Source organism: Prionailurus viverrinus, chromosome F2, assembly GCF_022837055.1.
Source record: "Prionailurus viverrinus isolate Anna chromosome F2, UM_Priviv_1.0, whole genome shotgun sequence".
Lineage (NCBI taxonomy): Eukaryota > Metazoa > Chordata > Mammalia > Carnivora > Felidae > Prionailurus > Prionailurus viverrinus.
Genome location: NC_062578.1, coordinates 46,832,086 through 46,976,264, shown reverse-complemented (window position 1 = coordinate 46,976,264; position 144,179 = coordinate 46,832,086). Strand labels below are relative to the sequence as shown.

Sequence of the window (144,179 nt, the reverse complement as noted above, 5' to 3'; positions counted from 1 at the left end):
AATTATCATGAGTTTTTATAAAACGTGTGAAATTAACCTTCTGACTCCTGTATTGCATTTCTGTGCCAATTAGGAAGGTATCAACATTTTCTCAACAGTTACTAAGAAATGCATTTGATACAATGCCAAGTGCTGCTGCTAAAGAAGAAATTTCCAGCAAATTAGGTATGTTTTAAGTAACACATACCGCTAGTAAGTGGCAAAGCCAAATCTCGAACTCTAGGAGCTGAGTCTGTGCAATTAGCTTTTACTTTAATTTGGCTTTTATTTCTCTTGCTAATCCTATATCCGGAAAAAGTTCAACACATAAGAATTCTGTGTATTTTCCTTATCAATATATTAATAGATAATAACTTTTTAAAGACAGAATTTTTTTCCTCTTGTCATTTAAACTTAGCTTTTGTCTTGTCTCAGGGGTGAGCAAAGTGACATCAGAATCATGGCAATGTTAAGTCATTACTCTTTTCTCTCCCCTTTTAGGACAACTAGACATCCATAACTTAGCAAAAGTGTCTCCGCAGGTTTCCTTAAGGGACACGCAAGCCCACCTGTGCACCCAAAAATAAACAGGTCCTTAGTAAGGGCTGCAGATGCAAGCGATTTGGTGAACCTCCTCCATCTTCCACGATGAGGCATAAAAAGCCTGGAGAATGCAAAACTGAGCAGATCCCAACTGACCCAACTCCTGGGAAGTCCAGTCTGCCGGAGGGGAAATGTCAGCATGCCATCTGAACCTGAACGGGACAAAGTTTGGATACAGAGAAGAGGGAGGAACTCACCAGGGCAGCCCCCGCCTCCACGGGGTGACACCGCAAGGGGTTGGGCTTTCGGCAACCTCTGCGGCAGAGGAGATGGAAAGTCAAAGTGGTGAGTGAATGCCTGGCTACCTCCGTTGTGCGAGAAAAACCAGTTTCTCTCCCAGCGGCACCCAGATTTCTGAGGAAGGACTTCCACAACTTGGGTGGGTGGCTGGGAGGAAGGAGAAAGGGAAGGAGGCAGATAAGAATATCAAAGGGCATTAACGTTATCTGGTGTTTTGTCAGGACTTCGGCAGGAAGTCTGCCCACCGACCTCTGGGAATACCCTGCTCCCGGGTCCTCCTCCACCCGGCGTGGGCACCTTCAGTGCCCCAAGTACCAAACCCATACCTCCTCCAACTTTGCTGCCCGCTCCTTGGGTGCACTTTCAAGTGCATCCCAAGAGCCAGCTCCAGTGAACACAGAGGGTGCCCGGATAAGAGGCCAAGCTCAGAGGGCGAGGGAAAAACCACAAACGTGAGCTAACAGAACAATTCCAGCTAACAGATTCCAGAACAATCTGGAAGATGAAAGAAAGGTTGCTAATAGCCAGCCTGTTGAAACGTAAGAACCGAAGAGGAAATGATACCCTAGTTAAGAAAGCACTTGCTACTTCAAATGCGAAAGCAGAAATGCATACCTACAAATTCCATCGAGGGAATATGGTAGCACAAAAAGAATTCTCCATCAGCTGAATGAATGCCAAGGCACAGAACAGTATGATCTAACTGATAAAGAATTCACGATAGCTTTTATGAGGAAATCAACGAGCTCCAAAAAAAAAAAAACTCAGACAATTCAATGAACTCAGGAATAAAATTAATGAACGGGAGTTCTTTTCCAAAGAGATTAAAATTTTAAGAACACTACATTCTAGAGCTAAAGAATTCAATGTGTGAATGGAAGAATGTACTGGTCAGCATCAGTAACGAGGCAGACCAGATGGAAAAGAGAATAAGTGACTTGAACGGGAATATGGAAATAATTCAAGAGGAGAGCTAGGATCTAAAAGGAATGAAGAAACACTACTGGAGCTATTGGATTCAATCAAGAAGGCAAACATCAGAAAAACTGGTATAACAGAAGGAGAGAGGGAAAAGAGGGCAAAGAGATCATTTAAAGAAATAACAGCGGAGGCGGTACCTGGGTGGCTCAGTTGATTAAGTGTCCAACTCTTGATTTTGGCTCAGGTCATGATCTCACAGTTTGTGGGATCAAGCCCCCCATCGGGCTCTGCACTGACAGTGTAGATTCTCTCTCTCCCTCTCCTGCCCCGTCCCCTGCTTACACACACACACACACACCCACACACACACACACACACACATTTTCTCTCTCTCTCTCTCTCTCTCTCTCTCTCTCTCTCTCTCAAAATAAATAAATAAACATTAAATTAAAAAAAGAAAGAAAAAAAGAACAGCTGAGAACTTCCCAAACCCAGGGATGGGCTTGGACATAAACATCTCCAAAGCTAACAACACCCTATTATTTCAATGCAAAAAACTTTCCCCAAGACACAGTATAATGAAACTCAAAAATCAATGATAAAGAATCTTAAATGCAGGCAGGGAGAAAAAGAACGTGATCTACAAAGCAACCACATTAGGCTATCAGATTTCTCCGCAGAAACACTACAAGCCAGGGGAGAGTGGAAGGACATATCCCAAGGGTTAAAAGATAAAAAATGCAATCCAAGAATACCTTATATCTGAAGAATAAGTTTGCCTGATGAAGAAGAAATAACGGCTTTCCCACACAAAAGTTGAGAGAGTTCACCACCACTAGACCTGCCTGGTAAGAAATGCTGAAAGAAATTCCTAAAGCTGAGGGGCGCCTGGGTGGCTCAGTCGGTTAAGCGGCCGACTTCCGCTCAGGTCATGATCTCGCGGTCCGTGAGTTCGAGCCCCGCATTGGGCTCTGTGCTGACAGCTCAGAGCCTGGAGCCTGTTTCAGATTCTGTGTCCCCCTCTTTCTGACCCTCCCCTGTTCATGCTCTGACTCTCTCTGTCTCAAAAATAAATAAATAAACGTTAAAAAAAATTAAAAAATAAAATTCCTAAAGCTGAGATGAAACTATGCTAATCAAAGACCTGAAAACCTCTGAACGTACACAACAGTCTGGTAAAGGTGAAAAATAGAATTAGAAAACTTAACTCTATCTTAGAATAGTGAGTTAGCCACTTAACTATAGGATAAAAATTAAAGGAAAAAGCATTAAAAATAAGTATAACTAATATGATTTGTTAATGTATACACAGCATAAAAAAAAGTGTGACACCAAAAATATAAAAGGGGAGGAGTAAAAGTGTGGAGACTTATAGGCAAATGAAGGTAAGTTACTATCAGCATAAAATAAACCATTTTATCTATGACATGTTATATGTAAACCTCACAAGGTAACCACAAAGCACAAGTCGAGAGATTTATGAAACCAAAAAAAAAAAAAAAAAAAAAAAAACAAACGGAAGCATTGGGGAAAAGAGCATACCACCATGGAGAAACCACCAATTTACAAAGAAACAGAAACAGAAGGAAAAAGAAACAATGGAGATTCAAAACAACCAGAAGTCGTTAGTTGGCCTTCATGATCTTTACATATCAGAAGTCACTCGGTGTGAATGCACAATGGTTGGATAGATAAAACAAGAAGCCTCAAACATATGCTGGGTAAAGGAGAGTCCTCTCAGCCCTAAAGACACACGTAGGTTCAAACTGAAGGGAAAGAAAATATTCCAGGCAAGTGGAAATGAAAACAAAGTAGGACAGATATATTCATATCAGACAAGTAGACTTGAAGCCAAAAATGGTAACAAGACAAAGAAGGTCATATAATAATAAAGGGGTCAATACAATAAGATAGAACAATCACAAGTGTATATGAACTCAACATTGGGACACCCAAATATATTAAGTAGATATTAACAGATCTGAAGGAAGAAAGAGACGTACGATAACAGGGGACTTTAATGTTGGGGACTTAGCAATTGATCATCCACACAAAAAATTAACAGGGAAATATTGGCATCTAGCCATACTTTGGACCAATTGACTGAATGGACAGGTGGAACATTCCATCCAACAGCAGAATATACATTCTTCTCAAGTACACATGGTACATTCTCCAGGATAGATCATATGATAGGACACAAAACCAGTCTTAGCAAATTTAAGAAGATGGAAATCATACCAACTATCTTTTGGGACCACAATGGTATGGAACTAGAGATAAATAGGAACAAAGCTGGAAAATGAACAAACCTGGAAACTAAACAACACATTTCTCAACAACCAGTGGGTCAAAGATAAAATACAAAGGGAAATAAACTTTAAAAAGTTATTTATTTTGAGAGAGAGCATGAGCAGGGGAGGGGCAGAGAGAGAGAATCCCAAGCAGGCTCCACACTGTCAGCACAGAGCCTGATGCAGGACTAGAACCCATGAACCTGAGATCATGACCTGAGCCAAAACCAAGAGTCCAGACACTTAACCAACTGAGCCACCCAGGCACCCCAGGAAATAAATTCTTTTAAAACAAATGAAAATTGAAACACAATATAATCAAATTCCATGGAATGGTGCTTGGAGAAGTTGAAAGCAATGAGTATTTTAAGAAATTAGAAAGATCTTCAATAAGCAACCCAACTTTATACCTCAAGGAAGTAGTAAAAGAACAAATTAAACCCATAGCAGAAGGAAAAAAAAAAAAAAGAAAGAAAGATTAGAATGGAAATAAGTAAAACAGAGACCAGAAAAACAATAGAATGGATCAACAAAATTAAGAGCTGGCTTTTCAAAATGGTAAACAAAATTAACAAACCTTAGGCTAGACCAAGGAAAAAAAAAAAAAAGAGACAAGACTCAAAATTAAAAAGGAAAGAGGAAGCATTACAACTGATACTAGAGAAATACATAGGATTGCAAGAACCTACCATGAACAATTATATGCCAACAAATTAAATTACCTAGAAGAAGTGCGTAAATTCCTAGAAACACACAACCTACCAAGACTGAATCAGGAAGACCCGGAAAATCTGAACATAATAACTAAAGAAATTGAATCAGTAATAAAAAATCTCCCAACACAGAAAACCCCAGAACCAGACAGCTTCACTGGCAAATTATACCAAACATTTAAAAAAGAATTAATGCCAATCCTTTTCAAATTCTTCCAAAATATTGAGGAGGAGGAGGAGGAAACACTTTCACACTCATTCTATGATGCCATCATTATCCTCATACCAAAGCCAGTTAAGGGCAGTATAAAAAAACAAAACAAAAATATCAGTCAATATCCCTGAGGAATATAGATGTAAAAATTCTCAAAAAATGTTAGCAAACCAAATTCAAAAGCACATTAAAAGGATAATTCAACATGGTCTTTATATATCCAAAATATATAAAGAATCTATAGTAACTCAAAGCCCAAAAAACCAAATAATCCAATTAAAAATGGGTAGAAGACATAAATAGACATTTATCCAAAGACGACATCCAGATGGCCAACAGACACATGAAAAGATGGTTCAACATCATTAATCATCAGGGAAATGCAAATTAAAACCACAATGAGATCACCTTATACAGAATGGCTAAAATCAAAAACACAAGAAACAACAAGTGTTCGCATGGATGTGGGAGAAAAAGGAATCCTTGTGCACTGTTAGGAATGCAGATTGGTGCAGCCACTGTGGAAAAGAATCTAGAATGCTGTTCCGCAAATGAACATTACCATATAATCTAGTAATTCCATTACTATGTGTTTACCCAAGAAAATGAAAATGCTAATTTGAAGAGCTATATGCACCTCTGTGTTTACTGTAGCATTATTTATAATAGCCAAGATATGGAAGCAACCCACGTGTCCACTATAGATGAATGGATAAAGAAGGTATCTATATCTATATCTATATCTATATCTATATCTATATCTATATCTATACCTATACCTATACCTATACCTATAGCCAGCCTGTTGAAATGTAAGAACCAAAGAGTAGATAATGCTTTAGTTACGAAAGTACTTGCTACTTCAAATGCGAAAGCAGAAATGCATACCTACCAATACTATCAAGGGAATATAGTAGCACAAAACGATTCTCCATCAGCTGACTGCCTATATCTATCTATCCATAGATATAGATTTATAGATATAGATATTGCCATTTGCAACTAATGGAAGCACCTAGAGGCTATAATGTTAAGTGAAATAAGTCAGTCAGGGAAAGACAAATAGGATATGATCTTACTCATATGTGGAATTTAAGAAACAAAATGAATTAGCAAAGAAAACCCAAAAAACCACCCCAGGCCCTTAGATATAGAGAACAAACTGGTGGTAACCAGAGGGGAGGTGGGTAGGGGCTTGGGTGAAATAGATAAAGGGGATTAAGAGTATACTTATTTTCATGAGCACTGAGAGATTGAATACAGAATTTTTTAAGCACTACGTTGTGCATCTAAGACTAAAAGAACACTGTATGTTACTTATACTTGAATTTAAACAAAAAAGAAAACAAGATGAACAAGTGGGATTAATCACGAAGATGAAAGGATGGTGCGATATATGCCAATAAATGGCACACATTACATTAATAGAATGAAAGATAAAAATCACATGGTTATCAAAGTAGATGCACACAAGCACTTAACAAAATACAACATCCCTTCATGATAAAAACCCTCAACAACAAAATACAACATCCCTTCATGACAAAAACCCTCAACATATCTCAACATAATGAAGGCCATGTATGAAAAGCTCACAGCTACCATCATATTCAACAGGGAAAGATTGAAAACATCCTCTAAGATCGGAAATAAGACGAATATGCCCAGTCTCACCACTCTCATTCGATAAAATACTAGAAGTCCTAGCCGGATCAATTAGGCATGGGGTTAGAGCCCCATGTTGGATGTAGAGATTACTTTTAAATAAATAAAATTTAAAAAAAGAAAAAGAAAAGGAAGAGGTAAAATGATCATTGTTTTAGATGATACGATTTTATGTATAGAAAATCCAAAAGACTCAACTAAAAAATTGGTGGAACTAGTCAATGAATTCAGTAAAGTTGCAGATATAAAATCAACCTATAGAAATCAGTTGCATTTCTATATACTAATCATGAAATATTTGGAAAAATAAAACTGTCCCATTCACAATAGAATCAAAAACAACAAAATACCTAGGAATAAATTTAACCAAGGGAGTAAAAGATCTGTACAGCAACTACTAGACTTTTTAAAAGAAACCAGAAAGACACACATAGATATCCTGTGTTTATGGATCCAAAGAATTAATATCGTTAAAATGTCCATAGTACCCAAAGCCATCTATAGATTCATCACGATTCCTATCAAAATTCCAATGGCATTTTTCACAGAAATAGAACAAACAACCCTAAGATTTGTATGGAACCACAAAAAACCTTAACCAGCCAAAGCAGTCTTGAGAAAGAAGAACAAAGCTATAAGCCAATACTTCCTGATTTTGAACTATACTACAAACCTATTATAATCCAATGGTATTGGTATAAAACTAGATATACAGGCCAATGGAACAAAACAGCAAGTGTAGGATTAACTCCTGCATAAACAATCAACTAATGTTTGACAAGGGAGCCAAGAACACCCAATAGAGAAAGGATAGTCTCTTCAACAAATGGTGCTGGGAAAACTGGATAATATATGAAGAAAAGTGAAATCAGACTTACACCACGCACAAAAATTAACTTGAAAAATGGGGCACCGGGGTGGCTCAGTCAGTTGAGCATCCGACTTCAGCTCAGGTCATGATCTCACAGTTCATGAGTTCGAGCCCCGCGTTGGGCTCTGTGCTGACAGCTCAGAGTCTGAAGCCTGCTTTGGATTCTGTGTCTCCCTCTTGCTCTCTGCCCCTCTCCCACTTGCACTCTGTCTCTGTCTCTCAAAAATAAATAAACATTAAAAAAATAGAAAAAATAACTTGAAATAGATCAAATTAAACAGACATTTAAAAAACTTAAAAGAGACTTATGTATTTTCAGAGACAGAGACAGAGACAGAGCACGACCAGGGGAGGGGCAGAGAGAGAGGGAGACACAGAATTTGAAGCAGGCTCCAGGCTCCAAACTGTCAGCATAGAGTCCGATGATCCAATGTAGGGCTTGAACTCATGAACGGCAAGATCATGACCTGAGTTGAATTTGGAAACTTAACCGACTGAGCCACCCAGGTGCCCCAAACATAAGTCTTGATAATATAAAACCCCTAGAAGAACACCTAAGGAAGAACTCTTCAACAATGATCTTGGCAATGATTTTTTTGATAGGACCCCAAAAGCAAAAATCAACCAATGTGACTACATGAATCTTAAAATCTTCTTCACAGCAAAAGAAACAATCAAAAAATGAAAAGGCAACCTACAAAATATGAGAAAATATTTGCAAACTATGTATCAGGAATTAATACCCAAACTATATAAGGAACTCATAAAAACAAAACAAACAATCCAATTAAAAATGGGCAGAGGAACTAAATAGACATTTTTCCAAAGAAGACATCCAGATGGCCAACAGGTACATGAAAAGATGCTCAACATCACTAGTTATCAGGGAAATGCAAATACAAACCACAGTAAGATTATCACCTGACACTTTACAGAATGGCTATTATCAAGAAGACAAGAGATAACAAATGTTGGTGAGTATGTGGAGAAAAGGGAACCATTGTGCACTGTTGGTGGGAATGAGATTACTTTAGCACTATGGAAAACAATATGGGCTTTCCTCAAAAGATTAAAAATAGATCTACCTGATTCAGCAACTACACTTCTGGGTATATACCCAAAGGAAATAAAAATTGGGTATCAACATACCTCGAGATTATAAAAGTCATATACGAAAGACCCAACGTTAATATTATCCTCAATGGGGAAAAACTGAGAGCTTTCTCCCTAAAGTCAGGAACAAGACAGGGATGTCTACTCTCGCCACTGTTATTCAACATAGTGTTGGAAGTCTTAGCCTCTGCAATCAGACAACACAAAGAAATAAAAGACATCCAAATCAGCCAGGAGGAGGTCAAACTTTCACTCTCCGCAGATGACATGATACTCTACATGAAAAACCCAAAAGATTCCACCAAAAAAATGCTAGAACTTATTCATGAATTCAGCAAATTATTCATGAATGCAGGATAAAAAATTAATGCACAGAAATCGGTTGCGTTCCTATACACCAACGATGAAGCAACAAAAGCGAAATCAAAGAATGATCCCATTTACAATTGCACCAAAACCCATAAAATAGCTAGGAATAAATCTAACCAAAGAGGTGAAAAATCTATACACTGAAAACTATAGAAAGCTTATGAAAGAAATTGAATAACACACACACACACACACACAAAAATGGAAAAAGATTCCATGCTCCTGGATAGGAAGAACAAATATTGTTAAAATGTCGATACTACCCAAAGCAATCTACCTATTCAATGCAATCCCTATCAAAATAACACCAGCATTCTTCACAGAGCTGGAACAAATAATCCTAAAATTTGTATGGAACCAGAAAAGACCCAGAATAGCCAAAGCAATCTTGAAAAAGAAAAACAAAGCAGGAGACATCACAATCCCAGACTTCAATTTATAGTACAAAGCTATAATCATCAGGGTAGTATGGTACTGGCACAAGAACAGACACTCAGATCAATGGAATAGAATAGAGGACCCAGAAATGGTCCCACAAACGTATGGCCAACTAATCCTTGACAAAGCAGGAAAGAATATCCAATGGAATAAAGACAGTCTCTTCAGCAAGTGGTGCTGGGAAAACTGGACAGCGACATGCAGAAGAATGAACCTGGACCACTTTCTTACACCATACACAAAAATAAACTCAAAATGGATGAAAGACCTAAATGTAAGACAGGAAGCCGTCAAAATCATCGAGGAGAAAGCAGGCAAAAAAACATCTTTGATCTTGGCCGCAGCAATTTCTTACTCAACACGTCTCTGGAGGCAAGGGAAACAAAAGCAAATATGAACTACTGGGACCTCATCAACATAAAAACTTCTGCACAGTGAAGGAAACAATCAGCAAAACTAAAAGGCAACCAACAGAATGGGAGAAGATGTTTGCAAACGACCTATCAGATAAAGGGTTAGTATCCAAAATCTATAAAGAACTTACCAAACTCAACACCCAAAAAACAAATAATCCAGTGAAGAAATGGGCAAAAGACATGAATAGACCCTTCTCCAAAGAAGACGTCCAGATGGCCAACAACAGATGTTGGCGAGGATGCGGAGAAAGAGGATCTCTTTTTTTAAAAATTTTTTTTTTCAACGTTTATTTATTTTTGGGACAGAGAGAGACAGAGCATGAACGGGGGAGGGGCAGAGAGAGAGGGAGACACAGAATCGGAAACAGGCGCCAGGCTCTGAGCCATCAGCCCAGAGCCTGACACGGGCTCGAACTCATGGACCGTGAGATCGTGACCTGGCTGAAGTCGGACGCTTAACCGACTGCGCCACCCAGGCGCCCCGAAAGAGGATCTCTTTTGCACTGCTGGTGGGAATGCAAGCTGGTGCAGTCACTCTGGAAAACAGTATGGACGTTCCTCAAAAAATTAAAAATAGAACTATCCTATGACCCAGCAATTGCACTACTAGGTATTTAGGTAATGGAATGGATAAAAAACAATATCCAGCTATATGCTGCCTACAAGAGACTGAAAGACATGCAGACCCAAAGTGAAGGGATGGAGATACATTTATCATGCAAATTGAAGTGAAAAGAAAGAGTAGCAATACTTATAGTAGACAAAATAGATGTTAAAACAAAGGCTCTAATAAGATTCAAAGTACACTATGTAATAATAAAGGTGGCAATCCAACAAGAAGATAAAACAGTTGTAAATATTTATGCACTCAATATGGTAGTATCCAAATAAATAAAGCAGTCCATAACAAACATAAAGAAAATAACCTATAATAGTAGTAGGAGACTTTAATATCCCACTGGTATCAATGGATAAATCATCCAAACAGAAAATCAACAAGGAAACAGTGGCTTTGAATGACACATCGGACCAGATGGATCTAACAGATATATTCAGAAGATTCCATCCTAAAACAGCAGAATATACTTTTTCAAGTGCACATGGAACATTCTCCACAATAGATCATATATTAGGCCACAAAATAAGTCTCAACAAATTCAAAAAGACTGAAACTATGCTATGCATCTTTTCTGGCACAATGCTGTGAAACTAGAAATCAACCACAAGAAAAAAACCTGAAAAGCCCACAAATACACGGAGGTTAAATAACATGCTACTAAACAATGAATGGGTCAACCAAGAAATCAAAGACAAAATTTAAAAAAAATACATGGAGGGGTGCCTGGGTGGTTCAGTCGGTTGAGAGTCCGACTTTGGTTCAGGTTATGATCTTGCGGTGAGTTTGAGCCCCCAGCTCAGAGCCTGGAGCCTGTTTCAGATTCTGTCTCTCTCTCTCTCTCTCTCTGCCCCTCCCCTGCTCATGCTCTTTCTCTGTCAAAAAATAAATAAACATTAAAAAAATTTTTTTAAATACATGGAGACAAATGAAAATGAAAACACAATCGTCCAAAATATTTGGGATACAGCAAAGCTGTATTTGTGAGGGACATTTATAGCAATACAAGCCTACCTCAAGAAGAAAAGAAAGAAAGAAAGAAAGAAAGAGAGAAAGAAAGAAAGAAAGAAGAAAAAAAGAACAGAAAGGAAAAAGAAAAAAATCTCAAATAAACAACCTAACTTTTAATCTAAAGCAACTAGCAAAAGAACAACAAAACCCCAAACCAGCAGAAAGAAAGAAATAATAAAGATTAGGACAGAAATAAACAAAATAGAAACTAAAAAAACAATAGAATACAACAATGAAACCAGGAGCTGGTTTTCTAAAAAGATCAACAAAATCAATGACCCTTTAGCCAGAATCATCAAAACAGAGCGGGAGAGAGGACTCAAATAAAATCAGAAATGAAAGGAAAGAAATAACAGACCACAGAGATAGAAAAGATTGTAAGAGAATATTATAAGATATTACATGCCAACAAATTAGATGACCTAGAAAAAATAGATAAATTTCTGGAAACCTAGAACCTCCCCAACTGAACCAGGAAGAAATATAAAATTTGAACAGACTGATTATCAGCAATGAAATTGAATCAGTAATCAAAAAAAAACTCCAGCAAACCAAAATCCAGTGCCATATGATTTCACAGGCAAATTCTACATAACGTTTAAAGGAGACTTGATACCTGTTTTCTCAAACTCTTCAAAAAAAAAAAAAAAAAGAAGAGGAAGGAAGACTTTGTAATTCATTCTATGAAGCCAGCAGTACCCTGATGCCAAAACCAGACAAAATCACTGCAAAAAAGAACTACAGACCAATACCTCTGAGAAACATAGATGCAAAAAATCCTCAACAAAAATAGTAGCAAACTGAATCCAACAATACATTAAAAATATCATTCACCATGATCAAGTGGGATTTATCCCTGAGATACAAGGATGGTTTGGTATTCACAAGTCAATCAATGTGATATATCACATCAAGAAGAGAAAGAATAAGAACCATATGATCATTTCAATAGATGCAGAAAAAGGATCTGACAAGGTACAACATCCATTCATGATAAAAACCCTCAAGAAAGTAGGATTAGAGGAAACACACCTCAACCTCACTGAAGGCCTTATATGAAAACCCCGCAGCTAACATCATACTCAATGGTGAAAAATTGAGAGTGTTTCTCAATTTTCTTGTTCCTAAGGTCAGGAACAAGACAGGGATATCTATTCTCACCACTATTATTTAACCTAGTACTGGAAGTCCTAACCTCAACAATCAGACAGGAAGAAGGAATAAAAGCCATCCAAATTGGTAAGGAAGAAGGGAGACTTTCACTATCTGCAGATGACATGATACTATATATAGAAAACCCTAAAGACTCTGTCAAACTATTATTTAGAACTGATAAATGAATTCAGTAAGGTTGCAGAATACAAAATCAATGTTCAGAAATCTGTTGCATTTTTATATACTAATAATGAATCAACAGAAGAGACATTAAGAAAGCAGTCCCATTTACAATTGCACCAAAAAATAATAAAATACCCAAGAATAAACTTAACTAAGGAGATGAAAGATCTGTGCTCTGAAAACTGTAAAACACTGATGAAAGACATTGAAGACCTCATAAACAAATACAAGGATATCCCATGCTCATGGACTGGAAGAAAATATATTGTTAAGATACACATACTACCTGAAGCAATCTACAGATTTAGTGCAATCCTCATCAAAATGCCAATAATGTTTTTCATAGAACTAGAACAATCCCAAAATTTGTATGGAACCACAGAAGACCCTGAATAGCCAAAGCAATCTCGAAAAAGAGCAAAACTGGAGACCTCACAATTCCAGATTTCAAGTTATACTACAAAGGTGTAGTGATGAAAACAGTATGATTTTGGCCCCAAAACAGGCACATGGATCAATGGGACAGAATAGAAAACCCAGAAATAAAGCCATGTTTATATGGTCAATTAATCTTTGACGCAGGAGGAAAGCATATGCAATGGGGTAAAGATAGTCTCTTCAACAAATGTTGGGAAAACAGGACAGCAGCATGCAAAAGAATGACACCATGTTACACTATACACAAAAATAATCTCAGAATGGATTAAAGACCTAAATGTGACATAAAAATCCTAGAAGAAAACACAGGTAGTAATTTCCCTGACATTGACTGTAGCAACTTTTTTTTTCTAGATATGTCTCCTAAGACAAGGGGAAAAAAAGCAAAAAACTATTGGTACTACATCAAAATAAAAAGCTTCTACCCAGTGAAGGAAACAATCAATAAAACTAAAAGGCAACCTACTCAAGGGGAAAAGATATTTACAAATGGCATATCCAATAAAGGGTTAGTACCCAAAATATATGAAGAATTGATACAACTCAACACCCAAAAAACAAATAATCCCATTAAAAAATGGGCAGAAGGCCTAAATGGACCTCTCTCCAAAGAAGACAGTCAGATGGTCAATACACACATGAAAAGGTGCTCAATATCAGTGATCATCAGGGAAATGCAAATCAAAACTACAATGAGATATCACCTCACACCTGTGAGAATGGCTAAAATCAACAACACAAGAAACAACAAATGTTGGAGAGGATACAGAGGATTAGGAACCCCCTTGCACTGTTGGTGGGAGTACAAACTAGTGTAGCCACTGTGAAAAACATTAAAATAGAACTACTCAACTCAAAAAGTTAAAATGGAACTACTCTACAATCTAGTAATTGCACCATTGGGTGTTTACCCAAAAAGTACAAAAATATTAATTCAAGGGGATACATGCCCCTCTATGTTCATTGCAGCATTATTTATAATAGCCAAACTATGGAAACAGCCCAAGTGTCCATTGAGAGATGAACGGATAAAGGAGAAGCATACATACCATGGGATATTATTCAGCCATAAAAAAGAATGAAATCCTGCCATTTGCAACATGTCTGGAGCTAGAGAGTATAATGCTAAGCAAAATAAACCAGAGATTGACAAATGCTGTACGATTTTACTTATATGTGGAAATTAAGAAACAAAACAAACTAGCAAAGGAAAAGAGAGACAGAGAGGAAGGGAGGGAGGGAGGGATGGATGGGGAGGGAGGGAGGGAGGGAGGGAGGGAGAGAGAGAGAGAGAAACCAAGAAACAGACTCTTAACTGTAACAAACTGATGGTTACCAGAAGGGAGGTCGGTGGGGGGATGGGTAAAATAGTGATTAAAGAGTGCACTTATCATGATGGGCACGGAGTAATGTATAGAATTGTTGAAACACTATATCATACACCTGAAACCGATATAACACTGTATGTAAACTATACTAGAGTTGAAAAAATTTAATAAAAAGAAAAAAAATACCTGGGAGTAAATTTAACCAAGGAGGCAAAAGACCTGCACACTGAAAATTATAAGACATTGATGGAAGAAAGTGAAGACAATAAATGGAAAGATACTCTGAACTCCTGTATTGGGAGATTTTATATCATTAAAATACTCACACTACCCAAGACATCTACAAATTCAAAGCAGTCACTGTATCACAATTCCAATGGCATTTTTCACAGCAACAGAACAAACAATTCTAAAATTTGTATGGAACCAGAAATGACCCCAAATAGCCAAGGCAATCCTGAGAAAGAAGAACAAAGCCAGAGGCATCACACTCTGATTTCAAACCACAGTAGACCCTGAATAGCATGGGAGTTAGGGGCTCTGAGCCACCCATGTAACAAAAAATCTACCTATAACTTTGACCCCCCAAATTTAATTATGAATAGTGTACTATCAACTGGAAGTCTTATTTCAATAACAGTTGATTCACACATATTTTGAATGTTATATGTATTATATACTGTATTCTTACAACAAAGTAAGCTAAAAAATGTTAAGAAAATCATTAAAAAGAGCAAATATTTTTATAATCCTGTATTTATTTTAAAAAATCCACAATTGGGGCACCTGGGTGGCTCAGTCAGGTAAGCATCTGACTTTGGCTCAGGTCATGATCTCATGGTTCATGAATTCAAGCCCAGCATCGGGCTCTGTGCTGACAGCTCGGAGCTTGGAGCCTGCTTCGGATTCTGTGTCTCTTCCTCTCTCTGCCCCTCCCGACTCATGTTTTCTCTCTCTCAAAAATAAATAAACAATAATAATAATAATAATAATAATAATAATGATAATCCCCAATTAAGTAGATGCATGCAGTTCAATCCTGTGTGGTTCCAAAGTCAGCTATATATATTACAAAGCTCTGTAATAAAAATAGTATGGTTTTAGCATAAAAATGACTCATAGATCAGTGAAACAGAATAAATAGAAATAAACCCAGTCATACATGATCGATTCATTTATGACAAAGGAATTAAGAATATATAGTGGAGAAAGGATAGTCTCTTTAATAAAAGGTGTTATAACTGGACAGCCACATGCAAAAGAATGAAACTGGACCCCTATCTTACATCACAAACTAAAATTAACTCAAGATAGATTAAAGATTTGAATGCAAAACTTGAAACCATAAAACTCATAGAAGAAAACATAGGCAGTCAGTTCCTTGACATCAGTCTAGGCAATTACTTTTTGGATTTGACACCAACAGCAAAGCAAAAACAAAAAACTGGGACTATATCCAACTGAAAAGCTTCTTTCAGCCAATAAAATCATCAATGAAATGAAAAGGCAACCTATGAAATGGGATAAAATGTTTACAAATCACATATCTGATAAGGGCTTAATATCCAAAATATGTAACTCAATGGCAAAAACAAAACAAAACAAAACCTAAAACACCCACAAATAATCAAACCCAAAAATGGGCAGACTCCCTGAATAGACATTTTCCCAAAGGTGGCATATGATGGCTGACAGCTACATGACAAGATGTTCAACATCACCATCAGGGAAATGCAAATCAAAACCACGGTGAGATTTCGCCTCCCGCCTGTTAGAATGGCTATTATCAAAAAGATAAGAAATGACAAGCAAATGCTGGTGAGGATGTGGAGAAAATGGAACCCCTGCACACTGTTGGTGGGGGTATAAGTTGGTGTAGCCACTATGGAAAACAGCATGGAATTTCCTCAAAAAACTGAAAATAGACCTACCATCTAATCCAGCACAACCGCTTCTGGGTATGAGAAAATGAAACATCTCAAAGAGATATTTGCATCTTCAAGTTTATTGCAGCATTATTTATAATAGCCAAGATGTGGAAACAAATTAAGTGTCCATTGGTGGATGAATAGAGAAAGGAAATGTGAGACAGACACACACACACACGCACACTCACACTGGAATATTATTCATCCATAAAAAAGTAGGAAATCCTTCCATTTGGGACAACATAGATGGACCTTGAGGGCATTATGCCAAGTGAAATTAGTTTAAGCTTAATTTAAGCAAGGCCCTAATTCTCTTCAATTCTTTAAAAAAATTTTTTTACATCTATTTATTTTTGAGAGACAGAGCACAAGTGGGGGAGAGGCAGAGAGAGAAGGAGACACAGAGTCCGAAGCAGGCTCCAGGCTCTGAGCTGTCAGCACAGAGCCCGACGTGGGGCTCGAACCCACAAACCGTGAGATCATGACCTGAGCCAAACTCGGATGCTTAACCAACTGAGCCACCCAGGCACCCCTAACTCTCTTCAACTCTATGAAGGCTGACAGAGGTGAGGAAGCTGAAGAAAAGTGTGAAGCTAGCAGAGGTTGATTCGGGAGATTTAAGAAGCCATCTCTGCAGAATAAAAGTGCAAGGTGAAGCAGTGAGTGTTGATGTAGAAGCTGCAGCAAGTTCTCCAGAAGATCTAAGACACTTTATTATGGTAGCTACACGAAACAACCAATTTTCAATGTAGAAAACCTGGAAACAGCTACCAGCCCTGACAGCTTGCACCCAAAGACCTGTCTCATGAGAAGTACAGAAACCCCCAACTTGGATGTTACTGGATAGTGTCAGCCCAATGTTCCTACCAGTTTAGAGAAGACCGCCACCAGCTCTGTTTACTATTGAACATCCTCGTGACAATACCCAGGACTTTCCCGTTTGTTGTCATTTTATGGGACAGCATCTTTTCTTTCCTTGAGTTTGGTTATCCTCTCTGGATTACTCGAACTTCTTCCAACACAGTTTTTAACAATAAGAGAGAGAGAGAAGGAAAGAAAAGAAAAAGAGAGGGACCCCCCCCCCCAAAAAAAAAAAAAACAGACAACCCAACATACTAGACACAACGTTTGACTTTGCACACAGCCCTTCCACAATAAAGCCTGCGGCCACCACTGGACTTTTACAAGGACTGAGCAAACGCTGGCTGATCCACCTCCCTCACTGGATACACCAAAAGCAACACTATCATTTTCTTAGACAAACATCCTGGGCACTTTGGCTTCTTTTACTTTGTCATGAACACAACCGGTTTTGCGGAGTCCCTTAGGAGACCTTGAAAGACCAGTGTTATTTTAACCTCCTCACTGGCTTATCCCTTCGGTTTATAAGGCTAACATATTTGCCCATGGCTTCCCGGTACCAATGAAAGAAATACCTAAGGAAAAAAAAAATGCTCTTTATCTTCTTAAAGAGATTCGTGTTTCCAGGACATGATGGGAAAAGACTGAAGGAACACGCGGGTGTGTGGGCGTTGTTTGTGTTTACATAAAACCAGGACTAAGCGTTCCTGGGGGACATACTTCAGCTCCTGTTGCCACTTCCCAGTTTGGTCGAAGCTGCTGGAACTAATTCCTCTGCTCTTTTAACCTCTGATTTGAGCTGGAACCAGAAGGACACCTGGTTGGCCACCTCAGGGACCAGGAAAGTAAGTGAGAAGGGTAATAGTACCCCTATGGGTGTGTGCCTAGGACAGTGAACTTGATCATCAGAATTCTCACTCAGGGTCCTCCTGAAGACAGAGGACTGTGTTCCTTGGTATCTGGCCTGGTGACACTCTGGTGATTAATGGTGACTAAGTGTGGCACTTACTGCCAGTAGCTCATGGAGGCCAGAGACTGGCCCCTTCCTGTGATCGCTGCAGGGGGCTGTGGTAGCTATGGCTGGGGTCTGTAGGTCAGTTTTCCATTATTCTTTTCCTGGCAATAGTACCCCCTCTCCTTCAGGAAATGTCTCCCCCCACCAGGCGAATCTAGTGGGTTTGACGAGCCACAGTGCCTGAGCCTGTCTAGGGGTGAGATTATGATCGAACCGGGCCAGGCTTAGCCCTGCACCCCTCTGGACGTGGTTGAGCAAGCTAGGGAGCTGGAGGACATCCTCGACACCAATCTGTCCTCTACCTGCCCCGCTCAAGCTGTCAAGGCCTGCCAATTATACCTTCCGGATTTCTTTCCCGTCCATCTCTCCTATCACCCCCATCCCAGCTGTGAGCATCTCTCACCTGAACAGTTGCACAGCCTCCTGAGCAATGTTCTCGAGCCCGCCCCCGGCTGCCTCCGCCTCACCTACTGCAGCTGGAGTCATTCTTTCAGAGGACAGATAAGATCGTGTCACCCTACACCTTCCCTGGCTTCGTGCAGGCTTAGGACAAAGATGAAATTCCTTAACGTGGCCCACAAGGCACTGCATGGAGGGTTCCCTCCCCGCTTCTCTAGTCTCACAGGCAGTGCTCTCTGCTGGGTATTTTCATTCTAACTTGTAGCCCCAGGCTCTGATGTTAACAGGCTGCTCTCCTCACACTGTTCTCTCCACCCTGCCTGCCTGCCCTTGCCCTAACTCTTCCCCCTGCGTTACTCATCCTTTTGATCCTAGCGCAAACGTCTCTTACTTAGGAATGCTTTCCCTGACCTCCAAGGTCAAATCCTCATGCACACCCTCATAGCACCATCTACCTTTTGCTCCGTGCGCTTGCCACAGCTCGATTTTGCACTTGTTGGCCGGTGGATTGATGTTTCATTTCCTCCACTGATCATGAGCTCCATTAGCCTAAGTATGGTGTCATTTTGCTCACAGTATCTGTTGAGTGACTGACAACGAATGAATTGATCCACGTGGCGGGCACCCAATAGGTGAGGCCCACTGTAGCCTTGCCTCAGAATTTCCCAAGTTAAAGGTGGAGGAGAATCGCCTTCTTTTCCCTGGGACTCGTTAACTACCAGGGGTCAGGCTCTGGATTGCAGATGACCGTCTTCTCTGCCTTAAGGCGCTCATCACGTGTCTACAAAATGAGACTTGGCAAGTGGAAAGAAGAGAAGGTCCTGCCAGAGTGGCCTCCCTCTTCCATCCCCCATGCCCCGGAGCTCAGGAGCTCTTCCCTCAGTTCTTCTGGGCTCCCCAAGCTATCCCCAGCTGCATAAGCCAGTAAACCCCCAGTTTATGTAAGCTGGTCTGAGCTGTGGTATTGTCACCCGCAACAGACAGATCCTTGGCGAAGGCAGGTTAAGTGGGTGGTGTGGGCCAAGAGATCTAGGACTAGAGAGACATCGGGTCGGGGCTTTCACAAAACAAAAGGCAACTTAGAATTGTATTTGATGCAGCAACACTTTGCCCCACTACCATGAGAGTACGCAGGTCCCCATCGCCATCTGCCATACGAATAGTGGCTCTAACCCGCCAGCGAACATTTGGGGTCGAAGTCCAAGTATTTCAAGGCTGAGTTCGTCTCTGCAGCAAACAAGCAGCAACCATGCTAACTGCTATCCGTTCCTGCAACAAACGTGTGTCGTGCACCTACGACGTGCATCGCAGGGAACACAGAGTGAATAAAGATCCAGTCCCCGCGGGAAGTTGACCCTCCAGTTTGTTGGGGGGGGTGGGGATGTGGCATAGACACAAATAACAAGATAGCAAGTGCTCCGAATGGCTCTCAGGTAGCTCACTTCTGAAGGCTGCATGAAGGAGAGGGCAGCATGCCATTAAGAGCCACAAAAACCTGGCTGTGAATGTTGGCTCTTCTGCCCACTGACACGGAGACTTAGGTAGTTTCCTCTGCTGTTCGTGGGGCTAATAACACCCTTGCGGGTTATGAAGGGAATGAAAACAGATGAAATACATGAAGTGCGACGCAGAAAGGCTTCCAGAAAATTGGCGTTAACGTTTTTACGCGCCCAGATGGGACGTTGAGAGCCACCTGCAAAGTGCCCCTGCCCCAAATTATCCCCTCGCCCATCAGCCGAGAGCACTCGAATTCCTGGCATTAGGGATTCGGGTTTGGGGTTTATGGGTTATGGGTTATGGGCTATGCTAGAAGATCCCCGTTAAAACGCAAACATGTTACTTGAAAATGCCAACACAGAGAGCCATTAGAAGCTGTGAACACTTAGCAAGGAGGGATTAAATGACTGCAAGACAGAACAGGCCACGGAGAATAAGGCAAATGAGAATATGATCTAGCTCCGCGTCAGGCACTGTGGCCACGTGTGCTGCGTGCCCAGCTGATCTCGGGCAACTGACCTAAGCCCTTGGTGCTCAGTTTCCTCATCCGAAGACCCTAATAATAACAGTATCACTCTCATAGGATTGTTCTGATAATGATGATAACGCAGGAAAAGCGCAAGCCCCAGAGCATGGACAAGCTATAATTAGAGCACGGGCCTGAGTGACGAGGAAGTGGTTAGGAAGCACTTGGAGCCCCAGACCATCTAGTAAGAAGAGGGGGCAGCAAAAGGAGGAGGTATTCAGGTTCATCTATCACCCACAGCAGTTAAGGATGCTGTAAACGTGACTGCACCGTATTGTCCCCGCGACTGATTTCATTTCCTTCAGATGTATCAGCAGGAGTGAGATGATCGGTTCATATAGTGGCTCTATTTTTAATTTTTTGAGGAACATCCGTGTAGTTTTCCATAATGGCTGTACCAGTTTACAGTTCCATCAAGAGTGGATAAGGATTCCCTTCTCTCCCCCATCCTTCACCAAGATCGGTTATCACCACCTCAAAATAGCCGCTGCAGGTGAACGAGTGGATAGAGCCAGATCCTTTCATGGTGGAAACCCAAAAGCGAAAGAGTGATCAGATCTCACTTTTCTTGAGGAAGTTTGTTCCTGAACTTCCCCCGATTCTGCAAATACCAACTTTTAAGGCGTTTTCTCTCTTGTACTTTCCAAAGCCTAAGAGGTACTCTGCATCTAATATTCTAAGACAGGCGGAAGGACGAGAAAATGATGCAGACAGGCAAGAACGGAGAGGTATTTGGATAAAGATATAAAAGCACTGTAAACACAGAGACTTTTTGTTGCAATAGTCCTCCGGGGTCACTACATGTCAATTCACAATTTGTGGGATTTCCCGTCTCATCACGAGACACTTGAACACAAACAACTCCTACACACAAATGACAATTTTGTTATTACCTTAATGGGGATCCTTTCTGGTCTTTATGAATTCATACTCCTCTTCTGATTGGAATGCAAGGGTTGATTTTTTTTTTTTAAAGGGTCAAAGGCAACAAAAGCAAAAACAAGCAAGTGGGACTCCACCAAAGTAAAAAGTTTCTGCACAACAAAGGAAACCAACAAAATGAAAAAGGCAACCTACCAAATGGGAAAAAATATTTGAAATCATATCTGATAGGGAGTTAATAGCCAAGATACATAAAGAACTCAGAATAATCAATAGCAAGAAACCCCCAAACGTTTTGAGTTAAAAAAAATGGGCAGAGGATCCGAATAGACCTTTTTCCAAAGAAGACAACAGCTACATGAAAAAGTGCTCAACCTCGCTAACCATCAAGGACATGCAAAGCAAAACTTCAGTGAGGTCCCAGTCACAATCAGATTCACAGTAGGCAATCACAACTCAGATTTTGTGGAATCTGAAAAACAAAACAAAAAGCTGAGCCCATGCACACAGAGAACAGACTGGTGGTTGCCAAAGGTGGGGATTTGGGGGGGGGGGTGGCGGGAAGGGAGTGATTGGGAAAAATGGGTGAAGGGGGTTAAAAAGGTGCAGACTTCCAGCTATAAAATACGTCCTGGGGATATAATGTACAGCATGGTGACTAGAGTTAATACTGTGTTGTGTATTTCAAAGTTGCCAAGAGGGTAGATCTTAAAAGTACTCTCACAGGAAAAAAAATATATAGCTACATAGGGTGATGGATATTAACTAGACTTACTGTGGTGATCGTTTCACGATATACACAAATATAGAATCATTATGTTGTACAACTGAAACTAATACAAGACATATGCCAACGGCCTCTCAATAAAAACTATATTATTAACTTAAAAAAAAGAAAAAAAGCCACTCAACCTGAGCTTTGTAAAGAACCACGAGTTTGCTGGAGATTCCCAAACACTGGGCAGCCGGCCAGTTGCACCAGATCACCTGGGGAGTTTTTTTTTAATGTTTGTTTATTTTAAAAGAGCGTGCTCACGCACACGGGTGGGGGAGGGGCAAAGAGAGACTCCCAAGCAGGCTCCAAGCTATCAGAGTAGAGCCCAACCCAGGGCTCAATCCTACAAACCATGAGATCATGACCTGAGCCAAAATCAAGAGTCAGAAGCTTAAGTGACTGAGCCACCGAGGCGCCCCCACTGGGGAGCTTTGACACACTCAGTTCTGCCCCTTGGAAAACCTGATTCAATCAATAGCTCTGGGGTATGAGGGGAGAGAAAGGGGGTGGTAGAGACTTCCTTTCTTTTTGTTAACAGCTTTATCAAGATATAATTCACATACTGTACAATTTACCCATTTAAAGTATACAATCCAATGGTTTTGAGTATATTCAGAGTTATACAACAATATCTACAATTTTAGAATATTTTCATCATTCCCCTCTCCCCCACTCCCCCAAAAAAACAAACCTGTGCCCATCAGCCATCACTCCCTCATCTTCCCATCACCCCAGCCCTAGGCAACCACTAATCTATTTTCTGTCTCTCTGGATTTACCTATTCTGGACATTTTATAAAAATGGAATCATATAATTTACATTCTTTATGACTGGTTTCTTTCACTTAGTATACGGTCTTCAGGGTTCATCTATGTTGGATCAATTATTCTAATTGTTTTTACGGCCAAATAATATTCCATTGTATGGCTATACCATATTTTCTTTATCCTTTCATCATTTGATGGATGTTTGGTTTGTTTCCAGTGTTACACTGGTATGAATAATGCTGTGCACACTCGTGTGTTTGTGTGGACAAGACTTTTTTTTAAACTGAATCAGGTCGGTGGTTCTCAAACAGGGGTGATTTTGCCCCCTGCCTGCCACCCCGAGGAAATTTGGCAATGCGGGGAGACTGTTTTGGTGGTCACATCTGGAGGATACGTGCTCCTGGCATCAACTAGATAGAGGCCAGGGATGCTACTAAACATCCTACAATGTACAGGGCAGCCCCACAAGGAAGAATCATCCCACTGAAAGGGTCAAAAGTGACCAGCTTGAGAACTCCCTGCCTGAGGTAATGAGCACAGCCAAGAAGGTTGGGAAGCACTGAGGATTCTCCTCCTTTCTTCCAGTTGAACCACATCTGGGCCATTTCAAACTTCTAAAACCCCAGCTTTATTTTTAAAAACCCCTCAAAAGAAAGAGGACTCATGTTCCTTCAGAATGGCCTGAAACTTCTGGTCTATACCAGGGGAGCTTAACTTGGCATCTGGGTCTGTGGGGGTTCATACAGACTAGTTGGTCTACAAAATTGTGTGCACAGGTTAATTTATCTGGAGACAGGGTCACAATTCTAAGTGGGCCCATGAGCCAGATCTTAATGTCTTCTAAACCAATTTCCTCCCATTTAGTTCGGTGTTGCAATACCTCCTAGGCAGAAAATTCTGTTATCTAACAGTCAGTTAATCAAGGCTTAGAGATGAAAATGAGCTCCTGTGCAGATAAGATGGGAGGTAAGCTGTTTGTTCAAGGTCACTCTGTCAAGCCTAGACCTTTCCTCTCTCCGTGCCTCACAGGGGAAAGAGGCTTTTATAAAATAATCTAGCAAAGTGGTTAAGAGCCTGGGCCTTGGAGCCAGCTGGCCTGGCCTGGATTTCCTGCTCTCCACCTTGGGTCGTAAGATCTTAGGGAAGACCCTTAACCTTTTTGTGCGTCACCTTCTTATCCGAAAAATGAAGGTAGTAACAGTTACTAACTCACATGGTCAGAATTAAAGGGTTAAAGAGCTTAGCACAATGCCTAGTGGGTAGTAAGCACTTAGTGTTTGTTATTTACATAGTGCTGCTATTTTAAACATAAGAATAATCAATGTTAAAAATGTAAAATAATCAACAGCCAAAACCATTCTAAATGTAAATAATCTTCCTCTGACATCTGAGTTTTGTTTTTGTTTTTGTTTTTCTTGCTGCCCTTGAAGGTACTTTTTGTGCCCCAAATTAAAAAAAAATATATATATATATACATATTTAATGTAATATTCAATATCTAATCTGTTGGACGGTGGGAAGCACGATGAAGAAAAATGAAGCAGGGCAAAGAGGACAGTGAGTGAAAGGGTGGGAGGAGGGCATGGAGGGTTTTGCACAGGATGGTCAGGAAAGACATCTCTGAGAAGATGACACCTTAGCAGAAGAAAGCAAGGGTTGAGCCAGGTGGCCATCCTGGAAAAGAGCCCTTCCAGGAAAAGGAACAGCCAAGTGCGAAGGCCTAGAAAGGGGGTACTTGGCTCGGCCACAAACCCAGAGTAAGAAAAGGAGAGAGCAGTGGGTGGGAGTCAGGGTCCCGAGAAAGGAAGCTGCTGAATGAAGTTTGGAGGAGTGACAGGACATGGCTTACAGGAGAGGGGCAGGTAGAAGCAGGGGGACCAGTTTGGAGACTTCCTTCCTTCCTTCCTTCCTTCCTTCCTATATAATTTATTGTCAAATTGGTTTCCATACAACACCCAGTGCTCATCCCCACAGGGGCCCTCCTCAATGCCCGTCACCCATTTGCCCCTCTCCCCCACCCGGAGACTACATATTTTAAATCCAGGTGAGAGGGGATGGTGGTTAGACTAGGGTGGAAGTTGTAGAGAAGGTGAGAAGGGGTAGGATTCTGGATAGATTTTAAAGGGAGAGCCAACAGGCTTTGTCAATGGATCAGAAATGGGATGTGAGAGAATTGAGACTATGTCCAAAGTAAACACCAGCCCCTTCTACAACTTAGTTCTAATTCCCGTAAATGCCTTAAGCTTTGCATATACGTTTCATATAATCAATTTTAAGCATTTCAAAAGCTGGACTAACGAGCATAACCTTCCCTAACACGCAAACAACTATAGAAAATCTAATGAGCTAAATGAGTAATGGCAGTGATTTGCCACTTATCTCAAACATTGCAGTATTGTTTATAAACTTGGGTACATTGTACTATACTTTTCAACTTAAAATCTAAAGTCTACAACTGATTATTCATTTATGACATTTTATGTTAGAATTCACAAGACTAATACGTTGGATACCTTAACAATACCAAATCCTTTCAAACCTTCCAAATATCGCAGGTACCAATTGATATATATTACATAAGCCATTTCTAAATTTAATACAGAAATATTAACGCAATATACTTAACACTTCATCATCTCCAAAATTAAGCCCCAGACTTTCCAAGAATCAAGTTGCACACCCAGTAAGGCAACAGTTATTGCCCCAAGTGAACTGGGGAGGGGATATCTTTTTCACTGACTGGGCTGAGACTGCTAATCAATTAGATAGTGTTGGCCAGGACACAAGTTCTGAAGATGCAGAGATCCAGGGAGAGTTGTGTGGTAAGTGTTTAAGAATAAGAAAGAGCCAGTTTAGCTTACATCGAAGGACTCCTTGCCCGAAGGACTCCTTGCCCTCCCGCTAGGTTGTGATAGGATGAGAGTCTAATGTCCCATACCCCCTAGACTCAAGTTACTCATTCCAAATTCCTTTGTAATCTCGTCTATTTTATCTCCAGATTGATGAGACAATCTTAGAACCTCCACCCTAGTTTCTTCACCACTTGATCAGATTCAACTATGGGTGTGGTTCTCAAACTTGGCTGCACAGCCGAATCAACTGTAGAGCTTTATCGGCACCGAGGCCAGTGTCCAAGGCAGAGACCCCGATTTAACTGCTCTGGCATGAGGCCCGGGCATCCAAGTTTTAATAGCTCCCAGGTGACAGCACTGTGCAGCCAGCATTGAGATCTGTTGCTGGAAGGTGTGGTACTTCTCAAAGGTGGGTCGTATTAGCCACAACTTCCCAATTCTTCTAATCTTGTAATGATTCAAAAACTCTTTAAAGTCGTGGAGTGCTCAGGGACCAGGGTCGGAATGCTCAGCAGCATCATTCATTCCTCCAGTGTTTGTTGGCCTGCTTACCTTATGCAAATCATTCCTCTAGGCCCTGGAGGTACAGTGGTGGTCAGTGGTCTTACATTCCAAAAAAGAGACTGTTGATAGTCAAAGAACAAAACAGATCAACAATGTGGAGAGCAGCCACATAACATAGTGGTTAATGCGGTCTTGAGCTGGCTAGAGTCTAAATCCTCGCTCTGTGGGACTCTGGGCAAGTTACTTGGCCTCTCTCGCCTCAGTTTACTCCCACATAAAACAGGGGTGATAATAGCAAACTCAATACCAAATCATAGGTTGTTAGAATAAAAAGAGTTAATCCACGTAAAACGCTTAGACCAGTTTCAGATGAACAGCAACTATTCAATAAGAATTGGCAATTATTTAACATCAGATACTGATAATATTGTGAAGACAAATCCCACTGGGTTAGGGGATGGAAGAGGTGGGAGTGAGAGAACAAAGGGCTGGGAAGGAAGAGAGAGGATTGTTATTTCAGTTGAGGTAGTCAGGAAAGGCCTCTCCAAGAAGGGGACATTGGTATAGAGACCTGGATGAAGAAAGGGACAGATTTGCCAAATAGCTGGGTTTGAGACAACAGCAAAAAAACAAGGTCCTGTGGCAGAAGACTGCTGGATAGGTCTGGGAAGAATAAAAGGGCTGACATGCATGCGTGGATTAAGGGGGGAGAAACAGCACACTGGGTCTCTCATCTGTTTACGGACTGTGATCTCTCCCTAGACTATGAGTTGCAAGTCTTTATGTTACTGTATGTCCCAGGCCGTGGAATATGTCCTATGAATGTTTATTGAATAAAGACCTTAATTATTAACCCTGTATTGCCCTCCATCAGCAAACTAGAATATCAGGATTCTAGGCTCAATTTTCACTCCCTAGTTCCATGCAAAACCCAACGGGGAGATGTGACATTTATGGCGATTTAAGGCTTTGTTTTATAAGACATTTAGTCAGCAGCCCATGAGAAGGAACACCAGATGGGCCACCAGTTGATAAGAACAATGTAAGTCCTTGGTTCTTACGAGTGGATACAATTCCCTAGAGTGCCATTATTACATACAGCTGCTTATATGCAGTCAAGGGTTACCAAAATTAGGGCTTTGCTAGTGTTTCCTAGGGACTCATTTGACATTCAACTGACGAGCCTGGCTGCCAAACCCTGTTCTTAAGTGTTGCCACTTCCCAGTGTGTATACACAGCATTGCTGGAATTCCTGCCAATTTTAGGTGGAAGCTTTGTTAGTATTGCATCATCAGTGTTGTTTACAGCGGATAGTGGTTCTTTCTTCCAGTTTTTCTCGCGTTGTAATGATAACTTTCAGTATCTCTTCATCCTCAGCAGTGCGGTTTGTTTCGTAAGCCTGGTAGTACAAAATGGTTCACCAACATTTTTCCATCACTTACATTTTAAGTTGTGTATTTATGTGTTTAAGTGATGTTCTTGTGGGTAGGTGTTGCTTTAGCCGGTCTAGCTTTCCTTCCACTTTCATTTAGTAACAGCACTCCACTTTTACTGTAGGGGACTACCCCTCCCAACTCCACTAGCCCTAGTAGGGCTGTGTAACTTGGAGTCTTGTCTCCCCTGCCTCCCTCCTTGTCCCTGCCCCCAAGGGTGCTCACCTAACGAGGCTAGCCCAGAAGAACACTTCCTTCCATTAGTCACAGTGAGCCCTGAGTTCAGGGATGGGTCCTGACCCATATTAGACCATTAGGGTCCTTACTATCAGTTGGCAAATCAGTGCTCATTAGGAAGGAGCAGGCTTCTCTCTTCCTCTTTCTCTGTGGTTGTTAAAATCAATACTCCTTTTTATAAGCAACTATTTTGTTATTATCCTTTTAATATACCAAAAGGAAATTCAGATAATGCCTACGTCATTTAGAAAAGTCAACGATGCCCTAACTCTGATACAAGAGTTATACAAAGAGAAATAAAAATAGCTCATAGAATAAAATAAAAATAGTTCATCACAAAATAATAATGCATAAATCTGCAAGCTCAAGTGTGTGCCTACACTAGAAGACAGGATAATCAGATGTTTGCCACAAACGTGTAGAATCACTTTGAGTGTGATAGTGACAGATGGAGATGTGTGCAGGTAAGCTGTATGGAACCTCCAATACCATTAGTGACATAACCATTGGTGATTTCTGAAATAGTGAGCAGTACTTGGTAACATTTCAAACAAAAGAAAGCACAACTTTCCCTCCACTACAATGGTAGTGGTCACGGACAAGTCAGCGTGTATTAAAACTACGCAACCCACGTAGGGACCTGCTGAGATGCTCTCTGGGGACAGAGGACAGTGGATGTCATCTTTGGGCTCCCTTCCTCTGCCTCCTTCCAGGTCACCAGTATCTCCCAGTATACAAGGAACACCCCAGTTTTTGCAGCTGCAATCAAAGGGACACCTATACCACCTGGCTCTGGTGGTCAGTGGGGCTTATGCTCGTAGGTCCCACAGGGCTGTAAAAAAATGAAGAACGTGCTCTTAACCTGCTACCACCGCAGGGAGACCAGAGCAGCCATGAGGCATCAGACTGAGGAGCCAGTTGTGAAAGAGGACTACTCACAGCTGTGACCTGAGGGACAGGCTTGTAATTAAAACACACATCTAAGGCCATGTGTGATCCTCACCAATGACCTCCGAGGATAGGTGCCATCTTCACATTCTCTGAAATATATATATATATATATATATATATATATATATGTATATATATATATATATATATATATATATATATATATCTGGTGCTCTGATTTTTGTAGCTGCCACCCAGGGGATATCCTTTGATTGCCTGTCTCTGGTGGCCAGTGGGGCTTATGTTCAGAATTTCAATGGGATGGTAGCAAAGAAAGAAAAAGTTCTTAACTGGCGATCACCACAGGGTTCGGCAGAGAGGGAATAGCCAGAAATGCCCAACTCCCAGCCTTCCCCTGGAAGATATGTATTTGCATACTTTAAAAGCTACTGCCTGAAGGTCTGGCTTCCAATCAGCCTGAATCTAGGTGAACAAAATCCTCCCCCTTGGCACAATGACAGGTCTTGGCATTCCTTCGCCTACTGAGAGCCACTGAAAATAACTTAGGCTGCTGGGACAATTACAAAGGTTTAAGAGACAACCAGGAACCAGGGCAGTGTTGAACCATAAGGCTCATCTTCAACATGAGGCCACTCCTTCAAGACTGGGAAAGGTGGCTGTTTTATCTAATGCATAGAAACCAACACAGAGTCAAAGAAAGTGAAATAGAAATATGTTCCAACATAAAGAACACGATAAAACCTCAGAAAAAAAGACTTTAATGAAATGGAGATTAGTGATTTACCGGATAAAGAATTCAAAATAATTATCATAAAGGTACTCACCAAACTCAGCAACGAATGCATGAACAAAGTGAGAATTTCAACAAAAAGATAGAAAATGCAAGAAAGTACCAAATAGGACTTTTAAGCTGAAGAATACAGTAGATGAACTGAAAAATACATTAGAGGGATTTGACAGTAGAGTATGTAAAATAGAAGAAAGGATCAGTAAACTCAAGGACAGGGCAGTGGGATTCATCCAACGAGAGCAGCAAAAAGAAAAAAAGAAGGAGAAAATATCAAGGTAGCTCAGGGGACTTGCAGGACAATATCAGACTAATATTCAGATTATAGGGGGTTCCAAAGAAGAAGAAAGATAAAAGGACAGAAAAGTTATTTTAAGAAATAATGGCTGAAAACATGTCACACCTGGGGAACAAAACAGACATTCAGATTCAGGAAGCTCATAGTTCCAAAGAAGATGAACTCAAAGAGCCCAACATCAAGACCCATTATAATTGAAGTGTCCAAAGATACAGGCAAGAGAGAATCTTAAAAGCAGAAAGAGAAAAACAACTTATTACATACAAAGGAACCCCCATAAGACTATAAGCAGGTCTTTTAGCCGAAACTTTATGGGCTAAAGGGAGTGGCACCATACTTTCAAAATGCTGAAAGAAAAAAAACCTGTCAACCAAGAATATTCTTCCTGGTAGAGTGGTCATTGAAAATTGAAGGAGATATAAAGAATTCTCCAGAAAAGCAGAAATTAAAAGAGTTCATCATCACTAAACCAGACTTAAAAGATATGTTAAAGAGACTTGTTTTTAATCATAGTTTATGTGTATTTATTTTGAGAGAGAGTGAGCGAGCAAGCAGGTGAGGGGCAGAGAGAGATGGAGAGAGAACCCCGAGCAGACCCTGCACTGTCAGCACTGAGCCTGACTTGGAGCTTGAACCCACGAACCACGAGATCATGACCTGAGCCGAAAACCAAAATTTGGATGCTCAGCTGACTGAGTCACCCAGGTGCCCTGTTAAAGAGACTTCTTTAGGGGCGCCTGGGTGGCGCAGTCGGTTAAGCGTCCGACTTCAGCCAGGTCACAATCTCACAGTCCGTGAGTTCGAGCCCCGCGTCAGGCTCTGGGCTGATGGCTCAGAGCCTGGAGCCTGTTTCTGATTCTGTGTCTCCCTCTCTCTCTGCCCCTCCCCCGTTCATGCTCTATCTCTCTCTGTCCCAAAAATAAATAAACGTTGGAAAAAAAAATTAAAAAAAAAAAAGACTTCTTTAAGCTAAAACCAAAGGATGCTGAAACATCCTTGTAAAAGAAAACGTATGAACCATAAATCTCACTGGTAAAGGTAAATGTATAATAAAATTCAGAATAATCTAATGTTGTAAATGTGGTGGGTTAACCACTTAAAAAGCTAGTATGAAGGGGCACCTGTGTGGCTCAGTCAACTAGTTAAGTGTCAGAATCTTAGTTTCAGCTCAGGTCATGACCTCATGGTTAGTGAGACTGAGCCCCGTCCGTATCAGGCTCAGCGCTGACAGTGTGGAGCCTGCTTGGGATTTTCTCTCCGTCTCTCTTTCTCTCTCTCTCTCTCTCTCTGTTCCCCTCCCCACACACACCCCGCCCCCCCAACCCCCACATATGTGCACTCTTTAAAAGTAAATTTTGTTAAAAAAGAGAAGTAGTGAAAATAACTATAAGTCCAATAATTTGCTAAGGGATATGCAAGATTAAAAAGATTAAATTGTGACATCAAAAGACAAAACACTGTTGGGAGTAAAAATGTGGAGCTTAGAAGGTGTTCATACTTACGTTGCTATCAACTTAAAGTAGACTGTTTATAAGTCATTTTATGTAACCATCATGGTAACCACAAAGCAAAAACCTATAGTAAATATACAAAAGATAAGGAAAAAGCAATCTAAGCATACCCCTACAGAAAAATCATGATATCACAAGGGCAGAAAGCAAGAGAAGAAAGGAACACAAGTCTTAAGAGACAGTAGGCAAACAATTCACAATAGGTGAGCAGTGAATACCTATCAATAAGTACCTTAAATGTAAATTGGCTAAATTCTCCACTTAGTCTCCAGAGTGTTGAGTAGATTAAAAAAAAAAGACTTACTATATGCTGAATACAAGAGACTTCAGATGGAAGTACACAGACTGAAAATGAAGGAATTAAGATATTTCATATCAGACACAATAGACTTTAAGACAAAGAAAGTGTTTACATAATGATAAAAGGGTCAATCCTACAAGAGGATATAATATTTGTGAATATTTATGCACCTAACATAGCAGCATTGGAATATAGAACAAATCTTAAGTGACCTGAAGGAACAAATACAGTAACAGTAAGGGACTTTAATGCCCCACTTTCACCAATGGAAAGATCATCCAGACAGAATATCAAAATGGCCACAAAGGACATGTTAAACCAGATGGACTTAACAGACATATACATAACATTCCATCCCCAAACAACAACATACACATTCTTTTCAAGTGCACATGGAACATCCTCCAGGATCAATCATATATAAGGCCACAAAACAAGTGTTAATAAATTTAAGAAGACTGAAATCATATCAACCATCTTTTGCAAGCACAATGGTATTCAAACTCAAAATCAATTATAAGAAGAAAATTGGAAAATCCACAAAATGTGAAAGTTAAGCAATATGCCACTGAAGAATCAGTAGGTTAAAGAAGAAATAAAAAAACCTGGAGACAAATGAAAATGGAAATACAACATACCAAAACTTACGGGATGCAGCAAAAGCAGTTCTAAGAGGCAAGTTCATAATGATAAATACCTACGTCAAGAAACAAGGAAAATCTCAAACAACCTAAACTTACACCTCAAGGAACCAGAAAAAGAACAAAGTCCAAAGTTAGTAAAAAGAGGGAAACCACAAAGATCAGAGCAGAAATAGAGACAAAAAGGACAACAGAAAAATCAATGGAACTAAGAACTGGTTTTCTGAAAGAAAAAACTAACAAAACCTTAGCTAGATTCATCAAAAAACAAAACAAACAAAGGAAAACAGCAACAAAAAAAGAGGGGTGGCCTGGGTGGCTCGGTCGATTAAGCCTCCAACTTCAGCTCAGGTCATGATCTCCTCATTCACGAGTTTGAACCCTGCATTGGGCTCTGTGCGGACAGCTTACAGCCTGGATTCTGTGTCTCCCTCTCTCTCTCTCTGCCCCTCCCCTGCTCGTGGTCTGACTGTCTCTCTCTCAAAAATAAATAAACATTTAAAAAACAAACAGAAAAAGAGGACTCAGGTAAATAAAATCTGTAATGATAGAGAAGATGTTACTACTGATACCTCAAAAATATAAAGGCTCATAAGAGACTACTATAAACAATTATATGCCAACAAATTGGACAATGTAGGAAAAAAAAATGGATACATTCCTAGAAACATAAAACTTACCAAGACAAAATCATTCAATAGTAAATCTGAAAAGACAAATAGCAGTAAGAATGCTAAATCAGTAATCAAAATCCACCCAACAAACAAAAGTCTAGAACCGGATGACTTCACTAGTGGATTCTGCAAAACATTTAAAGAAGAACTAATACCAAGCCTTCTCAAGCCCTTCCAAAACCAAAAAAGGAGGGAACTCTTCCAAATTCATTTTATAGAGGCCAGCCTTACTGTGATACCAAAACCAGACAAAGATGCCCTAAGACAAGAAAATTACAGGTCATTAACCCTGATGAACATACCTGCAAAAACCCTCAACAAAATATTAGCAAACCAAATTCAATAATGTATTAAAAGGGTCATATACCATGACCAAGTGGGATTTATTCCAGGGATCCAAGTATTCTTTACTATCCACACAATCAACATGATATCACATTAACAAAATAAGGGATAAAAATAGGATTTTTCTCAACAGACGCAGAAAACACACTTGAAAAAGATAGCATCCGTTTATGATTTAAAAAAAAAAAACTCTAAAAAAAGTGGGTTTAGGGGAAACACACCTCAACAAAATAAGGGCAATATATAGAAAGCTCACAGCTAACATCATACCAATAGTGAAAAGCTAAAAGCTTTCCTCTAAGATCAGGAATACATGAGGATGCCCATTCTCCCCACTTTTATTCAACGTAACATTGGAAATCCTCGTCAAAGCAATTAGGCAAGAAAAAGAAATTAAAGGCATCCAAATCAGAAAGGAAGAAGTAAAACTGTCATTATATGCGGATAACATATTATATATAGAAAATCCTAAAGACACCAAACATTGTTAGAATAAAAAATTCAGGGGCGCCTGGGTGGCGCAGTCGGTTAAGCGTCCGACTTCAGCCAGGTCACGATCTCGCGGTCCGTGAGTTCGAGCCCCGCCGTCGGGCTCTGGGCTGATGGCTCAGAGCCTGGAGCCTGTTTCCAATTCTGTGTCTCCCTCTCTCTCTGCCCCTCGCCTGTTCATGCTCTGTCTCTCTCTGTCCCCAAAATAAATAAACGTTGAAAAAAAAAATTAAAAAAAAAAAAAGAATACAAAATTCAGTAAAGTTCCAGAATACAAAAATCAACATACAAAAATCTTGTGTTTCTATACCCTAATAGCAAACTATTAGAGATTATGGAAACACTCCTATTTACAATTGCATCATAAAGAATAAAATGCTTATGAATAAACTTAGCTAAGTAGGTGAAAGATGTGTATACCAAAAACTATCAGACATTGATGAAAGAAATTGAAAAAACACAAATAAGTGGAAAGATATCTCTTTCAAAATCCCAATGGCATTTTTCATAGAAATAGAAAAAAAAATCCTAAAATTTGTATGGAACCACAAAGACCCTGAATAACCAAAACAATCCTGAGAACAAAGCTGGAGGGATCACATGCTCAGATTTCAAACTATATTTGAACTAAACTACATATATTTGAAGTGACAGCACTCAAAACAGTATGGTATTGGTATAAAAACAGACAAAGAGATAAGTAGAACAGATAGAGAGCCCAGAAATATACCCACACATACATGGTCGGTTAACTTATGACAAAAGGAGCCAAAAATATACTATGGGGAAATGACAGTTTCTTCAAAAAATGGTGTTGAGAAAACTGGACAGCCACATGCAAAATAATCATGCTGGACCCCTATCTTACACCATACACAAAAATCAACTCAAAATGGGTTAAAGACTTGAATACAAAACCGGAAATCATGAAACTCTTAGAAGAAAACATAGGCAGTAAGCTCATTGGTCTCGGTGATAATTTTTTGGATTGGACACCACAAGAAAGGCAAAAAAAGCAAAGTAAGTGGGACGACACCAAACTAAAAAGGTCTGCACAACAAATAAAATCATCAACAAAATGAAAAGGCAACCTTACCGAATGAGAAAAAAAAAACCTGTAAGTCACATATCTGATAAAATATATAAATCCTTCACATAACCCAACAGCCAGAAACAAACCAACTGATTAGAAAATGGGCAGAGGATTTTTTTTTTTCCTAAGAAGACATACAGAGGGCCAACTGATGGTACCTGAAACATTCTCAACATCACTAATCATCAGGGAAGTGGAAATCAAAACAACAATGAGATATCACCTTACACCTGTTAGAATGGTTATTATCAAAAAGACAAGAAATAACAAGTGCTGATGAGGATGTAGAGGAAAGGGAACGCTTGTCCACTGTTGACGGGAATATAAATTGGTGCAGCCACTATGGAGAATGATATGGAGAGTCCTAAAAAGCTAAAAATAGAACTATGTTATGATCCAGCAATTTCATTTCTGAGGATCCAAAGGAAGAACACGAACTCAGAAAGATACACTCACTGCCATGTTGCAGCATTATTTACAAAAGCCATAGGAACAACCTAAGTGTCCATGATGGATAAATGGATAAAGAGGATGTGTGTGTGTGTGTGTGTGTGTGTGTGTGTGTGTGTGTGTACGTACATACAATGGAATATAATTCAGCCATAAAAAAGAAATCTTGTCATTTATGGCAACAATGACGAACAGACCTTGGTACATTATGCCAAGTGAAATGAGTCAGACAGAAAAAGGCAAATACTGCAGGATTTCATTTGTATGTGATATCCAAACCAACAAAAAAAACGAAACTCCTAGATATAAGGAAGAGAATAGTGATTGCCAGAGGCAGGGGATGAAAGGAGTGGGTGAAATTGTGAAGGTCTCAAAACATACAGTCTTCCAGTTATAAAACAAATAAGTCCTGGGATGTAACATACAGCATGGTGACTATAGTTAATAATACTATGTTGTGTATTTGAAAGATGCTAAGTGTGTACATCTTAAAAGCACTCATAAGACAAAAATGTATAACTGTGTTGTCATGGATGTTAACTAGACTTATTGTGGTTGATAATTTCACAATATATACAAGCATTGATCATTATGTTGTACCCCTGAAACTAATGTTTTCTTTAAAAAAAATTTTTTTTAATGCTTATTTTTGAGAGAGAGAGAGAGAGAGAGAGAGAGAGAGAGAGAGACAGAGTGCAAGCAGGGGAGGGGCAGAGAGAGCAGGAGGCATGGAATCCCAAGCAGGCTCCAGGCTCCGAGCTGACAGCAGAGAGCCCGACACAGGGCTCGAACTCACAAACTGTGAGGACGTGACCTGAGTTGAAGTCAGATGTTTAATCGACCGAGCCACCCAGGTGCCCCCAAACTAATAATGTTTTCTGTAAATTTTATCTTAGTGTAAAAAAAAAACCTGCAAGAAGGACTTTGTATATAAAAGAGGATTACATCTAGGCTCAATTGCAAATAGGCTCTACACCTCCATGAATGTCCATTGGGACATCAGAAATTTGTGTGACACGTGAGGTAATTCCTCCTTGTATAGGAGTGTCCCTCGCTTTGCAGGGTATCTAAGCATTAAATTCTAACAGTAGCTCCTTACCATCTTTGGGACAATCTGAATGTTTCCCCACAGATTTCCAAGAAACCCTCTAGGGGGCGCTGCTGCCATCCCACGCCCTACATTGAGAGGCGCTGTGCTGGCTTAAGTTCCAAGCTAGTGCTGCCTGCAGTCACCTGTCTCTCCCAGCTTCCTGGAAACAGCCACGGGTAGAACATACGAATGAAGCTGACGTCAAGAGGAAGGGAGAACTGAGAGGGGGCAAGAGAGAAAGAGCCCTGAAGATATTGCTCCTGGATCCATGTGTGCCTGAAGTCAGAAAGTGTGGATTTTCCAGCTTACATGAGCATTAGATTTCCTTTTTGTGTTACATTCAGTTTGGTTTACTGACACATGCAGCCCCCAGCCCCCCGCAAAAATTCAGTTTAAGACACAGTTCAAAATAAAAGACAGTTGTAGATATGATAATTATTATTTTGGCTTGTTCAATGATACTTTACCATTACTACTGACTTTTTTCTTCTCCAAGTATAAGTAGAAAGGGCAAGTGAACTCCAGAGTATTATTTCCCGGTAGGTCAGACTTAGTAAGGTCTTGAGCAAATGACTACCTTTTCTTTTTATTGTGGAACTGATCTACACACACACACACACACACACACACACACACACACACACACAAGCCCTAGCAGGCATATTTGAATACCATGACCACATTCTCTGGGCGTGCTGATTGGTTCAGAGATGAACCAGTCCAATTCCCTTTCCCAGGAATTTCAACCCAGTCCCAGGGGACTGAATCAATCTATCTATCTATCTATCTATCTATCTATCTATCTATCTATCTATCTATCTCCCACCTCCCTCCCTCCCTCTGTGGTTGGAACAGTTACAGGTACCATGAACATTAAGGTGGGAGAAGGGGAGAGCTGTGCCAGGTGACTTAGGGAAAGAGCAAAAATTAATTAGCACATGTAAAAACAAGGTCCAAAAAAGTTTCATCCTTCCCAAGATCCAACTATATCCTGCCCTTGGGTATTCCAAGAACCCCTGTGTCTTTAAGTCAATTCCTTTTTGGTTATATCTCCAGGGTGGTTCTTTACCTGCCTTTAAAGAATTCTAAGCTAATACTTTATTCCGTAGGTATTCTAAATTCCCTCCTCACATCAAGTCGGATCACCAGGAAGTCATAGGGCTTGGCGAGGGTGGGCGGTGGGTCACGCCCCACAGAACCACCTCCAGGGGTCTGGGAGTGGGGACACGGGGCGGTAACAGGTTTCCTTTGGGTTTAATAAAACATCAACACGAGAAACAACCACTGGCTTTTGTATTCAAACCCAGGCTCTGACCCTCAGGCCAGGAGTCACTCTCTGAATCTCAGCTGATCTCTAAGATGGGCACATTTTTTAAGGGCTTATAGGAATAAAGCAGGATGACATGGCCGAATGCGCATGAAGAGGAGTCTTGATGGTCAGTTTCAGCTACAAAACCCCCGACACATTAGCTCACTTCTCAGAGCCTCATCACCCCCGTTAGCAATGGGGGCCCCATGGCCCAGTGCCCTCCACCCCAACCCCCATGGCTCCTGCTCTTCCATTCTAGCTCAATGGCCATGTTTCTTTCTCTAAGAAAACCCGAGCTTTCTCACATTTGCTATTTTTCTGCTTTAAACACTCCTCTTTCTAACCCTCTCCACAGGCTCTTCATCTGACTAACCCAACTCACATTTCAGGTCTCACATAAGCCTTCTGTGTGCCCCTGATTCAGGGCTGCTCCCCTCAACCCCGCGCATGCTCCACGCTCTATGCTTGTAGACCCGAGCACACCTGGAGTATATTCCAGTTGTGTTCTTCTTGCTGAACGTTTGGCTTTCCCATGAGACTGTAGGAGCACAGGGACATCTGTCATGTCCACCGAGGTAGCCACAGACCAGGAACTGGGCCAGACACACAGTAGATATCCACTCCACATTCTGTCCCCTTTTGACGGAACACCGGTCCACCTGGCTTGACCAGCTCACTGCTGGAACCAGCAGCTCAACCTTGTTCCTACAACTCCCTGACTAGAGATGCAGAAAAACCAGTTGTCTTCAAGTTCAGGTTTGTTGAACCGAAATCAAAGTCTGATAGCTGAACAGTAAGACAGCCTCAGTAGGTGGGACATACCCAGGCAAGGTGTCCTGGCGTGGCTGGTAATGCCCTTCCTTTATTCCCAGCCATGGAGACATGCCTCTCATTTCTGTTGAAGGAACACAATCTTCTTTATATGAACCATTAGACAATAGGGTTTCAAATGGCAGAGAGAACCCTGTTCTGTTTCAGAGCTGTGGGGCATCGCTGTAATTCACCCGGTATCCTCGCAACAGAGGAAGAGGAGCCAGAAAGAATCAAAAGCAAAAACAAAACCACTTTTCTGAAAGGGCATTCCGCGAAAGCCCCATGCACGAAGAAAAGGACTGGTTGGGTCATTTCCAGTTGTGCTGTCGAGAAAAGAGCTGTTTCTCTTTAACTCTCAACTATAAAGATATTACTCCATGACTATCATAGGTTTATGATTTTCACTCAGGTTTAAAGCAAATTATTCTTTAAAAATCTAGGCCAACTGTGTTATATTTGATTGTTGGAACAGAGAGGTCAGTGTTGAAGAAATTCATACCTAGAAATGTTCTCCATTCAATGAACAGCTGAGACAGATGTTCTAAGGGGGCTTAACAGGTGGTAGGACAGTTTAGATGGGACACGATGGCACTTATTAAGAGCTTGGGTACCACAAATACCAGGTACAACCACCATAGGAGCACCTGGGTGGCTCAGTCAGTTAAGTGATCAACTCTTGATTTCAGCTCAGGTCATTATCCCAGAGTCAGGAGATCGAGCCCCATGTCAGGCTCCACATTGCCAGCGCAGTGCCTGCTTGGGATTCTCTCTCTCCCTTTCCCTCTGCCCACACACCCCCTGCTCATGCACAGGTGCTCTCTCAAAATAATTATACTTTAAAACAAAAAAACAAGGTACAATCACCATCTCCCCACCCCGGCCAGTGACAAGCATCGCCAAGTGATGGTGACAGTTTAGCGTGACAGTAAAGAATGTGGGCTCTGGAATCACACTGGCTTTGAATCCATTTAACAGCTGGATGACTCTGGGTAGGTTACTCAGTCGTCCAGTGTTTCAGTTAGCTCACTGATAAAAGGGGAGAAGAATATCTACCTCATGTCATGGGGTTGACTGAAGGACTAAATGATTTTATAAATATAAAACACTTGGGAGAATGTCTGGCCCAAAGCCAGCACTCAAGAAATATTAAGTTCTTGAGCCAAAACCCAGACATAACCCAAGTGCCCATCAACAAGCAAATAGATAAATTAAGGTATATATACACAATGGAATACTACTCAGCAAAGAAAAGTGTAAGAAAAAAAAAACTATTAACATGCACACCAACCTGGTTGGATCTCAAAATAGTTATGCTGAGCAAAAGTAGACCAAAAAGGTATACAGTATGATTCCATTTACACACAACTCTTGAAAATGCAAACCAACCTATAGCGACAGAAAGCGCATCAGTGGTTACTTGGGAACGGCAAGGCAGGGAAAGGTGGGTGGGACGGACCACAAAGGGTCAGGGGCAAACTGTTGTGGGTTATGGATACATTCACTGTGTTGTGATGATGGTTTCCTAAATGTGCACACAGGTCAAAAGTCAAATTGTACAATTTTTTTTTTTTTAATTTCAAAGAGAGAACATGAGCAGGGGAGGGGCAGAGGGAGAGAGAGAGAATCTCAAGGAGGCTCCACTCTCAGCACAGAGCCCGATCCCACGACCCTGGGATAATGACCCGAGCAGAAATCACAAGTTGGATACTCAACCGACTGAGCCACCCGGGTGGCCCAAAATTGCACGCTTTAAATGTATGTGATTTGTCGTAGGTCAATTCTGTCTCAATAAAGCTGTTTAAGGAAAAATACTAGCTGTTACTATTTCCCACTGACCCCGTCCCTGTTAACACCTCGCCCCGGGTGGTCACTGCTGGATCAGTCAACACTCCGTTGCAGTCTTATTGGCCATCCCTGGTTTAGATGAACTTTTTCATTCTTTCCCATTTATGAGGGCATCATAGAAGTTATAGAATCAGGACTTACTAATCTTTTGACCTAAGTCACTGAAGCTCAGTGTTTTCATCAGTGATACGGAAATTATAGTAACTACCTGCCTTTCTGGATGTCGCGAAGGCTGAATGTAGAAATGTTCATCAGACTACTCCAAAACACTGCACAGGGTTGGGCAAACGTAAGAGGATACATGCTGTATTCATTTGAATATTTCATGTGTTTGCTAGGATTTAGTCTGCCAGTAGAACTTGGTGTATCTTTCAAAGCAGCCCTTTAGCAAATATTATTTGGATTTATGAACAGCATGTTTTTATGGTTAATCATCAGGATCTGTGGAGAAGAGGGATTCAGAGATGTCACAGTCTGAGGGACTCCGGCCAGGCTTCTTGGAGAGGCTTGGCCAGCGTCAGCAGGAATTGTTGTGTATAGAATGCCCCAGGCTGACAGTCTGCCACCTAAAGAACATTCTAGAGTCTGCCACCTAAAGAAAACCCAGAGTGAAAAAGACAGGAGGGGCGCGTGGGTGGCTTGGTCGGTTGGGCGTCCGACTTCGGCTCGGGTCATGATCTCACGGTCCGTGAGTTCGAGCCCCGCGTTGGGCTCTGTGCTGACAGCTCGGAGCCTGGAGCCTGTTTCGGATTCTGTGTCTCCCTCTCTCTCTGCCCCTCCCCTGTTCATGCTCTGTCTCTCTCTGTCTCAAAAAAAAAAAAAAAAAAAAAAAAAAAAAAAAAGACAGGAAACAGCAAATGTTAAAAGACCTCATTTGGGGGGGGATGGGAAGGAATTACAAACCCAGAGTGAAAAAAGACTGGAACGATACAGACTAAAATAGTACCAAAAGGTACAAATCAAAACATTAACAGTAGTTACTTTTTAGTCTTGGGGTCAGGGAAGTTTCTACTTTCTTATCTGTGTTTTGGGTGGCGACCACTTTTGCAAGAAGAAAACCAAATGAAAGAAAAAAAAGCCACCAAGTATTTCTGGAATTGCTACCCTTGTTCAGAAAAGCAAGAAACATTCTGGCTACCTCGAATCAATAAAGATAGCCATCAGCCATAAACAAAAATAATTTTCAAATGCCTCAAGCCTATGCATGTTCTGGCCAGCTCGGGCACCTGACCCTGAGAACTGTACCACGTGGGACTTTTTTCCGGGAAAGTCCTGCTGTGTCCCTTGATAACACCCAAATGAAAAGGACGGTGAGGTTCCCCCCAGCCTCCTTATGTCCTTTATTGTTAGATCTTACTCTGTAATCTATACAGAAATCTACGTTCTTGAGTCGAACATGTTTTCTGCCTGTAGAACTCAGCTTGAAATTAATTGTATTGTATCCTAAATTCCCCCCAGACCTACCAGCCAGTGGGGTTAGAGCAGGTCCCACCAAGAGTGATGGAACAGTGCTCACCGGTTCACGGCCTTCACGGTCAACCAAGACCTGGACCCGCGACAAAGAACCTTTTCAGGAGTATAGGCTCCCCAGAGGCAGCTCATGTGTGCTCACGCAAAGTTCACTCCGGCCACCCTTGTCCCGCTGTCTCCCTCGTGGAGTCTGTGGTGTCCTTCTGTCCTACGTTTCCCGTAGAGCCCAAACAATTGGATTGCACATCCCGCTGTTGACGACCATCGGCTATGTAACCTTGGGCGAGAGACTTCTCTGCATCTCAGTTTCTTTTTCAGTCAAATGGGCACAGAAGTTATCTATTTCATAGGGTTTTTGGAGTGCCCTGAGTTGTGCCTGGCACACAGTAAGTACTCACTACGTGTTAACTAGTGTTGCTATATTGGCCAATGCCTCTAGAGCTTTCTGGCACCCACTCGCTCTTTCTGTAGGTTCCTGGCAGCACGTGAAAGAATCTTCATTCTACAAATGGTTACCATTTGAAAAAGACTTTGAATAAAACCCCAGGCTTCAGTTTGGGTCCCCGCGAGCTGCTTGGATGAAGTTCTTAACGCGGCTTCCCAGGGAGGCATTTTTCCAGGGGGGCTCGATCTCATCTACTCAGAGCGAGCTGGGGCCAAAGTCAACCTTCAGAATCCTAAGAGCTGGGAGGGGCTCTGACCAGGTTATGCACTCTCCAGTAGCTTTCACACCTGGGGAGTTGTCAAAGCCTCATGCCCCAGCCCAACCCTAAACCAACTAAATCGGGATCTCTGGAGAGGAGGACCCAGGAATTAGTAGTGCTTATTTAAAAGCTCCCCAGGTGATACCAAAGGGAGTCAAGGCCGAGATGTGCTGCCACAGGAGTAACGGATCACAGGTGGCAGCATACGGCCACATCTAAAGATACAAGCAGATGGGGACCCTGGGGTGGCACAGTCGGTTAAGCGTCCAGCTCTTCATCTTGGCTCAGGCCGTGAGCTCAGTTTGTGAGTTCAAGCCCTGCATGGGGCTCGGTGTTGACATCAGCGTGGATTGGGCTTGGGATTCTGGCTCTCCTCTCTGCCCCTCCCCAGCTTGTGCTCTCTCTCTCTCTCCCCTCTCCAAGAAGAACAACTTTAAAAAAGATTTAAAAATAAAGACACAAGCAGACGTTCATGAACCGACAAGATTGGGAGCCCACGAATGGGGTTATGATGTCAAACCCCGTGGTATTTTCTCACCTTTTTGAAAGGCTTAGTTTGAGGGACTTTCGCGTAAGTACTGCTTATGTATGTCTTAGGTGGAGTTGGAGGAGGAGTTCCTTTTGTGAGCATCTCCCCACCCTCAGTTAGAACTCCCTGTAGGGGTCCAGAGGTAGGGCTGGGCAGAGGGAAACCTGAGCCCACAGCTTGAGAGTAGCCCTGCCCTGGAGGCCTGCGGTCTCTCCGTGGAGCCCATGTGGAGTGTGGGGCGAGAAGCTGTACCTTGCAGCACCGGGAAGGGGACTCTGGAGAGTTTCTGAAGAGGCTGGGGGCAGCCCAGCGAGGCCACTAGGGAGAGACCACAGGTATGTCCTTGGGGAGGATCCTCAACTGCATTGTGCTTCTGATTCTTAAAGGTCAAAAGGACAGTAGTACCTACGTCAGAGTCACTGTGAAGATGGAGCCAGCACAGAAGTAGGTAATGCCTGGCATGGAGAAAACCCTTAGCTGTCCTCGTCAGTATCATTGGTGCCCACATCACTGGGCAGCAATGGTATTCGACTCTTCTCTAACCCGGGAAGAATCTGCCTTGATAATATTCCCATCATCTTTGAGAGGCAGCAAACCCCTTCCCGTCGTCGCTTTTGGGTAATGCTTTGGGTGGTCCTTCGAGCTCCGCTGTTCAAGGTCTGTGTGTTATAACAGCGTGTTTCCACTTTATATTGCATTTCTCTAAGAAAGGCGTTTGTCCTTCTCGTTAAAACCAACTAACCTCCCCCCCCCCCAAAAAAAAAGTTGGGCCACCCTTAGGGATAGTTGCCCAAGTAGGACTTGTGACCTGCCCACTCTACACATCATGGCAAGTGGCTCCTGGGGCCACCACGGGCCTGCCAGGGTACCCAGAAGTGGTCAGGCTCAGCAAGGACAGAAGAACCAGGCTCACAGGACATCACTATCCTGGCCAGGCTCCGATTTATTGAAATACCAGGGGGAGGGTACTTCTTGGTGACAGGATACTGCCGTCCGGGCTCTCCAGAGCACCATCCCCATACTGGCATCCCCCCCCCAAACCCAAATTACTAATCGGAGCGCTGTTGATGGATGAGCCTCAAGTCAACGCAGAGGAAATTCGATGGTCACGAGTGGGACCTCGTCCCAGCCGCACGAAAGCCCAGTGAACATTCTCTACCCTACAACTCTAGTGATTAGTATCTCCAAAGCGAGGAGGTGTAGACTTCACTTCCTCCTCTGGACACAGCTTGGAGGAAGGGCAGGGGGAGAAGCCCCGGCCTCCTGACAGTGCTTTCCCAGGTATTCTACCAATAGGTGGCTGTGAGGGGTCCACATCCTTTTTCAGACCGTCAGTGGATGGTAAAATTGGCTAGATTACAGCTCTGATTTCATTCATTCCAGAGAAAGTCTTCTAAGTCACCTTGACCACAACAGACAGGTTTTTTACTAAAGTTCCAAAGTATGAGCCCACTTCTCTCCTCACCCTCCTGTGCCTTTGTCAGGGGACTACATCCACTCCTATGACAGTGACCCCCACCTATATCCCTGTGATTCCCAGTCACGGTTTCATCCTCCACCCCGGCCTGGATATCTGAACCCTCCCACTCGCTCTCCATCCACCACACCCAGCTTGTGACATCCAAACTCCATTTGGGCTCCCCCATCCCCTACTTGCTACTTCCCCACATGGTGGCCCGATTGCCCATCAAGATGTTCCAACCCAAGCCCTGAGGCAGCCTTGGGTCTCTCTTGCCTTCTTTTCTTTACCCCCAGGCCAGTCAATCTGAGTCCCGCATAACTTTGTCTCCTAGAACTTTTGTGAACACTTTAACAGAATATTTGTCGCAAGGGAGGGTCTACAGGGACATGCCGTCCTGCTGTCTGCACAAGCTTTGTTAGGGAGAAAAGCAACTGTTGAAATGTTTGCCCTTGCTCCTTTATTTCTTCAAAATTTAATCCCTAGTTCATGTTTTCCATACAACGTAGCTGCCAGCCCAGGACAGAGCAGGGTCAGTCACATCCGTGAACCCCAGCCTCCTTGGCCCCGTGACGGCAGCCTTCAGAATCTCGGCTGCCTCCCACTGCAGCCCCCTCATGTAGTTCTTCAGGCCTCGATTTTCCTTTAACAAACTCATTTTGGTTTTGTTTGAATGTTTTTTTAAGTCATCGTAGGCCTTCACTGGCCTAGCTTCCCGGAAGGCTCTTCCCAGTTTACCTCTACTCATCTAGAAAGATCCCTGTCGCAGCCCATCTTCTGCAGAAAGCTCCTCTGCCTTCCCCCCACTTTCCACGCTGGCTGGCTAACTCCCTCCTCTGTGCTAATTCCCTGCACGCTGTGGTTGCAATCCTGGCTGGCCCAGTGTCCAGCCGTTTTTGTGTCTGCCTGGCCCCAGCAGGCAGGAAGTCCAGCCATCTTGCAATTCCCACCCCTGAGGTGGTGCCTGCACAGAAGGGAGCCTCCCAGCAGCATATTGACCCCCCTCTGAAGGGGTCGCTTCTGTAACACCCAGTTGCCAGCCATATCACTTCCCTAGTGTCATTTCCTCCAGACATCAGTGCCCAGCTCTGGGGCCCTTGATTTTTGAGAGTTCCTCCCATTAACAGTTATGAACCGAAACGTTATTTTTGTTTGAAGAAGCGAGTAGGGGTCCAGAGTCAAAGTTTGAATGCTGACTCCCAGCATACAAGCTGTGTGACTCTGGACCAGTGTTAAGTTCTGTCTACCTCAGTTTGGTCTCCCATCAACGGGGATGACATTGCTTTGAGCTCCTACAGTTGTTACGAGGGCTCAAGGAGTTTGTATATGTGAGCACACACAGTGGGGCCTGTGGTGAGCACTGGGTCAGCCAGTCCTGTGACCATCTTCAGGACACTGTCATTCAGATCCCAGGTCCCCTTTCCTCTTGGCTGCCCTCACCCGGTTTCATCTCCTCGGAGGTATGTGTGTGCGCGGGGACATGCACCCACATGGCCCCGGGGGGGCATAGCCCTTTGTGCTCTGGCACAGGGCTGATTGTGGCCACAGGGCCGGTGTAGGAGTTTCCTGGGGCCTCTGCCACAAAGTACCACAAACTGGGTCGCTTACAACCTCAGAAATGGCTTCTCAGTTCTGGAGGCCAGAAGTCTGGAAAATCAAGGTATCAGCAGAGCCCTGTTCCCCGTTCCCTCTGAAGGCTCTAGGGGAGAATCCTTCCTTGGCTTCTCTTCTGTGTCTGTATGTCTTTGCTGTGCCTTGTAAGGTACTCCCTGGATTTAGAGCCATCCCAATCCAGAAGAAGCTCATCTCCATTTTTATCTTAATTGGAAATAGGGCCTTTGCAGATGTAATTAAGGCTATATTCTGAGGTTCCAGGTATACATGAATATCTGGAGGAAACTATCCAACTGACCATAGTCAATCTCTGAGTATAGATGTTCTAGACTAGAAAATTACCCAGGAGCCCCAGACATTCCAGAACTACCTATGACTAGTATAAGTTATTTTTATTTTTTACATTTTATTTATTTTTGATAGAGAGGCAGAGCACAAGTGGGGGAGGGGCAGAGAGAGACAGAGCCACAGAATCCGAAGCAGGTTCCAGGCTCCGAGCTGTTCAGCACAGAGCCCGACGCGGGGCTCGAACTCACAAACCGCGAGATCGTGACCTGAGCCGAAGTCGGACGCTTAACCGACTGAGCCACCCAGGCGCCTCCGACTAGTGTAAGTTTGCAGCTCTCTCAGGTTTCCTATAATTGATGTTCTCTCCAGTTCCAAAGGGCTCTAAAGCATTCAACATAGCCTAACAGGTAGAATCAAGACCAAGAAAGACATACAGCTCAGGCTCTCTGGTCTTACCTTTCCAACTCAACCATCTGAAACTCAAGAGAATAAAGAGAATGCTGACAAATGAAGCAAGATACGTAGGGTGGGAGGACTTAACTCCCTATCTCTCACCACTCTTACACCTTCAGCATTTGCTCGAAAAAGCTACCTGTGGACAGGAAACTTGCACATGCTTGTTCCAGTCTTTTTGCTCGTATAGTCCATGGCTTTGACTACTGATTCCCAAAGACTGGGCTAGGAGAGGAGCCAAGGGCACCTATGTGCACACCAGATGAACCCCTGTAGTGTATACGTAAGGGCGCCAACCATTAGAAACCACCTTGCTGGCTCTCTAGTAGACCTACTATGCTGCCTGTCCCAGAGGTCCAAGTATATGAAGGACTCTGAAGAAGTGGAAAGCCCCACAGTCAAGACAGAGCCATACTTCACCATCCATAGCGCCAAAGACTGTGTGGGTCCCAGATATGAAAAGACCAAAGGTTATACAAAGTAGATGAGAGGCTACGTGCAAATAACATTTAAAAGGCTTAAGCAGTAAATAGTGTTCTCGTTTGGTCATAGCACAGATTCCATTATAGAAACGGCCTCTTATCTGTAATCTAGGTTGTGGATTCTGTGAGGTTAAGAGACTGTATCTGTCCCACTGCAGTGCCCAACCCCTAAGAGGCACTCAATAAATACTCCTTGAATGAGGAAACGTTAAGCTTTTAATGAATGCCCACCATGTGTCAGGCACAGAGTAAATTAAAATAACCCTCGGAAACCATACAGAATTGATTCAGACATGGAACACCATAAAAATGCAGTGATTTAAAACTGTATTTAGAGTTAAGACTATAAATGGCAGGATTGTACAGTAATGGTACAAATTTCATAAGCCATCCTCGGAAAGCAACCTAATTGAGCATGGTCCGCAGGTGCAGACCGCCTGCCTGCCTTATACCCCAGCTTCACCACCTATGAATTCTGTCATGTGGAACAAGTTTCTTAACTTCTGTGCCTCAGTTCCCCAACTGTGTAATGATCATAACATCAGTACCTACTTCAGGTGGCTGTTATGAGAAGGAGTTTTTTCACGTCAAGTGTCCAGACCACCACCTGACAAAAGAGGTTCTCTTGAAGTGTTAGCAATGATTAGGATACTCCTCTCTTGGGCATGTGTGAGCACTTCGCCTTGCACAGTGCAGAGTACATGGAAGTGGTCAGTAATATTCACTGATTCACTGTTAAGCATCCGATTTCAGCCAAGGTCATGATCTGACAGTTCATTTGTTTGAGCCCTGCTGTCTTCGTCTCTCTCTGCCCCTCTCCTGCTCATGCTGTCTCTCAAAAACTAAATGTTAAAAAAAAATTAAAAAACAAACAAAAACAATGAGGGCACCCGGGTGGCTCAGTTGGTTAAGTGTCTGATTTTAGCTGAGGTCATGATCTCGCAGTTCATGGGTTCAAGCCCCGCGTGGGGCTCTGTGCTGATAGCTCAGAACCTGCAGCCTGCGTCAGATGCTGTGTCTCCCTTTCTCTCTGCTCCTCCCCCACTCGTGCAAGGTCTCTCAAAAATGAACATTAAAAAAATTTTTAAATAAGTAAAAAAAAAAAATAGCAACACTAAGTCCTTACTTATCAGTAATTACTATAAATGTGAATTAAATTATCTGATTAAGGGGCGCCTGGGTGGCTTGGTCGGTTAAGCGTCCGACTTCGGCTCAGGTCATGATCTCACGGTCCGTGAGTTCGAGCCCCGCGTCAGGCTCTGTGCTGACAGCTCAGAGCCTGGAGCCTGTTTTGGATTCTGGGTCTCCCTCTCTCTCTGCCCCTCCCCTGTTCATGCTCTGTCTCTCTCTGTCTCAAAAATAAATAAATGTTAAAAAATAAATAAATAAATAAATTATCTGATTAAAAGAATGGTTGAACGAAAAAAAAAAAAAAGAAGAAGAAGCCCAAACACTAGATCTGATAAGAGACTCCCTTTTGCTCGAAGCTCACACAGGCTAAAAGTGAAGGTATGAAATAAAGATATTCTAGTAACTACTAACCAGAAGAGCAGGGTAGTTTTACTTTTATCATAAAAAGGTAAAGTTTACGCTAAAAATGTTCACAAGTGGCAAGGAAGGTCATTGTATAATGACAAAGGGATCAATTCATCAGGGAGTTATAATAATTGTAAATTTTACGAATCCAACATTAGAGCACTGAAATATATAAAGCAAATACTGAGAGAACTAAAAAGACAAACAGCAATACAAATGGTAGGCAACTTTAATAACACACTTTCAACCACGATTAGATCACCCAGACAGAATCTAGAAGAACACAGTGGATTTCAACAACACTATAGACTAAAGGGACTTATTAGACCTACATAACATTCCATCCAACAACAACAAAATACACATTCTTTTCAAGTGGAGATACAAAAATCTTTAGGAGAGACATGTTAGGCTACAAAGCAAGTCTCAAATTATTTCAAGGATTTTTTCCCAACCACAATGGTATGAAACTAGGAATCGAGAACAGAGGGAAAATTCACAAACACATGGAAATTCAACAACACAGTATTGAATAACCAATGTATCAAAGCAATCAAATGGCATATCAAAAAATATCTTGAGACAAATGGAAACTGAAACACAACATACCAAAACTTAAAGGATGCAGCAAAAGCAGTTCTAGGAGGAAAATTTATAGCTACAAAGACCTTCTTTAAGGGGGTGGGGGGGATGAAGAGCCCAAATAAACAACGTAACATTATACATCAAGGAACTAGAAAAAGAACTTAACCCAAAGTTAGCTGAAGTAAATAAGATTAGAGAAGAAATAAATGAAGTAGAGAACAGGAAAAAAATAGGCAAGATAAACAAAATAAGAACTGATTCTTTAAGATAAAAAAAAACCAAAACCTGACATTTAGCTAGACTCACCAATAAAAAAAAAGATGACTCAATCAGAAATGAAAAAGGAACTATTTCAACTGATACCATAGAAATAAATACAAAGGATCAGAGACCCCTATGAATAATCATACACCAAAAAACTGGACAACCTAGAAAAAGTGAATAAATTCATAACATACGATCATCTAACAGAATAAAGAAGAAATAGAAGACCTAAGCAAACCAATAACGAGTAAGGAGATGAAGCAGTAATAAAAAACCTCCCAACAAACAAAAGTCCAATCCTTCTCAAACTTGCAAAACATTGAAAAGGAACATTCTGAAACTAATTGTAAAGGCCAGTATTACAGTGATAGCAAAGTCAGATAAAAATACAAGAAAAGGAAACTATAAATCAATATCCCTGATGAGTATAGATGTAAAAATTCTCAGCAAAGTATTAGTTGAGTTCAACAATACATTACAATGATCACAGTGACTAAGTGAGATACATCACAGAAATGTAAGGATGGTTCAACATACAGAAATCAGTAAGTGTGATCAATTATATTAATAGAACAAAAAATAAAATCATCTCAGTGGATGTAGAAAAAGCATTTCATAAAATTCATTATTTGTGCATGGTAAAAAGTCTCAACAAATAGAGAAGGAACTTACCTCACACAAAAAAGGGCATATATGATGGGGTGTCTGGGTGGCTCAGTGGGTTAAGCATCCAACTCTTAATTTTGGCTCAGGTTATGATCTCACGGTTGTGGGATTGAGCCCCGTGTTGGGCTCTATGCTGAGCACGCAGCTTGCTTAAGATTCTCTAGGGGCGCCTGGGTGGCTCAGTCGGTTAAGCGTCCGACTTCGGCTCAGGTCATGATCTCGCGGTCCGTGAGTTCAAGCCCCGCGTCGGACTCTGTGCTGACAGCTCAGAGCCTGGAGCCTGCTTCTGTTTCTGTGTCTCCCTCTCTCTCTGCCCCTCCCCCATTCGTGCTCTCTCTCTGCCTTTCAAAAATGAATAAATGTTAAAAAATTTTAAAAAAAGAGATTCTCCTCATCCCTCCTCCTCTCTCTGCCTCTCCCCTAAGAAAGAGAGACAAAAGAGAGAGAGACAAAAGACACACACACACACAGACACACAGAGACACACAGAGACACACAGAGACACACAGAGACACACAGAGACAGAGAGAGACAGAGAGAGACAGAGAGAGACAGAGACAGAGAGACATACAGTAAAACCTTGGATTGTGAATAACTTGTTCTGCAAGTATTCCGTAAGACAAGCAAACATTTCTAATCACTTTTAACTTGATAAATAAGCAATGTCTTACAAGTAGTATATGATGCCGAATGTCACATGATCACAACTGAGTCAATGGTTCTTCTCCATCTCTCTTGCTCTCTCTCTCTGCTCACTGCAGGATTGTGGGTGATCATCTCCCATGCTCAGATGCTTCGTCTCAGGCCTCCCGCGTTTGGCAGAAATCAATCATCTTTCAGAACGTTGGAAGGTGCCCACAATTGGCACTACTGTGTTTTTGTCACTTCAAAGCACCTATGGACAGTCCTTTGCTTTTCCGGACAAGAGTAACCTTAGGAATGCTTTGCTTCATTCTACGTCATTGGATAGGTTCCTTGTTAAAGTTGCATGAAGATTCCATTGAGCCAACAGATAGCAGGGATTCTGTAAGGGATAGTGAAAGTCCTCCTACACCATAACCCTCCTCTCTCTGGTCTCCTTCACACCAGCCACGAAGGTTTTCAAAGGTACGTGCAGGTTAATTTGTTCATTTTTCTTTATACTTTGTATTTTCTTTATTTTTATTATATTGCAGTATTATAATCATTTTTACATGAATATTTTCGGGTTGTAGAACAAATCATCTGAGTTTCCATTATTTCTTATGGGGAGAGTCACTTTGATACACAAATGCTTTGGATTAGAAGCATGTTTGTGAAATGAATTCTGCTTGCGAACCAAGGTTTTACTGTACAGGAAAGGCCCACAGCTAACATCATACCCAAGAGCGAAAGATTGAAAACTTTTCCTCAGAGATCAGCAACTAGACAACGATATCCATTCTTACCACATCTATTTAACATAGTACTGGGAGTCCTAGCTTGAACAATTAGGAAAAAAAATAAAGGGCATCCAAATAAGAAAGGAAGAGGTCATGTGCAAATAGTGACAACTTTACAGGACATAATTTATAGAAAATCCTAAAGACTTTATAAGAATACTGTTAGAATAAATGATTCTACTGTTAGAAATAAACAAATGATTCTGCTTTGCTGAATTCAATGCACAAAAATCGGTTGCATTTCTGTATACTAGCAATGAACTGAATAAAGAAAACAATTCCATTTACAGTAGCAACAAAATATATAAGAATAAATTTAACCAGGGAAGTGAAAGATCCGTACACTGAAACCCATAAAATGTGGATAAAAGAAACTGAAGACACAGATAAATGGAATGTTATCCCATGCTCATGGATTGGAAGAATTAATCTTGTTGAAACATCCTTTCTTCCAAAGCCATCTATAGATTCAATGAAATCACTATCAAAATTCCAATGGCATTTTTCATAAAATAGAGAAAACAATCCTAAAATTCATATGGAACTACAAAAGGCTCTGAGAAAGAACAAACCTGGAGGCATAACACTTCCTTCCAAATATATTACAAAAGTATAGTGATCAAAATAGTATGGTACTGGCATAAACACAGACTTCTGGATTAATGGAACAGAATGGAGATCCCAGAAATAAAGTCCTGCATATATGGTTGCTAATATTGGATGAAGGAGGTAAGAATACTCAGTGAGAAAAACAGGGTCTCCAACCAATTGTGGTGGGAAAACTGGATATCCAGATGCAAAAGAATGAAACTGGACCCTATTTTACACCACTCACAAAAATTCACTCAAAATGAATTAAAGGCTTAAATTTAAGACCTGAAATCATGAAACACATAGTGAACACATAAGGAAAAAGCTACTTGATGTCGGTCTTGGCAATCATTTTTTTTAAGTTTATTTATTTTCAGAGAGAGAGAGAGAGAGAGAGAGAGAGAGAGAGAGAGAGACAACAAGCAGGGGAGGGGCAGAGAGAGGGAGGGGAAGAGAGAATCCCAAGCTCTGCGCAGACAGGACAGAGCCTGTCACAAGGCTTGATCCCACACACAAGGAGATCACAGCCTGAGCTGAAATCAAGAGTTGGACACTCAACTGACTGAGCCTCACAGGTACCCTGGCAATCAATTTTTGTATAGGGCATTAGAAACACAACAAAACAAATAAGTGGGCCTCCATCAAACTAAAAATCTGCTCAGGAAAAGGAATAACCAACAAAGTGAAAAGGCAACTTAGGAAACATGAGAAAATATTTGAAAGCCATGTATAGGATAAAGGATTAATATGAAAAACACAGAAGATAATCATGTAATGTAATGGCAAAAAAGCAATTATCTGACTAAAAAATGTGCAAAGACAAAACCAGTCTTACTTTAGAAGACCGAAATCCTAGTACGCATCATCTCTAACCGTAGTGGTATAAAACTAGAGATCAATTACAAGAGGAAAACTGGAGAATTCACAAATATGTGGAGATTAAACAATATACTACTGAATCAACAATAGATCAAAATAGATCCTAAAAAAATATCTTAAGACGACTAAAAATGGAAATACAACATACCAAAACGTATGGGATGCAGCAAAAGCAGTTCTAAGAGGCAAGTTCATAATGATAAATACCTACATCAAGAGAAAAGGAAAATCTCAAACCTAACTTGACACCTCAAATTAGAAAAAGAACAAAGTCCAAAGTTAGTAAAAAGGAAATAACAAAGATCAGGAGGAAATAAACCAAACAGAGACTAAAAGGGCAATAGAAAAAAAAAAAAAAAAAGATAAATGACTAAGATCCGAGGGGTTTTTTTTAAATAAAAATATCCAAAACTTTAGCTAGACACACACACACACATACACACACAAAATCAAACAATATCAGAAATGAAGGAGGATACATTACAACCAATAATACAGAAGTACAAAGGATCATAAGCATACTATAGCAATCGTACACCAACAAATCAGACAATGTAGAAGTGATTAAATTGCTACAAACATACAACCTACCATGGACATAGTGAAGAATAAAAAAATACAACATCTGAAAAGACAGAGTATCAGTAAGGAGATGGAGTCAGCAGTCAAAAACCTCCTGACAAAGGTCCAGGACTAGATGGCCTCACTGGTGAATTCTATGAAACATTTAAAAAAGAATACCACTTTGTAATACAGCTTGAAAACTAGAATTGTGATACACAGTACGGTTCTGGCACAAAAACAGACACATAGATCAATGGAACAGAGCAGAGAACCCAGAAATGGACCCACAAATGTATGGCCAACTAATATTCAATAAAGCAGGAAAGAATATCCAGAGGAAAAAAAGACAGTCTCTTCAACAAATGGTGCTGGGAAAACTGGATGGTGACATGAAGAATGAACCTGGACCACTTTCTTACATACATAAATTCAAAATGGATGGGGTAATATCCAAAATCTATAAAGAACTTATCAAACTTAATCCCCCAAACCAAACAACCCAGTTAAGAAATCGGCAAAAGAAAGAAATAGACACTTTTCCAGAGAAGACATCCAGATGGCTAACAGACCAATGAAAAGATGCTCATCATTTATCAGAGAAATACAAATCCAAACCACAATGAGACACCACCTCACACCTATCTGAATGGCTAAAATTAACAATTCAGGAACCAACAGATGTTGGTGAGGATGCAGAGAAAGACAAACATTTTTGCTCTGTTGGTGGGAATGCAAACTGGTACAGCCACTCTGGTAAATAGTATGGAGGTTCCTCAAAAAATTAAAACTAGTTTTCTATGACCTAGCAATTACACTACTAGGTATGTATCCAAAGGATACAAAAATGCTGATTCAGAGGGGCACATGCACCCCAATGTTTATAGTAGTGCTACCAACAGTAGCCAAATTATGGAAAGAGCCCGAATGTCCATTGGCTGATGAATGGATAAAGATGTGGTGTATACACACACACACACACACACACACACACACACACACACAAAATGGAATTTACTTGGCAAGGAGAAAGAATGAAATCTTGCCATGTACAACCATGTAGATGGAACTGGAGAGTATTATGCTAAGTGGAGTAAGTCAGTCAGAGAAAGGTATCATAGGATTTCACTCATATATAAAATTTGAGAAACTTAACAGATGAACATAGGGGAAGGGAAGGAAAAATAAGATAACAGCAGGGGAGGTGGCACACCATAAGAGACTTGTAAATACAGAACAAACTGAGGGTTGCTGGAGGGGTGGTGGGAGGGGGGATGGGCTAAATGGGTGATGGGCATTAAGGAGAGCACTTTTTGAGATGACCACTGGGTGTCATATGTAAGTGATGAATCACTGGTTCTACTCCTGAAACCAATAGTATGCTGTATGTTAACTAGCTTGAATTAAAATAAAAAAAAAATACTAAGCCTTCTCAAACTTCCCAAGATAGAATAGGAGGCAACACTTCTAAATTCATTTTATGAGGCCAGCACTATCCTCATGCCAAAACCAGACAAGGATACCCAAAAAAGATAATTACAGGCCAATATCCCCAATGAACACAGATGCAAAAATCCTCAATCAAATATCAGCAAACCAAATTTAACACATTCAAAGGATCACACCATGATCAAGGGAGATCTATTCCAGGGATTCAAGGATGGTTCAATACCTGCAAATCAATCAATGTGCCCATTAATAAAATAAAGGACAAAACTTGTATCTCGAGAGGCAGGAAAAGCATTTGACAAAATTCACTGTGTAGTTATGATAAAGAAAAAAGAATCTCAACATGTAGGGTATAAGGTGATGTACATAAACGTAATAAAGTCTATATAAGAGAAGCCCACAACTACTATCACATGCAATGGTGAAAGCTTTCAGCTTTTCTCCTAAGAACAGGAACAGGACAAGGATGCCTACTCTCTCCACTTTTATTCAACATAATATTGGAAGTCTAGCCAGAGCAATTAGGCAAGAAAAATAAAAAGTATCCAAGCTGGAAAGGAAGAAGTAAAACAGTCACTATTTGCAGATGACATTATATATACAGAAAACCCTAAAAAGACTCCAGAAAAAAACTGGTAGAATAAACAAATCTAGTAAAGTTTCAGGATACAAAAATCAATATATAAAATCTGTTATACTTCTGTACACTAATGACAAGCTATCATAAAAATTAACAAAACAATCAAATTGTCTCCTAAAGAATAAAATATGTAGGAAGAAGTTTAACCAAGGAGGTGAAAGACTGGTCATTGGACAATATCAGACACTGATGAAAGAAACTGAAGAAGACACAAATAAATGGGAAGATATTCTGCGCTCATGGATTGGAAGAATTACTGTTGTTACAATGTCCACAGTACCTAAAGCAATCTACAGATTAAATGCAATCTCAATAAAAAAAATTCCAACGTAATCTTTCACAGAAATAGAACAATCCTAAAATGTGTGTGGAACCATAAAAGACCCTAAATAGCCAAAGCAATCTTGAGAAAGAAGAACAAAGCCAGTGACATCATGATCTGGGATTTCAAACTGTATTAAAAAAAGCAATAGCAATCAAAATGGTATGGTATTGGAATAGAACAGACACACAGATCAATGGAACAGAATAGACAATTCAGAAATAAGCCCATGAGGCAAGAATGTGTAATAAGGAAAGGACACGCTCTTCAATAAATGTCCAGTTGGGGGGCGCCTGGGTGGCGCAGTCGGTTAAGCGTCCGACTTCAGCCAGGTCACGATCTCGCGGTCCGGGAGTTCGAGCCCCGCGTCAGGCTCTGGGCTGATGGCTCGGAGCCTGGAGCCTGTTTCCGATTCTGTGTCTCCCTCTCTCTCTGCCCCTCCCCCGTTCATGCTCTGTCTCTCTCTGTCGCAAAAATAAATAAATGTTGAAAAAAAAAATTAAAAAAAAAAATAAATGTCCAGTTGGAAAAACTGGATAGCCACATGCAAAAGAATGAAACTGGATCACTACCTTATGCCATAAAAAAAAAAAAAAAAAGTTAACTGAAAATGTGTTAACGAGTTGAATGTAAGACCTGAAACCATAAAAATCCTAGAAGAAAACAGGCAGTAAGCTGCTTGACATCAGTCTTGGAGGTGGTTTTTTGGATTTGAGGCCAAAAGCAAAGGCAACAAAAGCAAAAACAACTGGGACTACATGAAACTAAAAAGCTCTCACAGCACAGTAAACCATCAACAAAATGAAAGGGCATCGATGAGATACTGGCAAACTGAATCCAACAATACATTAAAAAAAAAAAAAGTCAATCATCACAATCAAAGGAGAGTTATTCCAGGGATGCAAGGGTGGTTCAATATTTACAAATCAACATCGTACCTGACATCAACAAAAGAAATGATAAAGAAAAAAAACCATGCAATCATCTTAACAGATGCAGAAAAAGCATTTTACAAAGTGTAACATCCATCTATGATAAATACTCTAAAAAAAAAAAAAAACTAGGCTTAGAGGGAATGTACCTCAACATAAAAAAAGGCCATGTATAAGATACCCACATCTAGTATCATACTTAATGGTGTAAAATTGGCTTTTTAGATGACGAACAAGACAAGGATTTCCACTCTCACCACTTCTATTCAACATAGGTCAGGAAATCCTAGCTGCAGCAATCAGGCAAGAAAAAGAAGGCATCTAAATTGAGAAGGAAGCAGTCAAACTTTCACTATTTGCAGATGACATAATACTGTATATCGAAACCCTGAAGACTCCAGCAAAAAGCTATTAGAATTGATAAATGAGTTCAGTAAAGTTGCAGAATACAAATATACAGAAATCTGCTGCATTTCCATACACTAATAATGAAGTAGCAGAAAGAGAAATGACAAAAACAATCCCATTTATAATTACACCAAAATATAAAAAATACCTAAGCATAAACTTAACCAAGTAGGTGAAAGTCCTGTACTGTGAAAACATTAATAAAGTATTGATGAAAGAAATTAAAAGTGACATGAGCAAATGGAAAGATATTCCATGCTTATGGATTAGACGAACCAATATTGTTAAAACAGCCATACTACCCCAAGTAGTCTACAGATTTCATGCAATCCCTATCAAAATACAACAACATTGGTCACAGAACTAGAACAAATAATACAAAAACTTGTGTGGAACCACACAAGACCCTAAATAGCCAAAGCAATCTGGAGAAAGAAAAACAAAGCTGGAGGTATCACAATCTGAGATTTCAAGATACTTATAAAGCTATAGTCATCAACACAGTATGGCACTGGCACAAAAATAGACCCACAGATCAACAGAGTGGCCAGAAAATAAACCCATGCCCATGTAGTTAATTAATCTGTGACTAAGGAGAAAAGAATACATGATCGGTTAAGGACAGTCTCTTCAACAAATGGTGCTGGGAAATCTAGACAGCTACATGCAAAAGAATGAAACTGGACAATTTTCTTATGTCATACACAAAATAAACTCAGAACGGATTAAAGACCTAAGTGTGAGACTTGAAACCACAAAAATAAGCAGTCATTTCTTTTATACCAGCCATAGAAGCATTTTTCTAGAGGCCTCCTGAGGGAAAGGAAACAAAAGCAAAATTAAACTATTGGGACTACACTATCCAATAAGGAAATAATATACAAAACCTATAAAGAACTTCTAACACTCAACACCCAAAACACAAATAATCCAATTACAATGGGCAGAGGACCTGAATAGACATTTTTCCAAGGAAGACATCAAGATGGCCAACAGACACCTGAAAAGATGCTCAACATCATTCGTCCTCAGAGAAATGCAAATCAAAACCACAATGAGATACCACCTCACATCTGCTAGAAAGGGGAAAATTAAAAAGACAAGAAATAACAAGCGTTGGTGAGGATGGGAAGAAAAAAAAAAGTCCCTCATGCACTATTTGTGGAAATGCAAATTGGTATAGTTACTGTGGAAAAAAGTATGGAAGTTCCTTAAAGAATTGTAAACGGAATTACCATATGATCCACTAATTCCATTACCGGGTATTTACCCAAAGAAAACAAAACATTAACTTGAAAAGATACACAGATTCTCAGGTTTATTGCAGCCATTTACAATAGCCAAGATGTGTTAGCAATCCAAGTGTCTATATCCATAGATGGTTAAAAAAAAAATGTGGCAGGTACACACACACACACACACACACACACACACACACACACACAATGGAGTAATATATAGCCATCAACAATGAGATCTTGACATTTCCAGCAACATGGATGGGCCTAGAGGATATAAAACTAAGTAAAATAAATCAGAGAAAGACAAACACCATGATTTCATTCATATGTGGAACTTAAGAAATTAAACACAGGCACAAAATAAAAAGAGATAAACCAAAACTTTACAGAAGAAATCTTTTCAGGGGGAAAGTGGATGGGGGGCGGGGTGCAGATAGGTGAAACAGATTAAAGGGATTCACAGTACACTTATCATGAGGAGCACTGAGTAATGTACGGAAATGCTGAATCGTAATATTATACACCTGAAACTACTATAACACTGCAGGTTGATTATATTTCAATATTAAAAAGGTTAAATGGCCAAAAAAAAAAAAGGCAGCCTTCTGAATGGGCAAAAAATATTTGCAAATTATGTATCTGATACAGGGTTAATATACCAGATATATGAAGAACTACCACTCAATAGCTAAAAGACAATTCAAGACTGTGCAGAGGATCTGAATAGACATTTTTCTAAAGACAACACAGAGATGGTCAACAAGTACATGAAAAGATTGTCAACATCACTGTCAAAATTGCAAATCAAAACCACAATGAGCTATCACCTTACACATGTCAGAATAACGACTATTATCGAAAAGACCGTAACGAATATTGTCAAGGATGTAGAGAAAAGGGACAGGACCTCTCATGCACCGTTTGTGAGAGTGTAAATTGGCACAGCCACTATAAAAAAGTGTGAAGTTTCCTCAAAATGTTAAAAATAGAACTCCCTTAGAATCTAGCAATTCCACTTCTGTGTATTTATCTGGAGGAAATGAAAATATTCACTCAGAAAGGTATATACTCTCCCCATGGTCATTACAGATTATTTACAACAGCCAAGATAATGGAAGCAACCTAAGTGTCCTTCAATGGGGGAATGAATAAAGAAAATGTGGTGTGTGTATGTATTATAGAATGGAATATTTAGCCATAAAAAAGAAGGAAACCTTGTCACGTGAGACAACATGGATGGGCCTTGAGGCCATGAGGTTAAGTGACATAAGTCAGACAGAGAAAGGCAAATACCATAGCATCTCACTTACTGTGTGGAATCTAAAAAACACAACACAACAAGAAAAATAAAACCAGAAGAACTCTGAACTCATACACACAGAACAGAACTGTGGTTACCAGAGCCGGGGTGGAGGAAAGTTAGAGGGGGCATGGAATGTGAGAAGGTAGTCAAAAAGTACAAACTTCCAGTTATAAAACAAATTCTGGGTATACAATGCACGGCATGGGGACTATAGTTAATAATACTGTATTGCATAATTATTAGGGGTGCCTGGGTGGCTCAGTAGGTTAAGTGGCCGACTTTGGCTCAGGTCATGGTCTCAAGGTTCATGGGTTCGAGCCCCACATCGGGCTCTGTGCTGACAGCTCAGAGCCTGGAGCCTGCTTCGGATTCTGCGTCTCCCACTCTCTCTGCCCCTCCTCTGTTCATGCACAGTCTCTTTCTCTCCAAGATAAATAAACATTAAAACATTTTTAAAAATTCAAGAATACTGTATTGCACATTTGAAATTTGTGAAGAAAGTCTTAAAATTTCTCATCACAAGGAAAAAAATTTTAAGTGTATGTGGTAATGGATGTTAACTGGCCTTACTGTGATGATCATTTCACAATATTTACTAATATTGAATCATTATATACCTGAAACAAACATGTTTTATTTAGGTCATTTATCTTAATTTTAAAAAAAATGGGCAAAGGGCCTGAACAGGTATTTTTCTCAAGGTTTACTAATTTTCTAAAGGCCAACAGGTACAAAGAAAGGTGCTCAACATCACTAACCATCAGGGAAGTACAAATCAAAACCACAAGGAGAGATCACCTCACACTGTTAGAATGGCTGTTATCAAAAACAAAAGAGAGAAGTGTTGGCCCAAGTGTGGAGAAAAGGGAGCCCTTATTTACTGTTGGTGGGAATGGAAGTTGATGCAGCCACTGTGGAGAACAGTATGGAGGTTCCTGAAAATATTAAAAACAGGACTACCATATGATCCAGCAATCTCACTTCTAGGTATCAGGAAAAGAAATCATACCTCAAAGAGGTATTTGCACCTTCCTGTTCATTGCAGCATTGTCCATGAATGAAGTGTCCATGAATGCATGAATTGATAAAGAAAATATGACACAGAGACACAGGATTATTATTCACACACACAGCAATATTGTTTGGCCATAAAAAAGAAGGAAATCCAGGTATTTGCAATAATATAGGTGGACCCTGAGGGCATTATGCTAAATAAAATCAGGTAGAGAAAGACAAATATACTATCTCACTTATATGTGGAATCTAAAATAACTGAATTCATACAAAGTAGATTGGTGGTTGCTAGGGGCAGAGGAATAGAGGTCAAAGGGTATCAACTTCCAGTTACGAGATGAATAAAGTCCAGGGATCTTATGTACAGCATGGTGGCTATAGTTAATACTATAGCATATATTTGAAAGTTGCTAAGAGTTTATTTTAAATGTTCTCACTACAAAAAAAATCCTAAAACAAATGGTAACTATGTGAGGCGATAAATGCATTACCATAATTATTTCTCTGTATACACGTGTGTCAAATCATCACACCGTATGTACCTCTCAAACTTAAACAAGGTTATATGTCAATTATATCTCGGGGCACTCGGGTGGCTCAGTTGATTAAGTATCTGATTTCGGCTCAGGTCATGATCTCACAGTTTGGGGGTTCTAGCCCGAGCCGGGCTCTGTGCTGACAGCTCAGAGACTAGATCCTGCTTCCCGGATTCTGGGTCTCCCTCTCTCTCCGCCCCTCCCCTGCCTGAGCGCCCCTCCCCTGCCTGAGCGCCCCTCCCCTGCCTGAGCGCCCCTCCCCTGCCTGAGCGCCCCTCCCCTGCCTGAGCGCCCCTCCCCTGCTTGAGCGCCCCTCCCCTGCTTGAGCGCCGTCTCTCTCTTGCTCTCAAAAATAAACAAAAAAATTCAATTATATCTCAATAAAGTTGGAAAAAAGATATAATACTCTAGCAAAAAAATGTTAACTGAATGAGCGAATGACAGCTGATGGTCAGGAGCAGAGGTTGGAGGTAGAAGACAGGGACTTGCACAGAGGTTAGTCCTGCCCAGTTCAGCTTCAGGGGTAGCCTTGGTGGGAGGAAGGAAATGGCCCTTCGGCCTATGCTGGAGGTGGAGCCAGGCCCCAAACAGGTTGAAGAAAAGTCCCAGGAGGCTAGGCTCCACTTCGCTGTCCTGAAGACTGGGCCAGATCCCAGAGCCAACCTCATGAGCCTGTACCCCAGGGGACACTCAGGGATACCTGTAGTCTTGGTGTAGTGTGGCCCTCCCGTTCAGAGATGGCCCACCGGCAGGGGAAAAACCCTAAGGCCCATCTACCCTGGACTGAAAGTCCTTGAATACGGTTATTAACACAATTTCCTAAAGGGAAGAAAATGCGATGTAAGGGTCCATTAACTTGTCCAAGGCCCTTAAGTAGAAGCCACGGAGCTGGGATAGGAATTCCATTTGCAGTCTCTTCGTCTCTACATTATATTGCCTCCCTAACTTAATGGCTGCAAGTTTCCTTTTCCATAAGGCCTCTCACCAATGGTTCCTAGCCACTGTGCCTGGGGAAATTAAACGGTGCCATGTATGTGAGAGCCTGGCACACGTCAAGCATGCAGGAAAGAACGGGTGTTGGGCAAGTGTGGGGTCTCCCTCCCCGGTTTCAGATTCCCCCTTTGGGCACTCAGCTCTCCCCCAGTGAGGACTTGCCTCTTAAAGGGCTTTCAGTGGTATCCACGGAGTCCTAGAAAAAAACCAATCAGACCTATGGGGAAAACAAGTGGAAAAATTACTGCACTCTCTGGGCCTTTTCTGTCATTGGAAAGGATGTTGCTCTTGATGTTTACCCCCAAGAGCTAGGAGAGCTACCAACAGGAGGAACCATGGAGGCAGCCCAGCACCTACCTAGTAACAGGCACACAGGTGCCTGGAGCATCCCTCCGCCCCAGTGACCTTGGCAGGAAGGGGGAGGGGAGAAATTCTATCCTCATTTCACTAAAATAAGGGAATTAGGAGGATTGCTTTACACAGCAACTAAAGATGAAAGATTGTTGAAAGAACTTGGGATGGTTAGTCCAGAGAACACAGCGTTTACAGAAACCCAGCTAACTGGGTGCTGGCACCTATTTAAAGCCGGGGCTTCCCGGGGACCAGGAGAGGCACAAGCCACGCCCATGTGATAAGGTTTCCGGTAGATTAAGGAAACACAATGGTTGAGGTTTCTGGTACTTTAGTGGGAAAAGTATTTCTTTTCTTTCTTTCTTTTTTTTTTTTTTTTTTTTTTTTTTTTTTTAAGTTCTATGGGGTTTTTTTTTGAGGGAGAGAAAGTCAGGAGGAGCAGCGACAGAGGAGACAGAATCTCAAGCAGGCTCCTGTCGTCAGTACAGAGCTGGATGCCTGGCTGGAACCCAGGAAACGTGAGATCAGGACCTGAGCCAAAGCCAAGACTCCCACGGACGCTTAACCCAGAGCCACCGAGGCGCCCCCATTTAACAAATTGTTAACACAACAAACGGAGGCTAATGTAACTACGCTAGTCCTAGATCAACTGCTAGATTTAAGGATTTCTTGAGAATCTTAATTCGCAGTGCACTGCATGCGGGCATTGTGGACAGGTAGTGAGACACGAGGTTTTTTTGTTTTTGTTTGTTTTTGTTTTTAATCCTGGTGGGGGGGCACCTACTTGGAGAAAATATCAACATTTTGAGTTTGAGGGCGCGTCTGCACGGGATCGGGATCGGTCAGTCGCTCCGTCACTCCCCCTCACAGGACAGGCCCAGGGAAGGGGGATGGGACCTCCGACCAGCCAGGGAAGTCAGAATGGGGTCCGGGAGTGGACACTTGGAGAGAGCGACTCCTCCTCGCTGTACATTGCCCTACCGCCCCCCCCCCCCCCCCCAAGCCTCCAGCTCTCCCTCCCCAGGTGTTGGAGGCGGGGCAGGGGAGTCGTTACTTGCTTGGCACTGGACAGGACATCTATGTGGCTGGAGCAACGATTTTAAGCTTTTGTGGGTTCTGATGAAAATCTGAAGACCACCTAGGACCTTCTCCCCAGAAGGCTTCTAACGATCCACCCGCCCACGCACGATTTTCCCGCCAAGGAGCCGGGAGCGGCCCACACACCCGGTTCGAGCCGCTGGCAGATCCGGCTTCTGCGAGCGCGGCTCCCCACCTTCCCGGGACCGACCGCTGGGCCGGAGCTGGGCGGGGACCAGGGGGCGGTGCCAGCCCCGCCCCCGCCGCCGCGGCGGGTCCAGACTCGCCCTTGCGGCTGCAGACCTGCCGCCCTCTGCTCCCCGGAGCCCTGACTCGCCGCCGCGGCTCGGCTTGCCGAGGGCCCTTCCCCGGCCGCCGCCAGAGCCATGAAGATGCACTTCTGCATCCCGGTGTCCCAGCAGCGGCCGGACGCGCTGGGGGGCCGCTACGTGGTGCGCGGGGGACCAGGGGTCTGATCGGGCGGGGAGACGGGCGGCGACGTGACGGGGCGAGGGCTCACCTGCTCGCTCAGCTAATCCGAGCCGCTCTGTCTCCGTGTTGCAGCTGTACTCCGTGTACCTGGACGGGTACCTCTTCTGCAGGGTGCGCTACAGCCAGCTGCACCGTTGGAACGAACAGGTGAGCAGGCTCGAGGCAGGTGAGAAAAAGCGCGCCCCAAGACACCGGACCTTTTGAGCGCTCCAAGCCCCTAACCTGGGAAGCGGGGTCGGAGTAAGGATCGATTTGATAACGCTGGGCCTACAGCTCCGTTTATATAGGTTACCGCTCCTAACCTTCTGCAGCTGGGAGGTGAGGGAATTGGCTCAGGTGATTCTCCCAACCGCTTTCCAGCCCAGTGATCGACCCCAGCAGCCCCCGCTGGCAGGGTGCATTTCAGCTCGTCCCTAGCATTATGTCCCCGTTCAGAATGAGCACACTAAATCTAGACGGAGCTATAGTCTTAGGAATCTTGTACATAGATCGGTATTTAATTTTCTCTCTCCCAGAGTGTCTTAGGCTTCTTTGAAAAGGTGTGTGTATTTTTGTTTTCAAATGAGTGTATTTATAGGCTTCGAGTACTGGCAGGCTGGAAACCCAGGAAGCAAATGACTGATCAAGACCGGAGGCCGTTTCCCACTATAGTTTCTCCCTCTGATGTGGGGCATTTTCTTTGCGAGGCAGCCCGATTTATTAGCATGCTCTAAAGGGTTTTATTGTCCTAATAAGGAAGAGTTCCAAGTCTCCAAAATGGGTTACAGGAGTAAATGAAAGTTTGGAAATAAAATTCACCCTCCCTCTGCCTCATGCATGTTTTCTTTTTCTTTTATTTTTTTTTTTTAATCTTTATTTATTTTGAAAGAGAGACAGAGTGTGAGCAGGGGAGGAGCAGAGAGAGTGGGAGACACAGAATCCGAAGAAGCCTCCAGGCTCTGAGCTGTCAGCACAGGGCCTGATGCAGGGCTCAAACTCACCCACCGACAGTGAGATAGTGAACTGAGCCAAAGTCGGACGCTCAACCGACTGACCCAGGCACCCCGTGCATGTTTTCTTTTTAATTAAAAACATTTGGGGGGGGGGGTTGTATCCTGATTTTAAAAAGCATATACAGGAAGGAAGGAAGGAAGGAAGGAAGGGAAGAAGGAAGGAAAAGAGGCCCCTGGGGAAGGAAGGGAGGAAGGGAGGGAGGGAGGGAGGGAGGGAGGGAGGGAGGAAGGAAGGAAGGAAGGAAGGAAAAGAGGCCCCTGGCTGGCTCAGTCAGAAGAGTATGTGACTCTTGATCTCAGGGTCATGAGTTTGAGCCCCAGGTTTGTTGTAGAGATTACTTAAATAAAACTTACAACAACAACAGCCAAGAAACAAACTTGCCCAAGCAACAGCGATTTGGGCGAGAATCCTTCCAGGCAATCTGGGTTTCTAGCGAGCATAGAACACATTTCCTTTAACTGCCTTCTGTTGAAGGACAGGTCTCAACTCCATGTTTTACTGTTGCAAACAGTGCAGGGACGCTTCTTGCTCCCATCAGCGGGCGCTGGAAGAAAGTCCATTTTCCAAGGTAGGATGAAGTTTCTTTGGACTCAACATAAAACAGCTTTAATGTGCTCGTTACCTAATTCGTGTGGTCATCTCTGAGTTGCTACCGCCTGCTGAGGTGCCTGTGCCCCCGCAGGTGCTCAGGAATGATGGTTGGCTGACTCCATGAGGAAGGGCATGGGTTCAGACTTCTGCAAGATGAGTGGCTACTTGTGACCAAAATGTGTCTGGGGACTTGGGAGGACTGCTGAGGTAGGCAGATGGAGATCTGAAGGGAAGAGAAAGTACAGGTGTGTTTGGCACTTGGCGGAGGAAGTTGATGTGTCCTCTCGCCCAATAATCCGCCTTCTGTAACGAGGGGTGGCCTTGGGCAGGCTGCCGTCACAGTGTGAAAAGCAGGAGACAGCCGTGAGGAGCAGGAGGGTGTGGAATTGACTGACTGCTTCCTGGCTGGTCACCTCACCTCTTCTTTGACCTTCCATTTTTTTTTTTATCAAATAATAAGCAAATAGGTGCTTATGGGTGTCAACTTCCCAGATTACTTGTGAAGAGTAGGGGCCATTTTCTCCCGGAGCCTGGCACATAGCACGTGTTCAGTTAAGCACTTACTGATGGAGAGGCTTGAGGAATTCCTGAACCTGGCCCTCCTTAACCAACAGACTCGGGAAAATGCTCGTTTTCAGAAAAACTAAGACCTGTCAAGTCTTCGTAGGTTCATAAGCGGAGCCATAAAGTGAGTAGACTTTTATTCTGTTTTGGAAGCCAGGGAAAACAAACTGTTAGTACAGTGGACTCTTAAATATTGAATAGCCACAGCCTGGTGCCCAATTTGGGGTACAGGGTAGATATTAATTAATACTTCATATTTGTCCCAGATTTTTCAAAATCTGAAAGTGGAGATTTCTTTATCCAGTTTCCAACTATCTTATACCTTGCAACTTATCCTTTTCCTTGTTTCTACAGGAACGACTTCATTAAAAAGAAAACTACTTAGAACTTAGGTGAATATTGGTATTATTAATTTAAAACAGCAAGCAGTTACTGTGTGTTAAGGTTGGCGCCAAGAACTTTGTATGTAAAAGCACGTTTCATTTTAATAGGAGCGCTATGAGCCAGGATTATAATTAGCCCCATTTAACAGATGAGAAAACTGAGGCACAGCTTGCCCAAAGCCAAACTGCTAGTAAGTATTGGAGCCAAGATCTGATCGCCAGTACCTGCTCCGACCCATTACATTTTGTGGTTTTCTTACCACAGTTAACAAAATAAATTGTATCAGTAAAACAATGGAGTCTTAAAGTAACAAGCTTTTACTCTATTTGGGGATAACATTATAAAATCTCCCAATTTTCGGTGTTCTGTGTGGTGAATTTTGGTAAATGTATATGTTACTACCACCACAATCAAGACAAAGAACAGTTTTTGCACTCTGCATGTAAGTTCCCTTGCCCCTTTGCCCTTGATAACCTCTCCCTCCACCCCTGGCCCCAGGCAACCAAGATCTGCTTTCTGCCAGAGTTCCAGGCACGGGATTTTATTCAGGCTGCCTAGCAAGCCGCTGTGGGGTCAGCAGGGCACTCGTCATCATTAATCCTGTTGTGTAGATCGTCTGACTAAGGTTGCCAGATTAGCAAATAAAAACACAGGCTCCCCAGCCAAATGTGAATTTCAGGTAAGCAACAAAGAAGTTTTGGGTCGAAGTAGTTCCGTGCAGTATTTGGGACGTACTTACGTGGGCGTCCTGTGTTTTGTCTGGCAACCCGAAGTCGGAGACAGAACGTTTGGGGGACGTCTCTCAGGCACCACTCAGCTAGATTTTGTTCTTCTTATTCCTCTGAAGATGTGAAATGGCTCGGAATTCTTAATCTGATTTAATACAAAAATACTATACGTAGGAAACAAAACAAGGCCCCATCTGTGTGTGGGTTTGGTATTTTTCCCAGGAAGTTCTGCATCCTGGTAGAACAGAAATTTCACCTTACAGAATTAACTGATTCATTCGTTCATTTATTCTAAGTTCCCATTAGATGCCATGCACTCGCTGTGGTACATTCAGGGCAGACGGCGCTTCAGCACGTGGGATTTTTGGCTTTAGGTATTGGATTTCTGTTTTGTATATTGGATAACTTTGGGATTGAGGAGAGGCACCCGCCCAGGTGAGGTGGCCCCTGCTCTTTCTCCGCCAAGTTGCGCGCAGGCTAACGCATGGAAGACTGAACTTGGCTGTGCTTTCAAGATGTCGGTTGTGAATGGTGCCCTCTGAAGTCATCGCCTGCAGGCTCGTCCCTCGGTGAGCTTCCTTCAGGGTCTGGCAGCTCGCCCCTCCGCCGTTGAGTGCTACTCATCTCTCTGCCATGTGAACTGCTTGACTGACTTCTTTCTGTGCCTTTGAATACGTAAAACCGGTTGGATTTATGCCCCGCTCTTGCCTACACCCCCTTCCTTAAAGGGATTTAAAGAGACCTGTGAAGGAAACGTTCAACTGGCTCATTTTGACCCAGTGTTAAGGATGAGGCCATCCTGTGTAAGTGACACTGGACTCTATGAAAAGGATGCTTGCCTCTTAGCAAATGTTCTGTTAGTATCAGATACCGCAATAGGCACGAGCCACAGAATCTCGCAAAGGGTCCTTCAATGGAAGGCTTGGTGAGCCCGTATCTGCTGATTTAGTTTTCCTCCCTGCCAGCTGCTGACCCAGCCCAGCTCCTTTCTTCCCTCCCTACTCACATCCTCTGTCTCAGGTTGGCCCACTCATAACCTCTGTCTACCTCACTTCCCCCTCCTGGGCAGACCCCCTGCTTTCTGGCCCACTGGTTAGCGACCAGCCCTTTCTCAAGACCCATCTCAAGCCTCACCTCCTCTGGAAAGTCCTCCTCGATTTCACAAGATGCCTTTCTCTGATTCCTGTTTTACTTCGTGTTCAGATCTTGTCATATTCCTCTTTTCGTGCAGATATTTTGTTTCCCCTGATTATTTAGTTACAAAACCCAAATCTTTAAATGAAGGAATGAATGAGGACCGTTGGCATAGTATGCCCAGCACAGAATCCTTCTTTAGTAGATGCTCAAAAGAGATCTGGTGGAGGAGAAGGCAGGGGAGAAAGGAGGGAGAAGGGAGAAAAACGAGGGGGAGAAGGAAAAAGTAACGAAAATCCACCACTCAGTAGCTCGTAGGACTTTGGTTAAAGGCACTTCGTCTCCCTGAGCTTCAGGTTACTGTGATGGTCACATAACCTTGATATAAAGGTGGCAGGATGACGATGTTCGTGGTGACGATGATCATCTACCTCACAGGGCTATTTTGATGAACAAATGGGATAATATACAAGCTCCAGGCTCATGGTCTTTGGTACCAGATGCCACTGACCAGATTGCTTTGAACTGTGGCTCTAGATCTGGTAAATCTGGGGTTTTGTTTCCAAGGGGCCTTGGAGAGGCGGGATGGATGAGTCAACATTAGAAACTGACAGTAGAAAGGATGCCATTTGTATCTGTAATTCCGCTTGTCCCGGGTGACCACTTCGGAATAAGTATGGGGGGGGGGGCTGGAAGTGCATAAGCGGGGAAGGGGGTGATATTTTCCACTGACCGGTAAAGTCCTGTTCATGTTGAAAGACAGAGCTGTGTGATGGAGAAATGGTGCCGGAGTTTGTGCTGGGATTGAAAATGTATATTATCTGAAACATGGTCTTTCAAAAACAAACAAAAACCCCAAGCAAACAAACACATCTCATGATAAAAGAATAAAAGAGGTGTGTTTTCCTGTCAGTATCTGAACAGTTTTTGGAAAGAGTGTTTGGGCTAAACTCTGATGCCAGGTAATCCTTAATATGCTACTGGTTTTAATAGCTAAACTGTGTGCTCTCTGAGACCAATAGAAAAGGTTATATTTTGACGGAGTTGAAACTTGGGGAGTCAATGATTGACTTTTGGCAGACTTTACTCAGTCTGTTATATGTTTATCTTCCCTCTTAGACCAGTATCAGAAAGGGGAGGGGAAAGATTCCTTGAGAAGTCAGCTCAGGTTGTGAAACCTGCTGGGAGAGTTTTTGTGCTGTGATGGGTACTAGAACCTTAAGTCTCGGTGGCTTTTCCCCCAGTTCTTGACCTTGGCATAGGGGCTTCCCCAAGATGCTCTGCTGCTGGTGGAAGACCCAGGCGGCTCTGGTGGCTCAAGGCTGCTGTGATTCAAACCAATTTGGGAGCATCTTCGACATTTATGAACACATGCCTAGGGAGAAAATTGCCTTTTAAAGATCGCTTAATCTGTTAGCTAGGAAATAATTGCATGCAAAGAAGACGATTTTCTGCTCTTATTTAATGGAATTAGCAGAGATAGCGTACATAAATCCCAGGTTGTTTGAACAGCCTTGCTTGGGATGATGCTCCAACCGGGGTGTCTTTGGACAGTGTTTGGCATAACAGGAAAACTGCCTTAAATTAAAAAAAAGAAAAAAGAATTGTTGCTATGATATTTTATACTAACAGATTTAAAGGAGGAATGGTTGCAAAAGTCGATGGCTACAGGGGTCAGGCAGGTAGTTTAAATGGGAGGTGTGAGTCAGGTGAGAGGCAATGGGAAATGGTGGGAACTGCTTAGGCTTCCTCGGGAGATGATTACCTGAGGAATGTGAACCCAGTGATTCCAGAACCTCTGGTTTTTCAGGAAGCCAGAATATCAGGTGGTTTTTTTTTTTTTCTTAATTTTTTTAACATTTTATTTGATTTTATTTTTTTCGAGAGAGAGAGAGCGAAAGAGAGCATGCGTGCGAGCAAGCAGGAGCGGGGCAGAGAGAGAGGGAGACACAGAATCCGAAGCAGGCTCCAGGCTCTGAGCTGTCAGCACAGAGTCCGACGAGGTGCTTGAACACACAAATGTGAGATCATGACCTGAGCCAAAATCGGACGCCGAACTGACTGAGCCACCCAGGCGCCCTTGTTTGTTTGTTTTTTAAATAAACTTTCTTTTTGTGGACCAGTTTTAGATTTACATAATAATTGCAAAGATAGTACAGAACATCCCCATATATCTTTGCACCCAGTTTCCCTTCTTATTTTCCATTAGCATGGAGCGTTTATTACAGTTAAGGAACCAATATTGATACATTATTATTAACTATAGCCCACAATTCAGTTATGCTTCTTTATTGTTAACCTAATGCCCCATTTCTGCCCTGGAATCCCATCTAGGACACCATATTACATTTATTGTCATGTCTGCTTACACTCCTCTTGACTGTGTCAGTTTCTCAGACTTTCCTTATTTGTTTTTTGTTTTTTTTTAATGTTTTTATTTATTTTTGAAGGAGAGAGAGACAGAGCATGAGCCAGGGAGGAGCAGAGAGAGAGTGAGACACAGAATTCGAAGCAGGCTTCAGGCTCTGAGCTGCCAGCACAGAGCCCGACGCGGGGCTCGAACTCACGAACCGCAAGATCATGACCTGAGCCGAAGTCGGACGCTCAACCGACTGAGCCACCCAGGCGCCCCAGACTTTCCTTGTTTTTAATGACCATTCCGAGGAGCACTGGTCAGTGATTCTGTGGGATGTTCCTCTGTTAGGCTCTGATATTTCTCATGCGACCAGGCTGGGGTTATGGGTTTTTGGGAGAAAGATCACAGAGGTCAGTGCTGTTCTCATCACATCACAGGAAGATTACCTGCCATCAACATGACCTATCACTCTTGATGACTACCTTGATCACTGGGGTAATTCCAATGGGGTTATACTTCAATACTGCCTTAGTTTTTGCTATTTAGTTGTCCCATCTCTGGCCCATGGAGCTCTCTGAGTTTGCTTCTGTGCCTCTTTGACATGCACCCACTGTTGATTTGTGGTGGTGGTGTTGTTTTGAGCACTTTCTTGTTTTCTGGTGCTACAAGATGCTCCAGATCCCTCTTATATATCCCCCGCTTCAGTCCTAAAAATCAACTATTTTCTTCACGGAGTCCTGGTTGCTTTAGTTGGAGCAAGAGAAACCAAGGAAAATGTGTGTGTATACATATCTATAAATATTTCTATATGTAACCTTCTGTATCTATGTGAAGCCAAACATGAGTTCCTACCAATATCTCCAACTCTAATCCATCGCCACATCGATCGTTCTGGCCTACTTCCCTTATCTGAAAATCTTCACGCCAAGAGTAAAAACCCTGACCCCCACCACCTGCCATCCATTCACTTAATGTATCTTACCTATAGGCAGTTACTAACCTTTCTAGATACTAAACCAATACCCTCTGGTAGGACTTTCTGTGCTGATGGAAATGCTCTTTGGCCATTTCCGTAGCTACTGAATTGCAATTTGCTACTTTCAAATACTATTGCGTGTTTGAAAGGTGGCTGGTATAACCGAGGAACCGAATTTTAAATTTTATTTCCTTTTTGGGGTACCTGGGTGATCCAGTGGGTTAAGCGTCCACCGTTGGCTCATGTCATGATCTCGCGTTGTGAGTTTGAGCCCCGCATTGGGCTCTGTGCTAACAGCTTGAAGCCTGGAGCCTGCTTCTGATTCTGTGTCTCCCTCTTTCTCTGCCCCTCCCCCACTCGTGCTCTGTCTCTCTCTCTCTCTCAAAAATAAATCAACATTAAAAAAATTTTTTTCTAAGGTTTATTTCATTTTAATGAATTTAAGTTTAAAAGTAAGTAGTCCCAGGTGGCTGGCGGTCATCCTGTTGATTGGCACAGCTCCAAGGCCACTTGAAAGATCCTGGCTTTTCCTTGAGTGAGATAGGAACCCATGGAGGATTTTGAGGGGGGCAACGGAGTGACCTAGCTTGCATTTGCAGAATATCACCTTAGATGCTGTATTAAGAATAAACTGAAGGGGATCAAGGGCGGAAGCAGAGAACTATACTCTTGTATAGTTTCTGCAGTAATCAGGCAAAGAGGGGACAGTGGTTGGGACCAGGGTGATGGCAATGGGGGTGGCGACACGTGGTTGTATTGTATTTTGAAGTTAGGGCCTGTGCAAGGTGCATATTCACCAGATACACACTGTGTTTGTGACAAAGGCCATGGAGTTAAAATTCCTACCTGTTTGTTACTCTTCGATCTGCTTTCATTTTCTTTAAGCTACTGGCTATGGTAAGAGAGCTTTAGCCCGTCTTCTCCGGAGGCACGGTGTTAAAACCTGATTTCTGACTAGTTTCCTTTCTCATAAAGAGAATGCTGGCCTCATCTTCAAGCTGCCTCTGTAAGTGCGGGGCTGGAATGAAGGAAAGTACACTTTGGTTATCTTAATTTAAAACATATTTTTGATGCATCTACTATTAGCTTGCATAAAAATAACTGCCACCGTGATCTTGGATCCATAATTGGGTGGGTAGATGGGTAGCAGGATGGGAAGGACCTCACTCACTGGGTTCCTACGGGGGTCATATGTTAACTTTATGGGAATTTTATAAACAGTCTTTTTTTTTTTTAATTTTTATTTATTTTTGAGAGAGAGAGAGATAGAGACAGAGATACGGTGAGAGTAGGGGAGGGGCAGAGAGAGAGGGAGATACAGAATCCGAAGCAGGCTCCAGGCTCTGAGTTGTCAGCACAGAGCCCGACATGGGGCTTGAACTCACAAACCTGTGAGATCATGACCTGGGCCGAAGTCAGACACTTAACTGACTGAGCCACCCAGATGCCCCGACTTATAGGAATTTTATAAACCAGCACTGCACAATAGAAATATAATGTGAGCCACATGTGTAATTTAAAATTTTCTGGTAGGCCGATTAAAAGACTTTTAATAATTAATAGTTATTAATAAATTAATTTTATTTAATCTGGTATATCTAAAATATTACCATTTCAACATATAATCTGTATAAAAAGTTATTAGTGAAATATTTCCCTTTTCTTTTTCTTTGTACTAAGTTTTGAAGTCTGGAATGTATTTTATACGGACAGCGAATCTCAGTTCGGACTAGCCACATTCTGGGGGCTCATTAGCACTGGCTAGTGGATACTTTATCAGCTAGGGTGCCGTAAACCTCTGCTGTTACGTTCAGATTTGGTGGACGTGGGGTAGGGGAATTAAATTCCTAACTATCATCATTGGTATCACAGATTCTACTGGGGACTGAATCTGAGAAATACTATATGGTGGAAGGGGTGGGCAGTCCGGCAAAAACAAATGAAAAATTACAGCGTATCCCAGTCTACCAAACTCAGACTGGAGATGTCAGTCTGTAGCATGCTTAACAGCATCGTCGGAAACATGTACTGAAATAAACTCCTTGAGAAAATCAAAGCATCCCCTTTTCTTCCTCTTGGCCACCAGGCAGGGGTGATTTTAGACAAAGTACTCGAGTGAGACTTGCCGTAAGAGGAGGCTTTGGTGTCTCACCAACCTTGCATTGGAGGCTCGGCCTGAAGTGTGTGTTTTCTGGATCTTTCAGCTGAGGCGGGTCTTTGGAAATTCCCTGCCACCCTTTCCGCCAAAGTACTATCTCGCAATGACCGCATCCATGGCTGACGAGAGAAGGGACCAGTTGGAACAGTATTTGCAGAAGGGTATGTATTTGGATTTTATTTTTACAGATTTGTTGAGATAAATTCACCCATTGAAAGTGTACAATTCAGTGGTTTTTAGCGTATTTGCAAAATTGTACAACCAGCCACCATGGTCGAATTTGAGAACATTTTTGTCACCCCAAAAAGAAACCTCACACCTATTATCAGTCACTCCGTATTCCTCTCCCCCACCTGCCTCTGTCACCCCCTATACTAATTTCTGTCTTATATATTTGCCTTTTCTGAACATTGTATATAAATGGAGTCATACAAAATACAGCCTTTGTATTTCGTTTTAAAAATAACTTTCAGATTTGCCCTCGGGTGTTACGTGTTGGCTTTGATTGTAGAAGTCACAGACATATTACCTGGATTCGACTGAAATAGAGGAGGGGTGCCTGGGTGGCTCAATCTGTTAAGCTCAGGTCATGATCCCACAATTTCGTGAGTTCCAGCCTTGTGTCAGGCTCTGTGCTGACAGTGCGGAGCCTGTTTGGGATTCTCCCTCTCTCCCTCTCTGCCCTTGCCCCCCACCCCGAGCTCTCTCTGTCTCTCTCAACATAAATAAACTTAAAAAAAAAAAAAAAAGACTTTTAAAAGGGGAAATAGTATATACGCAAAATAGTTTAAAAATAGAATCTGTCCAAAGAGTATACAATGAAAAGTGCGTTCCCTTCCAGCCTAGACCCCGAGGCTTCTAGAAGTAAGCGTCATTACAAGCGCTTTATGTATTCCTCAGAAACAATTTTTGTATCTACTGGTGCGTATGCATATCTCTGTTAAACACAAATTGAAATTTATTCTGTACACTTTTCGGTGATTGATTCTTAAAAACTTTATTCTGAAAGAATTTCTGACTTATAAAAAGGGTGCAGAAATAATGCAAAGAATTTCTGTATATTCTTCACCCAGATTTCCCAAATGTTAACGTTTCATATTTGCTTTATCATCCTCTCAATTTCCTGTGTGTGTGTGTGTGTGTGTGTGTATTTTTTTTAATGCTTGTGTTACATACCCAAGCCACTTTACACTTAAATACTTCTGTGTGTATTTCCTAAGGTCAAGGACATTCTCTTCTACAATCACGGTATAGTTATCAAAATCAGGCAATTAATGTTATCTAATCTAGAGACCTTTTTCAAACTACACCAGTTATCCCACTGATATCCTTCACAGCACAAGGAAAAATGCTTTTTTCTTCTGTAAGTTGTTTTTTCCCTCTTAAAATCTATATTTTACAGGTCATTCTAAGTCAGAAACGATAGATTTACTTCATTATTTCTCATGGCTGCACACAGCTTTTTAAAGATAGTAAATAAAAATTCTAGAGGTCATCTATTTCCTATATGTCTTTTGTAATGGAGAATATACCTCTTTTAGACCCAGTAAATAAGCTTTTTTTTTTTTTTTTCAACGTTTATTTATTTTTGGGACAGAGAGAGACAGAGCATGAACGGGGGAAGGGCAGAGAGAGAGGGAGACACAGAATCGGAAACAGGCTCCAGGCTCTGAGCCATCAGCCCAGAGCCCGACGCGGGGCTCGAACTCACAGACCGCGAGATCGTGACCTGGCTGAAGTCGGCCGCTCAACCGACTGCGCCACCCAGGCGCCCCGTAAATAAGCTTTTTCAAACTCAAAATGTAATATCTACTGAATTTTTCTTCTCTCTTGGCTTGATTTCTAATGTCTTAGCGGAATATCCTTTTTGAACCACTGGTCTTTTCACAAATGATCACAGTGCCTAAGGGGTTGCTTTTTTAGGCCTGGCCTTTGTCCATTTGTCATCAGGATAACTCCTGCATCCTCTAGCGAGGTAAAGCAAGGGGACAATGCAGCTTAGTGATGTGACTAAGATTTGGGCTGTGGAGTCAGAACTACAGTCAAATCCTACGTTTGTACTTCATTAGCTGTATGACCTGAGCTTCTGTCTGGTAAATGGAGATAATGTTTACCCCAGGGTTTGTTGTAAAGATTAAAGGAACTAAAATACACAAAGTGCTTAGCATTGTACCTGGTTCTTAATAAATACCAATTAGATGAACACTTTTTTCAACAGCTTTCCCCATCTCCAAGAGTCTATGCTAACAATTATGTTCATTTGCATTTACACCACATACGTTCCAGAAAATAAGACAAGGGCTTTTTTTTTTTTTTCCCCACTCTAAAATTGCCTCCCTTAAAAAAGAGGGAATATCTTTTGTAAAAAGTCTCTCATGATTTTCTTTTAGTTACTTTATTCTGAAAAACGGAACATTGTTTGGGAAAGGTACAACTCGAAATGACTTCAGTCAGTGCTAGTTGTAAATGCCGGTAGAAGTTATGTGATGAAATCATTTGAAACGTCAATAAAAGAAGAAAAGGAAAGAAAAGAGAAAGACATCTGACACAGAGTTAGTAAATAGGTAAGTGTAGCTAGAGCACAGGGCCCAGGAGAAGCATTACAGCAAGGAGGGTTAAGAAATGAGGAGGCAGTCTGGGAACGACCTCATGCAGGAATTTGAACTTCTCAGGGGGAAGTGTCTGCTCTGGCCACAGCACCTGAATATTGGTATCCGAGCTTTAAAACTAAGAGGGTAAATACTCTTATAGGTATACAAGAATAGAAAACTTTATTACTTGTTTTCACCCTTATTTTTTTAAATCCAAGTTAGTTGGATTAATGATTGTAATAATGATTTCAGGACTAGATTGATCACTAGTATGCAGTGATTGATCACTTACGTAGAACACCCAGTGCTCGTCCCAACTGGTGCCCTCTTTAATGCCCCATCACCCATTTAGCCCATCCCCCCACCCAACACCCCATCAGCAACCCTCAGTCTGTTCTCTGTATTTAAGAGTCTCTTATGGTTTGCCTCGCTTTCTGTTTTTATCTTATTTTTTCTTCGCTTCCCCTCTGTTCATCTGTTGTGTTTCTTTAATTCCACATATGAGTGAAATCATAGGGTATTTGTCTTTCTCTGACTGACTTATTTTGCTTACCCTAATACCCTCTAGTTCCATCCACGTTGTTGCAAGTGGTAAGATTTCATTCTTGAATAGAAAACTTTAAATCTCTCTGACGGCCTTATAATCACTTTCGGGGCGGCGGCGGGGGTAACCTCTTGAGAGCTCCTGTCATTATGAGACGTGCTCTCTCAACCAGGGTTTCTTGGTTGACTTCAGATTTTCAGATTAAGAAATGTCTTGCCAAAGCAGGAGTCCCAGTCCAGGTTTAAAGATCTTTTTGCTTTTTCATATGAACTTCACCATCATCCTGCTAGGGCAGCAAGATGAATATTGAACGATACGGGCATGTGTGAATCAAGTGAGGTGCCTGGGACTGATAGGAGGGTTTATGTTGCTATCAAGGCTGCTGCGAGGAGGCAAGTTTTGTGGATTTTCATGTATTTGAGAGGTCTTAGCTCCACTGCCCAAGGAGGCGGTGGTGTACTGGTAAGGCCTGTAGGACTCCCTAGAGGACGGAGCAATTTAATAGAGAGGTCAACCGAGCCCCAGGCTAACCTGGCTCACCATCCGTATTTTTCAGTAACCATGGACCCAAACATGTTGAGAAGTGACGTCTTCATTGACTTTTTAAAACTCGTACAGCTGGTAAGCATGGTCTTCTTTACTAAGGTCATTATTTTGCTACAGAACATGTCTCTTGGTTGCCATGTGTGTATTTCCAGCCTGCAGCTCCACATCGGGTAAAATACACTCATCTGGAGGACATTGGGGAATGGTTCTTGTTTTGTTCTTTCGGCGGTTTAGATTCTAGGTGGAAAATGAGTGGGTCGCTTGACTTTTGAACTCATTTTCATTCAGCAGATACCTTTTTATCCTGTAGCCTAAGCATTGTACCTCTCAAAACGGGCCATGGAGAAGAGAACCTTTTATCATGAAGGGCCCCCGTGACAATTCTGGGACCCTGCCTCTGTGGCTGGGATCAAGTGGGCCACAGTGAAGACATCAACGCAGCATATCCTCTGCTCTTAACTTTGTTGTGGATGGATCACAGAGAAAATTCAGTCTGAACAGAATGACATATAGTAACTCCATTTCCTTCGTTGGCCTAAAGAACCACTGGCCACTTGCCCTGTCGAGGCTGGAAGTTTGCCAAGTAGGTTTGGTTAGCACACCCCCCGTTCTAGTCGTATATGTGGGAACATTTTTGTGCCTGCAAGTATGTTCTTGACTGAATGGAAATCTTTGAGAAGAATGAAGTCATAACGATAATATATTACCGAACTAGATCCCTAGCTAGGGGAGGAGTGATACTTTGACTGGAATTGGGAAAAAAAAAAAAAAACCAAACAAACCAAAAGGGAGCAAATTTCATTTACTCGGTAGGTCAACCATGTTGGTATAGTAACTGGTCCGTTCAACCCAAGAAATGATCTGGGCGTCTCCCATTGTGTCACTGTGTAGATTTTCACATATTTTTGATGGCTTAAAACACATGCACTTTCTTTTTCTTTGAACAGTTTGTTGTTGAGGTGGTGATGGTGGTAAAATTCGAATGGCACAAAAGAGTTCATGATCCCACCACAGACCCCCCAGTACCCCTCTTCAGAGACAACTGTTTACAGGTTTTTTTTTTTTAATTTTTTTAATGTTTATTTATTTTTGAAGGAAAGAGAGACAGAGCATGAGCAGGGGAGAGGCAGAGAGAGAGAGGGAGACCCAGAATCTGAAGCAGGCTCCGGGCTCCGAGCTGTCAGCACAGAGCCCGATGTGGGACTTGAACTCATGAACTGTGAGATCATGACCTGAGCCCAAGTCAGTCTCTTAACCAACTGAGCCACCCAGGCGCCCCTGTTTACAGTTTAATATTCGCTCTTTCTACGCATTTTTGTGCACATACAAGCAGTCATATGTATGTGTAACCTTTTTGTTTTATAAATAAGCACGTACTCTACACACTTACTGAATTTTTTTTTTTTATTCTACATCTTGCAAATCATTCCTTGTCAGTACACAGAGGTACATTTGGCCTCACTTCTGCCCTCTTTTTTATGTACGTTATGGTTTTTGCTCTCAGCGCCTTTTAAAAACTGTCATGGACTGTCAGTGTTGCGAAGCTTTGTTGTGAGTGTCTTTTTTTCTGACGATGTGCAAGATTTTTACCTCATTTTAGTTCTGTTAGTATTTTACCATGCCTTGCTTCTTCTGATGAGATTTGCACTTGTCTAATGGCTTTATTTTTCTCTTTTGTTTCTTCCACCAACTTTGCAGGTTGCTTTTATATCCTTTTGTTATCTTATCTCTTTTTCTGAGGCTTTCATCCGTTCTCTGAGTTAGAGAAGGTGTATTTTTATTAATGCATCTATCCTTGTCATCTCCTCAGTGGCATTGTTTTGGGGATATATTTTTTACTCTTAGTTGGTTTCGATCCCTCCCTCCTTTGCCGCGGGAGTTTTGCCCAGGTCCCTCGCTGTTTCTTCTCAGGCAATCAGTCAGCTTTAGAAGGGGCTGTGCTTTGTGAGTCAGCTGACATAGTGTTCAGGGAGGAGCTCCGGCTGAGTCTTGACTCTGTCTGTTGTACTTCTGGATCTTACCTCTTGTTTCTGAGCACTTTCTCTAATGTTCCGCCTGAGGGCTCGAGCAGTGTGTCTAGCCGTGAAGCCATAACCACACTTCCACATATTGTGATCTAGCATTTTAAACCCTCTTGTTGACCAAGTAGCTTCAGGACTGGCTTAGTGGTTAAGAGCACAGGCTCAGGAGTGAGATGGCTCAGGGTTGTTGTTGTTGTTGTTGTTGTTGTTGTTGTTGTTTTTATTTATTTTTGAGAGAGAGCAGGGAAGGAGCAGATAGAGAGGGAAACACAGAATCCGAAGCAGGCTCCAGATTCTGAGCTGTCAGCACAGAACCCAACACGGGGTTCAAACTCATGAACTGTGAGATCATGACCTGAGCTGAAGTCGGATGCTCAACTGACTGAGCCACCCAGGCGCCGCTTAAATATCTCTTCAAGCACTTAAATATCATGTGGCAATCTTAACGCTTATGAAGTATTTGCTGCCATTAACAATGTCTTTTTTTCTCTTCCCAACCATGCTGAGAGATTGCTTTCTGCAAAGATGATGTGTCTGCACTTTTTTTTTTTTTTTTTTGGTGTCCCTTTCCACTAGGTAGGGTCAAATGGGGCCCGGAGTTGTATTCCCAGACGCACTAGTCTCTGGTGATTAACTGCTTTAAGATAGCTTCTGTGTGATTCGAGTCCCCTGGCCCCTTGCTACCTCTGCTTGTCTCCTCCCGGACCAGGTCTGACTTTCACTGCACTTGGCGGCCCCTTTGAAAACCCAGTAAGCAGTTCAGGCTCGGGACAATTTTCAACGTCTTCGAGGATGATTTTCCTTCTGGTTGTTTTCTGTTTGTCTCCAAAAGGAGGGTAAAACAGAGGTCACTTTGCTGCTAAAGATGTTTACAAAGGAGGTTAAAGATTTTGACAAAGAAATTAAGGTTGTTTTTTTTTTAATTTGATATTTATGCATTTATTTTTGAGAGGTGGGGAGGGAGGGGCAGAGACAGAGGGAGAGAGAGAGAATCCCAAGCAGGCTCCGTGCTGTCAGCGCAGAGCCCCATGTGGGGCTCGATCTCAGCAACCGTGAGACCGTGACCCGAGCTGAAATCAGGGGTCAGACACTTAGCCGACTGAGCCACCCAGGTGCCCCAAGAAACTAAATTTAAATCAGGCAGGTGGTTCTATGTTCCTTGTGCCCCTGTCCTGCTTTATGCTGTCCCTTTTATTGTTCAGACGTTGAACAAATATGAAGTGCATGCCCGCTACCAGCCAACACCACTCGAGAGGTGGGGGAGACACCAGCGAATGGCACCCAGTCCAGCTCACGGAGTTTACCGTCTTGTTGGGGAGACAGAAAGGTCACTGGGCATGTCACTAAATGTAATGAGTACTGTGATATAGGACCACACACTGTGCTACAGGACCCCGCGGCATGATACAGGGCCATGCTCCAGAAGAGAGTGGGGGCTGTGTTGAGATTTCTACCTTCTTAGCCCTGGTGCAGCATTTGCGGGCCCTGCCGGTGGCTTTGTGCCCGCTTACCCCAGTGTGAAGGACAAATATCATTCTCTACGCGTGACCGTGTGAGAAAAGGGCCGGAAGGCCCTGCCATAGATGCGTGCGTGTCCGGGAGATCTTCCAAAGAAAGTGATATGTAAGCTGGCATTGGAAGATTTCTGGGGTGGGCAGGGAGATGAGATTATACTTTAGCTTTTCCTTCCCAGTAGCGACCAAAACAACAAGCCACATAGTATCTGGCGGCCTGCAAGACTCAGGACGGATATTAGCAAAAGGGAAGCGGTAGCCAGTTAGTATTGGGGGTGAGTCTACTCCAACGTCCAGTAGACCCTTCCCTGACCGCCTTTCAGGGCCAGAGCGATTTATTGGTGGCGAACAGATGCCCTCAGCTCGGGAGAGAATCGGCCCACCAAGCTTGCAGCAAGATCGCTACTGGAGGGCGGGTGGGAGCTGGGAGAACTGGAATGAGCAGCGGTGATATGTGGATGTGCCAAACTGAAAGAGCCCAAGGAACAGGGATTAGGCAGTTTGCCCACCTCAATATTATACAGACCCCACCTGCATATTTTCACTGCTCCTGAAAGTGCTTGGCCTGCAGTTGCCAAGTGGTTATTGCTGGGCAATCGCATGCGCCTGGGCCTGGCTCTCCGGGATGCGGCAGGTACAAGAGCATCTTCCTGTCTCTGGGCAAGGACACACGACACTCGAAACATGAATGCATGCAACCTTCCTGGCGCCCTTCTCAGGAGAGCCTTTATCAAGGATGATCAGACGCAGGCTGGAAAAACAAGAGGGATTTCCCTCTACAGAGTGATTTAATCTGGGCAAGACCTGGTGCTTAATGCGCACTGTCTCATTTATCCTCTACAACTTGCTGAAGGAGGTGCTGCTAGTATCTCTTTTTCAGGTTAGGTCACTTGGCCAAGGGCACATATCTCAGAAATGAAGGAGCTGGGATCTGAACCCAGGGAAGCTGGATCCAAAGCCCCTGCTCTATTGGTGTTATGAGAAATTTCTAGAGTGGCGATAGCCTGCCCAGCCCTGCCCCTAACCATGTCCCTCTTGTTTTGTGTGTCTGGACTCCCCTGACTTCCTCCGTTTTCTGTTTTTGCCCTGCGGTCGCCTTGGAGATCAAGGCAATTTTGAAAAGGCAAAATTGAAGTCTGTAGACTAAAGACATTTTTATGTTCCTGATTCTTAAACTGCAGTGTTCTATGGCCTTGTGTGAACAACATGTGTGAGAAAAAGAAGACAGAGAAGGTATCTGGAGTAGCGTTGTGTGCCTTGGAAGTTAGGGGCAACTTAGCAAGTTTAGATCACTCTGGCTTTGTTCGGGGGGACCGGGGAAGTGACTCTTCCCCCATTTCCTCTTAAGAATGTTTCCCTTACAGTGCAACGATTATAGCCCATTATTAAGTGTGATGGAAAGTAAAAGCTTGGCAATCCAAATGTGGATTTTCTTGGGTAAGAAACCCCAGGAATAAGGACCATGGCTACCATTCTTCTGCCTCAGAGCAGAATACCAATAAAACACACGGATGGATCTTCTTGGAAAAATTCAAAACATTCACAAGTTGTTAAATTCAATTTGAAAAGAATTAGAAGGGGTTTTGAAGGGTGTTGAGGGAGCCCATGGTATTAGAGGATTGCGATGTTTCTTTTTTTTTTTTTTTTTTTAATTTTTTTTTTTCAACATTTATTTATTTTGGGGACAGAGAGAGACAGAGCATGAACGGGGGAGGGGCAGAGAGAGAGGGAGACACAGAATCGGAAACAGGCTCCAGGCTCCGAGCCATCGGCCCAGAGCCCGACGCGGGGCTCGAACTCACGGGCCGCGAGATCGTGACCTGGCCGAAGTCGGACGCTTAACCGACTGCGCCACCCAGGCGCCCCAGGATTGCGACGTTTCTTAAAGACAAGTGCATTTGATTTTGCAGCATGAACTGTGTATTTTGATTCCTGATCCACCCTAGATCAAGATGACAGCCTAGGTAAGGTTTTATTTTTTACATCCCAAATCCACGAAGTTGGCCTTTCCCCCTCTGATCGTGTTTTTGTATTGCTCTTACATTTTATTAATTATGTATGTTCTGGCAAAATTCAAATACCACAAAGAGAGCCAAATTCCTCTTGGTCACCACTCCGGATCTAAAACGTGTCACCTGTTGTGCACTTGCTTGTATCTCATAATATGAAGGTTTCTTACTGCCATTATTTCTCCTCTTTGCCATATTGTCATAACATGTTCATTTTTCTTTAATCAAAGCAAAATGTGCTTGTGGTTTCCAAAGTAAAATGGCACTAAAACAGATTAGAAGAACATAAGCTTCTCCTGCTCTTCAGAAGCAGTGACTTTCAAATATTTTAGGTTTTTCTTCAGGTATTTAAAAACCTGGGGGTTAATGAGATACATCTCTAATTTTCTCTTGTTCTTCAACTTGTAGACATAATCTGCTGACTGTGATGGAGGGTGAGGGTTGCCGCTTTCTTATATCACCTTCTTCCATTCCCTTCACCCCAATTTTGTTATGAAACTCTTTAAAAAAAATTAAATTCTTAGCATTTTGATCCCTATAACATGTACAGATTTCTTACTACTGAACAAGTAATGTTCATGATTACTTTTACTTTCTTGAAAACTCTTATTTTTCCTGGAGTTAAGATGGCATCATGTAAAAGAAAAAAAAAATACTTAGTTTTCTTTAAACATATGACTCTTTCAAAGCCCATGGAAGTGTTGAAAAGAGATATTTCTCCCATGGGAATTCCCCCCCCCCACCCCCCCTTTTTCTTTCTTGGTGGTGATCCACCCAGAGTCTCTGTGTTTCTGTTTAAGATGACAGGGACATGGGGTGCCTGGGCGGTGGCCCAGTCAGTTGAATGTCCAACTCTTGATTTCGGTTCAGGTCATGATCCCACCGTTGTGGGATAGAGGCCAAGTTGGGCTCTGTGCTGAGTGTGGAGCCTGCTTAAGATTCTTTCTCTCTTTCCCTCTGCTCCTCTCCCCCACTCACATGCTCTCTCTCTCTAAAATAAATAGATGAGAAAAAAAAAAAAAAGATCAAAGAGACTTGAGTAGGTTTGCCTGCTAGTGGGGAGTAACCACTAGAGAAGGAGTTTGAAAATGGGAGTGGGCGGGGTTGGCCTCAATAATGAATGGCACCAAGTACTAAAGGAAGGAGGACCCAACACAGACTGGGCTTGAGCGGAGGAAGGACACCTCTCACACTGAATGTGAGGCAAGGAGAGACACTGGGCATGACTACAGGCACAGTCCAAGGTGTGTGATTAGAAGTAGAGTGAGCCCCCTCTTGATGTTTCTTCTATGACTTGTAGAAGGTGAGGTCAACCGGTGGGAATGAGGAAGGAGGTACATGTGGTTAGAGTCTTGGGGAAAGTGGAGAAGTTGAAGGAGAGTGTGAATCAGAACCCTGTTGGCTGAGGCAACTGGTAGAACATATTGGAGAAAAGGAGGGAGATTGTAGGCCAGTGGCCACCAGTGTGTCTGATTCTAACCAATGGCAAAGAGTTGGGTGGTCCTTGAACCAAAACGTAATAAAATACCTAGGAATAAACTTAACTAAGGAGGTGAAAGACCTGTGCTCTGAAAACTATAAAACACTGGTGAAAGATACTAAAGACGTCATAAACAAATACAAGGATATTCCGTGCTCATGTACTGGAAGAAAATAAATTGTTAAAATATCCATACTATCTGAAGCAATCTATAGACTTAATGTAATCCCTATCAAAATACCAATGACGTTTTTGTGTATTTTGTGTATATGTATATTTTTATGGTTTCAGGTCTCATATTTAGGTCCTTAATCCATTTTGAGTTTATTTTTGTGTGTGGTCCAACTTCATTCTTTTACATGTAGCTTTCCAGTTTTCCCAAAACCATTTGTTAAAGAGACTTTTTTCCATTGCATATTCTTGCCTCTTTTGTTCAAGATTATTGACCGTATAATTGTGGTTTTATTTTCTGGGCTCTTTAGTGCATTCCTTTGATCTATGTGTCTGTTTTGGGGCCAATATTGTACTGTTTTCATTACTACAGCTTTATAGTATATCTTGAAATCTGGAATAGTGATATCTCCAGCTTTGTTCTTCTTTCTCCGGATAGCTTTGGCTATTTGGGGTCTTTTGTGGTTCCATAGAAATTTTAGGATTTTGGAGGCACCTGGGTGGCTCAGTCTGTTAAGCGTCCAACTTCGGCTCAGGTCATGATCTCACAGCTCATGAGTTTGAGCCCCGCGTTGGACTCAGTGCTGACAGCTCGGAGCCTAGATGGAGCCCTGCTTTGGATTCTGGGTCTCCCTCTCCCTCTGCCCCTCCCCTGCTCGTGCTCTGTCTCTCAAAAATAAATAAACATTTAAAAATTTTTGAAAAGAAAGAAATTTTAGGATTTTTGTTCTAGTTCTGTGAAAAATGCTGTCGGTATTTTGATAGGGGTTACATTAAATCAGTATATTGCTTTAGGTAGTATGGACATTTTAACAGTATTTGTTCTTTCAATACATGAGCATGGAATATCTTCCCATTTGTGTCATCTTCAACTTCTTTCATCAGTGTTTTATAGTTTTCAGAATATAGGTCTTTCACCTCCTTGGTTAAATTTATTCCTTGGTATTTTGTTATTTTTTTGGTGCAATTGTAAATGGAACTGCTTTCTTCATTTCTCTTTCAGCTACTTCATTATTAGTGTATAGAAATAGAGTGGATTTCTGTATATTGATCTCGTATCCTGTGACCTTGCTGAAAATTTGTCAGTTTTGGTAGTTTTTTCATGGAGTCTTTTGGGTTTCCTCTGTTTAGCAATGTGCCATCTACAAATAGTCAAAGTTTTACTTCTTCCTTACCAGTTTGGATGCCTTTTATTCCTTCCGCTTGTGTGATTGCTGTAACTACAACTTCCAGTACTATGTTAAACAATAGTGTACATCCTTGTTTTGTTTCTGATCTTAGAGGAAAAGCTCTCAGTTTTTCACCATTGAGTATGATGTTTGCTGTGGGTTTTTCTTATGTGGCCTTTATTATGTTGAGGTGTGTTTCCTCTAAACCTACTTTGTTGAGAGTTTTTATCATGCATGGGTGTTGTACTTTGTCAAATGCCTTTTATGCACCTGTTGAAACGATCATTTTTTTTATCCTCTTATTGATGTAATGTATCACATTGGATGATTTGCTAATATTGAACCACCCTTGCATCCCAGGAATAAATTCCACTTGACTGTGATGAATGATTTTTTTTAATGTATTGTTGAATTGGGTTTGCTAATATTTTGTTGAGGATTTTTTGCCTCTGTGTTCGTCAGGGATATTGTTTTCCTTTTTAGTGGAGTCTTTATCTGGTTTTAGTATCAGGGTAATGCTGGCCTCATTGAATGAAGTTGGAAGCTTTCCTTCCTCTTCTATTTTTTGGATTAGTTTGAGAAGAGTAGGTATTAACTCTTCTTTAACTATTTGGCAGAATTTGTCTATGAAGTCATCTGGCCCTGGATTTTTGGTTTGGGGGAGGCCTTTTTTTTGTTTGTTGGTTTGTTTACTGATTCAGTTTCATTAATGGTAATCAGTCTGTTCAAATTTTCTTTCTTCCTGATTCAGTTTTGGGAAGTTATATGTTTCTAGCAATTTATCTATTTCTTCTAGGTTGTCAAATTTGTTGGCATATGATTTTTCCTACTATTCTCTTATAATTGTTTGTATTTCTGTGATGTTGGTTATTTTTCCTATTTCATTTCTGATTTTGAGTCTGTCTTCTCTGAGTCTGGCTAAAGATTTATCAATTTTATTGATCTTTGAAAGAACCAGCTTCTGGTTTCATTGATCTTTTCTATCTTTTTTTTTTTTTTTTTTAAGTTTCCATTTCATTTATTTCTGCTGTAAACTTTATTACTTCCTTTCTTCCACTGCTTTTGGGTTTTGGGTTTTGTTCTTCTTTTTCTAGATCCTTTAGGTGTAACGGTTAGGTTGTTTATTGAGATTTTTCTTGTTTCTTGAGGGAGACCTGTATGGCTATAAACTTTCCTCTTAGAACAGCTTTTTCTGTATCCCAAAGATTTTGGACTATTGAATTTTCATTTTCATTTGTCTCCATGTATTTTTTTGTTTGCATCTTTGATTTCCTGGTTGAACCACTCATTGTTTAGTAGCATGTTATTTAGTCTCCATGTATTTGTATTCTTTTCAGATTTTTTCTTGTGGTTCGTTTCTAGTTTCACAGGATTGTGGTTGGAAAAGATGCATGGTATGACTTTGATCATTTTGAATTTGTTGGGACCTCTTTTGTGGCCTAACATATCACCTATTCTAGAGAATGTTCCATGTGCACTTGAAAACAATGTGTATTCTGCTGTTTTAGGATGGAATATTCTGAATATATCTGCTAGATCCATTGGATCCAATGTGTCATTCAAAGGCACTGTTTCCTTATTGATTTTCTGTTTACATAATCCTATCGATTCATGTAAATAGGGTATGAAAGTCCTCTACTATTATTGTATTACTATCAATTACTTCCTTTATGTTTGTTATTAGCTACTTCATGTATTTGGGTGTTTTCATGTTGGGGGCATAAGTATTTACACTTGCTATATCTTGTTGTTCTCTTTATGATTGTGTAGTGTCCTTCTTTGTCTCTTGTCACAGTCTTTGTTTTAATTTGTTTTGTCTCATATAAGTATTGTTACCCCAGCTTTCTTTTCACTTCCATTTGCATGATAATGTATCTCTGTCCCTTCATTTTCTTTTTTTTTTAATTTTTTTTAACGTTTATTTATTTTTGAGACCGAGAGAGACAGAGCATGAACGGGGGAGGGTCAGAGAGAGGGAGACACAGAATCCGAAACAGGCTCCAGGCTCTGAGCCGTCAGCACAGAGCCCGACGCGGGACTCGAACTCACGGACCGCGAGATCATGACCCGAGCTGAAGTCGGCTGCCCAACCGACTGAGCCACCCAGGCGCCCCTGTCCCTTCATTTTCAATCTGTATGTGTCTTTAGGTCTGAAATGAGTCTCTTATAGGCAGCATAGATGGGTCTTGTTTTTTTTATCCATTCTATCATTCTGAGTCTTTTGATTGGAGCATTTAATCCATTTACATTCAAAGTCATTATTGATAGCTATATACTGACTGCTATTTCGTTACTTGTGTTATGGTTGTTTTTGTAGTGCTTCTCTGTTCTTTCTTCTCTTAGTTTCTCCTAGTTTACTGACCTTCTTTAGTGATATACTTGGCCTCCTTTTTCTTTATTTTTTGCCCATTACTAGCTTTTAAATTGTGGTTACCATTATGTTCCTATACAACATCTTACACATGTAGCAGTCTATGTTAAATTAATGGTTGTTTAAGTTTGAACCCATTCTAAAAGCACTAAATTGTTACTCCTCTGTCTCCCACATTTTAGGTATATGGTGTCATATTTCACATGCTTTTAGTTTGTGAATCCATTGACTTATTTTTATAAATATAGTTAATTTTACCGCTTTTGTGCTTCCTAGTTTTATCATTGCTGCTTGTGGTCTTCTGTTTCCACTCAAAGAGTCCACTTTAACATTTCTTTTCAGGCTGGTTTAATGGTCTTGAATTCCTTTAACTTTTGCTTGTCTGAAAAACTCTCTCTTCTTCTATTCTAAATGACAGCCTTGCTAGATAGAGTATTCTTGGTTGCAGATGTTTCCATTTCAGCACTAATAATACATTATGCCACTCCCTTCTGGCCTGTGAAGTTTCTGCTGAAAAATCAGCTGATAGCCTTATGGGGTTTCCCTTTTATGTAACTATCTTCTCTTCTCTTGCTGCCTTTAAAATTCTCTCTTTATCACTACTTTTTAATTTTAATTACTACGTGTCTTGGTGTGGACCTCCTTGGGTTGATTTTTGTTGGGGGCTCTCTGTGCCTCCGCATCTGGATGTCTGTTTCCTTCCCCATATTCGGGAAGTTTTCAGCTATTATTTCTTCAAATAATTTTTCTGCCCCTTTTTACTCTCTCCTCCTTCTTGGATCCCTATAATGCGAATGTTATTATGCTTGATGATATGCTGAGTTCCCTTAATCTTTTTTCATTTTTTATTATATTTTCTCTCTTTCCTGTTCAGCTTGATTGCTTTCCATTACTCTGTCCTCCAGGTCACTGATCCATTCTTTTGCTTCATCTAGTCTACTGTTTATTTCCTCTAGAGTATTTTTAATTTCAGTTTCCGAGTTGTTCTTCTCTGGTTGGTTCTTTTGTGCATTTTCTCGCTCTTTGTCAAGGGTCTTACTGTGGTCCTCCATGCTTTTCTCAAGTCCATTGAGTATCTTTAGGACCATTACTTTAAATGGTCCTATCTTTAGGACCATTACTTTAAATGGTCCTACCGTTTCACTTGTAATACATTTTACTTGTAATGCTTGTAATACTTTACCTGTCCTAGGGCATTTTACTTACCTCTATTTCTTTTAGCTCTCTGGATGTGATTTTGTCCTTGTCTGTTTCATTCGGGACATTTCCCTCTGTCTCTTCATTTTGTGAACTCTCTGGGCCTGTTTCCGTGTGTTCAGAAAGTCAACTACGTCTGCTCTCGAAAGTAGTGGCATTGTGAAGAAGAGGGCCTGTAGTGCTCTGCAGTGCAATGTTCCCTGTTCAGCTGAACCTTGTGCGTCAGGGATATCTGTGTGTGTTATGTGCACCCTGCTGTTGTGGCTGAGCCACGTTAGCCTTCAGTACGGTTGTCTGTAATGGCTCTCTTTGCCTGTTGTGGGCAGGGTTTGATCTCTGTGTTGTTACTGGGCCAGTCTGGGGTCGCCTTGGGCTTCAGTTGACGCAGGCCAAGCACTTGCCAGAGCTGTGGTGGCACGAGACTGCAGAGCATTCTCCCTGCGATTGTCCCCTGAGAGCTTTCATTGGTGGGCAGGATCTGCAGTCAGGGCCCGTTGTCTGCCACCATCGCGCTGCTGGGACTGCAGTGCAACTTGGGCGGGGGGGCGGGGGGCTCAAATTGAGATGGTGCTGACCCTTGTCAGGGGTGGTTGCACACTGCCATGCTTGGTGTGCCGCTTGGAATGGACTACTGAGAGTGTGCTGGGAAGTGTGAGTCTACAGGAGAACACGGGGACGGGGTGCACAGTGTTAGAAAGGTTTGTGCTGGTCTGCTTCAGGAGGAGGTCAGGGTGGAGGGGGCAGGTCTGCAGGAGAATGTGGGGAGGCACGCTGCTAGTAAGCTAGGTGGAGAGTATTTGTGCTGTGCTTATTCCTGCAGGTGTCCGTGTATCTTGGCTGGGGAGAGGGAAGGGAAATGGTGCCTACCAGCCTCTTTGTTTCTTGGACAAGTCTCCCAAAGACCCCTGCCCCTCCAGCGCAGGCATGAAGATTAACAAACACATCTCTCTCCCGTACACCCAGGTGTTTTTCAAACGCTGCTTCTGTGCTGTATCTCAGCAGGGCAGTATATTATGCTGTTTCTTTAAGGGCCAGGATTTAGTTTCCATCATCCTCTGACTCCTCCAGAGCCAAGCCCGCTGATTTGTAAAGTTTCAAGTGTTAAAAGCCCCACGGGTGATAAGAACTCATGAAGTTAGGCCCCCATGGTTTTCAAAGCCAAATATTATGGGGATTCATCTTCCCAGTGTGCTGACAGCACAGAGCCCGACGTGGGGCTTGATCTCACAAACCGTGAGATCATGACCTGAGCCAAAATCAAGAGTCAGACGCTTAATCGACTGAGCCACCTAGGCGTCCCAAAACCTTTGTAATTTCTTGAGTGTTGGGGGTAATCGGAGTGCCTTACACAAAGCTTCCGATATTATAAGCCTCTCGAATCTCTGGAAAGATCACTGTGTCTTGTTGCGTGCTAATGAGAAGACTGGTGGCTGGGGGCTCCTAGGTCGCTTCAAGATGGGGATTGGTGGAAAGCATAGTTACAGGGTTGGGATTTCCAGCCCCACCCCCTGGTCTACAGGGGAGAAGCGCAGGGAAATTGAGTTGTTAATCACACGTGATGAAGCCTATGTGATAAAGTCTCCATAAAAGTCCCTAAACTGGAGGGTTTAGAGAGCTTTGGAGCTGGTGAACATGCTCGGTGCGCCTGGAAAGGGCATGGAAGCTCTGTGCTCCTTTCCACATACCTTGCCCTAGGCACCTCCTCCATTTGGCTGGTTGTGGGTCGTTTCCTTTCTAATAAGTGGGCAATAGTAGGTAAAAGGAGCTTTCCTGCGTTCTGTGAGCCGTTCTAGAAAACTACCAATCCTGAGGAGGGTGTTGTGGGCACTCCTGATTTCTAGCCAGTTGGCCAGAAGTGTGGGAGGCCTGGATTTGCGACTGCCACCTGAAACCGGGGAGAGGAAGTCTTGTGGCACGGAGCCCTTAACCTGTGGGGTCTGTCCTAACTCCAGATAGTGTCAGAAGCGGTGTGAGTAGAGAGAAATTGTGTTTTTCCCTGGAGTGTCCTGTGGGCAGTGTAAGGCCAGCGTGGGTCGTATAGTGGCGAGCATGGCCGCCCTCTGTGAACAACGCAAGGACGTTGGAGCGTTTTACGCGAGGGAAGGACATTTTTAGATTTGCATTTTAAAATATCTCTCTGGCTCCATGTGGCGAGTGCTTTGCAGTAGGGTAAGAATGGAAGCAAGGAGGCCATCACAGGAGCCGAGGGAGAAGAGGTGTGAGTTGGGTCTAAGGGGCTGGCAGCGGAGAAGAAAAGTAGACAGAGTCAAGAGATTGTGTAAGATGTAAAATTGACCCAACTCAGACCTTCCTTGCTTCGATGTGAATGTTAAAATATCTTCCTATTTTCTTGAATCCTTTATATCTTATCTATTGGCACTACTTTTAATCAAAGGTACGTAACGTCCTCCTCATTTCTTCTGACAATAACAGAACAACACAGCTGCCATTTGAGTGTTTGCAGCGAGTGCCATTCCAACTTCCACATGTTGCTTCCTTGAATCTTGACCGCAGCCCTGCGAGGTGGGCACTATTACCGCCCTTATTTTAGAGCAGAAGGAATGAGGAATACCGGGGGCAAATAGCCTCTCCAGGTTTACATAAGGTCACATGGGGCAGGTGTAGCAGCTGGGCTTGGAACCCATTTCTTCACATGCTCCAGCCAAGTCCCTTGGTACCTGTGAGCAGATTACTGCGGCCAACTCTGAGTGTCCCCTACCCTCCAGTCTCTCTTCCTGCCCATTTTCACCACACTACCAGACAAGATCTTTCCATCACTCCGTTTCCATCCTTCTGCTTTCTTCTGCCTTTTTTTTTTTTTTAAAGGTTTATTTATTTTTGAGAGAGAGAGAACACAAGCAGGGGATGGGGGGGTGGGGGTGGGGGTACAGAGGATCTGAAGTAGGCTCTGTGCTGACAGCAGCGAGCCCGATGTGGGGCTCAAACTCACGAACTGTGAGATCACGACCTGAGCCGAAGTTGGACGCTCAACCGACTTAGCCACCCAGGTGCCCCCTTCCTTTTGCCTTTAAAAAAAAATTTTTTTTTAATGTTTATTTATTTTTGAGACAGAGAGAGACAGAGCATGAACGGGGGAGGGGCAGAGAGAGAGGGAGACACAGAATCGGAAGCAGGCTCCAGGCTCTGAGCCATCAGCCCAGAGCCCGACACGGGGCTCGAACTCACGGACGGCGAGATCGTGACCTGAGCTGAAGTCGGCCGCTTAACCGACTGAGCCACCCAGGCGCCCCTGCCTTTTTAATAAAATCCTCAAGTGTCTGACTTCAGGGCCATCTATAATCTGACCTGCTCTCGCAATCCAATCTTTCTCACTTTTGTGGAGGAATTTAATAAAGGTATGCATTTATTTCATTTTAGCTGTTTATGTAATTTAGCTGTCTTACCAGTCTGCAGTTTGGTCTGAGTTGGGAGCTGCACTGTGGTAATAAAAATTAATGCTAGGCTTTCCTTTAGAATCTTACCAAAAAGCAATAAAATTCTTTTCATTCATTTTGTGAGTGTTTTTCCCCTGAGGTAAGAGATGTTTGTGATTATAGGCCCCAGAACCCAAGAACCAACATCTAAGCAAAGGTATTCCTAGAAAGGGACTATTTGCAGCAATTATTCTGGGGGAGCCCATTACCCCTGACTACCTGTATCTCAGCTAAATATGGAGTCTTGGGGACCCTGCTGTGTTTCATCATCAATCAGTTATCATGACTGCAGGGGAACTAGGGAAATCTTCCAAAGGTCCCCTGGAAAGCAGAGGTGACGGAAGTGTGGCCTGAGGTTGTGTGGGAGCTCAGGGCCTGTGCTGTGGTGCAGGGAAACCAGGGGTTCTGACATTTTGTAGAAGAACTTGGAGTGATTCTCAAAGGATGCCGGGAAGCGGACGGTCCTGGCACCAGACTCTTGGAGGAAAAACCTGGTAAGAGGATCCGCGTTTGCTGATTCAGAGCCCAGTTCTGACAGGGAGGAGCCACAGGACTGTTTGAAAAGTGACAGATTCCTGTCACACAGACAGAAACCTATTGCATGCGGAGGGAGGCAGCATACCATGGTACCTCATGCTGGTGTAGAGGGTGGCGACATGGTAGTCATGTAACTTATCCAAATGTGGACGCTTTGAGAGTCAAAAAAGTGCTAGGAGTTATTCCATTTATATTGGACATTATAAAATGCAGGGCGGCTTCATAGAAATTCCTGGAACTATGAGAAATCTTTGTCCTCTTTGTGTACACATGGAAAGAGAACAGGCCCTCTGCTGTCCCTTCTCAAAAGGGCAGTAGTTCCATCACGAGGGACACAACCTCGTCCAGCTCTAATCACTTCCCAAAGGCCCCTTCTGCGCATCCCATCACACTGGAGGTGAGGGTCTCAGCACAGGCATTCAGGGGACGCCATAGCAGTGCTGGATGGGAGGCCTATTGTTGGGAATTCTTGGGTCCCTTATTTAGATCCCAGGCCTAGAGTCACGTGGAGCTGGTCTGGAATCCTGCCTCTGCCATTCCCTAGCAATGTGTCCTCCGGCAAGTTATTTAACCTTCGTGAACTTTTACTCATCTGACGAAGGGGGATTAATACGGTATCTGTCTCAAGGCATTGCGACGAGAGTTAGATGAGTTACCCTATGTGAAGCCGTTGGCACAGAGCACAATTATGAGTATCACGCGTTATCAATATATTTGTCCATAATAAATATATGCATATTTATTCATAACTGATATACTATGTATACATGCTGCCTAAATGTGTAGATATTCATAAACATGGGGGGGGGGCAACCCTTTGAATTTGGAAAATAGCAGATTTCCTCTTCTAAAGTGTTTAGATTCAGAATCATATAGAAACTTAGTAATTATAACACATGGCGGGCGGCGGCGGGCGGGGGAGGCAGGTGGGTCGTTAAAATTTAAAGACAAAGCTTGCCCTTTGATAACACAATTCAGAAAAATGAGCCTGTCGCTAATGTAACTGGCCGGCTGAGGTACCTGGGCAATGCAGTTGTGCTGAGTCTCCCAGGAGCCTGTAAAACCTGAAATGTTATCTGTGGATGTAGGGAGGGTGAGGAAAAGGGAGGTGTTGCCTGTTGAGGGGAAAGATCCCACTTGGTCAGCTTGCCTGAGCCCAATTCTGTGATCTGCAAACAATCTTACAATTGGTCATTTGGTTCTTCTCTCCCCGCCTGGTGCCAGGAAGGCGGTAACCTAGGCTGGGTGCACATTGTCTTGGCACTAAGAGGAGATTACCCTCCACCCCTCTGTATTACTAATATTCTGACTTGTATAGTAGGCTTAGAACACAGAAAATGATTTGAGTGACTCTCGTCTCCATTCTCCCCAGGAGAATACGTAACCACTGCCATTCTCAATGCCCAGGAGAGAAGTGAGCTCCTTGCCTACAGTGAATGTGTTGGTGCATTCGGGTTTAATCCTGTTGTAGAGTTGGGATGAGAGAGGCTCTGCCCTGAATCAGCCTCCCAGAGATGAGGCAGTCCTGCGGACCCACAGCATCCCATTTGGGAGGTGCTGAAAACAGCCTTCTGCCAGATGCAGCTGCCCCGCGAGGCTCAGCTGAGCGGCCACTGGCCGTGCCTCCCCCTGGGGTCCCCCGCTCTGTGGTCACTGAACATCAACTCCAGCTTCACACTTTCCTCCACTCTGAAGGCTTTCCAGTGTCTCTAGCCTGTCCTTGACATTCCAGAACATTTCATCCAAGAGCTTCACAGGTCCCCAGATTTGCAGTAGTCTCTAGCACATAGGTATCCCCTTGCAGAATGCATAAATGTTAGCAAAGTAGGGCTGAGCTGGGAGTGCTGGCCCTCAGGTGGATGCTTACTCACCTGATACTGACATCCTTCTTCATTCAGAAGACTTTTTTTTTTAATTTTTTTAAAGTTTATTTGTTTATTTTGAGACAGAGTGAGTGAGCAAGGGAGGGGCAGAGAGAGAGGGAGAGAGAGAGAATTCCAAGCAGGTTCCACACTGTCAGTGAAGAGCCCAATGCGAGGCTCGAACCCACAAACCATGAGATCGTGACCTGAGCCGAAATCAAGAGTCAGACGCTTAACCAACTGAGCCCCCCAGGCGCCTCCATTCAGAAGACTTTTATGGGACTTTTAGGGATACCTGGAAATATTCAAAGTGAAAATTAAAATCTGAGATTCCCCAGGGTCAGGTGGATGATTTTATCAAAAGCTTTTCTTTTTCCTAAAATGGATGCCTTGTTGTTTATTTGAAAATTATTCAAGCGGCATGTCATTGCTTTGTCTCGGCCCCTCCACACCCCTCCTCACCCCAACACATCCATCAAAACACCATCCCCCAAATCTCTGCAGTCAGCTCTGTGTGTTTCTGGGTAATGTATGCCCTGAGGGTCCAGGTAGAGGAAGCTACTGACTTTTCCTGCTCTGTGTACCCCATTGAAGGGACTGGGGGGCTCACTGTGCTTTCCCTTTGCTTGCAGGACACATTTAGCATCACGATCAAGACAGCGGCTCTGGACATATTTCTGCCTGATGGAAGGAATATTCAAATCGAAATTCTAACATCAGATACTGCTGAAAGAGTTCTAGAGGTAAACTTTGTCTCAACTCCAGCTCCAGAACTGAATTCAGGAATCATTCTGTTTGAGGGCAGGGACTAGGATAAGGTTACCTTCCAGAAGCTTCCTGCCTATCATTTTACTCTGGATGATGTATCTGTAGAGAGGCTGGATTTTCTGGGAGACTGACCAAGGAATCTGAGCTACAACTTATCTTCCCGGGCATCTTTGGTTTTGCTCTCCCCGTGGGCATCAACTTCCCAGACATCTTTTAGGCCCTTCCTAATACGGCTGTCAGTTTTCTGGGACTCAGCCAAAGATGTGCCCTGGAGATATGCCAAGTGCTTTATTATGGGATGCCCTCATGGTTGGGAGCAGGAAGGGGAGTGGAGTCCAGATGAGTCTGAAACAGGCTGTATCCAGGTAGGCTGGTGACAGGTTCTGGCAGAGGGACAGCAGATTTCTCAAAGGCTGGAGTAATTGTCCCTCCTGTCCCACAGGAAACCAAAACTCCAGCAGGTCTAATTCTGCATCCAGAGGGCCAGACCTGAGTTTAAGTTGGTTCTGTGAGGACTCTGAAGACAAGACAGAGACTGTCCGCCCCGTCTTTAGATGTGGCTAATACCAGCTCTGTCCCTGGGGCCTTTCCTCCCTACCCTGGGTTTCAAGGGAACACCAGCTTCTCACACCCGCATACTGCTCCCAGGTCCTTTTTCTTTGGAGGGTGTTAGTTCTAATCCTCTCGAGAAGTATGTGCGGGAAAATATAAACTTATAAACAGGTGGAAGTGAGAAAGTTTCTAGGGGCCTTCCCAAGGACAGAATGTTCTTGCGCTGGGGACATGGTACCTGACACCTTCTAGGTAGGAAACGAGCCATCCCTGTTGGGCTCCCAGCCCTCAAGCCCACCTTTACCTGAGACCATGGGGTGGGGGAGCCTCCTCCCTGAAACACGGCTCCTCTTTCCAGCCTGGAGGCTCAAGAAGGCCCATGCCCTCCTGGCCTCCAAAGAGCAGTTTTGTCCCCAGGCTAGGAAACATCCCTTCTCTGGGGTCTTTGCTCTGCCCAAAAGTGATCATTTTTGACCTTCCTTCCTAGGAAAGTCACTGCACACAACCTTTTTTGGCTCCTGTATTGCTGGCCTCGTTGAATGAGATCTGCAGCCACCTCATTGCTGAGGCCATCCATTGAGAAGTTACCCTAGGGTCCCCCTCCGTCACCCCCTGACCCCCAAATCCTACTAATCTTGTGCCCCAAGTCTTTCTCCTGATAATTCCTGTCTCCCCATTTCCTCCTCTCCATCCTTATCCTCGTTCGAGCCCTCATCTCTCAGCTAGATTTCGATAGCAGCCTCCAAACTAGTCCCTGCTTCCAGTCTTGCCAACCTTCTATCCTGGCTTCCAGAGTGATATCTCTAAAAAAAGCATCAAAGGCCCTTGCTGCTTAATGCCTCAGGGGATTTATCCCCCAAAGCCCCCCAAACACAAAAACATGGTTCCGTAAATTGCCTTCCCAGGACCTGCACAGTGGGAGGCTGACATAGCGAAGGAGGAGGGCAGTAAGTCTATGGTTCCACAATACCAACTCTTTTCCCCAGTTTCTCTCGTAACAAGGAGCAGAAGTTTAACAGTGTACGTTCGTGATCTCAGACAATTACACCTTCCCCGTTCTAATCACACTGACTTGTGAGACATTCAAACCCCAGACACTGACATCATTAGCATCAAATAAGTTTACCTGGAGGTGAGCAGGTACCAAAGTGAGCAGTTGGCCAGGCAGACATGTGACTTCTCTTCCAGGGGCTGGGAGATTCTCCAGCTTGCATAAAAATATAAATTTTGTAATTGAGAATCATTTTTGTGGTGGGGGGGGGGGCTGGGTGACTCGGTGAAGTGTCCGACTTTGGCCCTGGTCATGATCTCATGGTTCATGGGTTCAAGCCCTGCTGTCAGCCCAGAGCCTACTTTGGATCCTCTGCCCGACCCCCCCCTCCCCCCCGCCCCTCCTCCACTTGTTCTCTCTTTCCCCGCCCCCCAAAAAAACCTTAAAAAAATCATTGTTTACATCTCCTCAAGCATACTTTCCTCCACCCTCCACCTCCCTGCCATCCTGCTGGGTTTCTTAAGGACCAGCAACAAGATGAAGTCTCTTTTGGGGGTTTTACACATTTGTGCTAACGTGGTTTTACTGATGGTGCTTCTGTTTTGAAATCTCCTTAACGTTTGCTAAGAAGACAATATCATTGTGTCTCTTTTTTGTCCATGCTTACTCCTCTCGAAAGAAGGTATGTGTGTTTATGTCCTTATAAATGAAAAAGCCTTCTCCATTCTTTTCCCTACTCCTTTATCTGCCCTAGCATGTAAGCTTGCTGTTTTCCCTGAACGGATCCGAGAAGAGAGTAATCAGTCTGAAGGGACGTGGCTCATCCTATAGGAAAAGATGTCTTTGCAATCTGTTACTTACCAGCACACACTCACCCTTGCACACACAGGGGCGCTGTGTTTGGTGTGGGGTGTCTGCAAGGGCATGGGGAAGGGTGAGATAGGAAGCAGGCGAACGGGGATGCGCCTTGAGTGAATGTCGTAAAATATTCCCAGGCCCTTCCTTATTTTCAAAGCCATGCCGAGCACACCCACTCATATCATGCACCTAGTAAGACTGCCTCGTGAGGCAATTTACAGATCTCTGACAAGAAAAGTGCCCCTTGGAGCCTGGTGTTTGTACGACTGCCACCTTGAGAACCCGGAGCCATGGTTAAAGCATCAGCTCACACCCCTGGCTGTGGAGGTGAAATCCTCGAGTGTTGCAGAGGTGATCTAGTGAATTCAGAGTGTGCAAGCAAAGAAGTCACGCTGCAGCCCAGGCTTAAGTGGGGGGCGGGGGTGGGTGAGGAAGGGGAGAATCTGTGGTAGCATGGACATTCCTGCTAAGGAAAGGTGAGTGAATACAAAACATTATGACGTTACAGCCTCATGACCCGCTGGTAGAAATGAAACCGTGGGTGTTGAAATGAAAGCCGTTTGATGTAAAGGTCAGGAAGGACTAGGAAAGGAGAGCACCCTGCGCCTGGGATCCGAGGTTGCGCTGAGCAAATGGCGTGTAAATTAGACTTGACCGTCACAGGAGGCGCCAGACAGAAGGGGGCCGGGGCGGGGGGGCGGGCAAAGGTGGCCAGTAGCTTGTACACTTTTCTATGGCAGCCAGTTGGCGGGAAACGTCCCTTCTCTGAGAATCCAGCCCGCAGGAAGGTAAATTGGGGTGAGGGCACCAGGGGCAGGTATCACAGAAGGACAGATGTTCGTGGAGAATGGCTGCTGCCCTCCGGTGGATTATAACGACCAAACTATCTGGGAGATACATCCCTGTCCCAGGTGGGACAATCAGCCTCAGCGGAGGCCAGGTTCATGTCCATAGTGTTGGAGCTGATTTTTTTTTTTTTAATTTTTTTCAACGTTTATTTATTTTTGGGACAGAGAGAGACAGAGCATGAACGGGGGAGGGGCAGAGAGAGAGGGAGACACAGAATCGGAAACAGGCTCCAGGCTCTGAGCCATCAGCCCAGAGCCTGACGCGGGGCTCGAACTCCCGGACCGCGAGATCGTGACCTGGCTGAAGTCGGACGCTTAACCGACTGTGCCACCCAGGCGCCCCATGGAGCTGATTTTTATTTTCTTCACTCTAATTTTTTTGATTTGTAAATTTTCTAAAATCAATGTGATCATTTTTAGATTCAGAAAAGATTCCCCTTTTTTAAAAGTTTTTATTTATTTATTTTCGAGAGCGAGCATATGTGGGGGAGGGGCAGAGAGAGAGAGGGAGACAGAATCCTAAGCAGGTTCTGAGCTGCCAGCACAGAGCCCGATGCGGGTCTCGAACCCGCAAAACCACAAGATCTTGATCTGAGCCGAAACCAAGAGTCAGCCACTTAACCGACTGAGCTGCACAGGCACCCCTGGAGAAGATTCCTTTTAATGTCTGCAGCCCATTAAAGCACTCTCTATTGATGTTTACAGGCAATTTCTTTTTCTTTTTTTTTTTTTTAACATTTATTTATTTTTGAGACAGAGGGAGACAGAGCATGAGCGGGGGAGGGGCAGAGAGAGAGGGAGACACAGAATCTGAGACAGGCTCCAGGCTCTGAGCTGTCAGCCCAGAGCCCGATGCGGGGCTTGAACTCACGGACCGCGAGATCATGACCTGAGCCGAAGTCGGACACCCAACCGACTGAGCCACCCAGGCGCCCCTACAGGCAATTTCAAATTCTGCATATCATGGTAAGCATGGCGGACACTCTCCCAACTCCCCCCCCCCCCCACCCCCCACCCTTTTCTTGTCTTTGTTTATTTCTCAAGGTGGTGTCACACAAAACTGGACTGTGTCAGGAGCTCTTGGGCTACTTCGGCCTCTTTCTCATTCGGTTTCGCAAAGAGGGCAAGCTCTCTGGTAAGGAAAGAAGGAATGCAGGGCAGCCGGGAGATGGGGTTGGGCAGGCATGGGCACGTGGGGATGCAGGGGATGCCCAGGGGATGCAGGAGATACCGCCGAGTAGGGGCGATGCGTGGTCCCTACTACTGTTCTCAGTAGTCCCTGGATCAAAAGTTGGGGGATGGGCGGTTGTGTCTGTGTTCAGGGTGAGCTGGGGATGAGCCACTCCAGAAAGCTAGCATGGACCAGAGCAAGATGTCAGGCCCTTACCAGTAACTGCACTTGCTCTTGTGCCTGCCCTGGTCCCAGTCCTAATGTCTGTCTCACCTTTACCCTTATGGCCTGGCTGCTGGCCACCAGCCATGCCCCGGCCTCCCTCTGGAGTGCTGGACTTCGGATGTCAGGACATCCCATCACGCTATCGCTTCTCCTCGTTAAGGAATGTTTGCTATAAAATGTGGATGCCATAAATAAGTTATCAGATTCTTAAAAAACGTAAGGAGTTAGTGAAAGACGACAGTGTGGTCCACATGGCTTTTGCTTTCCTCTACAGTGCATTTCTAGGTATTACAAGCTATTTAGTTGTGAAATGGTATCAATTATCTGAATGCCATTTACACATGTTCTCAAGAAGCTGCAGGGAAGTGGTGTTGAGTGGGAAGTTAAGGGGTTTGTGTGTTGGCTTCACCACTAAGATCTGTGGTGTGCTGGCGAAGGCACTAGACCTCTCTGGACCTCGGTTTCTTCATCTGTATTGCAGTGGAAAGTACCCCCTATGAACGGTGCTGCTGTTTTATGAGGGTGAAATGCTATTTATCATTTGGATGAATTTTGGGAAGTTAAAAATTACATACAAATGCGAGAGAATGTGATCAGGGTGATTTTATTCTTTCCAATGGCAACGCTTTATTTTCTCATTTCGAAGCCTCTGTATGTAAACTGTTTGTGCCATTTCAACCAGGAAGACTCCCTTTCCCCTTTCTCTAGTCATGAAAAAACTGGCGGACTTTGAACTCCCTTATGTGAGTCTCAGAAGTGCTGGAATGGAAAACTGCAAGGTTGGACTCCGGAAGTGGTAAGCATTTGCGGTGATGGTAGATATTTGAGGATGTTTTCGGTTCCCGTTGAGATTTTGTCAGTCTCACCGGATCAGCTCACAACCTAACAGCTAGAGAGGGACCAGGAGCTTGCGGAAGGTTGAGAGGAAAACAATAAAGAAGGGAGAGTGGGGAATGAACCAGACTATTTGTCCTAAAGAATGGGATGTTGAAGATAACTCCCACTGGTCTCCAGTAAGTACTTGAGGGATATTGTCACGAGGATGGTGGCCCTGAAGGCAAGTCTTGAAAAGCAAGTGCTGTTGGGGGTGGGAATCAAAGCAGGAATTATGAGAAATGGCAGGTCACGGGCTTGCTTTGGAATGGATTATCAACTGTACTAATTGAAGGAATTTATTGATGATTACAAATAGGTGCAATTCATCTGTTGCACTGTGGTGTTCCCTAAAGGCAAAGGGTGGACCCAGACAACTTGCAGTGAATTTGAACTCTTAAGTATTTGGCTTACATTCTTAAAGGATTCCAATAACAAATGCGTATAAACCAGGGCCAGCCATGTTCGTAGACTGACTGAACACCTTGCAGAAAATACTATCCTTTCCCCCAGAAACAAGAAGCCCTATGGAAAGCGAACGAACAGAAAATAACAAGAAGCAGGACACTTCTCTCACCCCACCCCGCCCCACATATATCCTACAATCTGTAGTCTCCAGTGTTCATTACCATGGCTGTATTGGGTTGCTTCTTTGGTTTACTCTCTCCCAGCCCAGCTATTCTGTAATCAGAGCACAGAGAGTATTAAAGAAAGGCATTTTGTAATCTAGGAATAGTAGTTATCTTGACCTCATGATGCCTTGTTTACAGCGCCAGTCTGTGGTTTTGGATTTTGGAAGGACATTCCTGGCAGGGCTAGAAGTTCATCTACTGCTATTCAAAAGTATTCTGAGAAACTGTCAAAATCTGTGGGGTGGAACCCTAAAAAGGCGAAAAGGAAAAACCCTTAGCAGTTCCATCTAGGTGTTTCTAGAGTAGCTGTTCTTCTAGAAGCTGATTAGTGTAACAAGTGGCTGAGCATGGTCGTTCCTAGGATCACAGTATGTGAGTCTAAATCCCAACCAACTCACTGGGTAGCTAAATAGCCTTAGCCAAGTTACTCAAGCTCAGTAAGCCTCAGTAAAACAGGAAGAATAACAGGAGTCTAGCTCATATGATTAGTGTGAGGGTTAAAGAAAGTAATCCCACATGCTCAACAAATTTTGGTCTTGTTTCCTACTGTTATATTGAAGATAATAATCATTATAATAACAAAGCAGCAGGAATCCCTGAGGCTTAGACTGCTTTGCTCATGGACTCTCCAGAGAACTTGAGATCAAAGGAGACCTGAGGACTCTGTCCCTTACCTTGAAGCCTTAATTGGTAATTGGGTTTTGCCCAGGTCTTCATTAAATAGGTATATTCTTTGGGCACCTGGGTGGCTCAGTCGGTTAAACTTCTGACTCTTGGTTTCAGCTCAGGTCATGATCTGGTGGTTCTTGAGATTGAACCCGATGTTGGGCTCTGCACGGACAGTACAGAGCCTGCTTGGGATTCTCTCCCTCCCTCTCTCTCTGCCCCTCCTGTGCTCACGCTTTCTCCTGCTCTCTCAAAATAAATAAATACAACTTAAAAAAAAAAAAGGTATATAGTAGATCATCAGCGTAAGATAAAATGTCACTCACACACCAGCATCTCGGATCCAGGCAGATGTCCTTTGCTAATGGGAACTGGGAAGGAAGGAGGCCCCCACTCCAGCTGTTAGAGCTGAGGGTCAGGTCACCCGAGGGGAAGAGCCTGGAGTAGGATCCTGAAGGGCCCTGGTCATCTGTCCGGAAAAGTCTGAGTGGGAGCAGGGAGGCCAGCTTGGCTGCCGGGAGCTGTGGGATTCCCAGCAGTTAAGGCATTCCAGCAAACATTAGCCAGAGTTTTAGGGATTTTTCTGTCTGTGAATTCTCTGGTGCACCTCTCCAATTATGGTACAATTCCTTCCAGATCAGAGGGAGGCTACCCTGGCCTCTCAGAGCCCCAAGTGTGGGCTGGGTCCGGGGGCTCTCTAGCTCGGATTCAACAGTTGCTATTGTCAGTCACGGAGAACAGGGTGCCTACGCCGCGTGGGCAAATGAGCTAAATCGGACATAACTGCGCATGCTTCTCCCCGCCCCCCAGGAGGAAGGTGACCTTCAAGTACCCTTTTCATCCTTTCCTAGTCCATGCCAATCCCATTGGTCTCTCAACCACACTCTCGTAAGTGCAGTGATTCGGCTTACCTCTGCCCTCAGATTGGTTTAGACCAGCTGTGGCGCACCCTTTCCGGACCGTTTCTATCAATTCTTAGCAGCTCCTGTGCTCATACAGGAACTATGATTTCAGTTTAGCCTGACGGAGCCCTGCTGTTTGCAAGTCACTTTGCAGAGTGGCAACTCCAAATAGGACACAGCCCCTATGTACCTGGCGCTAAGATCAACTTGATGAGAGCAGTGGTCAGGATGACTTTGGAGGGCTAAGGAAGCATAGAGGATGAAGTGGAAACCGTGAGGAGTGGGGACTGGAGGGGGGACACGAGGAGCCCAGGAGAGGCAGATGAGGCAGGGACGGAAGCTGGTAAGGGCACTGGTCTTCCAGGCAGAGGAGAGGAGAGAAAACACGGTTGGATGTCGAGTGCGACAGAGGAAGATGGGTAAGAGACAGAGCTGGAAATGAAAGCTAGGTGTCCCCTGACGGGCCGGGCCGTGGAAGGGAGCAAGATGAATGATCTAACTCCTGGGACCACGACAGTCCACAGGCTACTCAGGAAAGAGCCCTCAGGTTAGAACGCAGAGCCTGGGATTGAGGGGACGGGGCTGACGCAGAGGGCCTGACAAAGGGAGCAGTTCGGGCGACAGATGAGAGCAGCCTGGGTACAGGGTGGTGATGCAGGTGTGGGTTTGGGGCAACGGCGACACCAGGTACTATGGGGTGGGGAAAGGGCATGTGCACTTGGGGCCCGACAGTGGGGCAAGTGTGAACAGGGCTGTGGGCCATTCTCCCACAGCTTTATTGTTTGGCATCTTACTCTCAGAGCCCGCCAGACAAGAGTTTACAGTGTAAAGAAAGTAGGAGACAGAAAAAGCTAGGTGAGTAGAGGGCTGTTAGAAAGGGGGGCTCGTTTAAATATTTTTTTAATGTTTATTATTTTTTTTTCAAACTTTTTTTAACGTTTATTTATTTTTGAGAGAGAGAGAGAGAGAGAGAGAGAGAGAGAGAGAGAGAGACAGAGCATGAACGGGGGAGGGGCAGAGAGAGAGGGAGACACAGAATCGGAAGCAGGCTCCAGGCTCTGAGCTGTCAGCACAGAGCCCGACGCGGGGCTCGAACTCACGGACTGTGAGATCGTGACCTGAGCCGAAGTCGGCCGCTTAACCGACTGAGCCACCCAGGCGCCCCAATGTTTATTTATTTTTGAGAGAGGAGGGGGGAGGGGCAGAGAGAGAGGGGGACAGAGGATCCCAAGGCAGGCTCAGTGCTGACAGCAGAGAGCCCAACGCGGGGCTCAAACTCATGAACCGTGAGATCATGACCTGAGCTGAAGTCAGATGCTCACCCAACTGAGCCACCCAGGTGCCCCAGTGGGGGCTCGTTTAAAGCATAGGGGGCCACCACCTCAGAGAGCATGTGCTCCCAGGTGTGCCCATCGGCCATGTCATATGAATGAACTTAATGCTCCTGAATTACGCAGGTACATGGACCCATCCCTCGACTCCATGCTGATGGACTGCACAGCAGCCGTAGATTTGATCCATATGCAGGTAAGGGTGACCAAGGACTCTCAAAACACCATGTGTTATTGACCATTTGGGACGGAAACCATTAAAAAAAAAATTGTGATAGTTAAGAATTCTACCTCCATAACTATAATAGGCAAATTCACAGAGACAGAAAGTCCAATAGAAGTTATTAGGGGCTAGGTGGCAGGGAGTTACTGTTTAATGGGTGCAGAATTTTTGCTAGGGATGCCAGGGATGCTAAAAAAGTAGGTATAAGAGTGTTCATGGTTACACAACTTTATGAATGTTTTTAGTGAATTGTACACTTAAAAATGGTTAAAATGAGGGGCACCTGGGTGGCTCAGTTAAGCGTCTGACTTTGGCTCAGGTCATGATCTCACAATTTGTGGGTTCGAGCCCCATGTCGGGCTCTGTGCTGACAGCTCGGAGCCTGGAGCCTGCTTTGGATTCTGTGTCTCCCTCCCACTCTCTGCCCCTCCTCCCCCCCCCCTCAAAAAATAAATAAGCATTTAAGAAATTGTTTTAAATAAAAAAGTGGTGAAAACGACAAATGTTATATATATATATATTACTACAGTAAAAAAAAAATTTTTTTAAGAAATAGAATTTAGAAAGAAAAAAAATTCTACCTCCATTTTAACCACCTCTCTGAGTTTTCTAGGTTGTCCCTGCGAATCTAGAAAGGTTGAGTCTAGAAAGGTTGTCCCTGCTAATCTAAAGCCACATGTGTTCCCATCTCATTTTAGCATAATCTTCTTTTTACCTGAGCCAACGAGTAGCATACTTGCCTCCAGGGCCTGCTTCATGGGCACACAGCCTGCTCAGAAGAACCCCACAATTGTTTAATATTTTGCTGTTGCCATCTTGATCCTTAATTTTGGAACAAGAGACCTCACATTTTCATTTTGCATTAGGCCCTGCAGATTACATTGGTGGTCCTGCCTGCCCCTACCCCCTAACCCCCAGAAAGTACATTGAGAGTTTGGCCTCCTTTTTTTTTTTTTTAAGGTTTATTTATTTTTGAGAGAGAAACAGAGTATGAGCCGAGGAGGGGCAGACAGAGGGAGACACAGAATCCGAAGCAGGCTCCCGGCTCTGAGCTGTCAGCACAGAGTCCGACGTGGGGCTCGAACCCACGAACCTCAAGATCATGGCCTGAGCCAAAGTCGGACCCTTAACTGACTGAGCCACCCAGGCACCCCTGGCCTCCTTTCCCTTCCCTGATTCAGTGGCGAAGGTTCTGCTACGTGGTGAGGCGGTCACAGATGCTGCCTCTGTGATACCTCTCCATTTACCCCCCACCTCAGTTCTCCTGCCTCACCAGCCCCCTGCCACTACATACACTATGATTCTTCATGGAATGGGAGTTATCACTTTCACAGAGAGGCAAAGACAGAGTGGCAGTTTTCCCCTTTATATTCATAAAGCCAGAAATGACCACACTTCCAAATTTTCTTGTAAAGCAACCACCAGGGGCTTTACGTGCCCAGGGAGAGGGAACTGCTCAGTTTTTCACTAAGCTCTATGCAAAAGGACTGCCTGGCACAGGCCAAGAAGAACAGCTAAAGGCCAGAGGAATCACCAAATGCCTCAGAAGAAATAAAAGCAATGACCAGCCGGGGAAGGTCGGCATGGCCGGTTCACGCACCGTGCACAACTATCACAAGGCCCTGTGTCATAACTGGCAGTGTTTTTCCTTAGTGTCTCACAAAATCATGATATCAGAATCAAGGAGGTCTTCAATCGGACAAGCTAGAGCATCACTTGTGTCTATATCTCCTCCACTAGACCACCAGCCCCATGCAGGGACCTTGGCTTTTTCAGCACAGGGCAAAGCACCTGGGTGGGTGACCGAGCAGTCACAGGGAGCCCAGCAGCCAGCATGTCAGATAAGGAGTCACAGCCTAACTGCCCATTTCTCCTCATGTGACTTTTTAACAGGCCAAGGCAATCCAATAAATCATCTTCTCAAAGCTCTCCAAAATTCTAAGGAGCCAAATCAAAACATCACATATTGGATGTGCAATGGTCACCATTGTAGTTTCATGGCCAGTTTTGAGTTCATTTCTCGTCATACTTGGACCCATGTATAATCATGCTGAGTGTAATTAAAATCATGTTGTGTGAATGGGACCATACTTTACCATTTTACACGTTTACCGAGGCTCATCGCCGTCGCACCCTTGCTATTATAGTGCATTATTGGTTGCATCTGGTCTGTTTGATATCCCGTCCTTGGTGGAGGATGCATCACCTAATTCTGATATTGTTCTGGTGGGAAATAGTCTTTCTGGCCTGGTGATGAGAAGTAGGAACCCCCAGCATTACCGTAGGCATCGTATCTGTCTTCAACGAGGAGTTGTAAACCAGAGAGAAATGGACGGTGTTTCCTCTGCTGATAGCTGGGAAAAAAGATGGCTTCATGAAAAGCGCACGAATAGCAGTTTTGAAAATGCATTCTGGGGGCGCCTGGGTGGCGCAGTCGGTTAAGCGTCCGACTTCGGCCAGGTCATGATCTCGCGGTCCGTGAGTTCGAGCCCCGCGTCGGGCTCTGGGCTGATGGCTCGGAGCCTGGAGCCTGGAGCCTGTTTCCGATTCTGTGTCTCCCTCTCTCTCTGCCCCTCCCCCGTTCATGCTCTGTCTCTCTCTGTCCCAAAAATAAATAAACGTTGAAAAAAAAAATTTTTTTTTTTAATTTTTTTAAAAAAGAAAATGCATTCTGTCCCTTGCTCTGTCACCGGCTGTCTCTCTCTGTGTCTCTCTGTTCACCCTTCCGAACTTTGAACTACAATGTCCCCCTGTTAAGTGATGGAAGGAACGGTTTCTAAGTTTTCTCTCAGCTTTACCTAGACTGTTATTCAAACCACAGCTCTTCTCTTGCAAAGTCTTCAAAAAATTATAGTTGATGTTATGATTATCTGTGCCACTATCATCACCGTTGTTATTACTGAATCCAAGTGGGGGTACCGAGAAGTCAGCTCCGGGGAGTCAGGACCGTAACTGCTGCCTCTTTGGGGGAAACTTTTCTCAGCTCCCCTCGAAAGAAAATGCCTTCCTCCCTCTCTGCTCCTGAGTACTTGTTTGTACCCTCCATTAAGGGTGCTACTCACCCAGCCATGTAAATATCATTTACATATGTATTTGCCTAACTAGACTCTGAATGGCCCAGGGCAGACGCTGTCCTGGGAGCTGAGGATATGTGAATATGTGAGGAGCAATCATCCTTTAAAAACATTAATGCAGAAAGTTCTTATGAATTCTTCTGATAAACAACAGTGCCATCATAATTATTAAGGGAAACGCTTTTGATTGTTCTAAAGCAGCTGTGCCCCATGGATGGATGTCCCAGGAGCCAATTGGACTCCCACACTGTTTCCCTTCTTTTATTTTAAATTTGAGTAGTATTAACAAAATGGAAGGTGGTAGATAAAAGTATAAATGTCTGGGTTTTCTAAAAAATACCGAGGCTTGGTCAATTCTGGGCCTGCATGTCAGCACCACTGGCCTATGTGGTAGCAAGGTGTCCCTTGCTCTAGGCAGGCTAACCCCGTAATGGGGCTCATGGCTTGGTGAAGGGAACATGGGCTGACCGTTAGCTTCCCCAGACCGTCACAGCCTGGTGCCCTTGCACATGGCCCGGTCTACTCACACAGCCTTGGCCTAGCTGTGCCGTGCCTCAGCCAGCTAGAGCCCGGTACATGCCTTGCTCCCCACTTCTCACTGTTGTACCCTCTGCAGGGGGTGCTGGGGCATGTGTGATTGAAGCTCATGAAACCCATGGCTTAGGTGATTTCACTCGATTTTTAAAAATAGGTTCTACATAAGTTTCCAGCAGCCAGTCTTTGGGGAGCCATAGAACTGAGTAGAGCCATTCGTCTGAATTGGACTCTCTCATGGTTAGAGTGAGGCACTGTATGTGTTGTATTCGATGACTCGCGAGCCCATAATCAGGGTCAAGTCTTTTCAAAGGTAGTGAAACAAAAGCAGTTCTGTTCCTGCTGATGCAGGACATTTAAATCTCTGTATCTGAGAGTCCCAGGTCCCCTAATGGCAAATGACATATCTTCAGCTAGTACTTACTGTCGTGATTGCTGTTTACCTTCTTTATTTAGCTATACTTTCTCTTTGCTATCACTGCCGAGTGATAACAGTCCTTACAGGACTCTAACATCAAGCAGAATTCAGGAAAGGAAAGGTTCTAGGTGTCTAGGTCCAGTTTTGAGACTAGTTGGTGACCAGGGGTAAGTCTTGGTGTGCATAGCCGCCTACATACTCAGAATTCAGTAGCTTGGGCATAGAGACGAGGGTACAGTCGCCAAATCAGGGTTTTAACCCAACTCGTGCCACTTATTGCTGGGTTGTTTCGAAAGCCATAACCTCTCTGGACCTCAATTTACCCATCTATAGGATGAGGGGAATGTTCCTATCCCACAGACAATTTGCAAAGCTGAGAGAACCTATCTAAAACAGGTTCTCAACAAATATTTGTTATTTTTCTTTCTCTTCTCTAAACCCATTTCCTTGTCCCCCAACCTAAACAGCAAAATCAAAACTTTACTCATCTTCTCATTCTCCTGATGGAGATCAGGCGTAACCAGTGGAGCACAGAGACTTACATTCAGACCAAGGTATAAATGAGTGCCTGACTATTGGCAAAGAATTATTAAATGTTTGCTGTATGTAAGACCTTGGACAAGATACACTGAGGGGAAGGACTCAAGGTTTTCTCTTGAGGGCTTAACAGGCTAACTGAAGACCAATGGAAAACTTTCTGAAAGCCTGATAAATAAAAGCAACACAGGCTAATGGTACCAATTTAAATCCCATCGGCTCTACATGGAATTTTCGGTTTCCCCAAATCTTTGCCAGCCCTGAATATTATATATATTTTTTTAGTCTTTGCCAAGTTGAGAGGCAAAAAAAAAAAAAATTATCGATTACTAGTGAGGTTGAATATAGATTTAGAATTTGGAATTCCTTTTTGTCAATTGCCGATTCATATTCTTTGTCCATTTTCTTGTTGGGGATATTTACATTTTTCCTATTGCTTTATATAAATATCAACTCTTTTCCACATATGATGCGGTCATATTCTCTGGTTTGCCATTTGCTTCTTAGTTTTGTTCTTGATGGTTTCTATGCATAGAAGTTTTATATTTTCATGTAATTATATTTTCCTTTGTTATGACACTTTGATTCTGTATCTTAAAAATATAATCCTTACCTCAGCATCAGATTTCTTTTCCTGAATTTTTTTTTTTTAAACATTTAAATCTTTATCTGGATTTGTTTGATTGGGTGGTGTGGGGAAAGAGGCTAACTTCATTTTCTCTCCCAAGTGTAGCCAGCTGTCCCCAAACCATTGAACAATCTCTTCCTCCACCCACTAATTTAACAGTCAGCCCTATAACATGCTAATCCTTATATATGTCCACTTGGCTCTGTTTTTATAGCCTTTCATACATGAGTGTGTTTTTGTCAGATTAGCTCACTTCTGCTAAGGTTGCTAATCTTACAACTTCTGTCGCTTTAAGGCACTACAGGACATTGAACAAGAATGGGCCAAACCCACACAGGCGCAGAGGCAGAAATTAGAGGCTCTCCAGAAAGAAGACAACCAAACAAAGGTGATCAAATATTGCACCAAGAGAAATCCCTTGGAGGGGAGTTAAAGAAACATATTGGAATTGAGCTGTTTCTTAATTTGTAAACCCATCAACCGCTAAACATGGGGGTCTTTTAAAAAAACGAGAACACCATCATTAATTTTTCTGATTCTATTCTTTAAAGATTCTGAAAAGCACAGACGATATATTGTGGTGAACCCTTTGCCAAGTTAATATAGACCCTCAGCATTCTTTTTAATGACCACAGCGTATTGAGTTTTATAGTTGTCATTTAACTAACCAATTTCTTATTATTGGAAATCAGGTTATTTCCAGTGTTTGCTGCTATAAATCACTTTGGCAGTGAGCGCCATGAGGCCCAGGACTGTGTCTAATTTAAACAGACCCTGTGTGTTCCCAACACCTGGTACAGTTCCTGGTTGAAGGTCCCTGAGCACCGCGGCCGGCATCCTCTTTTTTTTTTTTTTTTAACGTTTATTTATTTTTGAGACAGAGAGAGACAGAGCATGAATGGGGGAGGGGCAGAGAGAGAGGGAGACACAGAATCTGAAACAGGCTCCAGGCTCTGAGCGGTCAGCACAGAGCCCGATGCGGGGCTCGAACTCACAGAGTGTGAGATCGTGACCTGAGCCGAAGTCGGCTGCCCAACCGACTGAGCCACCCAGGCGCCCCATCCTCTGTCTTTGAGTACATGCTCCATTATTCCTTAGAATATATTTCTAACAGTCTGTTTTTAAAGCTTCCATAAAGATGGTACCAACTCACACTCCCCCCTGTCCCCAAGCAGCGAGATGAGTCTGACAAACGGCATATTTTAACAGAAGAAATGGACCCTGCTTCATTGTGTTGTCTTCTTTATTCTCTAGGCTTTGCCAACATTCACTCACTGAGTGCAAACAAAGTGCAACTAAAATTTAGAGGACTCATTTATACCCACATTGCTATAGAAAGTAATTCTTCAAAAGCTCAGATATTTTGAGAATTTTACTGACAGGCAGGAAAAGAAGAAAAAAAAAAAGGAAAAAGCATATACTTCCACGATATAATATTTTCCTTCCTTGGCATTCCACCTCAGCTTTGTCACAAAAAGTTTGGAGTTCAATTTCTCTGTGTATTTGTAAATTTTGACAATTACAGTGTTTATTTTGAAGGATAGATTATTTGGATATAATTGGATATATCAGCTACTTTGGATACAGTTAGAGATTCTAACTGAGATTCATTCCTGTTCCATCAACTTTTTGATTTAACGATTTAGTAGGAATATCGTGCTTACCGTGTGCTATACTCTACCAAAATCTGTATTCGTATTTTTGACACAAAACACATTTTACATCTATGATGAGTGTTTTACCTGATTTTACTATATTATCTGTCATAGTCATCTTGAAAAAGCTTTACTTTGAGCGGGGCACCTGGGTGGCTCAGTAGGTTGAGCATCTGACTTTGGCTCAGGCCATGATCTCACAATTCATGGGTTTGAGCCCTACATCAGGCTCTGTGCTGACAGCTCAGAGCCTGGAGCCTGCTTCCGGTTCTGTGTCTCCCTCTCTCTCTGCCCCTCCCCTGCTTGTGCTCTGTCTCTCTCTCTCTCTCAAAAATAAATAAAAACATTAACAAGTTTTTTTTTTTAATTTTTTTCAACGTTTATTTATTTTTGGGACAGAGAGAGACAGAGCATGAACGGGGGAGGGGCAGAGAGAGAGGGAGACACAGCATCGGAAACAGGCTCCAGGCTCTGAGCCATCAGCCCAGAGCCTGACGCGGGGCTCGAACTCACGGACCGTGAGATCGTGACCTGGCTGAAGTTGGACGCTTAACGACTGCGCCACCCAGGCGCCCCAACAAGTTTTTTAATAAAAAAATAAAAAGTTTACTTTGAGTGTATGAATTAGATGAAAAAATCTGAACCACGATTCAAATGAATTTAACCGATACTCTCTTGAAGCATCTAAGGATACTGATGTCAAACTGGCATTATTTAAGTGTTTGTGATGTTCTTCTCCTGCTAATAGAGCCATCATGGTAACAACTATTGCTTTACTTTATGTACATGTGCAAGAAAACCTGGAGTTGCAAATGAGTGGAATTAATTTAAAGGAGGAATTCGTTGATCTAAATCATAGGCTAACTACAGCCCATGGACCACTGTTTTTGTAAATGAAGTTTTATTGGCACACGGCCATGCTCATTCATTTTTGTACTGTCTAAACCTGTTTGTGCTAGAATTGTAGAGGCAAGTAGTTACAATGGACACTGTATACCCACAAAACTGAAAATGTTTACTACATGGCTGTTCACAGAAAAGTTTGCCAACCCTCGATCTAAATGAAAATATGTGGACATACCTTCTGCAGTTACGTATGTTAAATTATGTTTTTTCAGGTGTAAGTTTCTTAAAGAAACTAATTTTCTTTAAAAAAACTAATCCTTGGGGCGCCTGGGTGGCTCAGTCGGTTGAGCATCCGACTTCGGCTCAGGTCACGATCTCGCGGTCTGTGAGTTCGAGCTCCGCGTCGGGCTCTGGGCTGATGGCTCAGAGCCTGGAGCCTGTTTCAGATTCTGTGTCTCCCTCTCTCTCTGCCCCTCCCCCACTCGCGCTCTGTCTCACGCTCTCTCAAAAATGAATAAACATTAAAACATTAAAAAAAAAAAAAGAATCCTTGCAGATTTCTCTTAGTTTTCGTAAAGTCAGTAACATTACCTGCTTCTCGAATGACAAATCCCAACAAGCATTTGAATGGCTGACGTATTCATCGCTGACTTTCTACAGAAATGGAGCTTAACTGTTATTTTTTTTTTGAATGTTTATTTATTTTGAAAGAGGGAGGGAGGGAGAGAAGGAGAGAGAGGGAGAGAGAGAGAATCCTAAGCAGGCTCCACGCTGTCAGCGTAGAGCCTGACACGAGGCTCAGACTCAGGAACCAGGAGATCATGACCTGAGCCGAAATCGGATGCTTGACCAACTGAGCCACCCGGGCGCCCTGTGGAGCTTAACTTTTAAATACTTACGCTCTTTTAGAAGATCGCAGCCAAGAGCCGATTATAAAAAAAAAAAGTTTTTAATTTAAAGGTGTTACCAAGCAATAAGGGCTTGTATCATATAAAAAAGAAGAAACTATTGTAGCAAGAGCTTGAAACTACTCTTTCTGCTCTGTGGCAAGATAACTCCGCCCCCGGCCCCACCCCCGCACGCAGTGCATCTACTCAGGACCTGTCATTTCTTTTTTTTTTTTTTTTTAATTTTTTTTTCAACATTTATTTATTTTTGGGACAGAGAGAGACAGAGCATGAACGGGGGAGGGGCAGAGAGAGAGGGAGACACAGAATCAGAAACAGGCTCCAGGCTCCGGGCCATCAGCCCAGAGCCCGACGCGGGGCTCGAACTCACGGACCGCGAGATCGTGACCTGGCTGAAGTTGGACGCTTAACCGACTGCGCCACCCAGGCGCCCCAGGACCTGTCATTTCTGATGTTTCCCACTGACCCAAGGGGAGGAGGCCTGGCAACTTCATGCAGCTTCTAAGCCAAATAAATGAAGCACAATGAGCTGGTGTGAGGACGTGTGGCTGGAAGGGACAGGAGCCTCAAGTATGTCTCCTACCTCGTATGAACAGTCAGCTCTCCCTCACTGCTCATGTCTCAGCACATTTCACCTTATCAGAGAGTGCTTCATGTGGTCCTTGAAGGGACTTGGCCCCCCTTCAAAAACGGATCTGGAAAGTGCCAGGTTGTCACTGAGTGATCTTCTTTCTTCTTTGACCACGTGTTAAAGTGAGAACGGCTTTTTCTGAGCGCGCCTCTCGCACAACATCAGGCAGGACCCTGGCGAAAGCTGGAAGAACAAGATCGAGAGAGGTCCCCAAGCTAATATCAGCTTAGTTAAAAGCAGGGGTTAATAATAACACTTTGTGTTACAAAAATGAAAAGTCCTAGGAATAGAGGTTGTCAGGACAGGGTGCCTGGACCACACTTGTGAACTGCAACTATCCTCTGTCCTTAAGCCAAGTCAGAAGCAGAGGGAAAGCTAAACCTTAAAAGTCACATAAAGGTGTTCCCTTGACACTTTGGGGCCGTCTGTAACCCTACTTAGAAAGCAGACTCACTCTCTCATTTCATTGCCATTCGCAAAATCTCTTCCTCCGACAATTCATATATTCATCATATAGAGCAGACTGTAAAAACTGTGTTCTTCCTACATAGACCTCAGCTTAGTTAAAAACAAAAAAAATTTTTTTGAGGAGGCTCCACACCCAACATGGGGCTTGAACTCAAGACCCTGAGATCAGGAATCACATGCTGTATGCACTGAGCCAGCCAGGTGCCCCAACAGCATTTTAAATATACACTTTTTGTGTATTTTGCTGTTGTAACCTGCTGAGATAGAATCATATCTACTCCTTCATTTGGTTCACTCTATTCGTCTCCATTCATCGTTCACTCCCTGAATATTTTCATTCCCACTATGTACCGAGCACTGCAACAGAAGAGACACAATGGTGAATGAGACAGAAATGGTCCCAGCCCTGGCGGGACACACCGTGAACTTCCCCAGGCCTTAGTGTCAGGGAGCACAAGGGACACCGTCTTCATTTGTATCATCCAGAAAAAAAGGCGCTTTCACGGTGACTCCGTCCCATGTGTGCTCCTAGAATGGCAGTAGCTTCCGGCATGAGGCTGTTCCCTTTTTCAAGTCGTCTTTTGCTTCTTCCGACCTGCCCCCGCCCACCCCGCGCAGTTTTTGGAGCTGTCCCAAGAGGTACGGCACTATGGATACCTGCAGCTGGATCCCTGTACCTGTGACTACCCGGAACCGGGCTGTGGGGCCGTCCTTTCTGTCGGCAATGATGAGATCAGCTGCTGCATAACCCTGCCTGATAACCAGACCCAGGAAATCATCTTCCAGATGAGCAGAGTGAAGTGCTGGAAGGTCACTTTCCTCGTAAGTATCTTGGCACTTTGCCTTCCCCAGGATTTAAGGTCTCAACCCGTGGTTTCAGGATCCTAGTGTTCGGGGGTGACAAAGTTGGGACTAGGGACATAGGCCTGCCATTTGTATCACTCTCTTGAGTGGGCTGGCATCTAAACCATATTAAGCATCACTTAAGGTAAAACCTGTCAACGGACTGGTACGAGGGTCCCAACCATAGCGGTAGAGACGCCCGTCTCTCCACTTTGCAGCAGCAGGCTCCTCTACTGCCGGAAGGGTGGCTCTTGTGATACAGCCCATAGAAACAATGGCTACTGCTTATTGAGTACTCACTACATCCTCAGTACTGACGAGATCTTTACCCTCGGAAACTGGACGCCGACCAGTAGAGAGCTCTTCTCAAGGATCCCTGGCATCATCCTGCCATTGCCGTCTCCTCCCAGAAGAAACCCTGTGATCAGATTTATTGAGTGCCTGCTTTGTCCCGGGTGCTCTCCCGGATACTGCCACATCTGGTATTCAATTCAATTCTCGAAATAACTCAGTGAGCTGAGTGGGATTATCCCCTTTACGCGGGAAGCCAGATTAACTTGTAGAGGTGAAACACTATTAGAGCAACCGTGACCCCCAGTTGCTAAATCCATGGAATCCACGGGGAGTTTTTAGCCGGCACGATACTAGACCTCTCTGTGGCATTTGACTCTGTCAACCATTTCTTCCTTCTCAAAATTCCCTCTCCTCCTCACCTCCCCCCCCCCCCCCACCAGTTTTGGGTCTGCTTCTTCCTCTGAGCACTTCTGAAGTGCTGGCTTCTCCTGGGGTTCCATTTCCATCTTTCGTCTATGTCTTCCCTGAAAGCAGTTATCCACGTCCCTGTCGAAACGTCCATTATTTCCTAACGCCTTCTGGACATCTTCACCAGCTGTCTCACAGGCATCTCAAACTCGGCCTTTCCCCAAACCAGACTCGCCCTTCCCCTCTCATGCCCATCCTAGAGACCTTCCTCCTATGTTCCCCATCTTGGTAAACAGGACTTCAACCACCACCTGCTAAATGTCAAACCAGCAATCTTGACATTATCAGCATATGATTTCAATCTTTTACATTGATGGGAACTTCTGTTGTGGCTCCGAATCGGGTCTGTCTTGGTAAATGTTCCATGCGCTGTTGAAAAGTGTGTATGTGTATTCTGCCACTATTGGGTGGAATATTCCAGAAGTGTCAATTAGATCAACCAGTTGATAGTGTTTAAATCGCCTGCATCTTTATGTATTTTCTACTTGTTCTGTCAGTTATTGAGAGAAGAAGAAGGTTAACACCTTCAAACGCAATTGTGGATTTATCTATTGCTTTGAGTTTTACCCGTTTTTTTCCCTCTTTTCCTACCTTTTGATGAAACTAAGTATTTTATGATTCCATTTATATATACCATTTTTAAGCTATGTCCTTTCATATATTTATGGTTACTTTAGAGTTTATAAAGTACTTTTTTAACTTATTACATTCTAGTTTTAATCATTATACCACTTTGCAAAGTATAAAAACCTTACAATAGTCTACTTCTATTTCCCCTTTTGTAATATTGTCATACTTTATTTTGACATGTATACATAACCTCATGCTACATTATAATTATCTTTGCTTTTATTTTTCAAAATTTTTTAATGTTTATTTTTGAGAGAGAGAGAGACAGAGCTTGAGCAGGGGAGGGGCAGAGAGAGAGGGAGACACAGAATCTGAAGCAGGCTCCGGGCTCTGAGCTGTCAGCACAGAGCCCTACACGGGGCTCGAACCCACGAACCGTGAGATCATGACCTGAGCTGAAGTCAGACGCTTAACCGATTGAGCCACTCAGGCTCCCCATAATTATTTTTGCTTTTAAACAGTTGAATCTTTTCAGTTAAACTTTTAATTTTGACGTAATTGTAGGTTTGCATGCAGTTGTGAGAAATGGTACAGAGATCCTGTGTAGTTTCCCCCCACTTTTCTCCAGTTGTTACGTCTTGCAAAACTACAGTACAAACAATATCAACACCACAATATTGGCATTGATACAGTCAAGAGTTGGAACATTTTCATCATCACAAGAACCCTTCACTTATAGCTCTACCCACTTTCTCTCACCACACCTCTCCTTAGCCCCAACAAACCACTGATCTGTTTGCCATTTCTATAATTGTGTGATTTCGGGAGTGTTAGGTAAAACTTTGGAGGTGACGGATATATTCATTACCTTGATTGTGGTGATGGTTTCATGACTGTACCCATATGTCCAAACTCATTAAATTGTGTATATTAGGGGCGCCTGGGTGGCTCAGTCGGTTGAGCGTCCGACTTCAGCTCAGGTCACGATCTCGCGGTCCGTGAGTTCGAGCCCCGCGTCGGGCTCTGGGCTGATGGCTCAGAGCCTGGAGCCTGCTTCCATTCTGTGTCTCCCCCTCTCTCTGCCTCTCCCCCGTTCATGCTCTGTCTCTCTGTGTCTCAAAAATAAATAAAACGTTAAAAAAAATTTTAAAAAAATTGTGTATATTAAACATGTTCAGTGGTTTTTTTTTTTTTTTTACATCAGGTATACCTCAATCAAGCTCTTTATTAAAAAACAGAAACACTCATAAAACAGTTATGTATGGATCAGTAGATGAAAATGTTGTAGCCACACGTTTGCAGGAACCTGGCCCCGTATTTCCCCTGGAACAATGATTCAGTGTTCAGTATTTCACTATGTACAGTGGCTTCATAGAACACGACTACTGTGAATAATAAGAATTGACTATATTTAGGATGTAAAAATATAAACAAAAACAAGGAATTGATTCCCTTAAAAATGTTCTGTAATGGAATCATATGGCATGTAGCCTTTAGGACTGGCTTTTCTTTCCTTGGCGTAATTCTTTGGTAATCCATTCAGATTGTTGTTTATATCAGTAGTTTGTTTCTTTTTATTGCTGAGCAGTATTCCATGGTATGGAACGGACGAGATTTATTTAACCATTCACCCAATACAACGTATCTGGTTGTTTCCAGTTTTTAGCTGTTATGAATAAAGCTCGTGTAAATGTTCGTATATATGTTTTGGAGCACAAATCTCCATTTCTCTGGCATAAACTCAGGAGTGCAACTGCTAGGTTATATGGGAGTTGCATGTTTAGTTTTTTTAAAGACTAAAGAGTTTTCAAGGTGTCTGTGCTAATTTTCATTCCCACCAGTGATATACGAGCCATCTTGTTTCTCTGCGTCCTCATCAGCATTTGATGTCACTGGTTTTATTTTAGTGTGTAATGATATTTCATTGTGATTTTCATTTGCATTTCCCTCATGGCTGATAATGTTGACCGCCTTTTCATGTGCTTATTTGCCATCTGTATATCTTCTTTGGTGAAATTTGTTTTTCATATCTTTTGCCTATTTTCTAATTGAGTTGTGGGTTTCTTTACTGCTATTTTAAGAGTATTTCATACATTGTAGATACTAGTCTTTTGTTGGATATGTGGCCTGCAAATATTTTCTCTCACTCTGTAGTTTTTCATCCTCTTAACAGGGACTTTTGCAGAGCAAAAGTTTTTAATTTGATGAAGTCTAATTCATCAGTTTTTCCTCTTATAGACCGTGCTTTTCAGTGTCAAGTCTAGGAACTCTTTGCCAAACCCTAGATCCTGAAGATTTTTTCTTAGAGTTTTTTTCCTAAAGGTTTTATAGTTATAGGTCATACATTTAAGCCCATGACTCACTCTGAGTTAGTTTTCATAGAGGGTGTGAAACTCAGAACCACGTTCCCTTTCCTGCCTGCGGAAGGGCACTTGCTCTGACGCCTTTTGCTGCAAAGGCTGTCCTTTAACTGAATTGCTTTTGCACCTTTGTCGGATATCAGTTGGGCACATGTGTGTGGACTTATTTCAGGGTTCTCTATTGTATTCTATGATGTATGTATGTGTCTGTCCCTCCACCGGTACCACACAGTCATTGTGTTCCTTTGTAACCGCTTTATCAAGATATAACCTACATACCATGCAATTCACTTGTGTGAAGTGTACAATTCGGGGGAATTTCATACGTTCACAGAGTTTCACATCCATCACCGTAATAAATTTTAGAGTATTTTCATCACCTCAAAAAGAAGCCCCCATGCCCCTTAGCTCACATCTGTGTCCCCATTCTACCAGCCCTAAGAAGGTACTAATCTGCTTGTCTTGATAGATGGACCCATTCTGAATATTTCATTATTATTTTTAAGTTTATTTATTTATTTTGAGAGAAAGAACGTATGCACGCATGCACCTGAGTAGGGCAGGGGCAGAGAGAGAGGGAGAGAGAATCCCAAGCAGGCTCCACGCTGGCAGCACAGAGCCTGACGTGAGGCTTGATCTCACAAACCACAAGATCGTAACCTGTCAAAATGAAGAGTTGGCCACTTAGCCGACTGAGGCGCCTAGGCGCCCCTGAATATTTCATTATTCATGGAATCATATATGATCTTTATGACTGGCTTCCTTTACTTAGCATAATATTTCCACAGTTTACCCTATCACAGCATGTATCAACACTTTATCCTTTTCGTGGTCAAATAATATCTTGCTGTATGGCTATACTGAATTTTGTTTATTCATTCATTCATTAACGGACATTTGGGTTGTTTCTATCTTTTGGTTGTTATGAGTTATGTTGCTATGAACATTTGTGTACCAGTTTTTATGTGGACATAGGCTCTCATTTCTCTTGGGTATATGATTAGGAGTGGAATTGCCAGTACCATAGGGGTATTTTTAATGTTGAACTTTGTGAGGAACTTCTAGGCTGTTTTCCAATAGTCTGCTCCATTTTAAATATCCACCTGCTGTGTACAAGGGTCCTCTCCACACAGGCACAGATCATTGTTCAACCAAAGATCTGAAAAGAGCTCTCAGAAGCTCTTTGCCTGTATCAGTCCTTGTCTTTGGTCCTTTTCTCCACAAATTCTAAACTCAACTTCAAACTCTTATCTCCTTCTCCTCAACTCAGCAAGACCTCTGGGCTCGGTTTGAGTCTCCTTCCCTGCACTGCATTCTGGAAACTCCTCCAGGCAGTGAGCTGGGTAACGATAGGGCTCACCTCATGTGTTTTCCTTCTCCTTGGGTTGACAGAACCGGATTATCTGTTGTTCGGTGTCTGAAAACAGCTATTTTTCAGTTCATATTTTACCCTGCTGCTCCCAGATCAATATTTCTAAAATATAAATCTGTGTGATTATCCAGCTTTTAAAATCTGTTCATGCATGTCTGCTGCCTTCAAGATGAAGTTTAGACTCCTTAACTTAGCTTATAAAACCTGTAACAGCTAGGGCTTTTTTTAGTGGCCAGCAATAGAAACCAACACTTCTGGCCCCAGGGGGAAAAAAAAAGAGAGAGAGAATTTATTGGAGGGATACGTGAAAACCCACTGATTTAAAGGAAAGGCTGAAGCAGAGGCTTAGGAAAGTCAAGAACCAAAGGAGCTCAAGGTTTCTAGGAAACCGGAATTCTTTATCAGGACCTGCTCTTTGGATCTCTCCACTCTGGAATCAAATAAGGGGCATAGAGAGTATTTGTCCAATTGCCCTGAACTTGGGTAATGTGTGTCCCCCCTCCAGGAGGGCAACATTCCCTGACAGTCCTACCTAGATGGCCACAGCAGAGGAGAGGTTCTCCCACGGGCATGAGACTCCATTACGAGGAGAAAGGAGGATAGAAGCTGTATAGCAAAACTCCAAGCTGCTTCCTACAGAGCTTTCAGGATCTGGCCCCAGGCTGCCTCTTCTCTCACGGCCCTACACGTCTTGCATTCTGGGCTTCGGCGCCACACTTGATCTCTTGCCACATTTCCAGTGTGCCAGGTCCCCTCCTGCCTCGTGCATTTGCACTTGTTATTTCTTCTACTAGGAATCACTTGTGCCCCCAGAACCCCGCCCCCACCCCCATCGCCACCCCCCCACCCCAAAAAACCCACAACAAACTTGGAAATTTTCTACTGCTGCTGCTCAGATACCAGCCCCCTTCAGGAAGCCTGCCTTTACACTCCTAGTCTGGATTACATGCCCATCCTACTTCCTTCCATAGACCTGTGTTTGCTTCCCTTGTAATACTTAACATAGCAAACTGTGGTGACTTACTTTCATAGCCCCTCCTAGACTGTTGGCTTCTTGGGAATAGCCACAGTATCACTTGTTTTGATATTTTGCCCGGCACATAATAGCCACCTGATTTTCTATTGAATATTAAATAATCTCTCTTCCTCTGTAGGGAACTCTGCTGGATGTGGATGGACCTCAGCGAACTCTCAACCAGAACTTAGAGCTCAGATTTCAGTATAGTGAAGACAGTCGTTGGCAATGGTTTGTTATTTACACCAAACAGGTGAGTTCTCAGGACAGAGCATGAGACCCTGTGCTGAAATGCTCTCTTGCCTGCTGGGGTGAACAAAGCACATTATCCTAACCCATCCAGAGCAGAGTTCTAGAATATACTGTACACTCCATTTTTGGCCTATAATACTGCTTAATTTGTTTATTTTTTGTTTTATTCTACTAGTCACTGCAGCCGTCATGTCAATTTGGGAAATGCATTAAGTTACTAAATAACAGAAGACTCAACTAATCGTGGCTCAGACCAAGGGCTGGTGAACTTTTTCTCAAAGGGCCAGATGATAAATATTTTAGTTTTGGGATCCATATGGCCTCTGTTGCAACTACTCAACTCTGTTGTTGGAGTGCAAAAGTAGCCCCAGACAATATGTGAACAAATGGGTACAGCTGTTTTCCAACAAAAATGTGTTTGTAAAAACAAGTGAGGGGCTGGATTTATTGATCTCTGACTCAGACAATATAGATTTTTATCATCTACACTTAATAAGAATACTAGAGGTAGATGATTGACATCCCTATCATAAAAGCTATCCCTTTTATCTAGAAGGCAAAAACTTTGCCTCGGAAGCCCCCACAGACTTTCCGTTAGGTCTCATTGGTCAGAGCTGGGTCACATGACCACTCCTAGCTGCAAGGGAGTCTGGGAATCAAGTATTTACCAAAAAGAACAGAATTTGTGATCAGCTTAGAGTAAGCATGAGCTGGGCACTTTGTCATCAGACAAAGTCAAGGTTCTGCTGGGAGGGGAGAGAGCTGTTGGGGAGCAAACTCTCCAGGTCTCCAGGTCATTAAAGTTGGAGCAAACATTTTAAGATTTTATTTTCTAAACAACAAATTCAATTGAAAAATTCTATGAACTAACTTAAGCTATTTCAAATTGGAATCAAAATTACAGATATTCTAAAACGAAACCAAAATATCAAAGCAATCTTTGTGGCAGCATTACATTCAACTTAAGTCAATGGTGATCTCACTAAGTTCCAGGGAGCATTCTGGTTTCAGGTAACCAAAGGTCCCTGAGAATCTCTACCTCTCGTATAGTTGTAAATTCTGATATACCACACACCAAGGTCCTCTGAAAAACATGAAGTGCTAACCAAAGTCTAGATTAAAGAGATGGGCCCTCAGTTTCACCTTGAATATGAAACATCCTTAGGGAAATGGTAGGATGGTTTGCAGTCACTTGGAGAGAGGCAAGGTAGATCTTGGCAGTGAAATCATTTCCCCTTGCCTAGAATGCTAACTGCAGTAGTTAAATTTTATTATCATCTCTTAATCTAGTCTGTACCACATGAGTTGAAGCCACTATACAGAGTGTAATAAACATTCTTTTAAAGGATTCCTAGTAGGGTCTTATTTCCTTTGGAGTGTGGATTTATTGATATGTACCCAAGAGCTATGTATGCAAAAGGCAGAAATACAGCTCGTTTGCCTTGCAAACACAAATGAGGGCTTGGACCCCAATATCTTCTAGATTCTTTAAACAAAAGCTCAGTGCCTTCATATTTAATAAATCCTACCTGATTTATAGCTAAGTCTTAATGTACATATCTGTGCACATTGTATAGGAATATGGAATTGGTTCACACTTTACAGGGCATTATTAAACACCTCTCCTGTCTGTATCAACTCAGATTATATTGTTTAACTATTTCATACCCTGGTTTTGTGTAGGTTATATATGTACACAGATAAACAGGGTTAGTTCTTAGCTAAACCAGGAAATCAAAATTTGTTTTTGTGTATAAATCCCACATCTGTTACTCTTTTCCTTATTGGTAGCAGTACCTTTCTTCTCTTCTACTTCCTTTCTCTCCCCTTAAATAAAATAAATTCCTGTCATGCTCTACAGTCCCTGTAAGACTTTGAGATGCTGTCTGTATGTAGCCATTCTCCCTCTAATTCTACTTTCTATGTCCTATCCTCCAAGGGTCTCTGCTTTGGCTACCATCCCGACTTGGGTTTTCTCTCTTCCCTTTCTTCTCCTCTCCATCATCCCCCCCCACCCTCCCCAGTGCAGTGACCATCCTTGAGCACAAACTTATGCTAAGGTCCTGTGACCACAAGCTTTGAGCTTTGTTGTCTCAAACTTTCGTAGGGCCAAAGGAGAAAGGTACAAGCCAAGAATTGAGAGCAGAACAAAAGAGAAAGAGGATTCGTAGGAAAGAAGCAAGTGGGGAAATCGTAGGGAACCTTAAATTGGCACATGGGGTGAAGATCTTGGAAAAAGGAAACCCTAGCGTTTGTATGACAAGATGTCTAATGTCTGTGTCTTGGCACTAACAATGACGAGCCAACAAAAAGCCACAAGTGATATTGGGGGCAACCATCAGTCTTAAAAGTGAGTGATTAAAGATACTAGAAAAATAAGAAAGTGATAAAAAAACAAATTTTTTTTTTAGTTCATAAAAGCCATAAGGTGTTAATATACCCTTTCAAATAGGTTACTATTTATACCTAGTAATAGGTCTCTCAATAATCATGCATACGATTAAATATAAGATTGACCATCATCGGTTGATTTGATTACAATAATAAGCAGTTTTTATTATTTGTTGCTTGTAAGACATGAGCAGCTTACAAAGAAAAAAATAGGGGAGAGTTTTAAGAGGGAAAAAGATTAGTAAATGTAATGAGTTTTCTGTCTTTTTAAAAATTTACTGTAAGTATATCTATGTAATTGAGAAAATGTATGGCTACTAGCTAATTGCATCGTATGTAAATTTATGGAAATTAAAAAAGAAATTTAAATTCTTAAACGTGTACTCTTGGAGAGCAGAGCTCAAAATCTGCCTTGTGGTGTGAGGAGAAAAGAAAGACGATCTCTTCAGCTGAGACACTTCTTTATTTCTGGATTTTCAGGCTTTTTTGCTGAGTAGCTGCTTGAAAAAGATGATCTCAGAAAAGACGGTAAAGCTAGCTGCAGAGAATCCAGAAATGGTAAGTGCTCTTATCCGTGTATATTTTTCAGTTAAGTTCCCACCATCAGCCTGTACTAACCTACACTGATGAATGCTGGTCCTCAAGGGAGGAACGTGACCTCCCAGAAGTGAGCTCCTCTGCCTTCTGGGAGCTGTCTTTAGAATTCAAGCCATTTTTCCAAGACAGGTGTCCTTACGTTGCTGAGAACTCTCCAACCCTCTACTCTGTATTCTTGTATTTCTGCTTTCCCCCAAATGAAAGATTCCAGGTTTACCATAAAAACTACCTCATAAGGTCAGGATCCTGAGAGGTCTGCAACATAGCAGCGATGAACTTCAATAAGCTCTCCAGTTTTGTCTCTAGAAAGAACTCACAGCTTCTTGAAATTTCCACCGTGCCAAATTAAGATGCCGTTAGCAGTTGGAAGAAGCCATAGAGTGAAAGAAGCTCTCAAGTCTATAAATTTTTCTCAGTGTAAGATTAAACTTTGCTTTTCTAGTCTGCGTCTCTTCAATAAAGGCCTAGTAACTCCTTGCAAAGGTTGCTGGCAAGCTCTAAAAAGAGACACTGAGATATTAAACTTGTCTATTTGCCTTGTCGCCATCATGATATGAGCATATCCCAATAAGACAGTACAGTTTATGTTTTAAAAATGATTACAGGGGCTCCTGGGGGGCTCAGTCGGTTGAGCGTCTGACTTCTGCTCAGGTCATGATCTCACGGTCTGTGAGTTTGAGCCCGCGTCAGGCTCTGTGTCGACAGCTCGGAGCCTGGAGCCTGTTTCGGATTCTGTGTCTCCCTCTTTCTCTGACCCTGCCCTGTTCATGCTCTGTCTCTCTCTGTCTCAAAATAAATAAATAAATAAACGTTAAAAAAATTTTTTTTTAAATGATTACAGGGGTACGTGCGTGGCTCAGTCGGTTAAGGTTCCAGCTTTGGGTCAGGTCATGCGTGCACTGTTTGTGAGTTTGAGCCCTGCATCAGGCTGTCTGCTGTCAGCGCAGAGCCTGCTTTGAATCCTCTGCCTCCCTCTCTCTCTCTGGTTCTCTCCTGCTCATGCTTACTTGCGCTCTCTCTCTCTCTCTCAAAAAAAATAATAATTAATTAAAAATATTTTTAAAAAATGATTACAAATTCTAAAGCCTGGTTGACATTTATAAACGTATTTTTTTTTGCAAAATGTTATACGATCTTTAAAAATGCAACAGAAAACATTTGGAAATGTTCCCTAATATTTTCATTTAAATTGAGTCCTTTCTAAGAAGATGGGTGACATCTTCAGTTTAACATTGCTCTTTCCTAGATTTTGCAGCTTTTTTCTAAGAAAATAGTTGCACTTTACCCTTACTTCTCATTCTTCTAGAACTGAAAATATTTTCCCAGGGAAAATAAAATTCACTCCCCCCTTGGTATTTGAAGAATTCAAAATGTATTATAGCATAGCAAATCAAAGCAATAAAAGAATTGTGGATGCTCTTTTTAATTTTTTTTTTTACATTTACTTATTTTTGATAGAGACAGAGCACAAGTGGGGAAGGGGCAGAGAGAGAAGGAGACACAGAATCTGAAGCAGGCTCCAGTCTCTGAGCTGTCAGCACAGAGCCCAACGCCGCGGGGCTCGAACTCCCAAACCGCGAGATCATGACCTGAGCCGAAGTCGGATGCTTAATGGACTGAGCCACCCAGGTGCCCCTGGATGCTCTTTTTAAAAGAGTAATAAAATCTAACCTCTTAGGATGGACCCCCTTAGGCTCCACTTATTATATATATATAAAGAAGAAGAAAGAGAAAAGTAATTAACTGAAGTAGCCCCGTTAAAAGGGAGAAGTGCTCTCAAATGTGGCTGAATAAAATGTAAGCCACTTGATGCAGGAAATACTTGTACAATGAATAGCTAAAGAGTTTGCTAAATCATAAGAGAAGGTAGTGACCTATTTAAAGTTTTCAAGAAAAACAACCACACTAACTACATTCTTCAGATTTACACACAAATTGAAATCTACACTTTCTCTGTGGCTGATGGTGAAATCAGCATGTCAGTCAGTACTTGCTTTATCCTAATACTTAACAAGTTTTATTTCCACAAACGCTTTTTCTTCCCTTTCTTTCTTATTCTGGTTCTTGAAAAGTTAAACCCTTCTTCTGGAAAACTGGGCTTTCAAGGGGATGTTGTTGGGATAGTCCACCCTTAAACTTGAAATCTCATCTACAAATGCCTGGATAGAATGAGACCCCGGAAGGTGAAAAGACCAGACAGATTAGCTCTCGGAACGTATGCTGGGTTCTGGGCTTCCTCACAAAGTATAGAACAAGTCATTTTGTGGAACTTAAAGTAGCCATATAAATTTTTGACTGTGACATCCACTCATTTTCTAGGTAAACACGCAAAGTCTGAATTGACCCATATCACTTATAAAAGGCTTGTATGGACTAGGATAGAGAGGTCTCTATTTTGCAAGGCAGAATAGATTCCAAGATTTTGATCATCATGAAGAATCAGGACGGGGGAGAGAAATTAAGGAAGCTGTAACTTAATGAGCCCCACAAATAAAGCAGATAGTCCCTAGAAGCAGATTAAATAGTACTACTTTAGGGGCACCTGGGTGGCTCAGTCAGTTAAGCATCCGATTTCGGCTCAGGTCATGATCTCATGGTTCGTGAGTTCGAGCCCCGCATCGGGCTCTGTGCTGACAGCTCAGACCCTGGAGCCTGTTTCAGATTCTGTGTCTCCCTATCTCTGACCCTCCCCCGTTCATGCTCTGTCTCTCTCTGTCTCAAAAGTAAATAAATGTTAAAAAAATTTTTTTTAAAAATAAATAAATAGTACTACTTTATCCTAGTAAGAAGAAAGATGTTGAAAGAAGAAATTTGTGCTAACTTAATTAACTTAGTTAGCTCTAGGTGATGCTTTCAAAGGTAAGACCTGAGCCATTTCCGAAGAGATTGTTAAAATTTGAAGTCAAACGGGCACCTGGGTAGCTCAGTCAGTTAAGCGTCCGACTTTGGCTCAGGTCATGATCTCACAGTTTGTTGGTTCAGAGCCTGGAGCCTGCTTTGGATTCTGTGTCTCCCTCTCTCTCTCTCTGCCCCTCCCCCTCTCACATTCTGTCTCTCTCTCTCAAAAATAAACATTAAAAAAATTAAAAAATTTTTGAAGTCAAACAAATGTACTAAAAAAAATGTAAACACAACAACAAAATCATGTTACATTCTTAAAGGCAGTATTAACTACAAATCAGAAAGGGAAAAAATGTAACATTCTTTTTAGAGCTACACTCCTACATAAAAACCTTTAATAAATGAATTTTGTTAGTATTTGCTACTCGTAACTAGAACAGAATTTTAAGAATTATTTTATTGGAAACTAAAATGTATTTGTCAGGAGTAGGTTAGGCTACATATAACAAAGAACAAAACAAGACAGAAGAAGGGTCCCACGCAAAATAAAAGTGTGTGTCTCTCTCAACTAAAAGAAGCCCAGAGGTAGGCAGTCTCGGGCTGGGATAGCTGCTCCCTAATGTCACCAGAGACCTTTCTGCTCTTCCATTTTTAGTGTGTGGCTTTTACTTCATGTTGAAAATGGCTGCTGGAGCTCCAGTCATTACATCCACATTCTAGGCAGCAAGTATAAACGGAAAGTATGAATGGTTCATATCTTTTCTTTAAGGAGGAGTCTCTGAAGTCCCACCGAGTTTCTGCTTGGCTCATTGGCTAAGAGTTAGTCACACCACAGGCCAACACCTAGCTGCAGGGAATCTGGTAAATGTAGTCTTTTTACAGAGTATGCTGTCTCTCCAAATAAGTTTGGGTGGTATCACTAAGAAGGAAAGGCAGAATGGATAATACAGTAGGCTACAGCAATCTCTGCCATTGAAAGAAATCTAAAAGACATTAAGAAAAGAAGGCAGATGTATTTTATGCAATCCATGTGTTCCTAATGAATTTCTGAAAATGTATCATTATTATTATCTTGTATATTGAACCATAATCCGAATATATGAGAGGTATCAGGCATAAGATGGTGAATAATTTCCTGAGTTGAAAAACAATTTATATTTTTAATAATCCATACCTAATTTGTCTTATTAGCTTGTATATTTTCTTCCTTAGATTTACTCAAAAGTGGGTCTGAATCTCTAAGTTGGTTTTCTGGAAAATGGCAAAGCACCAAACGGCTTTATGATTCTGGCTTGCCTCATACCTCACACCCCCAGCGCCAACTACCATCACCATATGTATTTTTCTCTCCACTCCTCTTTCATTTGGAGCAAGATCAAACTATGTAAAAGGTCACTGGGCTCAGAGATCATGATGTAAAGTGTGTTTCTGTTACGTGGCAAAGAGGGGAAACACCAAGGGCAGTGTTACCTGAGGTCCCAAGAATGTCAGCCTTTGAATAGTTGGCGTTGTCTAGAAAACAGAAGAAGTACAGACATACTACGGCTCTCTTGAGAATGGCCTGAGCGTGGCAGGTGGACAAAATTTTGGAGAGCCAGGGGGAAATTACCGTGTGGGAATAAGTAGTTAGATTATCAACAGAAACTACCTGGGCATGCAGGAATACCACATTATGACAAAAGGATTTGCTCTCTTCTCCCCTCCCCCAACTTTATTCCCGCCTCGTAGATAAAATGTTTAAAGCCTTTCTTGAAGTGAGTAGGAAATAGATTATATCAGAAATTGCTCGATAGTTTGTAGTGGGTTCTATTTTATTTATTTCGACATAAGGCAGGGGGGAAGGTGAAAGAGAACAGGGGAGAGAAACATTCTGAGCTGTTTTCGCCCATATTGTGTATTTCATTGCACAAGACTACTTCCAAGCTATAATGTAATATTGTAACCAATAACAATACCATAGCAAAACATGTAAGACAACAGGGCATTAATCTCTCATTTACCAAGACTTAATAACTTATTTCTTAAAGTTATGAAGGTAGGCTTCAAATATATGAACTTGTCTATTAAGAATACCAACCTAGAGGAAGTCCTCCGCATCCCACAAGGCAATCTATTTTATAACGGTACTAAGTTAACTGTAGTTAAAAGACAGTGACCCTCTTTTGCAGGGTCATGTTCTTTATCTCACCTACTTTGAAATGTTCCACCCTGTACTCTCATGAATAGTAATCAATAATAAGCAATTAATTCACACCTCAATCGTTCACTTACAAATGCCTCTATTTATGATTATGCCTATATTCATAACATAGGTTGGGAACTGAGGATCCAGAGTCAAGGAGTTTGTGGGAGGAGAAAGGCAATTAGTAAGGAGGCCTTATGGCTAGAGAGTGATACATTGAGCCGGGCACATAATGCTAGTTGCTTAGTAATCGTGTTCTTTTCCTCTAAGAAGAGTCAAAGAACTCTTTCTCCCCCACCCTGCTCTGTGCCCTGGAGACTGATCTCTGTGTGCTACAACCTTGCTCCCTGGCCTCCCACTGGGCTCACCCGCTGGGAAAACCCAGCGAGACTGGAGTGTGGAAGAAAAGTGAGATGGGGGGGGGGGGGTATTTCTCCAGTTCTGTCCCTGCTGGGTCTCTGTGGCTGGCACAGCCTTCTGCTGAGGGCCACGCTCCTGCAGGTGGCCTCTCCTCTCTGCAGTGATAGCTGCTCTCCGTCCAGTAGCAGCTGCTACCCTTGCCCCTTCAGGCCTAGACGTGGTAAAAATGACCCTCCAGCACCTCACTGCTAGCCCCTGGGGGCTCCCACATCCCTTCATTGATTCACTTTAATCCTGCCCACACCTCCATTAAATAGTTCCTTTTTAAAACACCCCTCAGGAGTGCACCATCTGTTTTCCGCCGGGACCCTGACTGTTATATTAAGTTTACCTTGTGTACACGAGGTATATTCAAGTGTCTTGAACTTCAGTTTGATCTTCACTTGATTAATGGTGCCTTTTGATTAATCAAAGCCCCATTTGGCTTTGATTCAGCGTATGGATTGGAGCTCTGTGGATTATTTCAGGATTTAGGAGTTCATTTCGTGTGAAGTCCTTTTAGAAGCTGTGTTAAATCACAAAATCTATAGGCAGCCACCAGTGTTAAACATTAAGCTGTGCTTCACGTTTGGGGGGCTCAATTTCTGCAACATTTGTACATTTGCAAATAAAGAGGGAATGTGCCGATGGGAAGCAGGTGTGCCTGCTGACTGGCGGCCTTCGAGACCATTAAGAGGATTATTGTGGAAGGGGAAATGTGCTAGTTAAATAGATTATTTGTGTGCTTGCTTCTCCAGGCTGTGCTGACTGACATTTTACTAATCTATTTAGCAGATTGAAGTTCCAGAACAAGGCAAAAGTAAAAAATGCCACATCCAACAAAGCCAGGTCTGTGAGTAAAATTATGTAACCGATACATTATAATTTTTGATAAATCTGCCCTTTTCCCCCCTTTAAGTAACCAAAGTCATTCTACTTTTAAGAAGCAGCCAGAATTTTCTTTCTCAGAAGCTCCTCCATGTAGGATTGGGCCAATTGGAGGACCATCACAGAAGTATGGTATTTTTACTGTGGTGCCCGGTAGAGCCAGGAGAAATGCTTTCCTGGATTTTTACATAGAAAATTTCCAAGAAGAACACAAAATTCTCTAGCAATTTTCTTCTATACTCAATACATCTTTTTTTTTTTTTAAATCCTCTTTCTGGCTTACATTTTAGTTTCGTGAGTTCTCTGCAGTGGACTCTTCATACAACAACCTTTAAGTTTATTAAATATTGTTTGGAGCATTTAGGTCTGTTGGGCAGTTAACAATAACAGTAAATATCATAAAGAAAGCATTAGTAGGCACTTATAGCCAGGCACTGTTCTAAGCACTTTTATGTGGATTAACAACAGTCATTCTCACCAAAGTCTTATAAATAAATCACTGGAGGTGACGTCCAAGTAGCATTTGAATGAACTCATTTGACTGGGAAGGCCCACTCTTCGTACATGCTCTGCTGTGTATATAAAGGTACTAAGTATACAAGTACAGTACTTATAAATATATAAGGCCCTTTCGTGAGTGAATAAGCTCAGGAAAAACACTGAAAAACAGACTAAATGTGGGGCGCCTGGGTGGCTCAGTCAGTTGAGCGTCCAAATTCGGCTCAGGTCATCTCACAGCTCCTGAGTTCGAGCCCCGCGTTGGGCTCTGTGCTGACAGCTCAGAGCCTGGAGCCTGTTTCTGATTCTGTCTCTCCCTCTCTCTCTGACCCTCCCCTGTTCATGCTCTGTCTCTCTGTCTCAAAAATAAACGTTAAAAAAAAATTTTTTTTTTAAACCAGACTAAATGCAAATCTTACTCTCTTTCATAATAACAGCATTTCTGCCTGCTTAGGTCAGAAACAAGAGATAAGAACTCCACCATGCACTGGTGATGTGTCCTCAGGCAAATCAAAAAACTAAATGTTTAAGGGGCTCCTGAGGTGCTTATTAAAATGCAAATTCCTGGGCGTCACTCCAAAAGATTGATTTAGTAGATCGGCATGGGTAGTAAGCACACCAAGGGGGAACACTGCACCAAGCTTCAGTTTCTTTACCCGTAAAGTGTAGGCGGTAGGTGTTCACTCCGTCGCTCAAATTCATCAGCAGCAGAGTGATAGCGCAGAGTTGTGGTTCTCGGTGAGCTGCACATTGGAATTACCTGGGGAGCTCTAAAAACAAATGATGGCTGGGCCCCACCCTCAAAGACTCTGGTTTAATAGGTCTACGGGCCTGGCAACACAATTTTTAAAAGCTCCTCAGCTGGTCTAATGTACAGCCAGGACTGAAGCTATTATCCTAGAACAGCGGTTCTCAAAGTGTGGTCTCTAGAGCAACAGCATCAGCATCCCTTGGAAACTTAGACCTTTAAATTCTCAGGTCCCAAACCTACCTACTTCATCAGAAACCCTAGGGATGGGGGCCAGGAATCTGTGGTTTTAGCCCGCCCTCCAGATGCATCTGATGCATGCCCAGTTTTGAGAGCCACTCTTCCAAAACAACAGGCAGCACAATACACAGCACAACTATGATCGACATTGAAACTAATTCACGTGTCCTCTCTAATGAGCAGCAATGGTAAACGAGGCCAACCTCCCTCATGCCCCGAGCCGGGCCAGCATATCAGAAGGTGTCCAAGTATATTGAATCCCAACTTATTTAGCATACGTGCATTCCATGTATGACTTATTCAGTCCCCGTAACAACCCAGCTATTATTATTATCCTCGGTTTATAGCCAAGAGAACGGGACACAGAAAGGTTGAGGAGCTTGCTCAAGGTAACACAGGCAGTGAATGACAGAACCAGTAACAGAACTGAAGCACTCTTTGTTGTTTAACCCATCAGGTTTGTTTGTTCCTTTAGCCACTTTGCCATGGGTTCTATCAAGACAAATCCCTCATAGAAAAAAAAATTAGCTTAGCTGCCCATTGAGGCACACTTATTTTACCAGGGACAAAACCATAGGCTTTGAGATTTCATAACTACTGAAAGCCAACTATTCACTCACTGAAGGTTTATAGCCACCATAACCTCTTAAAAAGTTTTAGAGTAACTATAAACCTTGCTAAAAATTTGTGTTTGTGTGGCGTATGCCCTAAAGATTTGGAGTGAAGTTAAAAATTGGAAGTTGCTTAGCTTTAAGAGAGGGGGGAGAAGGACAAGAGGCAGAGTTGAAATGTTACCTGGAGACATTCCGGTGCCTGGCAAGGCCTTCTGGACACGTCTACCTTGGCATACCAGCAGGAGGCACTCTCAGCCCGAAAACATATACACCTACCCCAAAGTAAAGCTTCTGCTGGAAAAAAACCACTCGGAATAACCATTGTTTAAATAAGTGTAACCATTCCTGTTGCCTTTTTAACAGTATTTTAACATTCTTGACTTTTTTATGGTTGTCATTATTGTTGTTATGGAAATTATTTCCTTTCGCATACATTCCTGACCTCTTTTTATTTCCTAACAGAAAGACTCTTCTCATTTTCCACCAAGGAAAAGCAAGATTGAGATAGCCAAAGCTGACTGTGTTTCGGGGACCATAAAGGAAGAAGATCTTTGATGAGAAACTCTCACTTTTAAAAATGTCCTTTAGGGACTGTCTCGACAGTGAAAGAGCTCAGGAATTGGAAGTGGGCTTCCTAGCATGAGTGGAAGAAGTTAAACTCTTTCCCATTTTCTTCTGACGTTAAGATGGGCAGTGTTGACCAAGAGTACTTCAGAACTCTGTTAATCTCAAGATTAAAGAGAACTATGAACCACAGTTATATAGTTTGATTTAAGGACTCATAAATGACAAACAACAAATCCAAAGCAATTAGTATGTCGTTTGTTCTTTTCTCCCCGCCCCAGAAGAGATGTGTGCCTGGCTTGACGAAGTCTTCAATCTGTTCTGATATTACGTGAATGAAAGGCTCGGCATAAAACACTCTAAATGTATTGGGGGTTAGGTTCTGAAGGCATGACTCAACATCTAAGGAAAATGTGGCTCTAAGAAATGGAATCATTGAAAAAGAAATCTGGATGGACTTCACTGATCTGTCCACAGCACCAGGGCAAGGAAGTGATGAAATACTTACTTGTTTCCTTACATAAGTCTGAGTCCACCAATAGCGACGTACTCAAAGGGATAGGCTGCCCAGTTCTCTGTTTCTCCACTGATGTAACTGTATTCTGTCTTTAGAATATGGAATTCAGTTCAGTAAGCATCACTATTTTGAATCTTTTTTATTTGGGAAAGCAATGGGGCCCTGCACTCACTATCGGATACTGTGTATGTCTCTTAGCTTTCAGACTATGGATACTTTTTAGTTTTTTCCTTATCTGGTTTCAGTTTATCATGATAATAAATGTGATTACATATGGAATTAAGACTGCAATTAGGGAGAGAGACAGAAGAATTTATGTAATGTAATTAGATAAAGTGCAATATTCTAATGTTCTTTTCTAACTGGATTGTGTAACTAATTATGTAATAAATATGAAATATATTCTAGTGGATATAAAATTTACTGATGAAAATTCCGAGACTGATCTTTTTGAAGTGTAGAGTCGATTAAAGCCCTGTACTGTTTATACAGCAATGCCTCCAGCCATCGCCTCTCGTACCATAAAGTTTTATATTTTAGGCGATAGTAGGATGTTTTTGCAGGGGGGAACCGTTAGCATCCCAAGTCACCCACGCTGACTGTATTAATTAATTAGAATACATTGTCAGATTAAAATAGAAGCTTATCTACTGTTTTGCCAATTTCAGAATAGTCCATCTATTTCTTTTTAGTAGCAGATACCTACACTGTGTCAGGGCCTATTGGAGACACCGAGAATGCAAAGAGAACTTGTACTTGGGGTGAGAAGATGCAGACACTAGATTGAACCGTACCCAATTGGTGTTCTGCAGGTCAAACATCGTTGAATGTTGTCAATTTCACGTTTCCACTTGATACTTAAGAGTAATCCCAGACAGCATGTGGTAGGTGTCCAATGTGTAGTGTGGACCTGTGCGTCGGAGGAAGGTGGGGTGGTCAGGAAGAGAGACTTAGAAGAAGGTATAGAGCCAAGTGGAGGAGAGATGGGGGCACACATACGCAAAGAAAGGGCAGCTGATGGGAGAATGACTACAGTGTTCGTGAAACCAGGAGCAAACCCCCCCCCCCCCCCCCCCCCCGTGCTGGCAAAGTTTTAGGTTGGAGAGTAGTCAGGAGATAAAGCTAAGAGAGAATAGGGATCAGTATCTATGCACACACAAATGCAGCACTCCTAAAAAATAAGCGGAGCAGTTTATCCCTTATTTGAATATGGCAAAACCAGAAGGATTACAATTAAGTTTTTTTTCCAAGACACTGAGATCATCATCAATGTCAGGAGATGAGAAGAAACAAGGGATGGCGTGCATCCCAAGCATATACTGGGATAGTAGAAGACAAAATTCAAAACTTACTTTGTGAAATGGTACATCCCCAAGCAGTTATGTGGGAGAAGAAAGATTAGCCCTTTTGGGGATTATTGGGCCTGTCTTCATCTAGAAAGAGTTGGGGGCTTTGTTTACTTCTGGATCAAAACACTTCATCATTGGGTGAAAAGCCTAAACTCCAACTGCCAGAGTGGTCTTTCCTGCTGCAAGCTCTGAGAGAAGCCAGAAATGGGGCCCCATCACTCCTGGGGGTGACAACGTCACTCTTCTGTGGTGCTGCTGGGCCGGACCTTCCCAGCAGCATGGTCCCGCCACACGGGAGGAGACATCAGCCAGCACATGAACTTTGTAAAGGTAGGTAGCTACTGAAATCTTTCCAGGAACTCCTAAGTGGTATAACATGGCTTGGGAAATTACCAGCATATGCTTTAGTCTACAGATTCACTCCATTTATACCCGCAAAACTGGTCCCCAGTCAACCAAATTTTCTTCTGATTCATCTGCTTTCACCAATATCCCTTCTCTCCACTTCGAGACATATGTGTTTGTTCCTACTGCTGTTCATTCTTCTAAAGCTATTGGCGTATGCGCTCTGCTCACATGCAAACGCTAGTTTGAAAAGTTCACAAAATGTAAGATAAAAGGGCAGAGCTGACTCCGTTGTGATTGGAGCCCCTGTACCCCTGTGCGGTCCTCTGGAGGGAAGCACGCGTGGGCTTTGTCAGAAGGGCTGACGTGCTCCCTAAAGCCAGGTCTCAGTCTACATCAGTATGTGGTGAGCTCATGGCTTGCACACATCTCCTCGTGGACACTTGGGAAGCGAACTTTATGCTAAATGTGTAAGTTAGAAATTACTTTAAGTTCGACCTCAAAGTGAATTTGAGAAGGGCTAAGTGATCTTAATTTGCGGGAAACCAAACAGGTTCTAAGCCTCAGTGGGAAAATAGTGGCCAAAGTGATCCTACAATACAAAACAAAATAAAACTCAGCAACGGAGCCATCTACTTCTCTGGATGCTTTTTAGTCTTCCGTCTGCAGTGTATTGACCGAGGCCCATGAGGCAAACTGAGGCAGGAGCCCATGTGGACTCTGGACTGCCAGAGATGGAGCACAAGGTACTTCTCTCCTTCACTACGGTGGCCTCAATCCTGTCATCAGGGATCCGAGAAAAATAGTCAAGAAAAACTTTGACGTGTTTTTCTGGCTCTTACCACCCCAAAATAAGGCATGCTGGGTTAACTTAGAAAATGTATGGCTGGGGCACTTGGGTGGCTCAGTCAGTTAAGCATCCGACTTTTGGTTTTGGCTCAGGTCATGATCTCGCGGCTTCACGGGTTCGAGCCCTGCATCAGGCTCTGTGCTGGCAGTGTGGAGCCCGCTTGGGATTCTCTCTCTCTCCCTCCCTCCCTGCCCCTCCCCTACTCACGCAGTCTCTGTCTCTCTCAAAATAAACGTTTTAAAAAAAGGTATGGCTAACACAAATAATCCTTTAGAAGATGGCTTTTCAACCTTGTAATTGTTCTTTCCCCCCACTTTATTGATGTATAATTGTACTTTGCTTAAAAGTTACTTTATAGTAGCTATTTGTTGCATTCTTAAGTAATCAGTTGTTTGTAGAACAGGTTTCCAGATAAGAAAACTTAGAGCTATGGAAAAAGTGCATGGTGGGCGTGGCTCTTTGGTCTAGCCCTCTAGCCCACGTACTTTTCTGGAGGGCAAAGTCTTTTTAGCTAACCAAATGGGCTTTGGTTGTGTAACATCTTGGAAGAGGTTAGACATTCATTTGATTTAAAGGCACTGACCCTGGCGATTTTGCACTCCTCCTGCACTGAATGTGGTTTCTGTCCCGGAATTGTGGGAACACAAAGTTGGCTGTACTTCCTAATGGCTTTTCCATCTGTCCACATGAGCGCTTATGTGATGGGTTCTGCAGTGCAACAGTTGTCTGGGGTGGAGACGCCTGGAGCAGCAGGCTGAGACTGCAAGTGTGAGCTGGCTTTTCTGTGCACATGCGTGCTCTTATTCTTACTGAAAACTAGTCCCCACAGAATTTCCGGGGAGATCCCCCTCTTTGTAACTGGGTCTAGTGTGCAGAGGAAGAGGTGATGGAAATCTACTGCATCTGGGTCCCGATCCAGGGAAGTTGGAATAATGCGATTTTCTGCAGAACAAAAATGATGAGTAAAGCAAATGAAATGGCAGTTATGAATCATATATGTTGTGAAGTCAGCCACTTGGAGACAGGTTCTGTCCAACAATCAGCTGTAGAGATTTTGCTTCACAATAGCTGGTGGAGCATCGGGCTTTCCAGAGGCACTACACCAACAAGTATACCCACTTAGGCGCAAAGGGAAGGCGGTTCCACTCCCCATAACTTGTATAGCACCAGATTGAGGAAGAAAATAGGAAGGCTGCACATCAGAGTTTATCTTCATGTGTCGACTGAATTCATGTTATAGTGGTTAAATCTATGGTTTCTTACGGGTAACTGGGTTTCTATCAATTATATATGTCAGCATTACTTTCTCTTTTGCAACTAGCGATGGGTTGTTTGTGTCAAGATGTCCTTTTTCCTTTTTTCTTCTCATAGCCTCTTTTCCCTTTTCCTTCGTCAAGATTAAAACAAGTGACATGTGATCTCGGGGTGATAATGAAGATAGGCTGAGGTCTTAGTGAGTTCACTGCAGAAAAAAATTCCTAAAGCCTTACTGCTCCAGTGCAAGCGCTCTTACCTGGGATTTTCTTTTTAATCCTGCTGGATGATAAAACAAAAACACAAAAGGCAACTGCATTTATTTTTTAATGTACCTCGTGAGCTTGGAAGATAGACACATAAAATGCATTTTTCAGGACGCCTGGGTGGCTCAATTGGTTGAGCATCTGACTTTGGCTCAGGTCATGATCTCGTGGTCTATGGGTTCGAGCCTTGCATCGGGTTCTCTGCTGTGCTCAGAGAGCCCTTTTCAGATCCCCTGTCCTCCTCACTCTCTTTCCCTCCCCGGCTTGCGCTCTCTTCTCAAAAACAAACATTAAAAAAAATACATTTTTCAGGTTTATAAGAAGTAAAAATCATTTGTAAGTCTTTCCCATTCTGTTAGCCTTAAAACAAATATATAGGATAAGAGTAATTCGTATTACTTATCTACCCTTTTCTTTCCCCTATAAAAATGTCACAAGTTTCCTTTCTTGTTGGTTAGGAGTTTAAGTTAAAAAGATGTATTAGTCCAGTTGTATTGGCAGAAAATAGTTGTCAGAGGAGAAGAGCCTCAGGCTTTATCCTGACTTGGGCGCCAGAGTTTTGTAAAGGTGGAAATGAAACCGCAGGATCAGTGTTTTTTGAGAGCTGAACCGCGGCAAGTTCTGAGAATGCTCATTCCCTGGAGTATGTTTCAGGACTGAGAAGGAGATGAGCTTTGCTTCTGTTTGAATGCTCGCCCGGAGTTTGTTTTGAGACTAATATGAGAGTTAAGATTCCCTCCAAGCCTAAAATGTGGGTTCAGCGTGAGCCCCTGGAGTGAGCTAAGCACTGTGCTGGGGCTAAAGCGAACCCTCTAACAGCACAGATTGCTGGAACCGGCGGCTCATTATCTGGACCAGCAGGAACCCTTCCTCAGCTTCTCCTTTGCCCACACTTAACAAACCCTGAACCAGCATGTCTCTCAGGAGTGGGAATATTAAAAGGTTAGGAAGGAAATTTGGGACCAGAAAAGGAAGGAGAAAAAGCCAGGCTAGCCTGGGTTGTGAGCTTTTCGATATCTTCCATTGCCTTTCTTTGCCCGCTTCTGAAAAAATGCATAAACCTATTGACTTCTGAGTTTCTAGTGCTTGTTTTGAAGTGTCAAATAAGTGATCATAGATGTGGTTGGACACCGTCATTTCTTGTGCACTCTGCAGAGTTTTTATTGACTTTTCCAGTGACACCCAGCGGTGCTCTCTGGGAGATCATTTCTTAGGTTTGCACATAATCCCTACATCCCAAGTAAGATACGGCTTTCCCATGCCTAAGAGCTCATAACTCATTACTCAATGACTGAGATCTGGCGGTCACAGGCCTGACTCCTCACCATAAGGCCCTTGTAACCCAGGTGCCCAGAGATTAATGGAATCGAGACAGTCTGATTTATGTGTAGTGATGACGTGCAGGCTACTTACCCACAGACTCTTGACCTAGGAAGGGAACTCAGAAGTGATGCTTGAAATTTTTCTAAGATTTTCTTGAAATACTTAAGAGCATTTAAGTACCACAAAGGAAGAGAGGCATGACAGTGGAGTGGAAGACGACTCCTGACTTGAATTCTGAGCTTGCTCCTGCTTTTCGTTGGCAATGTGAGCATAGCCAAATTATCTAACTCAACAGCCCTTAGTTTTCTTATCTGCAAAATTAGTTATAAGAGCCTATGTGTGTACTGATTTTTTTTTTTTTTATCAACTTGGTTAAATTGGAACTATGTTGCCCAGAGTTCCCTCTCCTGTATGGTTACAGTTTAGAATGAACCCAAAGGGGGCTTTTTATGAGGACTGGGAGACAAAGCAAGGGAGCAGCCATTACCTTCTGAGGGTCTCTTCACCATCAGGTACAATGACATGCAGATGGGAAGTTACCCACAGTTTCTAATTCGTCCTTGCCCCCCTCCACTCCGTATCTAGCTCCTCTTCTCGCCTACTGGCCCTGCCTAGCCCTGGGCCCACCACCAGATGCTTGGTAGGGGACTCACAGAAGCAGTAGTTATTTAGGCATCAACCTGCATAGACCTCTCCATGAGCTTTCCCTTGGGGAGCCCACCTCAGAGAGACCCAAGCCATGCTTGGCATCCAGAATCCTCAGGCAGACAAGTTTGTGACATTTTATCTGATGCTTCAATACCCCTTTCTACACCTTCACTTCCTGGACTCCTCCCACAGGGAGGGAGGGAGAGAGAGAATCTCAAGCCGACTTCACGCACGCACGGTGTGGAGCCTGATGCAGGGCTCAATCCGACAACCCTGGGATCGGGACCTGAGCCCAAATCAAGAGTCGGATGCTCAACTGAGTCACCCAGGTGCTCCACATCATTTTTAAAGGCTTTGCAGAGCAATTCACTTGCTTAAACCCTTGCAAAAGGTATTCCCTTACAAATGATCAGCTCCTTAACTTTTGGAAGGGAAGCTTAATCAGGACTGAGCACTATATACGTTCCCATCACATACATTATTTCGTCTAATATATGTGTGAAAATCCGTGTGGTTCCGGCATGTGTGGATAAGTGCAAAGAAAAACAGCAAATGGCTGTTGTAGCAAGAAGCCAAGTTCTTTTCTTCTTTCCAGGGGTGCAACTCTTAGTAACTCCAGAAATTCAAGATCTAAGATGTTTCCTTTGCAAATGAATAAAGGGAGAGAGATCCCTTTCAGAAAGTTTTGCTTACATACTTAATTTCTAGTTGTGCTGGTTGCTGGAGGAAGCCTATTCTACTAGGCTTCAAATTTTTTCCTCAGCGTTGCAAACACAATGCCTGGCATACATGCACCCTTCATTTTTTTTTTTTTTTTTTCTGGTGGTTTCAATGTTTAAACTGTTGGGAAACCGAAATGAATCTTACTCTGGTGTAGACAAATATATGCTACATGCCTCATACCCTGTGTGTGACTTAGTCATTCAATGGTTAATCCTTGAGAATCCGCAGTGTTGTTAAAAATACCTGATTCTCTCCCTAGCCTGGTGTCAGAGATGGGCAACCCGGAGAAGCAACACTTACAGGAGCACGTCTCCCTCTGATGGCCATTCATTAGTACTACAAAAAAACCAACCTGGAACATTAAAGTTCAACAAGTAGAAGTTCCTCTTTCTTTGTAGGTAGGGTGTGTTTTTGAAACACCTTCCCATTCCAACACATCTCTTTTCTACGGAGACAATTGGTTACATGGGGATGGTTGCTAGATCACTTTGAGTCTCTTCTGATAGGTGTTCAATTATGTTTTTGAAAGCCCTTTCTGCATTTTCTAAGACTGGATCGTAATATACCACCAATATAGCCCAAACTCCTTTTTTCCCTAACCAGAAGCAAACCACCTAAAAGAAAATCCTATGCCAAGCAAATGTTCTCTGTCATTCATTCATTCATTCATTCACTCAGTTGTACGTGACAGAGTGGTTCTCAAGTCTGCACGCTGGCTGCACAGAATTCCCTGAGCAGCTTTTAAAAATACAGATGCCAGGTCTATGCTTCAAAACGCTTCTTATTTGGTCTCGGCTAGGACCTGGGTGTAGGTGTTTTTAAGCTCCTGCAATGACCGTAATGTGCTGCCAGGGCTGGGGACTACTAAGCTAATGTTATTGAGCACCTACTATGTGCCACTGTTGTTAGTGCTAAGGATTCAATGGTAGGTATACAATTTGGCCACAACGAACTTTTTTTGTTTTTTTGTTTTTTTTTTTAAAGTAGGCTCCATGTCCAACGTGGGGCTTGAACTCACAACCCTGAGATCAAGAGTTGCATGCTCTACTGACTGAGCCAGCCAGGCACGCCCATGTTGACCTTCTGACATCACCACTCCTGGGCCACGCCTACTACTCCCTTGTCTGGAACACTCCCTTTGTTCATTGCATAATTAACTCCTCCTCATTCTTTGTGTCTCAGATGAAACATGACTTCTTCAGAGGTATCGCTGCCCTTCCACCTAAATTAGGTCCCATGTTATTTGTCTTTTTTACAGCATTTCTTCTCTCTGCCCCCGTAACGCTTATCCCAGTTGTAATTACAGGTATTTCTCCCCGACGAAGTCTCACAATCAGAACTCAGGACCAAACAGATTTTGGTAATGAGGAAGAAGAGGCAGATTCACCTGAAGGGAATGGAGTTTGAGCTTCAGGGCCCTTGTAGTGGGATGAATAACATCCCCTCAAAGATGGCCATGTCCTAGTCCCCAGAACCTGTGATGTTGTTACCTAGTGTGGTACAAAGGACTTTGCAGATGCGATTAAGTTAAAGACCTTGAGATGGAGAGATTCTGGATTATCAAGGTGGGCCCAATGTAAGCCAAGGGTCCTTATAATAAGGCAAGAGGGTCAAAGTTAGAGAAGACGCAAGAATGGA

General features: G+C 42.8%; 1 protein-coding gene across 8 annotated transcripts; it reads left to right on the top strand.

Annotated features, from left to right (window-relative positions):
- Positions 1-64,847: 64,847 nt before the first annotated feature.
- SNX31 (sorting nexin 31) lies at positions 64,848-136,216 on the top strand. Of its 8 annotated transcripts, XM_047841899.1 has the most exons (14): positions 64,851-65,021; positions 65,134-65,208; positions 74,992-75,106; positions 78,637-78,701; positions 97,024-97,134; positions 101,453-101,543; positions 102,513-102,600; positions 106,335-106,404; positions 111,918-112,010; positions 116,749-116,952; positions 123,192-123,305; positions 126,176-126,253; positions 132,507-132,563; positions 135,165-136,216. In XM_047841899.1, exons 1-14 carry the CDS (start codon positions 64,956-64,958, stop codon positions 135,255-135,257), a joined length of 1,320 nt encoding a protein of 439 aa, XP_047697855.1. In that variant the 5' UTR covers positions 64,851-64,955; the 3' UTR covers positions 135,258-136,216. The 8 variants fall into 8 exon arrangements, with proteins under 8 accessions (XP_047697857.1, XP_047697856.1, XP_047697858.1 ...); XM_047841901.1 differs by lacking the exon at positions 111,918-112,010 and having other exon boundaries at positions 64,848-65,021; XM_047841900.1 differs by lacking the exon at positions 132,507-132,563 and having other exon boundaries at positions 64,848-65,021.
- The last annotated feature ends 7,963 nt before the right edge of the window (positions 136,217-144,179 follow it).

What these genes read in the sequence shown, in the direction of transcription:
- SNX31 (XM_047841899.1), top strand. Translation starts at nt 64,956, where the DNA reads ATGAAGATGCACTTCTGCATCCCGGTGTCCCAGCAGCGGCCGGACGCG. An exon ending in AAGGTTGGACTCCGGAAGTG is followed by an intron (nt 102,601 to 106,334) that starts GTAAGCATTTGC and finishes TGAATTACGCAG; the next exon opens with GTACATGGACCCATCCCTCG. An exon ending in CTGCAGAGAATCCAGAAATG is followed by an intron (nt 126,254 to 132,506) that starts GTAAGTGCTCTT and finishes TAATCTATTTAG; the next exon opens with CAGATTGAAGTTCCAGAACA.